Source organism: Pistacia vera, unplaced genomic scaffold, assembly GCF_008641045.1.
Source record: "Pistacia vera cultivar Batoury unplaced genomic scaffold, PisVer_v2 Contig283, whole genome shotgun sequence".
NCBI lineage: Eukaryota > Viridiplantae > Streptophyta > Magnoliopsida > Sapindales > Anacardiaceae > Pistacia > Pistacia vera.
Genome location: NW_022196094.1, coordinates 237,992 through 377,133, shown reverse-complemented (window position 1 = coordinate 377,133; position 139,142 = coordinate 237,992). Strand labels below are relative to the sequence as shown.

The 139,142-nt window shown below is 35.6% G+C and overlaps 4 protein-coding genes and 1 non-coding gene across 5 annotated transcripts; 3 read left to right on the top strand and 2 right to left on the bottom strand.

The window, feature by feature from the left end:
- The first annotated feature begins 32,693 nt into the window (after nucleotides 1–32,693).
- LOC116134131 (disease resistance protein At4g27190-like) lies at nucleotides 32,694–43,758 on the top strand. The gene is made up of 3 exons (XM_031419818.1): nucleotides 32,694–33,116; nucleotides 40,968–43,618; nucleotides 43,734–43,758. Exons 1-3 carry the CDS (start codon nucleotides 32,694–32,696, stop codon nucleotides 43,756–43,758), a joined length of 3,099 nt encoding a protein of 1,032 aa, XP_031275678.1.
- Nucleotides 43,759–43,784: 26 nt separating this feature from the next.
- Nucleotides 43,785–68,177, top strand: LOC116134173. Its single transcript, XM_031419857.1, has 10 exons — nucleotides 43,785–43,837; nucleotides 44,367–44,428; nucleotides 44,571–45,870; nucleotides 47,193–48,506; nucleotides 49,832–51,145; nucleotides 52,493–53,803; nucleotides 55,210–56,520; nucleotides 63,644–64,957; nucleotides 66,320–67,637; nucleotides 67,907–68,177. The coding sequence occupies exons 1-9, from the start codon at nucleotides 43,830–43,832 to the stop codon at nucleotides 67,623–67,625; spliced, it is 9,240 nt and encodes a 3,079-aa protein (XP_031275717.1). The 5' UTR covers nucleotides 43,785–43,829; the 3' UTR covers nucleotides 67,626–67,637; nucleotides 67,907–68,177.
- An 8,289-nt stretch (nucleotides 68,178–76,466) lies between these two features.
- On the bottom strand, nucleotides 76,467–79,004 carry LOC116134130 (protein DYAD-like). Its single transcript, XM_031419817.1, has 4 exons — nucleotides 78,941–79,004; nucleotides 77,129–77,504; nucleotides 76,659–77,045; nucleotides 76,467–76,542 (listed from the first exon to the last, which is right to left on the bottom strand). The coding sequence occupies exons 1-4, from the start codon at nucleotides 79,002–79,004 to the stop codon at nucleotides 76,467–76,469; spliced, it is 903 nt and encodes a 300-aa protein (XP_031275677.1).
- Nucleotides 79,005–81,415: 2,411 nt separating this feature from the next.
- LOC116134129 (peroxisomal and mitochondrial division factor 1-like) lies at nucleotides 81,416–96,697 on the top strand. The gene is made up of 2 exons (XM_031419816.1): nucleotides 81,416–81,588; nucleotides 96,022–96,697. Exons 1-2 carry the CDS (start codon nucleotides 81,416–81,418, stop codon nucleotides 96,695–96,697), a joined length of 849 nt encoding a protein of 282 aa, XP_031275676.1.
- Nucleotides 96,698–107,959: 11,262 nt separating this feature from the next.
- LOC116134190 lies at nucleotides 107,960–108,066 on the bottom strand. Its single transcript, XR_004128694.1, has one exon. It is a non-coding gene; the product is annotated as a small nucleolar RNA R71 (small nucleolar RNA).
- Between the last annotated feature and the right edge of the window lie 31,076 nt (nucleotides 108,067–139,142).

Here is a 139,142-nt window from a genome sequence, read left to right as displayed (position 1 = left end):
AAATGAACAAAAGACAAATAATTATTAAACACACCTACCACACATAAGATTTATAGTGGTTCGTTCTCCGTATGAGAACTACGTTCACTTTGCCGTTATGAAATTTCACTATAAAGAGAAAGAAAAATGATAAGACAAATCTTACTATCTTAATAGGACTGTTATTTTAATTCTTAATATAATGTATATTCATATTCTTAATTGTATTTCTCTGTAATTTAGTTTTTTTTTTTTAAAGAACGAAATTAAGGGCTGCTATGGGATTATTGCAGTTTAAGTTTATTCAAAAAAAATTCCAACTATAAAAATAATCAACTTAAAAAATAATTTGAAGTGCATTTAGTAAATCATAATCTTAAAGTTGCTTTTGATTCCATCTTATAGTTTGAAGAGAATACTGAACTTGCTCAGATCATTTTAAGATGGAATTAAGCATAACCTTGAGTTGAGAGCAAAGGCAAAGATGTAATCATTTAAAGATGAATTTAAAAAGATAACGAATTTGTGCAATAAAAAAATTATCCCTAAAAATGAGTTACTAAAAATTAAAGAATATTATTGATTTTTTTAAATTAAGAATATTAGATTTAACGGCAAAAGTTTTCAGCAAGGGAGGTAATTGGATGATACGCATAACCAAGGGACCAACTGGAATTTCAGAAACTACAGGGATGGTAATTCGTATAAACCCAAGAAAATATTGTAAATTTCTTTGAATTTTCTTTTAAGATCCATACAATTTTTTTTCATCAGCCTCATCGTTCCTTTTTTTTTTTTTTATTTTTTTGGAATTATATCCAAATTTTGGTAACTTTTACTGAAATAATGTTCTACTGGTAAATACAACAGGATACCTATATACAACACGAAACATTTCATACTTTGGTCAGAAAATAAAGTAATTTTCTATGAATTTTCATAAGATTTTCACATTTTAGTTTACAATTTCTTCATTTTTCACTATCCTCAATGCTTCATCCTTTATTTTTGTTGGAAATATATTGAAATTTAGTTTTGTGATTTAACTAAAATAATTAAGGTTCTCCTGGTAATTATACACAAAATGTGATAATTGAAACATTACAAGAATTCATCAAATTCTTTTGATTCTCTGGCTTTGTGAAACACACGAATTCTTAGTTTAAGAAAAGAATAACATTGCTTTAAGGATCGATTCTTTTCTTAGAATGTAATTTATTGTTCATTCATGAATTCTTAGTTAAGAAAAGAATAGCCTTTTTTTATGGCTTTTCTTCACATTAAGCCATAAATTTGTTCTACACCATTGCTTGAAGTCCTACTCGTTATCCTTATTCAACTACAATCATTCAACAATTACAAACACAGAGAAAATGGGTAGCCTGTGGGGTGTAGCACGCCACCGGCTTCGTCACGTGCTCCATTACAGGGACAACATTGAAGAATTAAGAAATCAAACTAAGAGACTCGGAGCTAGTAGAAATAGATTACAACGAAAGGTTGAAGCTGCTGAAAGAAATGGAGAAATTATTGAAACCAGTGTTCGAGACTGGATTGCAGAAGTTGATAAAATTACTGCAGAAGCTGAAATTGTTTTGGAAGATGAAGCCAAAGCAAAGATGTGCCTCAATATCAGGTCACGTTACAAACTGAGTAAGGAGGCAACAAAGAAGGCTTTCAAGATTTTCCAACTCCAAGAGGAGGGAAAATTCGATAATGTGTCTCATCTTGCTCGTCCACCTGTATCATTTCCAAGTTCCACAGCTAGCCCCAATGATTCTGAAAGCGAGGAGGTAAAATCACTCTTCTTATTTTGTAAGTTATTTATTTATTTAATACTTGGATAGAGTTTAGTTCTACTTATTACTTGATTGGTTTAACACATATGATGTGTTTATTTTCTAAGAGTAATGCTATAGTTACCGACGGGTGTGTACCGAATTTATGCACCGAATGACGTGACAAAATCTTGACCGTTGATTTATTATCAGTTAATATTAATAAACGGTCAGGATTTTGCCACATCATTCAGTGCACAAATTCGGTGTAAACTTTTCGGTAACTCTATCATTTTCCATTCTCTAAATTGATGATGTCTAAATAGGCATAATTTGCAAATCCCGAAGGGTTTGGTGCAATAATCGAAACCCCCGTCAGTTTAAAATATTGGATCTAAACCCTTATTTTGTGAAACTATACTGTTTTAATAGAAAACAGTATAGATAAATGGAATACTATTATTGACCTTTTGCATTCGTTAGAAAACCCTATCCTTTTTTCTCTTGTTTTCGCTTTCGTAATTCTTACTTTAATCTTTCTCATTTTTTACCTTTTTTTTTTTTTTCCCTCTTTCGCCTCCTTTTATTCTTCCTCCTTTTCCCCACCATTTCTATTACCAAATCTTGCCTCTTCTGGTTATGATTAGACTTGGCAATTTGGACTCGTACTACAAATCTATGATTTTAGACCCCCTTTTTTTAGACCCGACCTTTTTTTATGGGTGGGCCGAATAAACCTGTGGGTACGCATAAAAAAAAAAAAAAAATCCAATTCAATTATCAATCTTCCCAAATCTTTTTATTTGGAGTAATATTTTTGAAATGTTATGTTAGGTAGAGTTTGGTGATTATTACGTGGTAGGATTTGAAAATTAAAAATAGTTGAATAATTTAAGATATGATTTTGAGAATAGCAAAACAAATATGCATTTTGATTTGGAATAAGAATAGTAGGGGTGGGCAAAAAAATAGGGTAGAACTAGAACTGACGGGTACCCGGGTTTCAGTTTTGGTTTCTACCTGGAATCGACTGCCACAGGGTCGATTTTAGTTCCGAAAACCTGGATCCAACACTGTACGGGTCCGGTTCCGGTTCCACCACCTTAGGAACCAGAACCGAACCAGGACCCGGACCCTGTAATTGGGACTAAATTAAAATATTAAAAAAATATAAGGACCATTGTAAATTTTACGATTCAATTAAAGCTTTTCCTTATTTCTTCCAGAATTTTTTCTTGTTTTGCTCGTTTTATTCACAACTAAATTTAATTGATGTCTTACCTTGTTATTAAAATTAATTCACCATTCTTAGTAAAAATAACTTTATTTTTCTATTCATTTTCTTCTCATCACCTATATTGAACACAACAACACAAAAACCAATTTTTTAAATAAAAATAACTCTATTTTTTTCCTTCCATTTTCTTCTCATTGATATTGAACACAACACACACACACACACACACACAAAGGAAAAAACACGAAATCCAAATCCAACAAATTCCGCCATTTAACATTAATATTAACAGAAACCAAAATCTTCATTTTTCATACAAAAAATCTATTTGGCATAAAAAATCTTTATTATTCATACAAAAAATCAACAAAGCATTAAAAAAAAAAAAAAATCAATTTGGCTAGACTTTTTCAAATTCTTCCTGTTATTTTTTAAAATTCGACACAAATCCTCTTTTAAGAAATGCAAAAAAGGAGAAGGAGAAGAAGAAGATAAGAGAAGAAAAGACACCTACTATAGTGTGTTCTTTGTTTTCTCTTAGCTAGGGTTTTGTGGGGGGAAGAAGAAGATAAGAGAAGAGAGGAGAGAACTTGGCTTGTTTTGTTCGAAGATGAAGGGCATAGAGAGATTAGGCGTAACTTTTAGGGCTAGCTTGATTAGGGTGGGGAAGAAGAAGATAAGATAAGAAATAAGAGAACTTGGCTTAGTTTGTTTGTAAGCGGCGCTTAGGGTTTTAGCTTATAAAAAAGGTTTTTCAAAGTGATTGGTATATGATTTATAAACCAATGGTCAAAATTTGTTGTCAGATGGGGGTGTATTTGTAACTTTTTAAGGGTTTAATTATCATTTTTGAAACAAATAGGGACCACCTCATATTTTGACTAGGTACTTGGAACTGGACCTGTTAACCGGAACATTGGTTCCGGTTTCGGTTCCATTTTTAGGAACTGATCAATTCCGGTTTTGAATTTGATTCCTTTAAAAGAGGGCAGGTACCTGGACCCATCCACCCATAAAGAATAGGATAGGAAACAAAAGCACCCTTTACTTTTCTCGTTAAAAAAAATTAATCAAATTCAATTATCAAGTCTTCCCGAATCCCAATGCCTTTGTTTTGTTAGGTTAACCTTTACCCCGCTCTCTTCAGTCTTTTACTCTTTTCTACATCACTTCACACCTTTCACACACAAACCTACCATTTTTCCAACTCCCTTTCTCACTCTTAGCTCAACTGTCTGCTCTTTTCACCACCCGTTTCTCAAAGAAAGTGAGTGTTTCTTCTTCTTCTTCTCTCTTTAAGCTCCTCCACATTTGCTCATAATAGTCATTTTCTTATTGTTGTTGTTGTTGTAAAGATGCTATCCACTTTTGTTTTCTTAATGCTTGTTGTATGCAACTTCAGCAGTTTTGTTGAGTCTTTGAATGGTGAAGGTTGTGCTCTTCTGTCGTTTAAGCAGTCCATTTTTGAGGACCCAGAAGGGTCTTTGAGTAACTGGAACTCTTCTGATGAAAACCCTTGTTCATGGAATGGTGTTACATGCACGGAGCAAAGAGTGGTGGGTCGACGATCCTTTGCACTTCTTAGATTACCCTTTGCCCAGATTCATCATCACCCAGCCCCGATTACCCTTTGAGGATTGATTTTGGAGTGCTTTGTGGGTTGCTTTACAAGGGGTACCTGTTGGACCAGTACGCGTTGGGCCCGACCTATACCCACTTGGCTCACCCATTTTCTTAGGTCTAGTTATGATGATGCAAGATTGGCCATGTTGGCTACAATGAGGCCGAACAAGGCTCTGTACAACTACCCAAGGCTAGAAACAACCTCCTCGCAACTATAAAAGGCTAGAAATGACCTCTTACAACTACATTGAGGCTGGACTGGCAGTCTAAACATCTTACAGCCGCAATAAGGTCATATTGGCCTTTCATGGCTTTGAATTGCCAGAAACTATGGGTCACCCTATTCTTTTTTTTTATCTTTTTTCTCTTCTTCTCCCCTACCATTTTTGTTACCAAATCTAGCCTTTTACAATTGTCATGATGCAAGATTTGGCCATGTTGGTTGCAACAAGATCGAAGGCCTCTCTATAGTTGCCCAAGGCTAGAAATGATCTCTTACAACTGTGGTGAAGCTAGACTGGCCGTCTAAACCTTTTACAACTATAGTGAGGTCGATCTAGCCTTTGACGGCTACGAACAGCTCGAAACTATAGGTTAATTACATTTAGTCTATTTGATCTTGGTTCACTAATATGGAGTTAATTACATTTAGTCTATGTGGTATTGGTTCACTAACATGGGGTTAATTACATTTAGTCTATGTGGTTTTGGTTCACTAATTAAAGGTTAATTGCATTTAGTCTATGTGGCTTTCAGGCTTTGGTTCACTAATTAGGGGTTAATTATATTTAGTCTATCTGGTTTTAGTTCACTAATTAAGGGCATTTAGTCTATGGTTTTGGTTCACTAACAATGAACAACACATTAATTTTTTAATTTCAAATTCGTCCTTTAACTTGATAAATGTTGGTCTAAAATAAATGGATAAGAGGTAAATGCGTCTTGTTAACGATAAATAGAATAAATATTGCCCACTTTGGGCCCATGCCCCCATAGGTTTGCTTTTGGGTTTCACAAGTGTACTTTACTCAAAACTCATCCTGACAGCTTAGGAACTTACATGGTATATAAAGAGTCTTTTACCTCTTTTTTCCAAGTGTTATGGAACCTTAGAATATTCTAACACCTTACGTTACTGTCAAGATATTGTCTACTTTAGGTCGAAGCTTGCATGGGTTTGCTTTTGGCCTTCACGAAAAAGTCCTTCACTCAAAATGCTTCTTGATAGATTAGGAGATCACATGTTCTATAAACAATATTTCACTTCTCCTTCTCAAACGATGTGGGATATTCCAATTCACTCCCTTTTAGATCTAGAGTCTTCGTTGGCATCCTTTCTAGGCGACTCTAAATCATCCTCACATTTTTCATTGGTTGATTTTGAGTTTGATACCAATTGTTACACTTGACCCATTATCAAGATATTATCTTTTTTGGGTCCAGGCCCAACCATGCATAGGTTTACTTTTGCGCTCTGCAATTGTCCTTCACCCAAAACACGTCTCCTTAGTTATGTGAACCCAAGCCTTATAAATTGAACCCAAGGATCATTTGCGAAGCGATGTGCATTGTGACAAACTCCCTACTTTATGGACCTCACATTCTCGTGAGGTCATCACACTCATCCTATCGTGTAGCGAGTCCGCTTTGATATCTTGTCAAATTGTGTGTCCAACCAAGTAGAAATTGTTCGCTTTGGGCCTAAGTCTGCACGAGTTTGCTTTTGGGCTTCATGCAAGCGTTCTAAGTCAAAACAAGTCTACTTAGTTATGCGGACCTAAGCTATTAGGATCAGGCACTTACTATCGAGCCAAAAGCTATAGCTTGTGTCAGAGGCGCAACCCCATTTCCTTAAACCATCAGCCCCTTACGCTGGTTGAAAGCAAGATGTGGTCCATGTGAAGGCTAGCCCACCTAACCAACAACCCCATTTTCTTTATTTTAATTTTTGTCTTTATTTGTTTGATACTCCCAATTTACTATCAAAATTATCTTTTTCATATTCTCTTTCATTTTATTACTCTATTAGGTCAAATTTTCAATTGAAAAATTAAAATTCACTTTTTTTGTTTTCTGTGTTAATATCTTCATATGCATGTACAAAAGTTTCTATTGACTCTTTCGAATATGAATTTCTTTGTCAATCTTAGTTTCAACACAATTCTTTGTTTTTAGTGCGCTACAAAACAAGAAAAGGACTTGCAATTTTTTGATACAATATTTAGAAACTATATTTTGTAATCGTTTGTTTTATTAAATTTTCAGTTTACTTGCAGATTTAATACAACTTATGTCAAACTTAATGAAATTAATATTGTTGTGTTTTAATTGGTGTGTCTCATCCTTCTCTTATACAGGGATCATCTTTGGAATTTGCAGACACTTTGGAATCAAGACGGTCAACAATGAAGGAAATTATGACGGCCTTGAATGATGATAATGTCAGCATAATTGGAATATATGGGATGGAAGGCGTGGGTAAGACCACGATGGCCAAAGAAATCGGCAAACAAGCAATAGAGAGTAAGTTATATGATGTGGTAGTGATGGCAGTTGTGACTAAAACCCCGAGTATCTCGAAGATACAAGGAGATATTGCTCGCATGTTAGGTTTGACAAATTTCGATAACAATGACGAGTCATCTAGAGCACATTCCCTGAGGAAGAGAATCCAGGAAGAGAAACAAATCCTTGTTATTCTAGATAATGTTTGCGAATGAATTGGATTGTATAAGATTGGTATTCCTTTTGGCAATTCCTTTTGGCAATTGAAATGAAGTGTCAAAAGACATTTCATGTTGAAAGTTTACCAAATCAAGAATCCTGGGCCCTGTTCAAGAGCAATGTTGGCGTGGATGTTGAACATTCTGATATAGACATTATTGCTAAAGAGATAGTTGATGAATGTAATGGCTGGCCAATTGCGATTGTGACTTTAGCAAAAGCATTGAAGAACAAGAACAAGCATGAGTGGAGCACTGCAGCACAACAACTTAAAATTTCTTCCACAACAAAAATTGAAGGAATTAATGAAAACATAATTACAGCTCTGGAGCTAAGCTACAACTATCTAGAAAGTGAGGAAGCGAAATTAGTGTTCTTATTCTGCAGCTTATTCCCAGAGGATTTCCAAATTCCAGTTGAAGATTTAGCTTGCTATGGGATGGGTCTAAGGTGGTTCAAAGACATTAAGATAATAACAGATGTCAAAGTCAGAACACGTGATGTAGTAAGTATCCTCACTTCATCTTTTCACTTAGTCATTGATGATGAATGTGGTAAAGAGAGTGTGAAAATGCATGATGCAGCTCGCGAAGTTGCATTAACAATAGCATCTAAACTCAACCAGACATCCATGGTGAAAGATGGCATTAGACTAAGCGAATGGCCTAGTAGAGGCACATATAATGATCTTACAAGTATCTCATTGATGTCACATGATATTCAAGAGGTACCTGATGAGTTGGAATGTTCAAAGTTGCAAGCCCTATTATTGCAACAAAACTCTAAATTGGTAGTCCTTGACAATTTCTTTAAAGGAATAGAAGATCTTAAAGTTCTAGACTTGAGTGGAACCTCAATCTTTTTGCTACCTAAGTCACTTTCTTTACTTGTAAATCTTAGAACATTATATTTTAAGTTTTGCAAGTTAGGTGACTTATCTGTAATAGGAGAGCTAAGGAACCTAGAGATTCTTAGCTTTTTTGGTTCTAATATTGAAGTGATTCCTACATCCTTTTGCCAATTATGTAATCTAAGGTTATTAGATTTGAGAGAGTGCACAGAGCTAACACAGATATCACAGGGAGTCCTAGATTGTCTTTGTAAGTTGGAAGAGTTGTATATGATACAAAGTTTTAAAGGCAAGAATGCAGGAGTTTTTTTTGAACTTAATGAGTTAACGGGATTGTCTCGTTTAACTAGCTTGCAGATTTGTGTCTCAAATCCCAATATCTTGCCTAATGATGTCATGTTGTTCCAAAACTTATCCAACTTTATCTTAGAAATAGGTCTTCAAGATGAATACTGGGACACCAATAGATACTCAAGAAATATGATGCTTTCACACATAATGATTGAGAAGACATTTGATTGGGTTAAGAATTTGCTGAAAAGAAGTAAGAATATATTTTTTAGTGAAATCCCCAATTTTGAGAATGTGCTCCATGACCTAGAAAAAGAAGGTATCAATGAATTTAAGTCTCTAATTATCAAATCTTGTGACATAGCATGTCTACAAAATACATTAGAACCAGCAAGAAACTTAACTTTCCACAATTTGGAGGAATTGTATATCAATAGAAATACCAGCTTGACCGAAATTTGTCATGGTCAGCCCCCAATGGAGTCCTTTAGTAAATTGAAAGTTTTAGAGTTGAAGTGGTGCAATGCGATGGTAGAAGTTTTACCAAGCCATGTGATACATAGGTTTCCAAATCTTCAAACTTTAAAGGTCTCTACTTGTAAATCAATTGAGTATGTATTTGATTTTCAAGCGCTTGAAAATGCAAGTGAAGAAACCAAGTTGTTCTCATCATTGAAGGATTTAGAATTGATTATGCCTCCTAAGATGACAAGTATATGGAAGGGTGGCAGCCAGCTTCTAAACTTTGATAACTTGAAGAGAATAAACTTGGAACATTGTCCCAAGCTAGTGAGATTATTTTCACCAGATCTTCTACAAAGCCTAGGTTGTTCGGGAAAAATGGAGATAAGTTATTGCAGTAACTTGGAGGAGATCTTTGAGATGAAAGATACATCCATGGCTTCCCCAATTTTAGGAAATCTAATTTACATAAGCGTAAGTTACTGTAACAAACTGAAAAACCTCTTCAGCCCATCCATTGTCAAAAGCTTGGTGAAGCTCAAAACACTTAAACTATCACATTGCTCAACAATAGGATACATAGTCACAAACAAAGACGGAGAAAAAGGAGCATCAACAGAGAAGATCATGTTTCCTAGTTTGTACGACATGGAACTTGAAGACATGGAAAGCCTCACTTGTTTCTACAGTGGAGTCATTGCTATTGAATTCTCAGCTTTAAAGAGATTAATGATTTGTCAATGTCCGAAAATGAAGACCTTTGGTTACGGAAACCAAGTGACAGCCAAGCTCAACAAAGTGTATTTGAGGAATGTTAGATGCAGAATCTTAGCACCAATGGACCGGTATGTGAACTAATGCTTAGAAGTTAGCATCTCTTTTAGTTTGTTAATTGCTTACAAAAGTCATTTACTTTGTCTTTCTTACACTGCCTGGTTCATAAAATATTATTTTCTTTTCTAATTTTTTAAATTATCATTTTCTTAAAAGGTGACACTAAAAAGATAGCTATTGTTACATTAAAAATAATTTGTGGTTTCTACCATGTAATTTAAAAAGTGAAGTTGTGTATGGAAGTTTGTAACTCAAATTTTGTATGGCAGATGATTTAATGTGTTAGTTTTATGTATCATTACTTTTGTTAATATTAAAAGTTTCCTTTTAATATTAATCATCTTGATTATTCCTTTGTTTCTTGAGCTGACCACTTTGGTCAATGAATAAAAATGTAAAATATTGGTATCTTAGTAACTTTATTATACATAAGACATTTTGCTTGGTTATATATTTATGTTATCTTGAACTTGAACTTTTGTGATTAAGAAATTTCAAATATTTGAATGCTAATTCGAATATCATTTCGTAGAGCCGCCAGGGCTGATTATGAATTCAAGTATGTGATCCTTGGTGGTGGCGTGGCTGCTGGATATGCAGCTAGGGAATTTGTAAAGCAAGGTATTAAGCGAGGAGAGTTGGCAATTATCTCGAAAGAAGACGTGGCTCCATATGAACGTCCCACGCTTAGCAAGGAATATCTTCTCCCTGAGACACCTGCTAGACTTCCATATTTCCATGTGTGTGTTGGAAGTGGAGGAGAAAGACAACTTCCTGAGTGGTACACAGACAAAGGAATAAAATTGATCCTTAGCACAGAAATTGTTCGACTGGACCTTTCTTCTAAGGCTCTTGTTAGTGCATCTGGTGAAGTCTTCAGGTATCAAACATTGATAATTGCAACTGGTTGGCAATGGATCAGGTTGACAGAGTCAGGTGTGCAAGGAGCTGATGCGAAAAATATCTTCTACTTGAGAGAAATTGATGATGCTGATATGTTGGTTGAAGCAATTCAGGAAAAGAAAAAGGGGAAGGCTGTGATAATTACAAGTACTTATTATGGTCTTGAGGTTAGTGAAGCTTTTCAAAAGAACAATTTTGACGTCAGCATGGTTTTTCCTGAAGACTGGTTTATTAGTCGGTGGTTCAATTCTGAAATTGCTGCTTCCTATGATTCTTATTATAAATCAAAAGGAATCAAAATTTTTAAAAGCACTCGTGCAGTTGGGTTTAACGCCGACTCTAGTGGGGAGGTCAAGGAAGTGAAGCTAAATGATGGCACTGTGCTGGAAGCTGACATTGTGATTGTTAGAACAGATGCTTGGAAGGATAAAGACTGACGCATTTTTCAGGACAAGTGTTCCTGATGTTTATGCTGTGGGAGATGTGGCTACTTTCCCTTCGAAATTGTACGGTAATAAGCATATTTTAAGGGTTTCACAAATCGACCATGCTCGCAAATCAGCTGAGCAGGCTGTGAAGGCCATCAAGGCAAGTGAGGAAGGCAACGCAATTGATGAATATGACTACCTCCCTCACATTTATTCTCGTTCCTTTGATCTTTCATGGCATCTCTATGGTATACGGTCTGGTGGCGAGCTGGTGATATTTGGAGAAATGGATCATGTATCACCACTGCATAAGTTCGGAGCATACTGGATCATAAATGGGAAGGTGTGGGCAACTTTCCTTGAGAACGGGACTCCAGAAGAAAACGAGGCCATGGCCAAAGTTGCTAGGGTCCAGCCTCGAGTTTATAATTTGAATGTACTGAAGGAGCAGGGTCTTTCCTTTGCCACAAACTTTTGAGAATTCAAAACGGTAATATCTGTATCTATATCTAGGTTGCTTGTCGATTCCGGTTTAGCTAACTTACAATGAATCTATATTTGCCTATAATTTTTTGTTGCTTCACTACAAAAAAATAAATAAATAAAAATTACATTTCCTACCAACAATGTACTAGGGCCCCTAGAAAAAGGGTATATTACAATTGATTAATAAAAAATATATCAAACTGCCCTGGGAAATTGGTTACATTTGATATTAATTTAAAATGTGAGGGACTGTGATAATAAGATGGGAGCGACGAATCTAAATGATTTGATCATAAGAGGACTTAATAGATATTATCCAGTTATATTAGTTCATTAGTTCAAAAGTCACAACGACATCGTTTTAAGATCTGATTTCATAAAATCTTACTATTTTATTTCTCTCACATTTATTTTTATTTGCTCGCCCCAGTTTCCTTGCTCACATACAAAAGAGACGCGCAAGCCAATGGCGAAGCCATCACCAACGACACGTGCTCGTGCAGTCGCCGTGGCAGCAGGTTGCAGTAGTTGACGGGAACTAGGCTAGCAGCGCGACGACACCGTGAGCAGCTAATTTCTGTTTCTTACATACATTCCCCAAAATAATGTTTATGGAAATAGAAAGGTTGATTGAGTTTAGGCAGTGGGTATTATTATTTTCATTGGAAGAAGGCTGACATCCAACAATGGATTTGGAGCTAAATGCGTGGCCCTTCCCATTTCCTGATGCAAAAGTCATCTTTCTTTAGCCCCCTTTGGCTTCGTTTGTTTCAATTTTCAGAATACTACTTTTAGTATTCTCAAAAAAGTTAAACAGTAAAATGTCATTATCTCCAAAATATTATTCTATATTTTTTAATTTCTTTTAAACCTTCTAAATTTATTAATTTAACTATACACCCCTAAATATTTTTTTTAGAAATTGCAAAGACACTCCGACCACCTTCCGGCGGTGGTAGCCGACTGTCCATATTTGAGGGTGGATTGCGGGTGTTTTTGTTAACTTTTAATGTTTTATTATAGGGGTGTTTTGTAAATAAACAAACATAGGGGGTATTTTATAATTTATAAATCCTACATCGTAATACCCGTCCAATTCAACTTTTTTTTAACTTTTTTCAAAAAACTTTTCTCAAAAACGCAAAAATGTGAACCAAACGGAGCCTTTGTTTCTCATACCTTCGATTATCCCCCTTAAATGCAATTTCTTAATTAAATTTACTTATTCCGGTCTCCCTCATTCATTAAATATTACACTTTGATTTTTAAAACATGATTTCCTGGTTTCGTCACTGATATCACATGATTTTTAAACAATTAATCAAAATTGATAAGGGCATATCTTGCACATCTCACTCAATATATATTATTCCTTGGTGTTTTCTTTGCTTTGTGGTGCAGACTTTTTTCTTTTTTGCAACTTGATAGATTTATTCTTGCTTTTATGCTTTATTAAACAGATTGATTTTCATTTCTCTTCGCTATTTCAATTGCTTTATTCACTTGTCTTTGCTACTTTAATTGCTTTCTGCTTCTCTTTTCTCTTTCTTGAAGTCCTCCATTTTCTCTATCCTTATACTGAATAAACACACCTTTTATCCAAGTCTTATATTTTTAACACAATTCAAGAATAATTCTAACATTAAAATAAAAATAATTAAAACAAATAGTCAATGTCGAACTCAAATGGACCCTATTGTCTAAACTTTACATTGGGTGTACGAGATTAATTTATTAATGAGAAAAAAAAAAATTGAAAACTTTATCTTCTATACTAAAGAATTATACTAATAATTTCCCACCAATAAAAGAGACAATGAAAAAGTCATAAGTTCAGTGTTTTAAAACTTGGCCCAGCCAGGTCAGTTGAACCAGTTCAACCGGGACCCGGAAGCTTCTATAGGCCGGGTTTAACTTTTTCGATTCATCCCAAAACCCTAAGATTTGGGAGAATGATCGGCGAATAATCAACGGCCAAAAGGTTGGGGCTTTTGAAGACTAAGTGCCGCTGAATGTAATGGTGGTGACGGCGTTGATTTCCGGTGAGTAAATCGACCGAAAATCGAATAAATCTGGCAGCAGCAACAATGGGATTTTGCCGGCGATTGGCGAGGCTAACGGGGGTGCGGTGAGGTGGGTTTTGGTCGGGAGGAATAAGGGAGTGTTTCTTGGGTGATGGGGAGGGTTGTCGACGCCGACGTGGATGAGATCTAGCCTAGAATGCCGACGCCGACGTCGATGAGATCTGGCCGAAATTGAACCTATTTCGGCTAGATCTTGGGTAGATTTTAATGGAAATGAGCTCAAAGGACGATTAGGGTTGCCTTTGGGGTGCCGACGCCGCCAATCAGTCGCCGGTCAATTTGTATTTGGGGTGTATTTGATAAAGTTCAAACACATGGGACTTAAATGTAATTTTTAGGGGCGTATTTGCATAAATTTAAAAGTTTTTGTCAACTGGTTTGACCAGCGGTCAAATAGGTTAAACCGGTCAACCCGAGACCCGGAAACTTTGCCGGGTTTCACCCCGGGTTGGGTTTTAAAACATTGCATAAGTTAACCTAAAAATTTAGAGGATTTCCAAGGATGACCCTTCATCCATCTTTTTTTATACCCTTTCCCTTATAACTACCCCCACTTTAATTTTACAATACCATCACTTTACATATAAATTTCTCTTAAAACTTGTCTCCTTGATAGTTAATAAAAGTTTTAATCTCTTTACCAAGTGTATTAAATCTAAGCAGAAAGAATTGTTAAGTTGATTTTAATGTTCATTTGTCATAAACATAAAACAATCAAATATAAATCAAAATAAAGAACACCACGTTTTTACATAGTCCAAAATGAAGCTAATCCACTATGGTATACTTTTTAGTTTAATTACAAAGTCCAAGATTAAGCCTCAATTGCAAGAACACTCCTTGTTTTGCAACGCTTCAATCTACGCTTTGGTCAAACTACGTACTACCATTACTAGCTCTAAGTACACGAAACCACTTGGTCAGCCTTGAGCTCCTCTCAAGGTACAGTAACAAAGATCCACTTCGATTGAACTGGTTCAGCAAGCTTCAAACATCAGCTACATAACCAACGTAGAGAGAAAAGGACAAATTCTAATAACTTTGATGAAGGTATTTATAAGGCTACCTAAGCATAGAAACATGATAAAAACAAATGAAACATTTAGAAATATTCAAAGTACTTTCAAGGAAATAATCAGGCTTGAAAACAAATTGCATTGGAGAAGAGTTTATATAATTAGAAAAACTAGTCAATGCAAATGGGCAAGTGGCTTGCAAGAAAACTTTATTGTTTCAACTTTTTGAAAAGTTTATTCCATTTCTCTTGGGACCACGGACCATTGTGAACAAACTTTTCAGTTCATTGTGTAACAAATTGACAAGTGTTATGGACCACAAACAATATCTCATAAAGAGAATAAAGACAGCTCACATGAATATTGAAATGCAATACGTGTTTAAACAAAATATCTGTCAAATGCATGTAACCACTCTGACTATGAGATGCTCACACGATATAATAGAAAAATAACTTAATTGAAGGTGGTCACTTTGACAAAAGGTCGTTACTCTGAAAATTTAAACAAAACGATTGTGCCATAAACAAAATGAGGTGTTCATACCATGACTAGTGTTACCACACTAGAATCATAAGTTGAGAAAAAACTTACAGTTAATAATTTGTTGATGTTTTATCTCTTACCTCCCTTGAGGTTTCAATTTAAAGAATAGCATCAGGTGTCTTTGATAGAGTAATTGCATAACAATTTAAAGAAGAGGGCTGATATCCCATCGCTATATATGATGGAGCTGAATTAATGGCTTCAAAGAATACCCTAACTTTCTTTTTCAAACTAAGCATGTTTAGTTCCATCAGAAGTCTTAAGAGTCATGTTAAATTGTTAATGTTCAGTTTAATTAATCGTTTAATATTAGGATTCCTAGTTTAACTCATATATAAAGGAGTGTGTTTGTCGGTTTATATATGAGAAGCAAAACATTTCTTCCTCCTTTTTGTGTTGTTTTAGCAAACAAGGGCTGACTTTGTTGTCTCCTAGGTTTAGCTTATTAATCTAACATCCTCTCCTAAGCTAAAACTTGTGATAAGTTTCAACATCCGCCCTTGAACTGATAAGAACTCATCAATTCAATTGTACATAAATAAATACTTAAAATATTCTGTAATAGATGCATGATTGTTTTATTACGACGGACCCTTACCATACTCACAACACCGTATGCAAAATTGGGAAGAAAAATTCAGGGGAAAACAAAGCATGGAATGGCAGCACAAACAGAAGAGAAAAAGGCAAACAAGCTGAAGAGGAAACAAGTATGTAACCAAACCACATTTTCATAGAAACCTAAATTAACCTTGACCAAAATAAAAGGAAGAATTTACTTTTCTTATGGGTTAGAGTGCCATACCAATGCATAAATTTCAATATTGCCTGGTTAATTCAATTGGATCGATATCTAACTAGGTTTCATTTTTGGTCTAGGATTCTAAGGTAAGCTATATAAATCAACGTGATATGAACATAAACAAAGGTTTTTTTTTTTTTTTTTGTTTTTTTTTGGTAATCGGGATTGTTCAAGCTAACTTGCATGTACCCAACTAATCCTCCAAGGCTCTAAAATTGCAGTCGAGTAATACCCTTAGTAGTTATCCTTATTAACAACCCAGGTGGATCGACTCAAAAACCTCTTGAATAATACAACCAAAAGTCTTAGTCAACCGTTAGGCTTACCAATTGTGGTTAGCATGAACGAAGTTACCATGTTAAGTTTATCTTAAATTTCTTATAAATAGCTTTGTCAATAGAAATTTGATTGCTTTTGCAGGAAATGCAAAGATTAAGAAGACGTGAAACAGCCAGGAGAATTACCTGAAATTACATCAACTGGGACTTGATTGTTACTCTCGTATAAATCATGTCCACTATCATCAAGATTTTGTCAATATTAACTTTTTCTTGTTTTGGTATAATTATTAACAATTGGGGATTGTAAATAACTTGTATTAGAAGACTGAGATCGGCAAGTAAAGTCAGACAAATGAGTGGCTCTCAGTAATGGTATCTAGTCTCTGGATTTGATGGACCCTTATCACATTGACAACAAATTGTGCATATTTATTTCAGAAATTGCAATGGAAAATTCAAGGGAAAACAGAGACAAAAAGGACACCAACTGAAGAGGAAGGAGAACCCTGAGAAATTGGTATGTAACACAAGCACGATTCCGTAGAAACTTAGTGTAGTTTTGGGAATGTTAGCTTTAACTTTAATCACTTCATTCTTGAAACTGTTTGGTAACTACTTTTGGAAGTGATTATAATTCAGTCCTATCTAAAATAATCAGTTTCATAAATGATTTCAAAAGCTACCAACAACTAGTTTGGGACTGTTGTAACTTTAAGTTTAATCAATTAACTCCTTGAAAATAATCAGTTTTGGAAAGCTTCGCAGCCACCTTTTGTGCAAATGGCATGTCAATCCAGTGGAACCACGGAATCCGACAGATCGGCGTCTTCCGGTTCAAATAGGATCGGCGGTGGCTCCATTGCACCTTGCCAGAGGTGGCCGATTCCTTATTGCATAAATAATATGGCATTGTAATTTATTTAAAAATTAATTAATGAAATCAGTTATTAAAATTTTATACCTTTAAGGAAAAAAAAAAAAAATTGTGTAAAAGAAAAAAATAGATTAGTCAGCATAAGCAGTCCTATCTTGTGCTCACCAAGTTAATTTATACAGTGTAGAATTGATGGCTCAAAAAGGTAGTGGGGAAATGAGTGTCGAGGATTTTGTGTTAACCAATGTTGCATTAATTAATTAATGAAGGAAGGACTTAATGGTATCTCAAATTCTGTTATTAATTAATTTGTATACCATCTAGTTATGATTCTTATGATGAACATTCAATTCTTGTTGGTATTCTTTGTGTAAAATTAAGATACTTTATATTGATACTTGATTTTGACACCAACAATTCACATGTGTAAAGTGTTAAGCTGTTCTTAGAAATTACACGTGAATGATTGATAATTTAATGCAAAGATTTAATAGCAAATGAAATATGATTTTTGAAGTGGTTCGAATGTTTAACGCGAATCCTACGTCTACTATTCTTTTATATATGAGAGATTACAAGAAGTCGCGTATAACGAACAACAAGCAAAGGTACAATAACTGATTACTCAGATAGAATATATAATCAGTCTCTTTCTCGTAGGTTATCTTTGCTCTGAGAATATATATTACAATCAAAATGTGGAATTTTGTATCAGAATCCCGAAAATGGGAGGCATAGTCTTCTATTTATAGTAGAGGATTTCAAGACAATGATTACAAATCTGCAAGTGGGTAAGTGTCGTGCAAGTCCCTCCTTATCTCTCATTGGCTAATAACTTATGAAATATCCTCAAATTACCTGAGGCTTGGACAGGAGTGCAGCTCCCATTCACTCATAGACAAAACCTAAATCTGCCAAGTCAGTGATAGCCGTATTATTTCTGTCTTAGGGCGACGTGGCAGCTTCTGAACGACGCAAAGTCTTCCTCAACTCTGATTGATGGTCGCTGATACAAGATTACATCAACCCTGGATTTTTAGAGCATTCCGAAGTCATAATCAAGTTTCATCATACTTGAATGAGTAATAGACTAATAGTCCATTTCAACCTCCTTGTTTGATTGTTTATTTAATTTACCTTGTGTCTGCAAGGCCACAATGGAACACAGCAGCTCAAAATTTACCATAGCAAGCAACTTTAAAATCAACACAAACTAATACCCTATTAATTATTTCTAAAATTGCAAGGAGAAGCTACAACCATAACAATCACAAAGCTTAAAATGCTTAATTAAATTGATTCTTTAACATTACCTAGCCCTTAAACAGCGTCAATGTCGCCCGAACTATATCAAAATCATATTAATAAAATAAATGTCATTTTTATGCACAACGTTTTAATAGGACTTATTTCTCCGATGTTTATAACGAACAAAATTTTGATAACAAAATTAATTATTTTACATCAAAGAATACCGCAATTGAGATGCCCAGTTATTATCATTTTCTTTCTTTATTTGATCAGAACTTACAATTGGAAGATTTCTTCGATACTGCTGAGATGTCAACCTCTTTTTTAATGGCGTTTTCCTCTTGCTCACAACAAACCTGTTTACTCCTTTCCTCATTGGCATTATTGATGGGAAATCTTCATTAGGGATCTGGCTCAACTCGAAGATGTCCTTTATCTGAGCAATGCGTCGGAATCACCTCTCTGCCTTCACCTCCTCTGACATATCCAAAGGGTGTGGTTCCTTCACTGCTGAACCCTCCAAGCTCTTTCCACTCCAGCTATTTCTAATATTTCTGTAAGTGGCCCATTAACTGCCACTTAGTTATGGGCAGTTACAATCCACTTCCATTAGGAAGTGGATTGTAACTTGAGGTATAATTAGAGATTGGTTTCCCTAATTGTGAGTCTGAGAAAAATATTCAGAAATCCTAAAGTGAATTGAATCAATTGGGTCATTTGTGGAAGTGAATAACAATAGCAAGAATTATACCAAGCCTCAATGGAGATATGTAAATAATTATTCTACATTTTACATAATAATGGTGATGATGATCTGTAAATTTACTCTTTAATCTTACATTTGATATCAGAGCAGGTTTTGAATATTTACATGCCTAATTATCACATGTTTCATGTTCATTAATGTGATAATTGATTATTAAGATGTTTTGTGTGGACACTGAATGAAAATAACATTATTTTTTTCTATTGTTAATGGTAGTTTATGTTTTAAATGTCGAATTGCCATGATTTCTTAGTATGTTATGGCTTGTTGATCTATGATACATCCTGCATATTTTGAAATGATAATTTAGAGTATATTGCATAAAAATCAAAATAATAATTATAAAACCCGTAACTTTAAATTCTGCATAACTTTCAGTATAAAGCAAATTAATTTTCAATTTTCATATCATTGGAATCCTTGTTTCAAGAGGTTTTCTAACGATATGTTATTTGTCAGAATCGGAGTTCAGATTGCAAAGTTATGATGTTTTGAAGTTTTAGGACAGATTAAAATATCCTGAAAATGCTTATGTTCAAAGGTTAGGGATAAACATTTGTTACTGTTCATTCCCACTTTCACTCCACGAGGAGAAATGTCAAAATTTGACGCTGTTTTCACTATAATACTTAAGATTGTATGTTATGTGTTGCCATATTTTTTTGGAATTTTATGAACATGTTAAGTATTTATTATATATTTTTGAGATATTCTGGAATTTCATACTCTCAAGAGTACTTGATTTGTAAACATGTTTTAATGATGTTATTTACATTTCTGGAATGCTGGTTGATGGATCTAATTATCAGCATATGATTTGTAATTTTCCAGAATGTGTGGGTTTTTATAATTATTTTAGGGTGTTTAAAAATGTCTAAATAATTATGAAATTATTTAACATGTTATTTTGGTATTCTATAATTTATTGTAATTTTATACGTGTCATTTGGCTGACATTAATATACTTTATGTTGTGCATTATAATATATTATGTTATTTTCTTAATTGAGAAATGTATAACATATATATTTGGAAAACTGCTACAATAGGAGTTCATGGATTATGTTTTGGGCCCATTTTACATTTCTGCCTAGCCCACTAAAATGGGCTTTAGAAAGCAGTTTTGGGCCTAGTTTTCCATTTCTACCAAGCCCACTGAAAATGGGTTTCAAGAAGCAGAAATGGGTTTTTCAGATTTCAAGCCTAGTTTTCTTCTCCTATAGAAAATTAAATTGGGTTTTTTTTTTTTTTAAGTTTTAAGGCCCAAAATTATTTTACTGAATTTCAGCCACATGAATTAATTAAATTTATTATTTGTAAATTATAAATTGATAAAATGATATATGTATGACATTATTATAATTTGCAACTAGTGCATTTAAATAAATAATGTCCCTACAGGAATCATTTATTATTTATGTATGATGTTGGAATAAGATAAAATGTGAAATAATAAAATAGTGGGAGTTTTTTTTTTCTTTAGCCTACAGGCAAGACAAATTTTCATTATTTTATTGTGTAATATTTTAGTCTTATTGTTAAGTATAATTATTATGAGTAATACTACACTTACAAAGAAATTTTACAAAGATCTCCATACAAAGTGATGTGGCAAAAAATGAATGGAAGAATGAATTTAATGAGTTTGACTTTTTGTTTTATTCTTCCATTCATTTTTTGCCACACGTGTTGTATGGAAATCTTTTTAAGTATAGTATTATTGAATGATTATTATGCATTATAGATTTTGTCTACAGGTAATCTATAAGGTATAATTAATCAAGATTTACAAAACTTGGACTATAAAGTATATCTAGTCAAATGTTTAGTGTTATATTTAGCATACTAGAATGGTTATGATTTTTGCCTACTGGTAAATTGTAATTTATTTTAGTTTGTAACTGATTATTAGCATGAGTTGATATCAGTATAAAGTAAGTTTACGTTAATGTTTCTTAACATTTATTATTCAATTTTGCAGTTATGTTAGATAATCAATTTCGTCTCCCTTCACTGAATGGGGGTAACTATACTAAATGGAAAGAAAAAATCTTTTTGGCTTTGGGGTGTATGGATTTGGATTTGGCGCTTTGCGTTTGTGAACCACATGCCATTACAGAATTAAGTAAGCTAGCTAAAAAAGTCTATTTTGAGAATTAGGAACGCTCAAACTGTTTGAGTCTAATGCTCATTAAAGCAAACATTTCTAAGAGTATTAGAGGTTCTATCCCTGAATGCACTAAGGTCATTGATTATCTGACAGCAGTGGATGCCCAATTCATAAAATCTAAAAGCAAATGGCAAGCACCCTTATGGAAAAGCCAAGTTCCATGAAACATCATGGATTAAAAAGAGTGCGTGATCATATCATGCGTATGAGGGATTTAGCAGCACAATTAAAAGAGTTAGAAATTGACACATCTGAATCCTTTCTTTTGACTTTCATTCTTAACTCTCTCCCTAATAAGGAGAATAGTACCTTTAAGGTAACTTACAACACACGACAGTTTAAATGGCCAGCAAATGAATTGTTAGTCATGTGTGTTCAAGAGGAGGAAAGACTGAAAGATGAAGGTATGGAAAGTTCGCACCTCACAACCAACAGCTCTAAGGGCACGTCTTTTAAAAATTATGAGGGGAAGATGCCAATGAAGTCATCAGACATTAAAGGTTCTCCTAAATGTTTTTTTCTGCAAGAAGAAAGGACATTTGAAGAAGGATTGCTCAAAGTTAAAGCAGTGGCTGGTGAAGAAAGGGATTGACAAGAAAGATACAGGTAATCTTTTGTCTATGGTATGTTATGAATCTAATTTATTAGATGCTCATTCTAATAATTGGTGGATTGATTCTGGTTCTACTATTCATTTTGCCACCATTTTGCAAGGTGTCCTACAGACAACAACCCCCGAGAAAAATGAGAAATACATTTATGCTAGAAACAAGACCATTTTTGAAGTTGAAGCTATCGGAGTTTATATATTAGTGCTTGATTCTGGACATGTGTTGGATTAAAAGAACTCTTTTCATGTTCCTATTTTCGCAAAGAAATTAATTTATGTATCTAAATTAACTTATGAAGGTTATGAAGTTATTTTTAGTTACTCTAATTTTCATATTTGCAAAAATGATCTAATTGTAGGTCGTGATTCTTTATTAAATGATTTGTTTGTCTTAAATTTAGATCCAACATTTGAAAGTAATTTACTTTCTATTAATCATTCTGGCTCTAAAAGATTATATTTGAATGAGAAATGTGAAAATTTATGGCACCGACGTTTGGGACATATATCAGTTGAAAGAATTAAACAGTTGGAAAATGATGGGATACTTAAGACTCTTGATTACACCGATTTTAATCCTTGTATCAACTGTTTAAAGGGAAAAATGATCAAACAAACAAAAAAGGGTGCTAGAAGATCGAATGAGAACTTAGAAATCATGCATTCTAATACAGTCAATCACCTAGTCCGTTTGCACAGTATCTTCAAGAGTAAGGTATTCAAGCACAATATACCATTCCTAGATCGCCAGATCAAAATGGCATTGCTGAAAGAAGGAATCGTACACTCATGGACATGATTAGAAGTATGATATGTAACTCTAATTGACCTTCAAACCTATGGAGTGAAGCTCTTAAAATAGTGTATACATTTTGAACACGGGACCATCTATAGCAGTTCCTAATACTCCTTTTGAGTTATGGGAAGGATGGAAATCTAGTTTGAGACACACTCGAGTGTGGGGTTGTCCAGTTGAAATAAGAATATATAATCCACATCTTCGAAAATTAGACTCAAGGACAGTCAGTGGATACTTCATTAGTTATTCTGAAAAGTCGAAGGGTTACAAGTTCTATTGTCCCTCAAATTCCCTAGCAATTGTGGAATCAAAGTTGCTAAGTTTCTAGAAAATGACAATAACAGTAAGAGTGTTCAATCTCAAAACATTGATCTCAATGGTTTAGAGGCAATTGAAATTTCTCCTATAACTGAAGGTGAAGGATTAATTCTTTTACTTGTAACTCGTGGAAAACAAATTCATGATATAGCACCATATCAAGAACAAGTTGTTGTTGAATCGGTTGTTCAAATTCAAAAAAATGAAAATTTGGAACAAGGTCTAAGGAGATCCTCAAGAACTAGAAAGTCAACAATCTCTTCAGATTACCAAGTATATCTCCAAGAATTAGAAATAGATATGGGTATTAAAAAAGATCCAACATCTTTTTCAAAAGCAATGGAATGTAAAGATTTCATTTCATGGTATAATGCCATGAAAGATGAAATGGAATCTATGGCAAAGAATAAGGTTTGGGATCTTGTTGATCTACCTAAAAAAATGCTTCTATTGTGGGGTGTGAGTGGGTCAATAAAACAAAACGTGACTCACAAAGTAGAATCGATAGATACAAGGTCCGACTTGTAGCGAAAGGTTATACCAGAAAGCTATAATCAATCATCACGAAACCTTCTCTCTAGTATCTAGAAAAGATTCTTTGCAAATAATTTTGGCATTAGTAACTCATTATGATCTTGAGTTACATCAAATGAATGTCAAAACTGCATTTCTAAATGGCGATTTGGAAGAGGAGGTATATATGAATCAACCTAAAGGATTCACTTCTGACAAAGGAGATCATTTAGTTTGTAAACTCAAGAGATCCATATATGGCCTGAAGCAAGCTTCTAGGCAATGGTATTTAAAGTTTGATAAAACTATTTCGGCATTTGGCTTTATAGAAAATCGAGTTGATTAGTGTATTGACATCAAGATAAAAGAAGGTAGTTTTATCATACTTTTACTATATGTGGATGACATTCTCTTAGCTAGCAATGATCTTGGATTGCTATATGAAACAAAACAGTTTCTAGCTCAAAACTTCGATATGAAGGATATGAGTGAAGCTTTATATGTCTTATGCATAAAGATTCACCGAGACAAGTCATTAAAGACCTTAGGATTGTCTCAACGAAGCTATATTGAAAAAGTTTTGGAGCGCTTCAATATGAAACATTGTTCATCAAGTGTAGCACCTATTGTTAAATGAGACAAGCTTAGTCTTGAACAATATCCAAAGACTGGTTTCAAGCATCAATCCATGAAGAATATTCCCTATGCTTCTACAATAGGAAGTCCAAATTATGGTCAAGTCTGCACAAGACTTTGACATTTCATATGTAGTGGGAGTTCTGGGTAGTTTCTAACAAAATCCTGGTCCGGTCCACTAGACAACAGTAAAAAAGGTAGATCTTCAAGGGACAAAAGATCACATACTTGTCTATAAGCACGTTGATGACTTGAAGTTAATTGGATATTCAGATTCAGATTATGCTCAATGTCAAGACACAAGAAAGTCTATCTCAGGCTTCATATTTCTCTTTGCTGGAGGAGGAGTTTCTTGGTGTAGTGTAAAATAGCCTAAGACAGCTTCTTCCATAATGGAAGCTGAAGTAGTAGCATGTTATGAAGCAATTCCTTAGGTATCGTGGTTGAGACAGTTTATCACAGATTTAAAGGTGGTCTCATCAATAGAAAGAACAATAGAAATATTTTGTGATAATACAATAGCTGTGCACTTCTCTAATAACACATGTTCAGTAGGTCCGTGTCGTCACATAGAAATAAAGTATTTTGTAGTTAAAGAAGATGTTCGAGATCATCATGTATCAATTGAACATATTGGCACAAATGATATGATCGTTGATCCCTTCACCAAAGGTCTTCCACCAAAAGTGTTTGGGCTCATGTAAGCCATATGGGTTTGTATAAATCATTGTGTTAATAATTATTTCTAAGACTTTACAAATGTAAACTTGACGATTTCAATTGAAATTTCCTGTTATTAATTTTGTGTATACATATAGTTTTGATAATGAAAAATGCCTATTACATTTAAGGCAATAAAGTTGACCCACGAATAGATGATTGAATTTTATTTAATAAAGTTTGGTTGTCACTCATCATAAAATGAACAATTCATGTAATGCATAGAAAGGAGTGTTCTGGTAATAAGGTATATATCACCATGATTCATGACCTGTACTCTTATAATAGATGTGATAAGCCCATTAAAAGTGAACTAAAGTTCTATGTATGACCATATATCAAAGTCAATTCACTCTTTTATATCACGTAGCAAATAATGGGTCAAGTGGGAGCCTATTAATTGCCACTTAGTTATGGGTAGTTACAATCCACTTCCATTAGGAAGTTGATGTAACTTAAGGTAACCACCTTAGTAACCACTTGAGATCTTGGGTGGTGATTATATAATTAGGGATTAGTTTCTCTAATTGTGAGTCTAAGAAAAACACCCAAAAGTTCTAAAGTGAATTAGTCGATTGAGTCATTTGTGGAAGTGAATAACAATGGCAGGAATTACACCAGACCCTAACAGAGGTATGTAAATAACTATTCCGCATTTTATAGAATAATAATGATGATGATTTGTAAATTTAGTCTTTAATCTTACATCTTCCCTACAAACACTTCAAAACACAAACTAAAGCTTGATTAAAAATTATCTTACTATGTTTGGTCTGAAGAAAGTCCCGAAACAAACAAAGAAACAAAAACAAAAGAGGTGTAAAAAAACATATGTAATGGAACAAAATAAAAGAAAACAAAAGGAAGAGATTAATTAAAGAAAGAAAAAAGAAACATACGGCATCCATAGAGGGAAGATTTTGACGAAACGACTCCAAAAAGGTTGCAATACATATTTGGCATGGTCAACTCCACTGTATTTGTATCCCTGCAACGTTGCTACTCCATGTGCTCCTATACATCCATTTTTCTTTAGCGTTTGTATTTGAATGGAATGTCAAGAGAGTGTTTATGCGAAATTAATGTAAATGCAAATGAGAAGAGTCCGTGTTTATGTGAAAATTAATCAAGTATTTAATTAGACCGCCCAATTACATGATGCCACATGTCCAAGTTCATGTGAAAATTAATAAGTTTTTAATTAGACCTTTGGATGCCCCAATTACATGATATCACATGTCCAACAATAATCAAGTTTTTAATTAGACATTTGGATGACCCAATTACGTGGATACACGTATCCAACAATATTCCACCAGTCAAAATAAAGAATTACCTTTGGATGACCCATTACATGATACCATGTGTCTAATAATATTCCATCATGTCAAAATAAAGAATATCTTTTGATGCCCCAATTACATGATGTCACGTGTCCAACCTTCCTACGTATCAAAATAAGGAAATCTAAAGTTTCAAAATGATCATCATATAGCCTATGCCGCAAGATTATGAATGGAATGTCAAGAGTCTGTGTTTAAGTGAAATAATGTAAATGTAAATGTGAAGAGTCGGTGTTTATATGAAAATTAATTAAGTATTTAATTAGACTTTTGGATGGTCTAATTACATGATGCCACGTGTCAGTTTATGTGAAAATTAATAAGTTTTTAATTAGACCTTTGGATGCCCCAATTACAGACGTCTCGTGTTCAACATAATCAAGTTTTTATTTAGACCTTTGATGACCCAATTACATGATGTCACTTGTCTAACAATAATCAAGTTTTTAATTAAACCTTTGATGACCAATTACATAGTATCACGTGTCCAACATATTCCACCATGTCAAATAAAGGAAATCTAAACTTAAAATGCCTATCATATAACCTGTACCTCAGGATGATATATATATAATATATAATATATATATTATATATATATATTATATATATATATATATATATATATAAAGAAAAAGAAAAATTAGGTAAAATACTAAAATGTGATTGAAGGATTAAAAATTTGATCTCTTTTTCCATTTTTAATCCTTCAATCACATTTTAGTATTTTACCATAATATTTTTCTTTTTCTTTATATATATATTATATATATCCTAAAACTTTACAGATTCTTGTTGTGATTTTGTTAAAATAGGACAAGAATTTACTTTTCTTCTTTTTCTTTAAAAAAATAAAATAATAATAATAATATATATTATTATTATTATTGATTATGATTTTGTTAAAGCAACCATCATTTCTACTACTTTGCCAGTCTTAAAACTTAATTATTAGACAAAGAAATAATTAAGAAAGCCAAAGCTATTAATAATGTCCCTACGTTTTCTACTTTTCCCATCTGTAGAAGATTACATAAATCAAGGAATTATATTTATTTACAAAGTAAATTTTTTAAAATTAAAGCAAAGGAAAAATTCTTAACTTGCTCATGTACATGAGAATAAAGTTACATTGTATCATATTTAAAATTAAAGCAAAAGTATGTGCAACTCTTGAAGATTTCTTTCCAATGTAATTGTTGAAAGAAAATGGATTTTCCACACAATTAGTCTTGAAAAGTCTGATAACCCATTTTTATAGAAATGCATGACATGCTATTTATATTAGGATTCAAATCTCTTATCCTAATAGGGCTTTTATTTTAATTCCTAAAACAATTTATATTCTCATTCTTAATTGTATTTCTTAGAAAACTCATGTCCCTATTCAATCCTAATTTCACTTGGATTTGGCTCCACAATCTCATGATTCTAACCGAGAACAATTGCATATATATATATATATATAAAGGTTGGTATGGGATTATGTAACTTAAGTTTAATCAATTTTTTTCCAACTTAAAAATAATTAACTTAAAAAAAAAATCGAAAGTGTTTGATAGATCTAATCTTAAAGTTGCTTTTGTGTTCCATCTTAAAGTTTGAAGAGAATAATAACTTGCTAAGACCGTTTTAGATGGAATTAAGCAAAGCCTTGAGTTGAGAGCAAAGGCAAAGATGTAATCATTTAAAGATGAATTTAAAAAACGGCTATAAAAAATTGAAGTGGTGTTTTAACGCTAGTTCAAATTTCATACTTTACTAAGAAAATGAGGGTTTAAACCAATTGCCTTCCCTGGGTTTCTGAAATTGACCAAGTGGTCCCTTTGGTTATGCGAATAATACAACTACGTCCCCAGCCTTCAGATTTTGCTGTTAAATATAACTTGTTGACTGACTTTGTGCAGTAACAAAATTACCCATAAAAATTAGTTACATAAATTAAGAAGAATTGTAAATTAAAAAAGAAAAAATTAATTTCACATCCAAATTCATAATATTAGAGATTATTAAACTTGCTCATATCATTAATTTAATTAAGATGGAATTAATTAAGCAGCCTTGAGTTGAGAGCAAGGGCAAAGATATTAAATGCGTTCCAAACTTGTCTAATCTGTAATTAATAATATTGTTTAATTATTTCTTCTTGTTATGCTATACTTTACTTATGATAAAGGCTAGGCATTGATCTTAATTAATTCATAAACCTGGTACTAATTTTTGTCCATCCAAGGTTAATCCTATGTTAATTCATAAATGCTGGCATTGATCATTACTCTGTGTAAAATTAAGATGGTTTGTATAAAAATTTGTTTGTTGCTTGTTTGAATTAGTGGTAGTGCGAAAAAAAAATCAGTCTATAGATCCTGTGTGCTTTCTGCATAAATATTTCTATATTTTTTCCTGCATCGCTGGAATTAATATTATGGTAATTTCCCGAAATACTATTTTTACAGTAACATATATGTAGGTGTTCATGAGAAGACTTAAACCCCATATATATGTTAATATGAGAACAAATCAGAGATCCGACCATTCATCTAACTCCTTAATGGTTTATAAGAGAATTCGTTGGTACCAATTTTATACCATTACAGAAAAGATGCAATTCTCTTTTATACCTTCTCATTATAAGATAATACGGGATGTGAAGAAATTTTATTTTTTCTAAATGAGATTAATGGCCATTTTTCTCATCACATTCAAAAAAAAAAACAAAAAAACAAAAAAACTGATCATTTTTTACATAATAAGTGTTTTGTAATAGCAAATATTTATGAAAGAATTAAGAACTTATTTATAACTTTTTTTTTTTTTAAAAAGGAAAACCTATTTGGTCATTAAGAAACACTTGAAATATATGATACTATTTTCACCTAAAACATGTTTTCATAACATCTTCTCAGCCGAAGCTGTAACTAATTCAGATTTTAATAACATCTGTAATATGTTAATTCAAGCACTTTATTTGTTTATTTGCAAAAGCCAACGATAACAAACTAAGAACAAGAATTTACTTTTCTTCTTTCTCTTTCTCCTTGTTAAAGCACCCATCTTTTCTACTTTGCCAGTCCTAAACTTAATTATTAGGCCGAAAATAATTAACAAAGCCAAAGCTGTTAATAATTTTTAAAATTAAAGTAAAGGAAAATTCGTAACTTGCTCAGTTCGTACATGAGAATAAAGTTGCATTGTATCATATATTAAATGTTAGTAGCTGACACAAATTCTTATCTCCAGACAAAAGTATCTAACTATGGTCTTGTCTTTTATTGTACTCTATCTTATATAAGTTTTATAGGATTTAACTCTTTTTATAGATAATATATAAAATACTATTCTTAATAGGATTCTAAAGTTTGAAGAGATATTAAACTTGCTCAGATTATTTCAAGATGGAATTAAGCATAGCCTTAAGTTGAGAGCAAAGGCAAGAGGTAAATGAATTCGAAAAGATTACGGCTATAAAAATAAAAAATAAATGAAGTGGGTTTGTACGCTGGTTCAAATTTCATACCTTACTGAAAAATCTCTGTGGTTTCCGAAATTGATGAATTAGTCATTTCGTTGTGTGAATATCCAACTATCTCCTCTTAGATTTTGCTGTTAAATATAAATCTTGACTGACTTTTTGCATAACGAAATTACCCCTAAAAATGAGTTGCTAAGAAATTAAGAAAATATGTAAATTAAAAAAAAAAATCAACTTCACATGCAAATTGAATAAAATTATGTAAAGCATAAAAACAATTAAAACCTAAAAAAAAAATTAAAAAAAAAATTTAAATTGACCTCGTAGGTTTTGATTAATTTGTCCAAAAAATTTTATGATTTTAATTTTTTTTTTACGATTTTAACATACTTTTAAGATTTTTTTTTGGTATTTTAAGAAATTTTAGGTTTTTCTTTTGAATTTTTTTAAAAGGAAGGTTATATTGTCATTTACAATCAATAGCCAACAGTTAGATTTAATGGGAAAAGTTTACGGCAAGGAGGTAATTGGATAATTCGCACAACCAGGGACCAACGGCGATTTCGGAAACTACAGGGAAGTGTATTAAAAATAATGTAAATTTATTGAATTTTCATTAAAGATTTTACATTTTATTTTTCATCAGCCTCATTTTTTTTTTTTTTTAAATTAATCCAAATTTTGGTAACTTTTACTAAAATTATGTTCTGTTGTAAACACAACAGTACATATAACATGAAACATTTCGTACTTTAGTCAGAAATAAAGTAATTTTCTATGAATTTTCATAGATTTTCACATTTAGTTTACAACTTCTGCATTTTTCACTATCCTCAATGCCTCATCCTTTATTTTTATAGGAAATATATTATTAGATAAAAATGTTACTCTTCAAGATTCCTTCTGTGTTGTTAGGAAGAGAATGGAGAAGAAATAATTAAGAGATTATTAAACTTGCTCATATCATTAATTTAATTAGGATGGAATTAATAAAGCAGCCTTGAGATGAGAGCAAAGGCAAAAATATTAAATGCGTTCCAAACTTTTATAATCTGTAAATTAATATAGATTATTTAATTTCTTGTTGTTATGCTATACTTTAATTATGATAAAGGCTAGGCATTGATCATTAATTAATTCATAAACCTGGTGACTAATTTTTATCCATCCAAAGTTCATCTTATGAAATTAAATCATCCAAGGTTAATCTTATGTTAATTCATAAATGCTAGGCATTGATCATTACCCTTTGCGTAAAAATTAAGATAGTTTGTATAAAAATTCGTTTGTTGCTTGATTGAATTAGTGGTAGTGTGAAAAAAAAAAAAAAAAAAAAAAAATCAATTGATAGATCCTGCCTGCTTTCTGCATAAATATTTCTATCTGTTTTCTTGCATCGCTGGAATTAATACTTTGGTAACTTCCCCAAAATACTATTTTTATAGTAACATAACATGTAGGTGTTCATGAGAAGACTTAAACCCCATATATTAATATGGGAACAAAACAGAGGTCTAACCATTCAGCTAACTCCTTAATGATCATAAAGTGAACTGTTATATACCAATTATATACCATTACACAAAAAGATGCAATTCTCTATCATACTTTCTCGTTATAAGATAATATGTAATCGAAGAAATTTTATATTTTCTAGGTGAGATTAACGACCATTTTTCTCATCACATTCAAAATAATAATAAAAACAAAAATATGATCATTTTTTTACATAATAAAAGTGTTTTCTATTAGCAAATATATTATCAAATAATTAAAAACTTATTATATCTATTTTAAAACTTTTTTAAAAAAATAAAAAGAAAACCTATTTTGGTCATTAAAGAAACACTTGAAATATATTTTTAAAGAGTGATACATGACATGATAATCTAGTTTCACCTAAAACATGTTTTTATAAACATCTTCTGAGCCGAAGCTGTAATTAATTCATATTTTTAAAGAAGTCGGTAATCAACTTGAAACACTTGAAATATATTTTTAAGAAAAAATACGTAAATTCAAAAAAAAAAAATTCAACTTCACATGCAAAATTCAATAAAATTATGTAAAACATAAAAAAAAAAAATTAAAAAACCCAAAAAAATATAATTTTTTTTTTTTAAATTGAACTTGGTAGGTTTTTATGAATTAGTCCAAAAAAATGTTTTATGATTTTAATTTTTTTAATGAATTTTACATAATTTAAAGATTTTTTTGGTTATTTTAAGAAAAAATTTCAAAATTTTTAGGTTTTCTTTTGAATTTTTTTTTAAATTAAGGGTAATATTGTCATTTAACAATCAAACTCAGTCAACAGTTAGATTTAATAGCAAAAGTTTACAGCAAGGGAGGTAATTGGATAATTCGTATAACCAAGGGACCAAATGCAATTTCGGAAACTATAGGGAAGGTAATTAATTGTTATAAACCTCAGAAGATAATGTAAATTTCTTTGAATTTTCATATAAGATTTTTACATTTTATTTTTCATCAGCCTCATCGTTCACTTTTTTTTTTTTTTTTTTTTTTGAAATTATATCCAAATTTTGGTAACTTTTACTGAAATTATGTTCTCTAGCTTCATGAAATACATGAATTGCTTTAAGGATGGAACCTTTCTCTTTGATTATATTAATTAAAGTACAGCACAACATGCTTTCTGATTTTATTTTTACCCATTTCTTTCTTAGAATTTAATTCATTGTTTATTCATGAATATTTGTGCCCAGCATTATTTAGACAGTTCTAAAGGAAGAAGTCGAAAAAAAGGCACCTGCTAACCTCCTACCTTTTCTTCACATTAACCCATAAAATTGTCCAACTCCATTGCTTGAAGTCCTACGCATTATCCTTATTCAACTACAATCGTTCAACAGTTAATTACAAACACCGAGAAAATGGGTAGCCTGTGGGGTCTAGCACGCCACCGGCTTCGTCACGTGCTCCATTACAGGGACAACATTGAAGAATTAAGAGAGCAAACTAAGACACTCGGAGCTAGCAGAAATAGATTGCAACGAAAGGTTGAAGCTGCTGAAAGAAATGGAGAAATTATTGAAACTGGTGTTCGAGACTGGATTGCAGAAGTTGATAAAATTACTGCAGAAGCTAAAATTGTTTTGGAAGATGAAGCCAAAGCAAAGATGTGCCTCAATATCAGGTCACGTTACAAACTGAGTAAGGAGGCAACAAAGAAGGCTTTCAAGATTTTCCAACTCCAAGAGGAGGGAAAATTCGATAATGTGTCTCATCTTGCCCCTCCTCCACCTGTATCATTTCCAAGTTCCACGGCTAGCCACAATGATTCTGAAAGCGAGGAGGTAAAATCACTCTTCTTATCTTGTAGCTTATTTATTTGTTTAACACTTGGATAGAATTTAGTTCTACTTAGTACTTGATTGGTTAACATATATGATGTGTTTATTTTCTAAATTGATGATGTCTAAATAAGAATAGTTTGCAAGTCCCCAAGGGTATGGTGCAGTAATCCCAAAGCCCTGCTAGTTTAAAAAATTGGATCTCAACCCTGATTTCGTTAAAATTTATTGTTTCAACAGTAAACAAAGTTTAATGTGATGCTATTATCGACCTTTTGTATTCATTAGAAAAGCTATTATTGACCTTTTGTATTCATTAGAAAACTCTTACCTTGTTTTATCTTGTTCTCGCTTTCTTCTTCAATTTTTTTTTTTTTTTTAACCCTTTTTTTTTTGCCCTTTCCCATTTCTTCTTTTCTCCCACCATTTATGTTACCAAATATGGCCTCTTCCAGTCGTGGTGATGCAAGATCTAGCCACTCTGGCTACGATGTGGTCGAACAAGGCCTCCTTGCAACTGCCCAAGGCTAGAAACAACCTCCTCGCAACTATCAAAGGCTAGAAATGACCTCTTACAGCCGCGGTGAAGCTGGACTAGCCATCTAAACCTCTTATAGCCGTGATGAGGTTGGACTGGCCTTTGATGGCTTCAAATAGCCCAAAACTAGGGATGACCATTTTTTTCTCTTTCTTCTTTTCTTCTTACTCATTTTCCCTTATTCTTCTTCTCCCCCACTATTTTTGTTACCAAATCTGGCCTTTTACAACAGTATGATGCAAGATTTGGCCACGCTTGTTGCGATGAAGCTAAATAAGACCTCTCTACAGTTGCCCAAGGATAAAAATGACATCTGACAATTGCAATAAAGCCGAACTAGCTGTCGAAACCTCTTACAACTGCAATGAGATTGAGCCGGCCTTTGATGGCCACGAACAAACCAAAACTAGAGGTTAAATACATTTAATCTATGTGGTCTTGGTTCACTAATTTGGGGTTAATTACATTTAGTCTATGTGGTTTTGGTTCACTAATTACGAGTTAATTATATTTAGTCTATGGTTTTGGTTCAAAAACAGTGAACGACACATTAATCTTTTTACTTTCAAATTCGTCACTTGATAAATGTTGGTCTAAAATAAACAGGTAAGGGATAAATGTGTCTTGTCAATGATAAATAGAATAAATATTGCCCGCTTTCGGCCCAAGCCACGGGTTTGCTTTTGGGTTTCATGCAAGTGTCCTTTACTTAAAACGCCTCCCGCCAGTTGAGGAACTTACAAGGTATATAACTAGCCTTTACTTCTCTTTTCCAAGTGATGTGGAATGTCATAATATTCTAACACCTTGGCCCATTGTCAAGATATTGTCCACTTTGGGCCCAGGCTTGAACGGGTTTGCTTTTGGCCTTCACGAAAACATCTTTCACCCAAAATGCTTCTTGACAGATTAAGAGATCACAAGTGATGTGGGATGTCACAATTCACCCTTTTTAGATCCAACGTCTTCGCTAGCATCCTTTCTGCTTTATTTCAAATTATCCTCACATTTTCGGTTGGTTGATTTTGATTTTGATACCAATTGTTACACCCTAATCCATTGTCAAGATATTATTAGCTTTGGGCTTAGACCCGCGCAAGTTTAACTTTGCGATTTGCAATTGTCCTTCACCCAAAACGTTTATCCTTATTTATGTGAACCCAAGGTTCATTCAGTAAGTGATGTGGGATGTCACAAACTCTCTACTTTATGTACCTGACATTCTTGTGAGGTTGTCACACCCATTCTATTGGGTAGTGTGTAAGCTTTGATACCTTGTCAAATGATGGGTCCAGCTAGGAATGAGAGTCGAGCTGAGCCACTGATAGGCAGCTCAGGCTCGACTCAAAAAAAGTTCAAACTCAGCTTGACCTTTGTCAAGCCGAGCTTGAGTTTGAACAACTCAGCTCAACAGGTGAGCCGAGTTCAAACACCTTAATACTCTGCTCGCCAAGCCGAGCCGAGCCATCAAAATATATAAATTTTTTTTTTCTCCCCGATTCCCCATATCTCTTCTTTCTCTTTTTTGCCCCTCTAAATTCAAANATAAACAAGTCTCTTCTCATTAAGATGTGCAAACACCCACCAAACACTCTCCATAAACTTCAAGTCCATCGTCTTGTAATCATTTATAAAATCAATCCACCAACCCGTCCGTGTAATCACCTGCTCCCACTCTTCCACATATCTAGTGACAAATAAATCATCATAAATCTATTTCGTTATTCAAGAATAGAAAAACCTAACAACATACTTGGATTTCTTTTTCTTTTCTTCTTTTTTTTCTTTTCTTTTCTCCTCTTTCATTCTTTTTTTTTTTTATTTTCTCTCCAGTTTCTTCTTCTGCGTCTTTCACTCCTTATTCATTTTTCTCCGGATCCTCTTCTTTTTTTTCTTTTCTTTTTTCTCCTCTTTCATTCTTTCTTTTTTATTTTCTCTCTAATCTCTTCTTCTTCATCTTTCATTCTTTCTTATTCATTTTGCTCCAAATTCTGTTCTATTCTTTTTATATTTTTTCCATTTTTCTCTTCTTTCATTTTTTTTTTTTCTCTCCAGTCTCTTCTTCTTTGTCTTTTATTCTTTGTTTTTTATCTTCTTTCTGGTGGCTGGAATGGTGGTATAACGTTGCTTCTTCTTCTTGGTTGCAAATTCCATTAGATATTCGAACAGGCTCGAGATTGAGCACCAGCTCGAGTATCCCTTTTGGCTTGCAAGCTCGAGCTCGAGCACGAGTATTCAAGTTCGAGTCAGACTGAGCTTGAACTCAAGCTTGCTACTGTTCATCGCGAGCCGAGCTTGAGCCATGAGATACTCGACTTTGTTTGTATACACCCCTAGGTCCAACTAGGTAGAAATTGTTCGCTTTGGGCCTTAGCCCATACAAGTTTTCTTTTGAGCTTCGCATAAGCGTTCTACACCTAAAACGTGTCTACTTGGTTATGCGGACCAAGTTGTTATAAGTAGGAACACATCTCCTTAGTTATGGGAACCCAAGCCTTATAAATTGAACATAAGGTTCTTTCGCTAAATGATGTGGGATGTGACCAACTCTGTACTCTATGGACCTTACATTCTTATGAGGTCGTCACACCTTAATCATATTGTTTAGCGAACTTGCTCTGATATCTTGTCAAATCATGGGTCCAACAAAGTAGAAATTGTTCATTTTGGACCAAGCTTGCACAAGTTTGCTTTTAAGCCTCCCACAAGCCTTCTACACCCAAAACGTGTCTACTAAGTTATGCGGACCCAAGCTGTTAGGATAAGACACTTAGAGCATCTTCAATGGTGCTCTTTATTTTAAAAAGCATCTTCATTAATTTCTAAATACAATAGAACTTTTCTATAATGATACTCTGTATAGGAATAACCTCTATGTAGTCATAAAAAATTCTGGTCCCAACTTAGACAAGTTATAAATAAGAATAAATTTCACATTGTAATAAGTTATAATTTTTCTAGGTCCCGTCTTAAGGAACTTGCCTCTACATAGTAATAATTATATGTATATTGCAAAAAATATATGATATGTTATATTAAAGGTTTAAGATAAAATAAAATATTTATCTAAAGTTGTTTAGGACAATGATTTATACTTTAGAGTTATTACCACATCTTTTATCTTGCGGGTACATAATAAGCCGCCAGCATGGACACCTCCTTGTTGAAGCCATAATATTTCTAGCTCTCAAGCATGTTTAGAGCTCTTTGGCATGGAATTTTTTATATTTCCGTACTATCATCCTCAAGATTATCTCCTTCCTTTTCTTGTCTAATTCTAGTAATGATTTCTCTTTCAGTTAAAACATACACGACTTGTTACTCATTTGGATTATTGAGGAAGACATTAATATTCATTTGACTAGTGTAGTGAAATTGTCGAATCTGATTACTCAATTTTACAGTGACTCTTTGATATCTATTTCTGTACTATCCTAACATTACTAAAACAATGAATTGAAATCCTAATAATACTAAAACATGAATTATAAAATAAGAAATCAAAACAATAATTCTTATAACTACACCTCTATTAAATTATAACCTCCTTATAGTAATAAATTTAATTGGTCCCAACATTATGACTATAAAGAGGTTCTATTGTATAAAGAACAAAATTTTTATTCAAATCCAAGTGACTCTTTAAATTTTGATTCTTCATTTTGGCATTTTCAAAAAAGAGACTTGATATGAAAGAGAATTAATAAATAAAATACATAGAAACTTGTAATTTATTAATTAAAATTAGGATAGAGAGTGAAATTTAATTCTCTAGATGTGGAAAGTCAAACTCACTCTTTAATTTATATTTAAATAATAAAGAGTCAGTTGAACTTTTGTTTTTATGAATAAACTCTTTATAATAAAGAGTTTGAGTCATATAAAGAGTCTTTTGGAAATACTCTTAGTACGAAGCCACAAGCTATAGCTTGCAGCAGAGACGCAACCTTGTTCCTTTAAACCATCAATCCCATATGCTTGGTTCAAGGCAGAATGTGGAGCTAGCCACCTAGCCAGCAATCCCCTCTCAACACCTTCCCACAAGCATTATGCTCTCCAAGGGACTTAAACCTATGATGAGGCTCTAATACTACTTGTTAGAATCAAGTGCTTACCACCAGGACAAAAGATATAGCTTGCAGTAGAGATGCAACTCTAATTTCTTAAACCATCAACACTGCGCTCACGACTTAAGGTGACTTGGCCTACTAGCCTCCGCCATGGCAGGATGTTGGCCCACCTAACCAAAACAAGCCTTACAAATCGAATCCCAACCTCATTTGCTAGGTGATATGGGATGTGACACGTAAACATATCACGTTTGATTATGCTAGACTATACTAGGCTTTATAGTTTAATGTTTACTAGTATAATTTAACATCCTAATTAAACAAGCTGAACCATGGTAGACTTAGTAGTTTAGTACATTCCGACTACTTTTGTACCTATTATTTTTCATTAAGGAAATTAGGTTAACTCACATAATTTTATGGCTAAATCTGTCTCTAAAATAAAATCTTTGCATTTTGAAAATTATATTAGTGATAAGACTATACAAAGGCACTTCTCATGAATATATTTCAATCAGCTGTCAATTAATATTCACATAGATATATATACTTATCATATAAAAATGAGGATATATAAGATAAATTAATTTACGAGTTTATTAAATTTAGAGTGTAGATATAGGTTATGGAGTTTTACTTTTCCTATTCAATGTTTTTATTTGAAAATAAGTGTAATTTGAAAAAAAAAAAAAAAGAAATCTCTAAAGTTTTAATAAAACGTGGAATGGTTTAAAGATGTATATGTTGTGAAGGTCGTTTAATGATGTATAGGGTTGCTATCCCTCATCTCCCTTGAGATTTTAGATTCAATCACTGACAACCCAGTAGTATGCAAAACTCTCCCTCAGCTCCCTTCATATTTTATAAAGTATCTAATACCTCTCCTTAGAGCAATTTGTTGATGGTAAAGGTTTACAAGAATCTAATATTTGTTATAAATGGGCCAACATGTCATTGTCCACTTTGACAGTACAGGGCCTCATGGTTTTGTTTCTAAGCTTCAGGCCCAAAACACATCATGTTGGGTTAAGGCTTATAACCCTATATATACACACACCCTCTTCTCAAGAGAGATGTGGCGAAGGTTCCTAGAGAATCTAATATTTGTTATAAATGGCCCAACATATTATTATCTGTTTTGGAACTACAGGGCCTTGTGGTTTTGTTTCTAAGCTTCAAGCCCAAAACGCGTCATGTTGGGTTAAGACCTATAACCCCATATATTCACGTACCCCCCTCTTAAACAGAGAGATGTGGCGACTTCACAACACACTCAATCACAATCGTGCCGTTTTGGTGCTACACAGCACATCTCATCACGATCGTGCTGATAACGTGTTATAAATAACACAACATGATATTGTTTGTTTTGGCATTACAAGGCCTCATAACTTTGTTTTTGGCCCCTAAAACGCATCATGTTGCTTTAAGGCCTAAAACCCCTATATACAAACTAGGGGTGTTTAAAAGAACTGGTTGGAACTGAAACCGGCGGGTACCCAGGGTTTAGTTTCGGTTCCTACCCAGAACCAATCGTCAGGTTCCAAATTTTTGGAACCGTTATATGAGGTTCCGGTTCCTAACTATAGGAACCGGAACCGAAACCAGGAACCGAGACTAATATAAAATAAAATTAAAGATTAGGGGGTTAATAAAAACTTTTGTAGAAAAAGTAATGTGAATACATTTATATTTATATTTCATAACATTTAAAGTAAGTTGGTTTGACTTTTGAGAATCTACCTTTACAAAGTAATGGAGTTTGTAATTTTGAATACATTTATATTTATATTTCATAACATTTAAAGTAAGTTGGTTTGACTTTTGAGAATCTACCTTTACAAAGTAATGGAGTTTGTAATTTTGAATTTGTAATTTTATTTTTGTTAACAAGTGTCAAGTGGGGGGGAATTTGTAAGTTTTTAAGGGTTTTTTTGCCATTTTAAATCTTTTCGAGGGTCATTGTAATTTTATAAGGTACCCAGAACCGGAATCAGAACCGTTGTTATTGGTTCTGGTTTTGGGTACCTAAGAACCGGAACCGTAGGTTCTGGTTCTAGTTCTAGTCCCAAATTTCAAGGAACCGTCGGTTTTAGTTCCGGTTCCGGTTCCTTAAAAAAGTGCAAGGTACCCAAAACGGAACACCCCGAATACAAACACCCCTTTTCACATGGAGCAATGTGGGACTTCACAATATTACATATTTGCCCTCTAATGACCTTTATAAGATGGCAATTACATTTTGGCCCTCAGGAACCTGTTCGTTTGCGTTAACCGCCGAACTTGATCGACATTTCCTCAGACGACGAAATGGTACCATTCAGTAGATCTGAACGGTGATAACCATGATTCGTTGGCCTTTTTCGCCACAGTCCATTACTGGTAGGCTTATATGTAGCGATCGGTTGCTCATTAGGCGACAGCAGTAGCATCGGTGGTCAAATTCAAACGTGGAGACTGTGGAACTGGTGGCGGTGCACTGACGCTTGTCCGAAAAATTCGAAGAAGTTACTTTGCGATTCGGCTTTTAGGCGGTGCGTCAGGCTGTGTCCGGTCATAGTTTTCATAGGAGATGGTGTTTATTAACTTTGCGACGTCGCGTACATCTCTTGCTCACGGAGGTGAAATGAACCGAGGCGGTGAATATGGCACAGCACCATGGCATGGGACTGATTCAATGGCAGTGCACCATGGGTTGCAGCTCCTTTTGGATGGCTTAAGACTTCGAAATTTTACGCACCGTCACTTAATGGCTTTAAGGGGAGGTATTAGATCATTTCTGAAATGTGAAGGGAAATTAGAGAATTTATTTATACCACTGCGGTGTGAGTGACTAGGAATTTAATCAAACACTTTATAGACAACTCGTTCTTCTTTGAGATACTCATATCAACCAACAGGTGTAATAGAATTTTCTTTTTATATTCTCTTTCATTTAAAATTTCAATTTAAAAATCAAAATGCACTTTTTGTTTGTTTTTTTCTGTGTTAGTATCTTTTATATGCATGTATAAAAGTTGCTATTGGCTCTTTGTTAGCTCCAACACAATTCTTTGTTTTTTTTTTACACTACAAAACAAGAAAAGGACTTGCAATTTTTTGATACAATATTTGGAAACTATAGTTTGAAATCATTTGTATTGTTAAATTTTAGTTTACTCGCAGATTTAATACAACTTATGTCAAACTTAATGAAATGAATTTTGTTGTGTTTTATTTGGTGTGTCTCATCCTTCTCTTCTACAGGGATCATCTTTGGAATTTTCAGACACTTTGGAATCAAGACAATCAATAATGAAGGAAATTGTGAGGTCCTTGAAGGATGATAACGTCAGCACAATTGGAATATATGGAATAGGAGGCGTGGGTAAGACCACGATGGTCAAAGAAATCGGCAAACAAGCAAAAGAAAGAAAGTTATATGATGCAGTAGTGATGGCAGTTGTGACTAAGACCCCAAGTATTCTGAATATTCAAGGGAATATTGCTCGCATGTTAGGTTTTAAAATTTTGAATAACAATGCCACATCATCAAGAGCACATTCCCTGAAGAAAAGAATAAAAGAAGAGAATAAAATCCTTGTTATATTGGATAACATTTGGGGAAGAATTGAATTGGATGAGATTGGTATTCCTTTTGGGAGTAACCATAGAGGTTGTAAAATTATACTCACCTCACGAAGCAGAAATGTTTGTAATGAAATGGTTTGTCAAAAGACATTTTCTGTTGAAAGCTTACCAAATCAAGAATCCTGGGACTTGTTCAAGAGCATTGTTGGCTTGGATGTTGAAGATTCTGATATCAACCAATTTGCTAAAGTGATAGTTGCTGATGGTTGGCCAATTGCGATTGTAACTTTAGCAAGAGCGTTGAAGAATAAGAACAAGCATTTGTGGAGCAATGCAGCAGAGCAACTTAAAATGTCCTCTCCAACAAACATTGAAGGGATTAATGAAAGCATAGTTAGAGCTCTGGAGTTTAGCTACAACTGTCTAGAATGTGAGGAATCAAAATCAATGTTCTTATTCTGCAGCTTATTCCCTGAGGATTTCCAAATTCCTGTTGAAGATTTAGTTCACTATGGGATGGGTCTACGGTGGTTCAAAGATATGACGTCAATGGCAGATGTCAAAGTCAAAACACAAAATGTAGTAAGTACCCTCATCTCATCTTTTCTCTTGATCAATGACAATGAATGTGGTGAAGAAAGTGTAAAAATGCATGATGTTGTGCACGTTGTTGCATTAACATTAGCACTTAAATACAATCACACATTCATGGTGAAAGATGGCATTAGACTAACAGAATGGCCCAGCGGAGACACATTTAAAGATTTTACAAGTATCTCCCTGATATCACATGATATTCGAGAGGTACCTGAGGAGTTGGAATGTCCAAACTTGCAATCCTTACTATTGCAGCAAAACTCTAAATTGGTGGTCCCCGACAAATTCTTTCAAAGAGTGAAAGATCTGAAAATTCTAGACTTGAGTCGAACATGGATTTTTTTGATGCCTAAGTCACTTTCTTTACTTGTAAATCTTAGAACATTATATCTTAAGTTTTGCAAGTTGGGTGACTTATCTGTAATTGGAGAGCTGAGGAACCTAGAGATTCTTAGTTTTTTTGGTTCTAATGTCAAAGTGATCCCTACATCCTTTAACCAATTATGTAATCTAAGGTTGTTAGACTTGAGACAGTGTAGAGAGCTAACACTGATATCACACGGTGTCCTATCTTGTCTTCATAAATTAGAAGAGTTGTACATGATTAAAGGTTTTAGGCACAAGAATTTTCAGGGTTCCCGAAAAGTTTTCGCTAAGCTTGATGAGCTCAGGGCCTTGTCTCATTTATCAAGCTTGCAAATTTTTATGCCAAATCCCATTTTGTTACCTGATAAAATGCCGTTCCAAAACTTATCTAGCTTTATCTTAGAGATAGGTGTGCAAGACGATTATTGGGATGCAGATAAGTACGCAAGAAATATGATGCTCTCTCACATGAAGATTGTTGACAAATTTGATTGGATTAAAAGTTTGCTAAAAAGAAGTGAGAATTTATTTTTTAGTGAAATTCCCAATTTTGATACAATCTTCCATGACCTAGCTAAAGAAGGCATGAATGAATTGAAGTCTCTTGCTATCAAGTCTTGTGAGGTAGAAAGCCTGCAAAATACAACGGAATGGGCCGGGAACTTAACTTTCCACAATTTGGAAGAATTGCGCATCAATAAAACTCCGAAATTGGTTGAAATATGTCATGGTCCACTGCCAACAGACTCCTTCAGTAAATTAAAATTTTTGGAGGTGAAATGGTGCAATCTGATAGTAACCATTGTTCCAAGTCATTTGTTACAGAGGTTACAAAATCTTGAAACTTTCAAAGCATCTGCTTGTAATTCAGTGTTAAATATATTTGATTTTGAAGGGCTTGAGAATGTAACTGGAGAAGCAAAGTTGTTCTCATCGTTGAAGGATCTAGAATTGATCATGCTGCCTAAGATGACACATATCTGGAAGGGTGACATTCGATTTGTAAGCTTGCATAGCTTGAAGAGAATAAATTTGGAACATTGCCAGAAGTTGGTAAAAGTATTTTCACCAGCTCTACTACAAACATTTGGTTGTTTGGAAAAGATAGAGATAAGTTATTGTAGTAACTTGGAGGACATCTTTGGAACAAATGATCAAGCCACAACCTCTCCAAATTTGGGAAACCTGACGTATATTGCCATAAGTTATTGCAAGAAACTGAAAAACCTCTTTGATCCGTCAATTGTCAAAACTCTAGTAAATCTCAGAAAACTGAAACTATCACATTGCTCAACAATACAAGAAATGGTCACAAGTGAAGGAGAAAACGGTGGATCAACATCGAAGATTGTGTTTTGTAGTTTGTATTGCATGGAACTTGAAAATCTGGACGGCCTCACTTGTTTCTACTCAGGGGTCAATGCTATTGAGTTCTTAGCTTTGGAAACATTAATTGTATGTGAATGTCCAAAAATGAAGACTTTTGGTTACGGAAACCAAGTGACACCCAAGCTCCAGAAAGTATATGTGAAGAATGTTGGATTAAGAATCTCATCAGAATCCGTTATTTCTTCAATGGACAGGTATGTTAAGTATTGTTTAAAAGTTAGCATCACTTTAAATTCTTGAATTGTTCGCATCAATCTCTTATTTTCTTTTTCTGCACTTAATTTTTCATTAGAATTTAAACTACTATTATTTTCAACATCTTTAAAACAATTTCTAAAACAATGTCATATTAGTTTTGAACCTCTACTGTAATAATCAATTTCTCTTTCAATTCAATATGTCTCTTTTATGCATGAATTTTTTTGATAATATTTAAAGGCAATTCACTGTTTTCTTTTGTCTCCCTTTGTTATTCCTTTGGTATATATCCAAAATTGATCATTTGGTGAATTTGTATGTATGTTGAATACAGATTTTTGATGAAACTGCATTTATGAAATTTAATTTGTAAAGGACATTTTCTTTATTTAGATATTTAATTATCAATTAGGAAACTGTTTTATGCAAGTGTTTTATGCTACTTATCTTGACTCTTCAATTTGATATTTTGTGATTGAGAAATAAATTCTAATCAAACTCTGAAACCAAGATAATATTTTTTAGAGATGCTTATGAGGATGCTGATGCTAATGCTGATTATGAAAGCCTGGAGATGCAGGATGCTGGTATGATCTGTCTGTCTTACATATTTATCGAAAGTTAAAATGATTTTTTTTCCCTTTTTTGCTGGCTTAAATGGCTTTTCAACTCCAAAAAAACTTTATTGAATACCATTCTGATATCTATATTTGGACAAACAATTGGCAGAAAAACAATTCAAGTACGTGATCCTCGGTGGTGGCGTAGCTGCTGGATATGCTGCTAGCGAGTTTGTTAAGCAAGGTGTAAAGCCCGGTGAGCTGACAATTATCTCAAAAGAAGCGGTGGCTCCATATGAACGTTTCACACTTAGCAAGGAATATCTTCTCCCTCACAAACCTTCCAGACTTCCAGATTTCCATGTGTGTGTTGGAAGTGGAGGAGAGAGACAACTTCCTGAGTGGTACATAGAGAATGGAATAAACTTGATCCTTAGCACAGAAATTATTCAAGTAGATCTTGCTTCCAAGGCTCTTGTTAGTGCATCTGGCAAAGTCTTCAGGTATCAAATATTGATAATTGCAACTGGTTCCTCACCGGCAAGGTTGGCAGATTATGGTGTACAAGGAATTGATGCAAAAAATATCTTCTACTTGAGAGAAATTGATGATGCTGATAAGTTGGTCGAAGCGGTTAAAGCAAAGAAGAAGAGAAAGGCTGTGATTGTTGGAGGAGGATATATCGGTCTTGAGGTTAGTGCAGCTTTTCGAATAAACAATTTGGATGTTACTATGGTTTGTCCTGAACAATGTTGCATGCCTCAACTCTTCACCGCTGGTATTGCCGCTTTCTATGAGGGTTATTATGCTTATAAAGGGATCAAAACTGTTAAGGGAACAGATCCTGTTGGATTTACAGCTGACTCTAATGGCGATGTCAAAGAAGTTAAACTAAAGGATGGCAGAGTGCTGGAAGCCGACATTGTTTTTGTCGATGTAGGAACTAGACCTCTCACATCATTATTTATGGGACAGGTTGAAGAGGAGAAAGATGGAATCAAGACTGATGCATTTTTTAGGACAAGTGTTCCTGATGTGTATGCTGTGGGAGATGTTGCTACTTTTCCTGTGAAATTGTACAATGAGATGAGAAGAGTTGAGTGTCTCGACCATGCGTACAAATCAGCTGAGCATGTTGTGAAGGTCATCAAGGCAAATGAGAAAGGCAAAACGACTGATGAGTATGACTACATCCCAAACTTGTATTCTCGAGTCTTTGATCTCTCATGGCATTTTTATGGTGAAACTGTTGGTGAGGCGGTGCTATTTAGAAACATGAATCCAGCATGTTCACTGCGTAAGTTTGGGACATACTGGATAAAAGAGGGGAAGATTGTTGGAGCTTTCCTTGAGAGTGGGACCCTTGAAGAAAATAAGACGATTGCCGAAGTTGCTAGGCTTCAGCCCGCTGTTGATAAGTTAGATGTCATAATAAATAAGTTGGGAAGTTCCTCGAAAGCAATATACAGGTGAGAAACTTATATATATGGATCAGTAATGATCTAAAAATGCTAATGGTATATGAACTATTCTTTGCATCTACGTTTTTATCTGTATCACTTGAAACACAAAAGTTTGTGATACAAACTTAGGAAAGATATTAGTACGGAAATTCTATATACATACAAATTGAAATGTGTAGTCTCTATTCCTAAGCAATTTGTTCATCTCAGTGATGCAAAAAATGAGGTAAAGTCTCTGTTTTTGATACGTCCATCCTGTTCTCTGTGATTGTAACCGCATTATTTTTCAAACTAGTGTTAGGTTCCAATAAATTTTCTCTGATTTAAGGATAAGTAACAAATATTTTTTTCTTCATTTAACTTAGGTCTGGATATATCTCAAATCAAGCATGTGGTGAATTCCCATGAGTTCAGATTTATCTTGCATTAGTTGCAGATTGACATTATATCTTTTGCTCTCTATTGTGAAACTTTACGTTGTATACTATGTGATTGAGACGTCAAGTACATGATCCTTGCTGGTGACAATGCTGCTGGATGTACACCTAGGGAGCCATTATTTTAGACACGCATGTGGAATTTTGAGACAAATATCAAATTGAAAATGAAAAATAATAAAAGGAGATATTATTTTCTGCTCTAAATTTTGAAATTGCAACTTTTACTGTTTTTGGTAAACAAATGATGATAACATTTTATTTTATTAATAGCTTGTGATAAATATGAAATATTTTAGTAAGGTTGAGAATGAAACATCATTATCTATCTTCTCTATAATTTAAATGTTTTAGTCATATATGTAATTATTATTATTTTTTTCTTTTTTTTAAAAAAGCTATAAATTTGCAAATGCTTGCTATTTTTACAGATTAAATGTAGAATGAAAACCAAAGAAAAAAGATAATGGGTCACCTTAAACTTTTCGATGCCACAATATTCACAAACATTATTCCCAACCGGTTTGCCCTGCATCTACTTTCATTCAGTGGTCCTACATGTACAAACTAAATATACAAACTGATGTGTCACTACTCTTTCATTGACATGTCATTCATCTATATTTATTAAGTAGTTATTGAATTGGCGTTTTATACGAATTCATCCATTCACTTTTATGACACATAAGTTCGTATAAAAGAGTTTGTTCATCTAGTATTATCTGTTTTGTTTTGTTTAGTCTCATTGTTTTTTAATTGATGATTCTTGTGAATGTGTTATAGTAAACCTTTTCGCTTTACTTATGTATTTATATTATGTTGGAACTTTTAAATTTTGTGATTGAGAGATATCATCTATTTGAATGCTAAAAACAATATCATCTTATGTAGAGGTGCTGATGCTAATTATGAATTCAAGTATGTGATCCTCGGTGGTGGCGTAGCTTCTGGATATGCTGCTAGCGAGTTTGTTAAGCAAGGTGTAAAGCCCGGTGAGCTGACAATTATCTCAAAAGAAGCGGTGGCTCCATATGAACGTTTCACACTTAGCAAGGAATATCTTCTCCCTCACAAACCTTCCAGACTTCCAGATTTCCATGTGTGTGTTGGAAGTGGAGGAGAGAGACAACTTCCTGAGTGGTACATAGAGAATGGAATAAACTTGATCCTTAGCACAGAAATTATTCAAGTAGATCTTGCTTCCAAGGCTCTTGTTAGTGCATCTGGCAAAGTCTTCAGGTATCAAATATTGATAATTGCAACTGGTTCCTCACCGGCAAGGTTGGCAGATTATGGTGTACAAGGAATTGATGCAAAAAATATCTTCTACTTGAGAGAAATTGATGATGCTGATAAGTTGGTCGAAGCGGTTAAAGCAAAGAAGAAGAGAAAGGCTGTGATTGTTGGAGGAGGATATATCGGTCTTGAGGTTAGTGCAGCTTTTCGAATAAACAATTTGGATGTTACTATGGTTTGTCCTGAACAATGTTGCATGCCTCAACTCTTCACCGCTGGTATTGCCGCTTTCTATGAGGGTTATTATGCTTATAAAGGGATCAAAACTGTTAAGGGAACAGATCCTGTTGGATTTACAGCTGACTCTAATGGCGATGTCAAAGAAGTTAAACTAAAGGATGGCAGAGTGCTGGAAGCCGACATTGTTTTTGTCGATGTAGGAACTAGACCTCTCACATCATTATTTATGGGACAGGTTGAAGAGGAGAAAGATGGAATCAAGACTGATGCATTTTTTAGGACAAGTGTTCCTGATGTGTATGCTGTGGGAGATGTTGCTACTTTTCCTGTGAAATTGTACAATGAGATGAGAAGAGTTGAGTGTCTCGACCATGCGTACAAATCAGCTGAGCATGTTGTGAAGGTCATCAAGGCAAATGAGAAAGGCAAAACGACTGATGAGTATGACTACATCCCAAACTTGTATTCTCGAGTCTTTGATCTCTCATGGCATTTTTATGGTGAAACTGTTGGTGAGGCGGTGCTATTTAGAAACATGAATCCAGCATGTTCACTGCGTAAGTTTGGGACATACTGGATAAAAGAGGGGAAGATTGTTGGAGCTTTCCTTGAGAGTGGGACCCTTGAAGAAAATAAGACGATTGCCGAAGTTGCTAGGCTTCAGCCCGCTGTTGATAAGTTAGATGTCATAATAAATAAGTTGGGAAGTTCCTCGAAAGCAATATACAGGTGAGAAACTTATATATATGGATCAGTAATGATCTGAAAATGCTAATGGTATATGAACTATTCTTTGCATCTACGTTTTTATCTGTATCACTTGAAACACAAAAGTTTGTGATACAAACTTAGGAAAGATATTAGTACGGAAATTCTATATACATACAAATTGAAATGTGTAGTCTCTATTCCTAAGCAATTTGTTCATCTCAGTGATACAAAAAATGCGGTAAAGTTTCTGTTTTTTATTCCTCTATTCTGATGATTCATTTCTTTGTAATCAATCCTTGGATGGATTTTCTCTCTGATTGTAACTGTGTTATTTTTCAAACTCGTGTTAGTTTCGGATTAACTTATATCTGATTTAAAGATAATTGACAAATATTTATTTCTTTCCTTTAACTTATGTCCGGATATATCTCAAATCAAGCATGTGGTGAATTTCGATGGGTTTAGATGTAACTTGCATTAGGTGCATTTTGATATTGTATCTTTTGCTCTCTATTGTGAAACTTTATGTTGTATACTGCTTACCTGAATTCTGAAATTGATGATTTGTGATTGAGACATCGAGTGGATGGTCCTTGATGGTGGCATTGCTACTTGATGTACAGCTACTGAGTCATTATTTTGGACATGCATATGGAATTTTTGAAACAATATCAATTTAGCAAATGAAAAATAAAAAAAAGGAGATAATATTGTCTGTTCTAAATTTTGAAATTGCAACTTTTACTGTTTCTTCTAAACAATATCAAAAACTGATGAAAATATTTTATTTTATTTATATTTTGTGTAAATATGAAATATTTTAGTAAAGCTGAGAATGAAGCATCATTATTTACGTTCTCTATATTTTAAGTCTTTTAGTCACATATGTAATTTTTTTTTTTTTTTTTTTTTTTTTTTTAAAACAAAATTTGCAAATGTTTGCTATTTTTACAGATAAAAATATAGAATGAAAACCAAGGAAAAAAGAATATGCTAATCATTAGTGTTCCTTTCTCTCAATCAATCTCACCGATGAAGTAAAACCTGTCTTTCTGATAATAAACTTATCTGCTGTCTTTGGATGATTTAATGTCTTAGTTTTATGTATCATTTCTTTTGTTAATGTTAGAAGTTTCCTTTTACTTAATTAATCTCCCTGCTTATTCCTTTGTTTCCAGAATTGATCACTTTGGTCGATGAATAAATATGTTAAATAGTGGTCTTTAGAACTTTATCATATATACTCCTTAATTAGTTAAATACTTATGTTATACTTAACTTGAACTTTTGCGATTAAGAAATATCAAATATTTGAATGCTCATTCGAGTATTATCTTTCGTAGATCTGCCAAGCCTGGTTATGAATTCAAGTATGTGATCCTTGGCGGTGGCGTCTCTGCTGGATATGCAGCGAGGGAGTTTGTTAAGCAAGGTGTTAAGCAAGGAGAGCTGGCGATTATCTCAAAAGAAGCAGTGGCTCCATATGAACGTCCAATGCTCAGCAAGGAATATCTTCTCCCTGAGCGACCAGCTAGACTTCCAGATTTCTATGTGTGTGTTGGAACTAAAGGAGAGAGACAGCTTCCTGGGTGGTACACAGATAAAGGAATAGAACTGATCCTTAGCACAGAAATTATTCAAGTAGATCTTGCTTCCAAGGCTCTTGTTAGTGCATCTGGCCAAATCTTCAGGTATCAAACATTGATAATTGCAACTGGTTCCACATTGGTAAGGTTGACAGATTTTGGTGTACAAGGAACTGATGCGAAAAATATCTTCTACTTGAGAGAAATTGATGATGCTGATAAGTTGGTTGAAGCGGTTAAAGCAAAGAAGAAGAGGAAGGCTGTGATTGTTGGAGGAGGATATATCGGTCTTGAGGTTAGTGCAGCTTTGCGAATCAACAATTTGGATGTTACTATGGTTTATCCTGAACAATGGTGCATGCCTCGACTATTCACTGCTGGTATTGCCGCTTTCTATGAGGGTTATTATGCTTATAGAGGGATCAAATTTGTTAAGGGAACAGACCCTGTTGGATTTACAGCTGACTCTAATGGCGATGTCAAAGAAGTAAAACTAAAGGATGGCAGAGCATTGGAAGCCGACATTGTTTTTGTTGATGTAGAAACTAGACCTCTGACATCATTATTCAAGGGACAGGTTGAAGAGGAGAAAGATGGAATAAAGACTGATGCATTTTTTAGGACAAGTGTTCCTGAGGTGTATGCTGTGGGAGATGTCGCTACTTTTCCTATGAAATTGTACAATGAGATGAGAAGAGTTGAGTATGTTGACCATGCCTGCAAATCAGCTGAACATGTTGTGAAGGTCATCAAGGCAAATGAGAAAGGCAAAACGATTGATGAGTATGACTACATCCCATACTTCTATTCTCGAGTCTTCGATCTGTCATGGCATTTTTATGGTGAAACTGTTGGTGAGCCGGTGCTATTTAGAAACTGGAATCTAGCATGTTCATTGCGTAAGTTTGGAACATACTGGATAAAAGAGGGGAAGATTGTTGGAGCATTCCTTGAGAGTGGGACCCTTGAAGAAAATAAGAAGATTGCCGAAGTAGCTAGGCTTCAGCCTGCTGTTGATAATTTGGATGTTGCAATAAAGGAGTTGGGTCATTCCTCGAAAGCAATATACAGGTGAGAAACTTTATATATGGATTAATAATAATCTAAAAATGCCAATGGTATATGAACTATTCTTTGCATCTAAGTTTTTATCTATATTACTTGAAACACAAAAGGTCAAGATACAAACTTACGAAATATAGTATTACCTGAAATTCGATATCCTACAAAAATAGATCTTTTATCTCTATTCCTAAGCTATTTATTCATCTCAGTGATACAAAAAATGAGGTAAAGCCTCTGTTTCTGATACCTCTATCCTGATGACCCATTTCTTTGTAATGCCTCTGTGGATGGATTTTCTCTGTGTTGTAACTGTGTTATTTTTCAAACTAGTGTTAGTACTTATGTCCAGATATATGTCAAATCAAGCATTTTGGTGAATTTCCATGGGTTTAGATGTAACTTGCATTAGTTGCATATTGATATTACATCTTTTGCTCTCTATTGTGAAACTTTATGTTTTATACTAAGCTAAATCCTGAAATGATGATTTGTGACTGGGACATCAAGTACATGATCCTTGCTGGTGGCATTGTTGCTGGATGTACAGCTAGGGAGTCATTATTTTAGATGCGAATATGGAATTTTTGAAACAATAACAAATTGAAAAATGAAAAATAAAACAAGGAGATATTATTTTTCTGTTCTAAATTTTGAAATTGCAACTGTTACTGTTTTTTGTAAACAATAACAAAAAATGATGAAAACAGTTTATTTTATCAATAGCTCTTGATGAATATGAAATATTTAATAAAGCTGCTAATGAAACATCATTATTTATGTTCTCTATATTTTAAATCTTTTATTCGGATATGTAATCATTTATTTATTTTTATTTTTTTTTCCGTTTTTTAAACAAAATTTATAAATTTGCAATTTTTACAGATAAAATATAGAACGAAAAGTAAAAAAATAAATAAATAAAAAACGATAATGGATTACCTCAAACGTTTTTACGCCACAGCATCCACAAACATTATCCCCAACTAAATTGCCTTGCACCTTTTCTAATTGAGTGGTGCTACATGTACAAACTAAATATACAAACTGATGTGTCACTACTCTTTCATTGACTTTTCATTCATCTATATTTATTAAGTAGTTATTGAGTTGACAATTTTTATGCATTCATTCATTCACTTTATGACATATAAGTGAGTATCAAAGAGTTTGTACATATGGTATTTTCCGTTTTGCTTTTTTAATCTCTTTGTTTTTTAAAGTGAAGATTTTAGTGCATGTATTATAGTAAACATTTTCTCTTTAGTTATATGTGCATGTTATCTTAAACTTTTAACTTTTGTGATTGAGAAATATCATCTATTTGAATACTTAAACCAATATCATCTTTTGTAGTGGTGCTGATGCTGATTATGAATTCAAGTATGTGATCCTTGGTGGCGGCGTGGCTGCTGGATATGCAGCTAGAGAGTTTGTTAAGCAAGGTGTTAAGAGAGGAGAGCTTGCAATTATCTCCAAAGAAGTAGTGGCTCCATATGAACGTGTCACACTTAGCAAGGAATATCTTCTCCCTAACCAACCTTCCAGACTTCCAGATTTCCATGTGTGTGTTGGAAGTGGAGGAGAGAGACAGCTTCCTGAGTGGTACACAGATAAAGGAATAGAATTGATCCTTAACACAGAAATTATTCAAGTAGATCTTGCTTCCAGGGCTCTTGTTAGTGCATATGGCCAAGTCTTCAGGTATCAAACATTGATAATTGCAACTGGTTCCACACCGGTAAGGTTGACAGATTTTGGTGTACAAGGAACTGATGCGAAAAATATCTTCTACTTGAGAGAAATTGATGATGCTGATAAGTTGGTTGAAGCGGTTAAAGCAAAGAAGAGGAAGGTTGTGATTGTTGGAGGAGGATATATCGGTCTTGAGGTTAGTGCAGCTTTGCGAATCAACAATTTGGATGTTACTATGGTTTATACTGAACAATGGTGCAAGCCTCGACTATTCACTGCTGGTATTGCTGCTTTCTATGAGGGTTATTATGCTTATAAAGGGATCAAAATTGTTAAGGGAACAGATCCTGTTGGATTTACAGCTGACTCTAATGGCAATGTCAAAGAAGTAAAACTAAAGGATGGCAGAGTATTGGAAGCCGGCATTGTTTTTGTTGATGTAGAAGCTAGACCTCTGACATCATTATTCAAGGGACAGGTTGAAGAGGAGAAAGATGGAATAAAGACTGATGCATTTTTTAGGACAAGTGTTCCTGAGGTGTATGCTGTGGGAGATGTCGCTACTTTTCCTATGAAATTGTACAATGAGATGAGAAGAGTTGAGTATGTTGACCATGCCTACAAATCAGCTGAGCATGTTGTTAAGGTCATCAAGGCAAATGAGAAGGGCAAAACAACTGATGAGTATGACTACATCCCATCCTTGTTCTCTCGAATCTTCGATCTCTCGTGGCATTTTTATGGTGAAACTGCTGGTGAGACGGTGCTCTTCAGAAACAGAAATCCAGCATGTTCAGTGTGTAAGTTTGGAGCATACTGGATAAAAGAGGGGAAGATTGTTGGAGCTTTCCTTGAGAGTGGGACCATTGAAGAAAATAAGACGATTGCTGAAGTTGCTAGGCTTCAGGTTGCTGCTGATGATTTAGATGCCGTAATAAAGGAGTTGGGTTGTTCCTCGAATGCAATATACAGGTGAGAAACTTTATATGTGGATCAGTGATAATCTAGAAATTCTAATGGTATATGAACTATTCTTTGCATCTATGTTTTAATTTATATCACTTGAAACATGAAAGGTCGAGATACAAACTTAGGAAAGATAATATTACTGAAATTCAATATGCATCCAAAAAGAAATCTGTTGTCTCTATTCCCAAGCTATTTGTTCATCTCAGTGATACAAAAAATGAATTAAAGTCTCTGTTTTTGATACCTCTATCCTGATGATCCATTTCTTTGTAATCCATCTTTGGATGGATTTTCTCTTTGATTGTAACTGTGTTATTCTTCAAACTAGTGTTAGGTTCGAATAAATTTTCTGTGATTTAAAGAGAATTAACAAATATTTTTTTCTTTCATTTAACCTATGTCCGGATATATGTCAAATCAAGCGTGTGTTGAATTTCCATGGGTTTAGATGTAACTTGCATTAGTTGCATATTCATATTATATATTTTGCTTTCTATTGTGAAACTTTATGTTTTATACTACTTAGCTCAATCCCAAATTGATGATTTGTGATTGGGACATCAAGTACATGATCCTTGCTAGTGGCATTGTTGCTAGATGTACAGCTAGGGAGTCATTATTTTAGATGCGAATATGGAATTTTTGAAACAATATCAAATTAAAAAATGAAAAATAAAACAAGGAGATATTATTTTTCTGTTCTAAATTTTGAAATTGCAACTTTTACTTTTTTTTGGTAAACAGTATCAAAAAATGATGAATACAGTTTATTTTATCAATGGCTCTTGATAAATATGTAATATTTTAATAAAGTTGCAGTGAATGTGTTATAGTAAACATTTTCTCTTTAGTTATATATGTATGTTATTGATAGAACACTGACTTGTTAACCACCAAGAAATACACAAACTACTCTATCCAGTACCAGTTCAAACAATCCATAAGCACAGGAAAGAAAAAAGAAATAGACTCTATATTGATATTAAAACAGAACAGTGCATCCAGAAGATCATGTTCTATCATCTACCCAGCAACCTAACAGCAAAATGGAACAATTCTCTGTACAGCAAAATCAAAGATAAAAGACTGAAGTTCGAGATTCAGTCACCTCCTTTCTAAACTTTAACCTTCCTTCTGAATATCCCCCAATTCCCTGTCCCCTCGCTTTTATTCCCTGACACCTTTTCCTCATAACCGAATTCTTCATCCTTCCAATCTCATTAAGTCACCTGTCCTCCTAAAAGCAACTCCTAACACTCATGCATAACAAATTTTCCTCTACTTCTCACCTCTATCCTTCCTACTGTAGACCAGCCTCCCAAGTGGCTCATCAGTTATCTTGAACTTTAACTTTTGTGACTGAGAAATATAATCTATTTGAATACTAAAACCAATATCATCTTTTGTAGTGGTGCTGATGCTGAATATGAATTCAAGTATGTGATCCTTGGTGGCGGCGTGGCTGCTGGATATGCAGCTAGAGAGTTTGTTAAGCAAGGTGTTAAGAGAGGAGAGCTTGCAATTATCTCCAAAGAAGCAGTGGCTCCATATGAACGTGTCACACTTAGCAAGGAATATCTTCTCCCTAACCAACCTTCCAGACTTCCAGATTTCCATGTGTGTGTTGGAAGTGGAGGAGAGAGACAGCTTCCTGAGTGGTACACAGATAAAGGAATAGAATTGATCCTTAACACAGAAATTATTCAAGTAGATCTTGCTTCCAGGGCTCTTGTTAGTGCATATGGCCAAGTCTTCAGGTATCAAACATTGATAATTGCAACTGGTTCCACACCGGTAAGGTTGACAGATTTTGGTGTACAAGGAACTGATGCGAAAAATATCTTCTACTTGAGAGAAATTGATGATGCTGATAAGTTGGTTGAAGCGGTTAAAGCAAAGAAGAGGAAGGTTGTGATTGTTGGAGGAGGATATATCGGTCTTGAGGTTAGTGCAGCTTTGCGAATCAACAATTTGGATGTTACTATGGTTTATACTGAACAATGGTGCAAGCCTCGACTATTCACTGCTGGTATTGCTGCTTTCTATGAGGGTTATTATGCTTATAAAGGGATCAAAATTGTTAAGGGAACAGATCCTGTTGGATTTACAGCTGACTCTAATGGCAATGTCAAAGAAGTAAAACTAAAGGATGGCAGAGTATTGGAAGCCGGCATTGTTTTTGTTGATGTAGAAGCTAGACCTCTGACATCATTATTCAAGGGACAGGTTGAAGAGGAGAAAGATGGAATAAAGACTGATGCATTTTTTAGGACAAGTGTTCCTGAGGTGTATGCTGTGGGAGATGTCGCTACTTTTCCTATGAAATTGTACAATGAGATGAGAAGAGTTGAGTATGTTGACCATGCCTACAAATCAGCTGAGCATGTTGTTAAGGTCATCAAGGCAAATGAGAAGGGCAAAACGACTGATGAGTATGACTACATCCCATCCTTGTTTTCTCGAGTCTTCGATCTCTCGTGGCATTTTTATGGTGAAACTGCTGGTGAGACGGTGCTCTTCAGAAATAGAAATCCAGCATGTTCAGTGTGTAAGTTTGGAACATACTGGATAAAAGAGGGGAAGATTGTTGGAGCTTTCCTTGAGAGTGGGACCATTGAAGAAAATAAGACGATTGCTGAAGTTGCTAGGCTTCAGATTGCTGCTGATAATTTAGATGTCGTAATAAAGGAGTTGGGTTGTTCATCGAAAGCAGTATACAGGTGAGAAACTTAATGATCTAGAAATTCCAATGGTATATGAACTATTCTTTGCATCTAAGTTTTAATCTATATCACTTGAAACACAAAAGGTCGAGATACAAACTTAGGAAAGGTACAAAAGGTCGAGCTACAAACTTAGGAAAGATAGTATTACTGAAATTCAATATACTTCCAAAAAGAAATCTGTTTTCTCTATTCCTAAGCTATTTGTTCATCTCAGTGATAGAAAAAATGAGGTAAAGTCTCAGTTTTTGATACCTCTATCTTGATGGTCCATTTCTTTCAAATCCATCTTTGGATGGGTTTTCTCTTTTATTGTAATTTTGTTATTCTTCAAACTAGTGTTAGGGTCAATTAAAATTTTCTTTGATTTAAAGTTAATTAACAAATATTTTTTTCTTTCATTTAACTTATGTCGGGATATATGTCATATCAAGCATGTGGTGATTTTCCATGGGTTTAGATGTGAAATCAGGAGAAAACAAAACCTGCTAGTCTTTTGGTCCAAGTATCTCATATTGTATTAAAAAGTCGTAGTTATGTAATTGAATTAGGACCCAAGTAGATAACTCCTAGACTAGGATTAGGACTCTAGACTAATATTCTCTCTTTTCATTCCAACTTCTTAAGCTAGATAAGACTTAAATAACTCCTAAATTGTCAATATTCTAATCTAGAATTTCTATACTCCCCCTCAAGTTGGTGAATAGATATTTATCATTCCCAGCTTGGAAACCAGATTATCAAACAACCGTCTAGGCAATCCTTTTGTAAGAATATCTACTGTCTATTGACTTGTAGGCTAGTAGGTAACACACAATAGCTTATCTTCTATCTTCTCCTTGATGAAATGGCGGTCTATTTCCATGTGATTAGTTCCATCATGATGCAGCAGATTGTGTACTATCCCAATCGTAGCCTTTTTGTCATAGTATAACCTCATAGGCTCCTCACTTTTGATTCCAAGCGCTCCCAAGAATCTTTTTAGCCGCATTATTTCAACAAATCCCATGAGCCATAGAACAAAACTTAGCCTCAACACTACTTTTAGCTACCACATTCTGCTTCTTCTCCAAGTTACTAGATTTCCCCAAACAAAAGTGTAATAACCTGAGGTCGATCTTCTATCATCCACAAAACCAGCTCAGTCTGCATCTGTGAATGCTTCTATTTTCCTTTCATTCTTTTTACCGCAAAATAGCTCCTTCCCAGGAGTCATTTTAAAGTACTTCAAAATCTTGCTCATAGCCTCAAAATGCTTCTCTTGTGTGTTATGCATATGCTGACTCACTACCCTCATCGGAAAAGGCTATGTCAGTTCTAGTATGAGATAGGTATATCAGCTTCCCAACCAGCCTTTGATACCTACCTTTGTCAACCAGTGCATCACCATTCATTTTCTCAAATTTCAGATTTGGTTCAATGGGAATCTCGGTTGGCTTGCAACCTAGCATACCTGTCTCCTTTAGTAAATCCAACACATATTTCCTTCGTGAGATTGAAATTCCCTTTTAGCTCCTAGCAGTCTCCATACCAAGAAAATACTTCAACTACCCTAAGTCTTTCAATTCAAAGTCCCGAGCAAGAACCTTCTTAACAGCCTCCATTTCTTCAAAATTCTCCAATAATAATAGTATTGTCTACATAAACAGTTAGAAACATATTCTTACCTTTATAGGTTTTAGAGAATAATGCATGATCAGCTTGTCCCGGAGTAAAACCATACCTCTTAACAACCTTTGTAAATTTTTCAAACCAAGCCCGTGGAGACTATTTTAGGCCATATAATGATTTCTTCAACTTGCACACTTTTTCGTCCTTCCCATTCCTGTCAAACCCTGGTGGCATATCCATGTAAAGTTATTCTGCAAGTTTACCATTCCAAAACGCGTTTTTCACATCTAGTTGCTGTAGACGCCAGTCTAGATTTGCTGCAAGGGACAAGAGCGCCATGATAGTGTTCAACTTAGCCACAAGAGCAAAGTTCTCCTCATAGTCTACTCCATAGGTTTGTGTAAATCCGCTTGCAACCAGCCTTGCCTTTATGCCTTTCAACTGTTCCGTCTGCCCTATACTTAATAGTGAACACCCACTTGCAGCTCACAGTTGTTTTCCCTTTAGGTAAACTCACCAGCTCCCAAGACTTGTTTTTCTCAAGAGCCTCCATCTCCTCTATCACAACCTTGCTCCACTTTTCATCCTCTAATGCCTCCTGTATCGTTGTTGGAACCATCACAGCTGAGAGATTAGTTGTGAATGCCAAAAAATTATCTGCCAACTTATCATAAGCCACATCCTTAGCAAAGGGATGCAATATACAAGATCTAATGCCCTTCCTAAGTGCAATAGGTAAATATAAATCATCATGCCCTGATTTAGACTTGTCAGAAGATAGTTCTTCCTTACCTTGGGATTGTGGACCGTTGGTTTCTTTCATTTGGGATGATTGCTCATGTAGATCATTAGGTTTCCTTCCACTTTGATAATCAATTCTACGAGAATAACGTTGGAGACCCAGCTTACTCAATCTCTCCAGACCTCCCCTTCGTTCCAGTCTTTCCTGAAATTTTGGTTCAACAAGAGTAGGCTATTTAGTTGGAGTAGGACCTAAATTGGTAAATGTATGTGTTGGATTTAAACTTCTATTCTGATCATCCAAATTTTTATGAGACTCTGGACTGTGAATTCTAGGCTGACTAGGAGATTGACTCATTCTTATAGGACTAGGTTGAACTATAGGAACCTGACCTGAACCAGGTGACTTGGAACTTTGACCTGAACTAGGAGACTGCTGAGACTGACTCAAGGGTGGTAAAGGTAGCATTACTTCCCATGAATGACCTTCACAATCTCTCAAATTCTCCCCCTAAAGAGGAATGGGAAAGAATGTATGTGACTCAAAGAATGTAACATCACTAGAGACATATAGTTTTTTCTTTATAGGACTGTAGCACTGATACCCTTTCTGTGTGGGAGAATATCCAAGAAAGATACATTTAATGGCCCTAGGATCTAGCTTTCCTCTATTAGGAGACGGAACATGTACAAAAGCAGTACATCCAAACACCTTTAAAGGTAAAGAATTTAGGGTTCTACAACTAAAAAAGGTCTTTAGCGTAGTTTCAAGAGGGGCATGGAAATTCAGAATTCTAGTAGGTAACCTATTTATCAAATATATGGCTGCTAAAACTGCATGACTCCAAAAATACTTAGGTACGTTCATGGTAAACATTAAGACTCTGACTACCCCTAATAGGTGCATAGTCTTTCTTTTAGCTATCCCATTTTGTTGTAGGGTATCAACACAAAAGCTTTAATGTATAATCTCTTGATGTAACAGGTAGTTTCATAGGATAGAGTGAAAATATTCCTTACCGTTATCAATTAGTAAAACCTGGATTTTTTCTCAAAACTGAGTTTCAATCATTGAATGAAAGTTTTTGAAAATTTGACTTGCTTCTGACTTGTTTTTCATTAGGTATACCCAACATACTCAAGTGTGATCATCAATAAACGTAATGGACCACTTAGACCTTACATTATTTGTAACCCTAGATGCCCCCAAATATCACTATGAATTATTGAAAAAGGCCTAGAACTCTTATAGTTTCGAGCTAGATAAATTGATCTGGTGTGTTTTGCAAGTTGACAAGTTTCACACTCAAATGAAAATAAACTTTTATTTCTGAATCACAATGGGTACAATTTTTGTAAATAAGGAAAGCTAAGGTGTCCTAGTCTATGATGCATTTGCATAATTTCCAAATCAGTTGAAGTAGAGATAGAATTACACCTAGAAATTATATCTTTATTTCCACCGTTATTCTCAGATTCTGCTCTATCAAAGTAGTAGAGTCCCCCTCTTGCTCTAGCATTGCTAATCATCCTCCCCGGTAGAAAATCCTGAAATTCACAGTGGGTAGAGGAAAACTTAGCTACACAATTCAATTCTTTAGTCAATTTGCTAATACACAATAAGTTACAAGTTAAATCTAGCACCTGGTGAACTAAATTCAAAGTCAGATTTCTTGAAAGCTTCACTGTGCCTTTACCAGCCACCTTCTTCGTTGACCCATCAGCTTTTTTCACATCAAATTCTCATAATATGGGGTATAAGATGTAAATTCATTTGAATTACTTGACGTATGATCAGAAGCCCCAAAATCTATTACCCATGGCTTATTTGTTTCAAAATCCACATGTAAGGCTATATGGGAATTATTGGTTTCAGCAAAAGCACATGAGTACCCAGCCAGATTGGATTGATTGAGAAGTTCCTACAGATGCTCCAATTGTTCTTTATTGAATGGTATAGACTTATTTCCTTATGATTTCTGGGTATTATTTCCTTCAACTTCAGCAATAAAACCCTTCCCTCCAGTCTTATTAGCGTTCCAATTTGTAAACCTTGTAGGCCTGCCATGTAATTTCCAGCAGGTCTCGTTAATGTCCCTCAGTTTACGGCAATACTCTCACCATGGTTTCTCTCCTTTTCTCCACAATTTCTGATCTCTTGTTGAATTCTTCTAGCCTTAGATTCTAGGGCTGAACCTTCTTACCCAGATAACTGATTTGACACACCAGTAGAAGCAGATTCACCCATCATTACTTTCCTCCAACTCTCCTTTCTTTCTGATCTCTGCAAACACCTCTCGAATTGAGGGTAAAGGATCTTTGCCTAGAACTCTACCTCGTACTTCATCAAGCTCCTTATTTAGTCCAACCAAGAACTCGAAAATTCTTTCTTTTTTCTGACGTCTTTCTATATTTAATGTTGTCCAGAGTACAACTCCAATCAGACTCCACAAACATGTCCAATTGTTGTCATAATTGAGTTAGAATACTTTAGTATAGAGTGACCGACATACCAGCTTGTTTGGTCTCCCTTAAGCGTGTTTTTAACTCAAAAACCTGTGCTGAGTTTCCCATGTCTGAGTATGTCTCTTTTGCCATCTCCCAGATGTCCTTCGCAATGGGAAGAAATAAGAATAGCCTTCCAATCTCCTCCATCGAGTTGATCAACCAAGCCATAACAGTGTTATTTTTGGCATCCCATTTCTCATATGCCGGATGTTGGAGTCCCACATCGACTAGGCACGCTCAAGCCTATTGGGTTATAAGAGGGGATAATCCTTCCATTCAACAAGGCCTTATTGGGTGAGGAGTTAGGCATTTCAAATTCTAACATGATATCAGAGCCCAGGTTCAGTTGAGCTGAGCGCTTGACCAGCGAGTGAGGAGTTAGAGCCAGCAACTACCTCCAATAACAGGTATGACCCAACATATGGGCTTGACCGTGAGGGGGAGTGTTGGAGTACCACATCGACTAGGCACGCTCAAGCCTATTGGGTTATAAGAGGGGGTAATCCTCCCATTCAACAAGGCCTTATTGGGTGAGGAGTTAGGCCCACCTCAAATTCTAACATGGTATTAGAGCCCAGGTTCAATTGAGCTAAGCGCTTGACCAGATGGTGAGGAGTTAAAGCCAGCAACTGCCTTCAATAACAGGAATGACCCAACATATGGGCTTGACCATGAGGGAGAGTGTTAGAGTCCCACATCGACTAGACATGCTCAAGCCTATTGGGTTATAAGAGGGAGTAATCCTTCCATTCAACAAGGCCTTATTGGGTGAGGAGTTAGGCCCACCTTAAATTCTAACACCGGATCATCTTCTTTTGGAGCCAGTCAAGTAGTCCAACTTTCCTTTCCCTCTTATCATTAATTTCGTAGCATGAGACCTCGGTACATAATTTCTTCCATTCAGTTTATGAACACTAATTTGAATGGAGTTCTAGTCCACATTATTATTACTAGTTAGAGGAAGCTGATCCTTGCTGCCTATGGGTGATCCTGATTCCGAATCCCTTGGAGGACTCCTGCTCCAATCATGACTCCCACTACCTGGAGGAATCAGACTTCTCTCCTGTCTTCTACCAGTCATAGCAGTCTTAGCCATTATTAATTTTTCCGGCCAGAGGAATCTGGCTGTGATACCATGAAATCAAGAGAAAACAAAACCTGATAATTTTTTGTTCCAAGTATCTCTTATTGTATTACAAACTCTTAGTTATATAATTGAACTAGGACCCAATTAGATAACTCTTAGACTAGGATTAGGACTCTAGACTAATATTATCTCTTTTCATTCCAACCTCTTAAGCTAGATAAGACTTAAATAACTCCTGAATTGTCAATATTCTAATCTAGAATTCCTACAACATGTAACTTCCATTAGTTGCATATTAATATTTTATCTTTTGCTCTCTATTGTGAACCTTTATGTTTTATACTACTTAGCTCAATCCTGAAATTGATTATTTGTGATTTGGCCATCAAGTACATGATCCTTGCTGGTGGCATTGTTGCTGGATGTACGGCTAGGGAGTCATTATTTTAGACACGAATATGAAATTTTGAAACAATATCAAATTAAAAAATGAAAAATAAAACTAGGAGATATTATTTTTCTGTTCTAAGTTTTGAAATTGCCACTTTTACTTTTTTTTTTTTTTTTTTTTTTTTTTTTTTTTTTTTTTTTTTAAACAATATCAAAAATGATGAAAACATTTATTTTATAATAGCTCTTGATAAATATGAAATATTTAATAAAGCTGAGAATGAAACATCATTATTTATCTTCTCTATATTTTAAAACTTTTGCTATTTTTACAGATAATATAGAATTGAAAAAAAAAAAAAAAAAAAAAAAAAAAGGAAGAAACCGATAATGGATTACCCTAAAGTTTTCGATGCCACAATATCCACAAACATTATCCCCAACTAAATTGCCCTACACCTGTTTTCATTGAGTGATGCTACATGTACAAACTGATGGGTCACTACTCTTTCATTGACATGTCATTCATCTATATTTATCAAGCAGTTATTGAGTTGACTTTTTATATGCATTACGACATATAAGTTCGTATGAAAGAGTTTGTACATCTAGTATTGTCCGTTTTGTTTTGTTTAATCTCTTTGTTTTTCAAACTGATGATTATAGTGAATGTGTTATAGTAAACATTTTCTCTTTAGTTATATATGTATGTTATCTTGAACTTTTTAACTTTTGTGATTGAGAAATATCATCTATTTGAATACCCAATATCATCTTTTGTAGAGGTGCTGATGCTGATTATGAATTCAAGTATGTGATCCTTGGCGGCGGGGTGGCTGCCGGATATGCAGCTAGAGAATTTTTTAAGCAAGGTGTTAAGAGAGGAGAGCTTGCAATTATCTCCAAAGAAGCAGTGGCTCCATATGAACGTGTCACACTTAGCAAGGAATATCTTCTACCTAACCAACCTTCCAGACTTCCAGATTTCCATGTGTGTGTTGGAAGTGGAGAAGAGAGACAGCTTCCTGAGTGGTACACAGATAAAGGAATAGAATTGATCCTTAGCACAGAAATTATTCAAGTAGATCTTGCTTCCAAGGCTCTTGTTAGTGCATCTTGCCAAATCTTCAAGTATCAAACATTGATAATTGCAACTGGTTCCACACCGGTAAGGTTGACAGATTTTGGTGTACAAGGAGTTGATGCAAAAAATATCTTCTACTTGAGAGAAATTGATGATGCTGATAAGTTGGTTGAAGCGGTTAAAGCAAAGAAGAAGAGGAAGGCTGTGATAATTGGAGGTGGATACATAGGTCTTGAAGTTAGTGCAGCTTTGAGAATCAACAATTTGGATGTTACTATGGTTTATCTTGAGCCATGGTGTGGGCCTCGGCTCTTCACTGCTGGTATTGCTACATTCTATGAGGCTTATTATGCTAATAAAGGAATCAAAATTATTAAGGGAACAGTTGCTGCTGGATTCACGATTGACTCTGATGGAGACGTCAAAGAAGTGACACTAAAGGGTGGCAGGGTGCTAGAAGCCAATATTGTTTTTGTTGATGTAGAAGCTAGACCTCTCACATCATTATTCAAGGGGCAGGTTGAAGAGGAGAAGGGTGGAATAAAGACTGATGCGTTTTTCCAGACAAGTGTTCCTAATGTTTATGCTGTGGGAGATGTTTCTACTTTTCCTTTGAAATTGTATAATGAGATGAGAAGAGTTGAGCATGTTGACCATGCCCGCAAATCAGCGGAGCAGGCTGTGAAGGCCATCAAGGCAAGCGAGGAAGGCAAAACAATTGAGGAATATGACTACCTCCCATACATTTTTTCTCGTTCTTTTGATCTCTCATGGAAGTTCTATGGTAGCAATGCTGGAAAGAGATTACTGGTTAGAGACAATGATCCCGCATCAGGAAAGCAGAAGTTTGAAACGTTCTGGATAGAAAAGGGCAAGATTATTGGAGCTTTCCTTATGAATGGGACTCCTCAGGAAAATGATGCCATTGCCAAATTTGCTAGGGTCCAGCCTGGAGTTGATAATTTGGATGTGCTGAAGGAGGAGCTGGGTTTGCCCTCTAAAGAAGAAGAAAGGTGAGAAATATAAATATAATTAAAGGTTGATATACAAATTTGATCAGATGGTATTACTCGAATTCAATATAAATATTACAAAAAAAATTGTCTCATTATGTCAATCAATCTCGAAAATGAAATAAAACCTATGTTTTTGATACCTTTATATTCATAAAAACTAAAATTAAGCCTAGAATACAATATTCACTAACCCAGTATGAATTGCATAATAGAAACATAGAAGACACAGTATTGTATTGTTTTACTTTTAAAGAAGTATTGCATTATACATGAAATCCTTATTTTCATTTTTATAGTTTTATATTGCTAATTGTTCCTTATAAGAAAAATGGCAATACTTTTCATTTTGTTTTTGTCTTCCTTTTTAGAAAATATGAAAAATCTAGAAATGTAAAGGATTTAACAAAAGTAGTCTTGGTGGAACAGACCTACAATATTTTTTGCACATTCATTTAATAGAATTTCATCAAGTATATATAAACTTCATCATATTATCGCATTATCCTTATCCTCATCTATTAAAAATCTGCAATAAATGTATTGATTTTCTTTTTGCTCTATTGTGATGGGTTTATTTTCTCAATAACTACGTATGTGATGAGATTCTGTTGGATTGTATATTAATGATGCAATAACCTGTTAAAGATTTGATAGAACTTAAAAGGCTTCAAAAGCAATCCACAGTTTAAAAAATTAGATCATGAGGATCAGTAAAAAAAGCCTTAAAAGAAGCTATTGTTTCAAAAAAAAAATTGAAAATTAAAAAATTAGACTTTTTATCTCAAATGATGTATATCAATTTGTGGTTGACTTGTGGATTATGCATTACTGTTGTTTATGCTATGTAATTTTAAAGAATGAAGTTGTGTATCGAAGTTTGTAACTCAAATTTTGTATGACAGATTATGTGTCATATTTATGGGGTGCAGTACCCTATTTTCAAAGATCAATCCTCTTCTCAAAATTTGGATTTTGTAAAATTTTATCATGTTTCAAAAACCATATGCTAATTATTAGTGTTACTTTCTCTCAATCAATCTCAAAAAATGAAGTAAAACCTCTCTTTTTGATAATAAATTTATCCGCTGTCTCTAGATGATTTAATGTCTTAGTTTTATGTATTATTACTTTTGTTACTGTTAAAAGTTTCCTTTTATTTAATTAATTCCACTGCTTATTCCTTCGTTTCTGGAATTGACCACTTTGGTCAATGAATAAATATGTTAACTAGTGGTGTCTTTAGAACTTTATCATACATACTACTTAATTAGTTATATACTTATGTTACCTTGAACTCGAACTTTTGTGATTAAGAAATATCATTTATTTGAATGCTAATTTGGATATTATCTTTCGTAGAGTTGCCAGCGCTGGTGATGAATTCTTCAAGTATGTGATCCTTGGTGGTGGCGTGGCTGCTGGATATGCAGCTAGGGAATTTGTTAAGCAAGGTATTAAGCGAGGAGAGCTGGCAGTTATCTCGAAAGAAGACGTGGCTCCATATGAACGTCCCATACTTAGCAAGGAATATCTTCTCCCTGAGACACCTGCTAGACTTCCATATTTCCATGTGTGTGTTGGAAGTGGAAGAGAAAGGCAACTTCCTGAGTGGTACACAGACAAAGGAATAAAATTGATCCTTAGCACAGAAATTGTTCGACTAGATCTTTGTTCCAAGGCTCTTGTTAGTGCATCTGGTGAAGTCTTCAGGTATCAAACATTGATAATTGCAACTGGTTGCCCAACGGTCAGGTTGACAGAATCAGATGTGCAAGGAGCTGATGCGAAAAATATCTTCTACTTGAGTGAAATTGATGATGCTGATAAGTTGGTTGAAGCAATTCAGGCAAAGAAAAACGGGAAGGCTGTGATAATTGCAGATACACTTTGGGGTCTTAAGATTAGTGAAGCTTTGCTAATTAACAATTTTGATGTTAGCATGGTTTTTCCTGAAGTTTGGTTTTTCAATTCTGAAATTGCAGCTTCCTATCATTCTTATTATAAATCAAAAGGAGCCAAATTTTTTGCAAGCACTTGTGAAGTTGGGTTTACGACTAACTCTAGTGGAGAGGTCAAGGAAGTGAAACTAAATGATGGCACTGTGCTGGAAGCTGACATTGTGATTGTTGATATAGAAATTACATATATTACATCATTACTTGAGTGTCAGTTTGAAGAGGAGTTGGGAGGAATAAAGACTAATGCATTTTTCAGGACAAGTGTTCCTGATGTTTATGCTGTGGGAGCTGTGACTACTTTCCCTTCGAAATTGTACAATGGGAATTTTATCAGGGCTACAGAAGTTGACCATGCCCGCAAATCAGCTGAGCATGCTGTGAAGGCCATCAAGGCAAGTGAAAAAGGCAAGACAATTGATGAATATGACTACCTCCCTCACTTGTATTCTCGTTCCTTTGATCTTATATGGAATTTCTATGGTTTCTTTAATGGCAACTTGGTGATGTTTGGAGAAATGGATCATGTATCACCCCTGCATAAGTTTGGAGCATACTGGATCGAAGATTGGAAGATTATGGGAACTTTCCTTGAGAATGGAAGTTCTGAAGAAAACGAGGCCATGGCCAAAGTTGCTAGGGTCCAGCCTCGAGTTTATAATTTGAATGTACTGAAGGAGCAGGGTCTTTTTTTCGCCACAAACTTTTGAGAATTCAAAACGGTAATATCTATATCTATTTTGCTTGTCAATCCCGGTTAAGATAGGTTGCATTGAATTTGTATTTGCTTTTAAAGTTTTTGTTGTTTTTAAGTTTCCCTTGGGTTAATAATCATATGATTATTATTATTCTATAACTTATGGGCAATTGTATGATTTGGAATTGACATTTCACGTCCTTGTTGTTTTACAGATATGAAGATGCATAGATAATTTTGTGGAAAGTTTTTTTTAGCTGTAGATTTCATTTGGGTCTAATAATCTTCTTGCAGATTTTCAGTTCACTTACTTCCATAACCTGTAAGGATGCAGCAAATTCGGCTACCAAAGATCATGAATAAACAAAAAAAGAGGTTTGTTATTTTTTTTCTAATATATTTCTTTTTAGTGCGGTTTCCGTCAATGCTTTGTACAACATTTAAGAAATTCCATTACAAGAAAATAATTAATAAGTATTCTAGCAACTATAAGAAATAGCTTTGTTTGTGTCATCCTACTGTGACAGCATTAAAAAGCAACTTCAAATAGTGTAAACTTGCAGACTTGACCTTAAAGTGAAATAAAGTTCAATTCATTGTTTTGTAGCTCTGTTTACAAAATGCTTAACAAAAATCATAATTGAACAACAGACGCGCACTGTTGGAGTAGAATTCCTCCATTTTATCCATCCTTTTTTAGCATAGAAATCTAACTGTTTCTTATTTTATCTCTTTTCACTCTCTCTCTCTCTCATGAATTTTGTATCATAAAGTAATTTTAATATGAATGAATCTCAACCGTTAAAAAAAAAGTCTCAAATTCAAGTAAGCAAATAAAGAAAACAGTGGATTAAAATCAATTAATCAGTTGATGGTTAACTGCTGCTGCCGACTATTACTAAAAGACAAATTTAATCAGAATTTATTGCATAATAAAAGAAGAGTAATACTACTATCACAGTTTCTTTTCAAAAAAAATTTCTCACAATCTCGATGTGATAGCTCATGATTAATCAACTCGCAAATAGTAAACGAGACCCATGATAAACAGGAGAGACTTATTTTTTAGCTGACTAATCGTAAACTATCACGTTGGGATTATGAAAGAAAATTTGTGAAAAGAAGTTGTAAACGTTACATTTTTTTATAAAAGAATGTGAAATTCTATTTTTTTAGCATTTGTCACCGTCGGTTAATGTGGTAATTGAGAATTTCTAAATCTTTTATTATACAAATGTTGTGAAGATGTATTCCTTTACAATTTTCCTAAACCATATTAAATGTACAATATTAATTGAACTTAAATGTGCAAAATCCCACCTAAAAAAAAAAAAAAAAAAATGAATTGGTTGTAGACTTGTAGATGTTTTAATTTTATTGGTCTCTCCACTTTTAGAGAAATCAGTTCATATAGAAAAATTTGTATAAGGAGTTTGTACGTTTAATATTTTTCTTATAGATCGAATTTAATCAAAACCGTCAAACGTGGTGGAAATTTTAAACATATACCAATATATATATACTTTGCATCATTCCATGTGACCAATATAGTGTATACTTCTACAACTTATCATGCTTACATATATAGTAGTAATACATCTACAAACCATTTTTTTTTTTTTTTTTTTTTTTTGGTGGAAACCTTGGCGAGATGATGAAAATTTATTAACGAAGATCCATATTCATAACCCCTAGATGCATAATAACCATAAATATTTATTATCCCAGATGCATAAAATTTATAGAAGTAGACTAGCAGTATATCCTGATTCCTAGAATATCACTGAATAACTAAACTCTATCTGCTAAATCTATGATAATTAAAATAAAAACTCAAATATCAAGAATTTCAGGAATTTCCTGAACCAGCTATGGAGTTTCATTCTGTCGAAAGTCTCTGAAACTCCAATCCCAATTTCTTATGATCATCTTCGTCTAGAGCAAATCGTACCCTGAAATCGCGCCGTGTGGGGATATTATTGTGCTTCTTCAAACATGATTTTAGCTTAGCGATCGGCTGGGAAGAGTTGAGCTCTAGTGTTGAATCATATTTTGGCAACAAATCATGAACTTTGTCATTTCTGCTGTTATACTTTACTTGAAAGAAAGACTTTTCCTCCAGAAATAAATGAACCTGACGATTTTCTTTCTTTTGCTGATGATTTTTGTTTTGTTTCTTCGGAGAATCATCCTCACTATCTTGCTTTGTTTTTAAATCAAAAACAGACTCGAATGTTAGTGATTGTTTTTTATAGAATTTATTCATGTATTTCTCATCAGGACCGACAAGAAAATTTGATCCTGAAAAGTCTTCACTCCAATCTTCATAGCTGGTGTTCACTTTGTTTTCTGATGCAACCGGGTTTCCCTTCTTCAAAAGCCGATGCAAATTAGTTATCTCGCCGGAAATATCACTTGAGTCTTGCTCCGTATACATCCGATCATGGCCTTGTTGGCGAGCATTCTTCTCATCATTCCAGGATTCCATCCGAGAAGTAACCTTCAGACGAGGGGACGAATCTCCTGGAAAAGCCTTGTTTTGAGACCCTCCTTTCACTTGTATCAACCGGCGAAGTGTGTGATTCGGAACAACGTAAAAGACTCTTCCAGGTTTCAAAACTGACTCAGGCTTAACCACAACCCAGGGAAACTTGAACACATCCGGCCGGGTAACACAGTGTCGAGGGTTTCGTTTCATGACCTCTGCAGCCGTTATCGGTTTCTCGTGAAGTTCGACGAAGCCTCCTGGATACACCAGTTTCAGGACACCATTCTCCCTGGAAACAGAACCCCTTTCCATAATTACTGCAGGAAATTTTCGGAAGCAAAAGAAACCAGGACAAAAGCAGCCCTGGTTTCCAAATTTATGCAAAACCCTTCGGCTAGGGGACAAATTTTCCAAGCGATGAAATTTATGTAAAGAATTTTAGGAAAATGGGAGATTATTCTTTGATCGTGGCTTAAATTGGAGGTGTTATTGAAAAAGTTAAAAAGGAATACTATGTAGATTATCTATCTTGATTGTGATAAAGGATTCTTCATTGTTAATATCTATAGATTTGTTTTGTCTCTTTTTTTACAAAAATCAGATATTTTGTGTTTTTCTTGCTTTCTAAATTGATGTTTTTTGTCTTTTGTTTCATTTTCTTTCTAAATTGGATTCAGAATTTGATATTTAGGAAGGTATATCATGACAGCTGGTGTAAAATTTTATTTTATTTAAGAGTGATGCTATGGGTACTAACGGATGGGTACTAATCTGTGTACTAACTGAAGTATAGTACGGGTACCATACGCATAGTACGGATCCTATGTGTTATTTTAACAAAGGTTAGTACACTAGTTAGTAAAATCCGTTAGTACGCAAAGTATTATTCTTTATTTAAATATATATTTATTTAATACATTCTTATAAGCAGTAAGAGCTTCTTATTTATCTAAAAGTATGGATTTTTAAAAATACTGAATTTATAAATCTTTGTTTACTCAAAAAAAGGCTCACTCAAAATGCTATTATACAACCAAAATTAAAAATAACATTATAACAAAGATAGTGATTAATTTCTACAAAATAAAATTAACAGAATTATATTCAATAAAGGGTTCATTTTATTCGCCCTTGAGAAAGTATTAAATCTAAAGAGACCCTACAATTTTCAAAAACTACTAAATACCCCTTAAAATTATCAAAAACCCTTATACATATATAACCATTGGATCTAGGTTAAAAAATATCATTTTAGTCTAATGTAATAAATCCAATAGTGAATATGTATGGTCCTGATTGAATTTATATCAAAACATCCTACTCATATATATATATATATAGACACACGATGTTGAATCAGTACCACAAATTAGAATTTTGAGGGTGCCATCAATTCAAAATTGTATAAAATTGGTGAAGAAAACAGAGGAATGCTTATGCTAATTGATCTTGTGCTTCTGCTTGCTACAATTCCAAGAAAAACTCTTAAGCATTTGTTTACTTCATTTACTCGATAAAACTGATGTTAACAACCAATAAAACGCGACTATGTAACAAAGAAACTATGTTAAACACACATCATGTTAAACATATAATGAAAAATATAGACATGTATCAATTTATCTGAAACAAATATATTTTTTCTCTAAAGAGTCGTAAAATAAAATAAAATTCTAGTACAAATCAAATTATTTAGTTGTTGTAACTTGCATTTTTCTTTTATATTTATTATTATTGGAGGGTTGGAAGATTAAAGACGATGGAGGTTAGGTCATTGAATTGCAGGTGGTTAATTATGGTGTTTTTAATTGAATGAAATGATCAATTATGAAGATGAAAAGGTGGAGTATGTGAACAGTTGTGAACAGTTGTATGTAAAAGGTCTCTTATATTTATTCGTCACACACATTTGTTCTATCTTCATCCATTCTATTGAGCGAAAATACCAGCTAGAGAAAGGTCTTCCTTTAGAAGGAGCTTGGGTTCAGCAATTTGTGTAGAGTTGCTGTCAACCAAACAACGAGACCATTGGGCTATTGTATCCAAGAGGGGACGGGTCAAAGTGTTTCTTTACTACACCAAAGGTCTGCTTGGGAGTTTTATGGTAGCGGTTATGAGAGTAAACCATCGTATCGGTTTTGAAAGTAAACCACCGTAACGGTTTTAAGGGGTTTTTAATAATGGTTTTTAAAATACCCAACCTGTGCTTGGGAGTTTATTGTCCAACGGTTCTGATAGTTTTCTAAAATGATAAATTTACATATATGCCCATAAAAATACCCCAACTTCAACCAGTATTTAAGAGTTTTTTTTTTCAATTACCAATATTTAGTATCAAAGTTCCTTCCAAGTTTAATTTATTTGTAAGTTCTTTCATTGTATATTATTTAATTCATCACACAATCATTTGAAATCTGTCATTTTAAGAGAATAAATATGCTGCCACAATGTTAGACTTTACAAATTATCAATATAACAGCCACAACAGCATTTCTAAAAAACAGTTTTTTGTTCTTTTCTTCGATCAGTGAAGCAAAGCCATCAAAAACAATCTTTATTTAACAAACTAACAAGGATTCAATTAATCACCTAAACGCAAATAGAAAGAACCAAATAGAGGAAAAACCACCTAATTTTGTAAAACAGCTGGTAAAGAAATGCAATTAAATTGGATACAGCCTACAGAGGAGTTTACCAGATTAAAAGAACAAAAAGTTGAAGGGAAAATGAAGAAGAAAGAAAGAAAAATCTTCATATCTCTAACAAAGGATTAGAAAGCCTAAGATAAAAGATTCAAAAGCATTGTAAGAGTCATCTAAAAGTTGAAGATTGAATTGGGTTTGAAGAAAGTTTTAAACCAGCAGAGGGATTATTGTATATGAATAATAGTGGAAAGGGATTTTTCTGGGATAAAATTTTTAAACTAGCCAAAACACCCCGATTTGGGGTGTTTTATAAACCCCTCAAAAATACACTATACTGGTTTTAGGGGGTTTTAAACCAGTCAAAACCAGTCCATAAAAAAATCTGACAAGTAATGGTTTTTAAACACCTCAAAACCAATCTAATTAAAAACCCCCCAAAACCAGTGGAAACAAAAAAACTCCCAAGCAGACCCCAAGTGTTTAAGCTTTGCTAACCATAGAGGGCTCGAATCTCCTTAAAGAAAGCGAGATATCAATGTCTCAGCCTTTTAGTTTTCGTGCAATCTTCATTATTCATTATTGTATCTCTTTATAATAAAATTATTATTTTATTTCATTTTCACCAACATTGGCTAAACTAGTTAGTATCCCAAATTTTTTATTAACATAAATAATTACAAAGACAAGTCAACAACTTATTCTTAGTAATCTCTTTGCGTTACCATTCCATGTTCTGTTTTCCCCTTAACTTTTCATTGCAATTTTCTGAAAATGAACCAAACAAATGATGTTGTGAATATATAAGGATCTAAATAAAATGATCATGCATCAATCACTGAAGAAAGATAAATAATATGATATTGATATGACAATTTTTTTATCCGAAATCAAATTTACCTCACTGTAAATGCAAACTTGGAATATATAAAATTACACTACTGAGTATATATATTTTGTATAGTATTATAGAATGTTATACTATCAATACTATATAATACAATGTCGGGCACCAAACATACACTGAATTGGTTAATAATTACTCCACAATTTTCGAAACAAAAGCTAAATACAAAATGTTAGAACATGAAAATGAAAAATACACAATGCTTTGATATTTTACTCATTGCATCCTCTACACTAAAGCTATAGGTTGTATGTGAATAAATAATGAGAGGCTTAACCCTTGTTTATATAGTGAGCCCTATTTTGAAACGTATATGAGCTAATGGGTTAGAGTCCAATTTAACTTAACTTGTAGAAAGGACCAAATCGTGAAGTGGCCCTCTAAAAGTTCTTACTCTAAAGAGTCGTTGCCTTTTCGGACCGTAAAGCTTATTTCCAACTAACTTTACCTCCCTTAGCTGCCGTAAAGCCATGCTCTGGCCATTTTACGATAGTCTTGCCATTATGAGTCCAATATGGGTATATTTTGGAACTAAATACTTAAATACAAAGGTCATATAAAGTCGATAGTAAATCATCAAGTAAATGATTGCTGAAAATTCTCAACCAAAAATGTTTTGCTTAAGGTCTATTTCTTCAGTTATGTTCAAAAACCAAAGAATTGTATCATATCTCAAATTAAATAGGCCCTAGAGCTATACCAGCAAGACTGGGGGAATTGCTATACCCAAATGCGCCTATGATATGTGTCTCTTATACTAATTGTCCATCTGCCTGCCACCTTACCAAACCGAAATTTCCCACCTGTTTGTGATAGTGATGATACATAATGATCTATGTTGGTATATATATTGAGGGTATTTCTTGGAAAATTTTAATTATTCAAAATTCAAGAGAATTGCAGAAAAAATGGAGTCTGAACATTAGTCTGAAGTCATGGGTGAGGAGGATGTTATTAGGTCTAAAATCTCTATGAATAATGCAACACACTCTGCAATCTTCATGAAGATATCTCAAACCTCTAGCTGCTTCCTTTGTAACCTTCATCTTGTTATTCCACGACACCAACTCATCACTCTTCCTCCCTGCAGATTCTAATCAATGAAGGTGCCTTTCTCAAAAAAAAAAATAATAATAATAATAATAATTGAGCTGACTTGTTCATAAATTCTTGTTGCTACTAATCGGAAGAGACGTAGTATGACATGAACAGTCACTATATAGGCTGAAAAATTGAAAGTGACTATATCTTATGTTCAAAACCAAAGAGTTGTATCAGAATCACAACTTAAATAGGCCTTAGATCTAGATCAACAAGACTAGGGAATTTTCATAACCCAATTACATGAGCGTATCTCGCATGTCTCGTCTGCTAACTGTCCCTTAGCTTGCTACCACCTGTATGAAATTGATGATATAAAATTGTCAGAATTAAGAGGGCAAGAGAGACAATTGAAGTGAGTGGAGTATGACCAAGAGATATCATTGAGCGGGCAAGAAAGACGACTGAAATGGTCGGAGTATGTCCAAGAGATATCTAAGAGAAATTCGATTTAATTGTATTGAGTTGTTCAATTTGAGTAGTGAATACACATCCTATTTATACAAAAATATGATAAGCTATGTAAGGTTATAAAATATTATAAATAATGATACAATCTTCATAATAAAGTAAAGAAAATCATATTTTAGCATAATTAGAAATAAAAATAATTCACATATTTTCTTCCCATATTCGCACGTCAACAATAATAATTAAATTTTCAATAAGAAACTCAAATAATCTGATATTATAGCAAAAATTATATAGTTAGTATATACATACAGGCTATTTCTTGGAAAATTTTAATGAATCAAAATTCAACAGACAATATAAATTGGAAATGATATCTCAAACCTCTTCAGCTTGGAGAAAATTTAGCTGCCCGGTCCCCCCAAGTATGCATTTAAGAAAATGGCCTTGAAACTGTTCATCAAATATTTTATAATTTAGAGAAGATGACGTGGCATAGTTAGGATTAATTAAACATGTAAAATGGGTTAAAATGAAAAGATTAAAACATATGTGGGCCGAATCAGAAATAATGAAAGTTTTCAAAATTTGAAATTTCACAAAACAAGCCCCACACTCTATTCACGTCGCTTAATCGAAATTCATCAGTTGAAAACGCGATTTCTTGAACGAAAGGGAGACGCGATTTTTTCCGATCCAACACCAATTGATTTGCACCCTAAATCAATTTCTTGAACCCTAAACCGAATACAGTCGTGATTTTCGGCGATATAGTCGCGATTTTCGATCGATTTGTTGAACCCTAAGATCGATTTCTTCAACTATAAACGGAATCTGCGCGATTTCCGGCGATACAGCCCATATTTCCAATCCAAACTACAAATTTTCACACCAAATTCAATCCAAAACCATGGATGACACTCACAATGACGACGACAACCCAACGCCACTTCGAATCCTAGATTCCGGTGGCGCAAGCAGTTCAATGGCTGGTCCGGTCGATCATCTGACCATTGAAGGTGGTCCACACGTAGAGGAGACGCCGGCGGCACAAGAACAGAGGGAAGAACCAGCAAAGGGGTCTGAAGACGAGGAGTCAGGCGAGAATTCAGGCCAGAAGGAGGATTNAAAAAAAAAAAAAAAAAAAAAAAAAAAAGAAAAAAGAAAGCCCTTTATAAAAGAAATTGCTGAACAATTCGAAGATATCAGAGGAAGGTCCTGCAAAATTTTGAATTCTTTAACAGTCAAGTGAACAATTTAGAAACCTCAAGGGAGGTCAATGATTATGCCATCATGTGTAACAAACTATTGTTCAACATTAACCTCAACCAGATTAGCTTGATCTTGCTCTTGCTGATGGCACACTAGCTCCTGCATATCCCTGAAAAAGAAAGACCACCTAAGATCACAGAAAACAAGTACTGGGGGGTGCAATATAACCATTAAAAAGAAAGCATTTCAATTCCCAAAAAAAAAAAAAGAATATTCACTACATACCTCTTCATTTTCTCCATTTCAGCTTTAAGCAACTTCAACTCTCCAGCACAAACAGAATCCTGAAAAGAGCCACCACTACACTTCCACCAAGATGATGGGGGAACATAGTTAGGATCTGGCACCCCAGCCTCCTGCTTAATCTTAACTAGGTCAGCATTCTCCAACCAATACTCCATCACTCCTTCAGTGTTGTAACAACGCCTAAACCTCTCTGCACCACCTGGTGCCACTTTACCATCAATGTGCTTCAGCAGATGGTCCAAGAGCCCAGTATCACCAATGCGTTTACGAGCTGCTGTTCTAAGCACTGGTCGAGATATTGGATTCTCAAAAACAGCCCCTTCATCCTTCAAGATCTCTAGCATACTTTGTTCAGCCAGCTTATACCTTCAAAATTTAAACTTCATTGTTAAATGATATGACACAAAGACGAGCAATTAATAGAAAAGTTAAAACTGATTAACCCGTACCTATCAGCAGACCATCGGTCCTTGGTATTCTCAAGCTTATTATGCTTAGACTTACGAGAAGAACTGTTGTTCTGTGGCCTTAGCTTTTCACGTTTTGTAGTTCTTGCCTCTCTAAGTTGGCCAAGTTTCAGGCGTTTTCTGTTCCGACTTTCTGACCCTGAAGATTCAGCTGTCACAGCTTCTCCAACATCTTTCTGATCTTCATTCTCCTTAACAATACTGGGTGACATTTTGGAATTGCAGTGTTCGCGCTGGAAGGTAACTAGTCGAGAAACTCCCCACCGTGACATACCAGTACGCTTTAGCTCAGACCAGCATAGCCCTTTCTTAGAGGTTTCGTCCAGTCTCCCACGATTTTTCAGAGTTTCTGAAGCACCTACAAACAAAGATAAAAATCAATAAGTCAGAGTTGCGATCAAGTCAGTATCTCAATCATTATGCTCAAAAGAATCAAGATGAACTTATTAAACAAAGAATAGGAAAAAAAAAAAAAAGTCTTCACCACTACCAGCAAAATCATGTGAATTATTTTATTAGCAAAGAACTTATACTGAGAACATCAATGATAAATACAACTTTCCCAAATTTTAATGCTACATGAAGCTTGTTAGATCTTAAATATTGTTGAGACCTTGCATCCAAACTTTACTTTTCGGTTCTTTGTGCAAACGTAACACAATATAAGAGTTAGCTTGATCAAGTGTCTTGTGTTCAAATCTCCCATTGCGTTAATAAAATTTTACTAACTTGTATTTGTTTTTGTTTCTGACATTGTAGGTATGGTTGTATTTGCTCCACACACATTTCACGCGAAGGAGCCAGTTAGAGTTCAGATACTATTTTTAAGTTCTTAGTCTTGAGTCAAAAAATTCAAGCTAAAATGTAATCACACTTTGTCCACAGGATACTTCAGCAAAATCTTCTATGTATTGATAACACCACTGAGCTTTTGTTGTCACATTTCTACACTGAACTATACTTGGCACAACGTCTAAAAGTCACTTGTCTCATAAGTTTGAAATCGAAATGCAATTTTGCCACCAAGATCTAGTGTAAAGGCAGGCACAATATGCGGATAAAAACTATTAACCATAAAAGAAAAGGGTTTACAGTGAACTCACAATAGTGTACCTAAATCTATAATTTGTAAAAATACTAGAAGTACCAGCATCAGAATTAAACCTGGAAGTGTAACTATTATCTGGTCAGTCTCTCAGGCAACCAAGGTGTGTTGATCTAGACTGTAAATATATAAAGAAAGAAAGAGGCAGAGAGGAAAAGTATACTAAAGATTTATAGATCTGATTCCTATACTCTATGAAATTCAACCAGAACTTCATCGAAAATTGACAAGTAACTTCATTTAGCATTTTATCATTAAAAAAAAAAAGTGCAGCATCAAAGTAAGAATAAAATGACAGCCACGACAATCCCTTTTGCTAAAACATGCAATATCGTTTTGCAAAGCGAGCAATGATTGTCATGGCTGTGACATTGATAGTCTATCACACTGTTACGGCATTGATAGTCTATCACAGTGTTATGATATTAATAGTCTATCACACTGTTATTGCTGTAACTGTAAGTATAACAACTGTTATATAGGTGCCTCACAATTTGAAAGAGTTCAAGAATCCAGATGAGCAAATAGCATGTCATGAACAGTAAACAATAAAACACAAATGCACAGCACGTTACTTGGCATGCATTATATGCAGAACAAAAGGACAATCAATGGATTACCAAACTAGTAAGATCTTCATATTATTATTATTTTTAACTCTTGTATTTTCTAGGAGTATTAACTCATACCAATCACAAGCAACTCCGGTAGATAAATAACCCACTCCCTTTTAAAATTACCAAGAACTCTCATTTTTAACAAAAAAAACCTTGCACCATGTGAGACAACTCACCAGTTGTACTATCGAGAAAGACAGAGCAAGAGAGTGAAAACATCAGGTATAATCTAAAAATTTAATTTTCTTTTATATTCATGGGTCTTCTATCTGAGATTCTAATACACTAGCTCAGTTACAGCAGTCAGATTACACCAAGCTGGCCTGGTTTACACAAGCACAGTACTATACAACCCAACCCAGTTCCTCTACAGGCACAGCGCAGCCCAGTTAGGGCTGTGCAAAACCGGGTACTCGAACCAGTTTTGCCCGAAAAACCTAAAATAGTACCCGCAAACCGAACCGCTTTTAAGGGTATCCAGTTTTTAGGGTACCCGAATTTGAATATTTTTGCATGAATTTTAATTTTTTACATTTCAAATTTCAATTTGTGAATACAATTTCTTCCATATACTAAATCAACTTTTAATTTAATAACTTAAATACTAAAGATTTGGGGCTTTTGCCTCTTGCTCTTTGAAAGTTAAAGGAAAATAGGTTTTTTATTTTTTTTATTTCTTAATAAACTGGGTACCCGGTTCTCTTAAAATAAATACCCGAACCAAAAATTCGGGTATCACATAATAAATACCCGAAACCGACCTGAATTTTCAGGTACCCGAAAATTCGGGATCGGTTCGGTTAGCATATTCGATTCGGTTAACGGTTTTTTTTGCACACCTCTAGCAGCCCTAGTATGGCCAAAGCCAACACTATTGATAGGCCATGCTATCTATATATATGATGAGACTGACTCCTAATGCTGGTCTATTGTAAGAGACTTAAGGGTGTGAAGTAGGGGATTTTGGTGCAATAGCCAGGAAGGTTCTTTGTGTGTGAGGTGTTAAGGATGGTTTAGGGAGGGATAGATGGCATTAAGGGAGTGGGTGATTGAAGAATTCTGTTTTAAGGAATAGAATAAATGGGGAGACAGTGGGATATGAAATATTCAAAAAAAGAGAAAAGTGGAGAGTGAGAGGTTGCTGGCCCTCGAAGTCCAGCACTATGTGGGAGGAGTTGACCCTCGAAGACCAACATTGTTTTTTATTTCTTGTTTCGGTTTATGGTTTATTTGATTTCCTGTTTTGGCTAGTGTTGTTAAGTTTCTTGTTGTTGTGTATTTTGTGTTGCTGGAATATCAATATAAGTGCTAGTATTTTTGGATTTTGGCTACTAATTATTGTTGCTTTCTGAGTTTAATTCGATTGTTTGCTTGCTATTTCTGTTGTGGTTGGCTGGCTTGGGATTGGTACCCATCAATTAGTATCAGAGCAGGTTGTCTGGGTACTGGTTGGGACAAGAATGGAATCAAGATTGGAAAACATGAAAAGAGAGGTGACGAAATTGGGAGTTGACTTAGGAACCATTCGTGGGTGTATGGTTGAAATACAAACATGGATGAGGAGAAAGGATGAAGAAGACATGGGAAGTAGAGAAAGAGAAAGTTCACCACAAAGGCCAAGGTCATCGAAAAATGGTCAAGGTCGAAATATGGGTCATCGGACTGAAGGAGAGACTTCCAACAATGGTGGACATTTTCGAAACGAGCTGGGTGGCCAGAAACTCGAGTTACCCATCTTCTCTGGTGAAGATCGTTATGGGTGGATATTTAGAGCAGAAAGGTATTTTGTCATTAACGGAATTTCAGACCAAGAGAAGCTCACAGCGATAACAGTGTGCATGGACGACGATGCCATCAATTGGTATCAGTGGATGGAGACCCGAGCTCCGGTAACATCTTGGTCGGCCTTCAAGTTGGTACTCCATCGTTTCAATGGGTCACAGGAAGGAAGCCCGTATGAAGCTCTCACGGGAATCAAGCAACTGGGCACGGTGGAAGATTACCAGCAAAAAATTGAAGCTATCTTAGCACCGTTGACGGAAGAGAAGGAGGAGATTATGGTAGCTGCGTTTTTGAATGGTTTAAGGGCAAAAATTAGGGCTGAAATCAGGTTGACCCAACCTGACAGCCTAATTCAGTTGATGGAATTAGCCCAAAGGATAGAGGAAAGGAAATGGGCCTTGGGGAAATTGAAAATTGGGATGGGTCAACATGGAATAGCAAATAAAATTGAGTGTGGGCTTGAGCAATTTGAGAATGGACCTGGAAGTGGACTCGAGTCAGCTATGTATGGATCAAGGCAAGTAATTGGATCAAGAGAAATTGGATATAAGGCACAAACACAACACAATCACTCATTTGACAACCCCAAGACATCCCTTCGACGATCAGCAACGATACTCTGTCAACCCCTCGCCAAAGCGCCGACCATGGGAGGAGAGGCAGTTGATCTCAACGCCCACCGCCGGTCACCGGAGTAGTAGCACAACAGTGCAAAAATCAGCAGATTTTAACCCTTCTTATCGGCAAGATTTACCTTTCAACCGGATGACTGAGAACGAAATTCAACGGAAGAGAGAACGAGGCTTGTGTTTCAGATGTGATGCTAGATTTGTTCAAGGGCATAGATGTGGGAAAAAACAATTCCAAGTGATATTGGTTGATGAAGAAATTGAGGACGAGCAAGGCGATAAAAGAGTGGAGGAGCAGGGTGGTGTTGGGTAAACAATTGTCATCTAGGCATCTTCTCACCTTGAGGACAAGGTGGTACTGCTCCAGGGGGGGGAGGGGATGGGATGAGACCCACTCCTAATGCTGGTCTATTGTAAGAGACTTAAGGGTGTGAAGTAGGGGATTTTGGTGCAATAGCCCAGAAGGTTCTTTGTGCGTGAGGTGTTAAGGACGGTTTAGGGAGGGACAGATGACATTAAGGGAGTGGGTGATTGAAGAATTTTGTTATGAGGAATAGAATAAAAGGGGAGACAGTGGGATATGAAATATTCAAAAAAAAGAGAAAAGTGGAGAGTGAGAGGTTGCTGGCCCTCGAAGTCCAGCACTATGCGGGAGGAGTTGGCCCTCGAAGACCAACATTATTTTTTATTTCTTGTTTTGGTTTATGGTTTATTTTGATTTCCTGTTTTGGCTAGTTTTGTTAAGTTTCTTGTTGTTATGTATTTTGTGTTGCTGGAATATCAATATAAGTGCTACTATTTCTGGATTTTGGCTACTGATTATTATTGCTTTCCAGGTTTAATTCGATTGTTTGCTTGCTATTTCTATTGTGGTTGGCTGGCTTGCGCGATTGGTATCCATCAATATATATATATATATAAAGGTGTCCTTTTGAGTCTTGCAACTAGTCACTGCCACATGGCAACAGTTAGTGTTCTATGTAGCCCTAATGACTACCTAGGAAATTTTAGTCGCCCAAAATCAACTCTAAATGCCTTTTTGGGCTGCTTTAATTCTTTTCTTACATTTTCTTTCTGGTTAAGTTCAAAATACACATAGACCTTCTAACAGCTGGAATAAAAAAATAAAAAACAAAAGAATTAGGCTCTTACATACCACACCTCACCACCAGTAGTGGACCATTTAGGCCATGGGCTTGAAACCATGTTGTCCCAAGCTTGGTCCAAGGCCAGTAATAAGCTAAGGTAATACTTTACATCTCTAGGCTCTAGTTTATCTACAGAGTTACTATGTCTCTTAAATAATCAAATCATTTTAGAAGCAATGGGCTTCCTATCAATTAATATGGAATGTTACATACGCAAGTGCTTCCTATCAATAGATCATCATACATGCAAGATCAAGGGCAGGTATGCATATGAAGGAAGAGTGTGGCAGAAATAAAAATAGTCAGAAACCCTAAAGAACAAGTCAAAAGGGCGAACCATAAGATACATGTCTACAAGAGCTCATATATTACAGGGATTCAAGACTCTGTTTCATGAGCAAAATCCCCCTAATAGAACCTAGACTTGAGTACTTTTACTTTAGCTCCCAGAATTTGATACTAGCTCATTTAGATGTGAATTCACATCATCTCCAATATATAGCTGTACATGAAATCTTTAGTCCAAGAACTTAAAACACTATTGACAGGCTATCTACAATCTACTCTCTGAAAAATTATCACCGCAATTACAACACAAAATATTTCAAAAAAATATCCAAGAAATCGACCTCTTTCCTAAGTGGGTATTCCATTCCACCTCACAAATATACCACAAAAAATTGTTCCTCTTGTTATCCATTAGTTGTGCCACAATCTTCCTATTCACTCCATCATCACCAGTAAAAATAACTTGATCGCAATTCAATCATCACAAATAAAGCCATATAAACAAGCAAATAAACCCCACATTGACCCCACTCCTATTCCCCCATAAGCTCCCCAATTTTCTTTGGTTTTCCCAGCAATCAAACAGAAAGAGAATGACACCCCAAAACCAACAAAAGGGAAAACAAAAAAGAAAAAAACCAACAGTCATGATCCGATCAGCGTAACGACAGCGTTCAGACAAGCACATGGTACAGAGAGAATAAAAAAAGAAAAATTAGGGTTTAGGGTTTTACCTTCAGAGGAAATGGGTGCCACCTTCAACATTTAACACATTCTAAAACCCTAACAACAACATATACCCAAAAAAAAAAAAAAAAGAACAAAAAGAAAACAGAAACAATTAAATAAATATAAAATAATAAAAATGAAGAAAGAAGGAGAAAATGAGAGAGAGAGAATGCCTTCTAGGAATTTTGGAAGAAACGGAGAAGTGAAGTGGCCGACACTGTAGCCAAAGATGTTCTTTCTATTCTCTCTTTCACTTTTAAAAAAAATTATTTGTTTATCTAAAATAAATTGTTAAAATAAACCCTAGTCCCTAAACCTAACCGCCAAAATCTATAAATGCTTATTTTATTTTATTTTGTGATCTTTGCGCATGGGTTGGATTTAGGGGGTAGCCGCGTGGGTTTAAACGGAAAGGCATAAAAATAAATTAATGCCATGTGGGTTATTCCTGCCATAATCGATTTAATCATTTAAATAATCAAAATTATTTTGTAATTATTTTTTTATATAGTATAGTATATACGTGAATAACCTTTATATAATCATAAAAAAATTATAATCTTGATAATTATAAATAAGACCAAACTTTATAATTATAATAAGTTATAATTTTTCTAATTCTTCTCTTAAGAAAGTTGTTTCCACATAGTAATAATTATTTGTTTATTAAAAAAAAAAGTTATGTTACGTTAAAGGTTTAAAATAAAATAAAATATTTATTTAAACTTATTCAGAACAATGATTTATGCTTTAAAGTTGTTATCACATCTTCTAACTTGCGATTACATAATAATTCACTAGTATGGACACATTTTTGTTGAAGCCAAAATATTTCTAATTTCTCAAACATGTTTAGAACTTTTTGGCACAAAACTTTTGGTATTTCCATACTATCATCCTTGGGATTATTTCTTTTCTCTTCTTGTCTAATTGTAGCAATGACTACTAAAATAATGAATTGAAATCCTAATACATCCTACTAAAACGCGAATTATAAAATAAGAATTCAAAACAGTGATTTTTGTAACTACACTTCTATTAACTTATAATCTTCTTATAGTAATAAATTAGTTTGATCCCACTATCATGACTATATATAATAAAAAATCAATTCGGATGCGTTTAGTTGGGGGTATTTGACAATACTTCAGTAATGTCATCTTATATTACTTATAATATTACCATTTTGATTGTCAAATAATATAAAATTCTGGTAATCTTCCAATACCAATAATAGTAATCACCGTTGGTTATATAAGTGGTAATTTTTCTTAGGTATTATGAGATTATTTGATAATCTTATTTTTGTTATAATTTTTATCTTTATTAATAATTTTTTAGAGCAATAATACTCTTGTTATCTAAACAATTTACAAGAATTTTCATGGACAATTTTAACATTATATACAAGATTTTTTAAGATATTATTGCCCTTGTACTTCAACCAAATTAATCAAGACTACATCCAAATCTAGCCACCACCATCAGTAGTAGCTAAAACAACGCATGACCAGTCGGATTTGGCTGGTCGTGCGTTGATTTGGCCATAGATATGGTTGAAAACAGCCACATCCATGGCCATTAATAACCACAGATCTAGTTGTTAATGGTCATGGATCTAGCCAAAGATGGCTAAATCGACACATGACTGGCCCAGATCCGATAGGTCATGCATCGTTCGATGACTACCGGCGGTGGTGGCCAACGGCTGACATTGGCTTGGGTTGTTGGGGGTGATTTGTTAAAATTTGAACTTTTATTGTGGTTAGGGTGTTTTAACAAAATCTCAAATGTAGGGGTTGAAAAACAGTTCAAATAATAATAATGGGTATGTTTGGCTTATTATTCTGTCCATATTTCCAATCCTATTCTCCAAATAATGTTTGACACATTATTCTAGAAATATTACCCTATTTTTTTAATTACTTTTAGACCCCATAAGGTTATTAATTTCATTAAATACCCCCTGAAAAAAAGTTTAAAAATTAGCAAAAACACCCCCGTGACCCATACTTGCCAGATTCCGGCAACCACCGTCGTTGGTAGCTGGAATCTGTACAACTGCCTACCTGCCGACCAGAAATGGCTGGAAGTTCACCGATCTGGCCTTTTCCGGCCAGATCCACCACAGATCTGGCCAAAAAAGGCCAGATCTAGCCGTAACGATGGCCAAAGAAATGGTCGTCGTTGACTGAAAACGACGGTCATATCTTTGGCCGTCGCTGACGGCCAAATATGGCCGTCGTTTTGGCCTTTTTCGACCGTCGCAGCCACAGCAGGCCGTGGATCTGGCTTTTTTTGGCCAGATCCCGGTGGTGGTGGCCGGAATCTGGCACTGCAGGTGGTGGGGGTGTTTTTGTCATTTTATACATTAGGGTGTTTAATTAAATTAGCAAACCTAAGGGCTTTTTCATAAATGTTTAAATTTTATCTCGTAATATTCCCCTATCCAACTACCCAATATTATTCCCAAAATTCTATCCAAAATAATAAACCAAACGCACCCAATAATATTAATATTAAAAAAGAAGGGCAATTCGGTAATCTATATAACATACCCATCAATTTATATCCATCAACCAAACATATCAATATAACATACCCACCAATTTATTTCAATCTAACATTCCTAGTAATCTTCAAGGTAATTTATCTTTTTTTTTTTAATGGTCACCGAGGGTGTCCTTATGGCCTATTAGCGCTTGTGGGGACTCGAACTCATGAAACCCCCTTTTGCTCTTTTACTATTAGGTCACCCAGGGGTGTTTATCTATCTTCTCATTAATTAACATTCCTAGTAAAAACAATATTCCCTTAACCAAACACACTCTTAGTATATAGACCTTTTAGGTTTTCTTGAAGATGAGAAAGGAAAAAAATTATAAATGTTTGTAAATTAACATTTATCAAATGTAGCATTCGTTTATGTGCCGGGTAAAATTAAGAGTTATTGAGTATTGACAATAATCTGGCAATATGAACAAGCATCCATGATTATTAGACGGTCGTTCATTTTAAATGAACTCTCGTCCATGAGAAAATAACAATAGACGTCCATCCATAGTTTAATTTAAAAAAAAAAATTGAAAACAAAAATCATGGACGTCTGTCCATATATTGTGGATGTGCATCACTACTGAATGGATGGGCGTCATTATTAGATGGACACCCGTCCATTGTTTAAATTAAAAAAATTTACACAAAAATCACAATGGACGGGCGTCCCTATTAGATGGACGCTCGTCCATTGTTTTAATTAAAAAAATTCACAGTCTCAACAAAATTGTAACAACAATAAAAACATATTGGGTGGATCTAATAAGAATAAAAGGCATGAAATCAATGCATAGTTTTGGCCATATTCTTATAACATTTGTCCAATTACTTTGAATATAGACAACAAATTTAATGAAGGATAGCGACATTTACTATTTGGATCTTGATTGAGACTCAAATGTTGTGTGTAAATTTTTTTAAATTAAACAATGGACAGACGTCCATCTAAAAGGGACGTATGTCCATTGAATATGGATGCCTGTCCATATAATATATAGACGGGCGTCTATGATTTTTGTTTTAAATTTTTTTTATTTTAAACAATGGATGGGTGTCCATTCTAGGTGGACATCTGTCCTTATTATATGGACGGGAGTCCATTGTTATTTCTCATGGACAAGAGTCCATTTAAATTGAACGACCGTCCAATAACATGAACGCCCGTCTATATTTACCATTCATTCACAGAATATTTGTTAATATGCTACGTGGTTGCGTCTACTCAGCTGACACGTCATTCGGTGTAAAATTTTGATGCAGGTCTTCGGTGTCTGTAACATTATTGTTTAACAAAATCTCAAATGTAGGGGGCTAAAAAACAGTTCAAATAATAATAATAATAATAATATTAAAAAAGAAGGGCATCTTGGTAATCTATATAATATACCTATCAATTTATATCTATCAACCAAACATATCAATATAACATATCCACCAATTTATTCCAATCCAACATCCCTAGTAATCTTTAAGGTAATTTATCTTTTTTTGGTTTTAATGGTCACCGAGGGTGTCTCCATGGCCTATTGGCACCGTGGGGACTCAAACTCATGGAACCTCCTTTTGCTATTTTACCATTAGCTCACCCAGGGGTGTTTATGTATCTTCTCATTAAATAATATTCCCAGTAAAAGCAATATTCTCTGAACCAAACACACTCTTAATAAATAGACCTTTTAGGTTTTCTTAAAGATGAGAAAGGAAAAAAATAATAAATGTTTGTAACTTAACATTTATCAAATGTAGCATTCGTTTATGTGCCGGGTAAAATTAAGAGTTATTGAGTATTGACAATAATCTGGCCAAAGTATGATAAAATAAAAAGATAATCTTTAGATATCAGAAATAATAAAAATTTATTTTGCTATTAATTTTTAGGTGTTAAAATAAATGGTAAAAAGATAATTTGATAATATCTACTAATTCTTAACCGTGTAATTTTTTTATTAACGGAGAAGAATATTTGTTATTTTAAAAATCTCAAAAAGACTTCTGTTATTCTATTATACTTCAAGGGGTCTATGCTTTTAACTTTAAAATTAGATTAGCTCAAATTGATAAAGCCAATTAATTCTATGCTTTTAACTTTAAAATTAGATTAGCTCAAACTGATAAAGCCAATTAATTCTTGAATAATGGAGGGATAATTTTTAAAGAGTTAAAAGGGCTCAAATGACATGAAACTGCGCCTAAGGCAACCCAAACTTGAGAAACCTGATTAAGTTGGGAATAAGCTCAATTATATGGAAAGTTCACATTTAATAGGTTTGAAAAGTTTAAAGGGGATTTCTTATTAGAACTAATGGGCCAAACAAAGATAATTGAGCCATTAACAACCCAAGTTTGATAGACCAAAAGTGGGTTTAATTTCGAATGTAGAAAATCAGACTCGAAGTCAACTCAATAATACTTCCGATCCTGGGCTTCTCAGTAATGTTTTTGGGCTTAAGCTCATTAATATATTTTGGGCTTCTCAGTAATGTTTTTTTTTATTTTAAAAAAAAAATTTGGCCCATTCTTATTAAAACTATCATTTTATCATTTGACTTTGGGAATTTTATATTATTTAACCTTATTTTAGGGTGAGAACTGAGAAATAGCTTGGAAAAGTATCTCACAAAATAGCAATTTCTTATTTAACACAAATTTGAAGGACGAAAATGGCCCTATTCATAATTCCCTACACCCTCAATCAAAACTCAGTCTTCAAATTTTTAAACTTTACCGAAAACTTCATTTTTTGAATTGAAAGAGGTGTTTTTGAAAGATTTTGTTGACATATTGGGTTATTAAATGGTCCACAATAGAGAAGAGGTATGTTTTATTTGTTGAAAGTTGGAAAAAAGTTACATTTTTAGAGGATTTTGAATATATTTATATGAAACAAGTTAACTATGTTAGAGTAGGTGTCCTAGAGCCAATCAATTATTGTAAAATTGATTATGTAATAAATGTTTATTTATCAATAAAAGACATATTCTTCTATATCGTGTATGTAATGGTATGTCCTTAGGATGGTAGAACCGTTACGAGAGTATCAAGTGTTTTAAATCTTGATAGTAAGAATCCTATGATCACATATAGTGGTCATTCTAGAAACGTCTGTAGCCCCAGTATTATTCTGACCAAGGACATAGATAATACGGTAACGCTATTATACAGTTGAATGACCATGTCGAAAGGTAGTGACTGATCTCACTTGTCAAGGTTGTTTGCCAACAACCTGGTGCAACACATGGGTGCTTGCTAGAGGCAAGTTCACTGGACAGACCCACCAGAAGATTTCATATGGATAGTAACCCTAGTGTCTATGGAATAAATCCTCTAACGGATAGTGGTGCATGTGATCCTTAAACTTGAGATCACCGAAGTGTCTTGTGCACCAATTGGTGTAGTTTGACACTAGCCCAACGTAGTTATATTCAGAACTATCAATGCAGTAGTGATTGACTACATTGAGAAGTGTATCGAGACTATGGTGGATCGACAAAAGAATTCATCACTCCTGGGTACGGGAGAAGTTATCTCACTGTGTAATTTAGTAAATGACAATGACACTAAATCTGTGGCCATAGTGGGATTGAGTTGATGCTCAATTTAATTTAATATTCTTGTCATTGGTCTAGTAACTGAATACAAACATGTCGAGGATATCTAAGGTTGACACTATTTCTGTACCTCAGTCTCGATGAGATAACAGTTGATGAAATGATTTGATTGCACGGTAACCATACCATTGACAAGCTGCAGTTTCGTTGAATCCGAATTTATCGGGTGGCCATGAAGCCTTACTAGAGACCAATCTTGGTCTGTGTGTAGTGAGATGATTAATTGGTATTAATCGTGATACTACACACTGCCGATATGATGAGGAGCCTATGGGTCACACACTTAGAAGATAATTTAAGAATCAATTTGTGAGAAGGGTATTTCGTCTTTCAGGACGAAAGAGTATTTTGGTAATCTCACAGTACAATTAAATTTGTTGAGGTTGTTGCCTATATTTAATTTTAATATTAAAATTAAATCAGTGAGATTATATTCAAATATATCTATGTATATATTTATATGAATTATTATTGTTAATTGAATGTTAATATATTATTATATATTAATTGATTTTAATTATAATAATAATTAATTAATTAAAATACCATAAAGGGTGTGTTTGGTTGCAAGGGTGAACAAGGGTTGGAGCCCATGGCTATTCCTAAGTAGAATAGGGTTTTAATTGTTGCACTGTATAAGTGCAACTTAAAATTAAAACATAGAAGAATTATTCATTCAATTAAAACCCTAGCCACCCTATCTCTCTCCCTCAAGAAGAAAACTTTTTCTTGTTCTTCTTTCTTGATTCTTGAAGCTCTTAATTGTTCTAGCAAAATAATCAAGGGTTCTGTGGATTATCTTCGTGTGGATTTCCGTAAGTGCGATTCTACTTTGGATCGATTGGCGAAAAATCACATGAATAGTAGATGGTGAATAGTAACTATGAATAGTATCATGAATAGTGTTCCTGTTCGAAACTAGAGATATTCGAAAGAGCCTCCAAACGTACGTAAGTATTCTAATCCTTGAATGAATTTACTTTATACAGATTTTTGTTTATAAACATGTAAACGGTATAATCTATACTCGGATCTAGGTAAAGAAAGGTAATTGATTTACCGATTGATTTTTTGTTTTTTGCTGCGTATGGTAGATCAATTACTTACAAACTAATGTATTTTTGGTTAAATGTATTGTTTTTATTGGTTGTTTGAGTTTATATTTGACTTGGGATGTTGAAAATAAATGGATTTCATGAAATCTAGGTCCAAGTGTTGGTGGTATCGGTCAAAATAGTGGCATAAGGTTGACAACGAGATATGACCAATATCTTGTATTAGTTACCGACATGCGTTCGATAGACATATTGCTTTGGTCAAGATGACCAATACCCCTTATTAGTCACCAATAAGGTATTTGATCGATAGGGGGTATGAGTCATTTTGATTAAGGTGACCATATCAGTCACCAACATGTGTTTGATAAAGGGTTATCAAACAATAAGGCTTCTATCAAAATGGCTGATACCTCTTTTTGGTCCATAATGGTGAGTATCGGATAGCGGTTATAGAATCTACAAATTTAGAGTTTGAATTTTTTTTTTTTTTTTTTTGGTTGGGAAGGAATTTGGGGGGGGTGGGGCGTGGTGGGGGTTGGTTAATGAGAACCTTAGCTTATATTCTTGTAAAGTATGGAGGATGGTAGGAGTCATAGAATGATGGTTCACATAAATATTTGCAATCCAAGACAAAATTGCATAGAATACCTAAACATGTGAACTATGAAGAGATTTTGAAGTTGTTTATGAATAATTACAAATTGATAGAAGATAATATAATTTAAAGCTTATTGTGAATACGTGACTCACGAATATGATAATCCCCTAAAAATCGAGTGGCCAAGATTTTGTCAACCGTTAAGGCCATAGTGTAGTGCCGTTAAAAGCTGATCCATGGTCACCATTCCATCCTAATCCCATCTTAGTTCACCCACACAAACTCAAATAGCCAGCAAAAATTCAAACTAAGCAAATAAAACAACAGGTGTTGGCTAGATCTAGGAAAATGGAAAGAGAATGAGAGATAAAAAGAAGAAGAGAAGAAAAGATAAATTTATGGATTTGTTAAGTGGATAGTAACAAGTATCCACAGGTCCACTTGTAGCCACATAAGGTAGAGTTCGAATCCAATATTTTGGACTTGTTTAGAACCAACCCGTTTTGGGTCCCTACTTGTTGGACTTGTCCTGGTAGGACTCAGTCCATACCTAGCCCACCCATCCGTTTTGCCAGGTCTAATCGAAGTCATGCCTAATTATTACAAATTTCAATCAATTATAAACTTAACCACCTCAAGATATAATAAAACAGGTCATGATTTTCGGCTCTCATGGGTATTCTAATGGAACTATTAATTTAGGTGTGTGATTCGATAATTTTTTGGTAAAGAATTTGAGTATTAAAAATAAGAAATTATATTCTGTAGTTTGAAACTTTAAGAATATGTTCAGTTTCATTTTGTGAAGATGAAAATAAAAGTTCTTTTTTTTTAAATAAAAAAACATATATCTTTATAATATATAAATACTGAAATTTTTTTATTTATATTCTTAATATGTTCAAGGTATATTCATTACAATATATATAGATATTCGATAAAAAAATTAGTTATTTTTATTATATATATTATATATAATATATATAAAATCTGAAAGTCACTAATATCCTTTGTAAATTGAGAACTATTTATCGTATTTGTAAGCAGTTGGGGATGTATTTGTCATTTTTATAAGGTATATTTGTCATTTTTAAAAATGGTACAGGGTTATAATAATTTACTAGGTACCGGAACCAGAACTGAAACGGATCGGAAACCTTTGTTTTAGGTTCTGTTCTAGGAATTTATAAATCATTGATTCCGTTCCCTAATTTTGCCGGTACCTGACCGTTCACCCCTAATAGTAAGCCAAGAATGAAGCTATTACGCTTTGTAAGTTGCTCGACCCAAGCATCAATTGTTTTAGCCTGATGTTTGAGAGGAGCTTTCTTGATCTCATGATTTTGACTCAATTATCTTATTTGGACCTCATACAAATCTTATTGGATATTTTGGACAAAAATCATCATAAAAATCAGTAATAAAAAAAAAAAAAATCAAAATATATATTGTTAAGGGGTAAAACTATAATTAAAGCAGTCATAATAGGAATTGACTACTTTAATTATAAAGATATAAAAGTGTTTTTGTTTTGTTTAATATGTTTTTTTCAATCTTTTCTCTGTTGAAAGTGGAAAGCAAAGTAAACAACATAAAAGTTCCTTAAATAATTTTAACTTGTGAAAGAAAAATAATAGATGAAAGCAAAGCATACAGTATTTAAGGAGAAACGTATATATATTGTTAACGAAGACTCTGCCGTCCATTCAGAATTCGGAAAAAAAGAAAAGGGGGAAAAAAATTACGTAAAGCAAACAATAACGCTTGTAGATCAGGGTTTAGCTTTGCCTCGAGAAAATTAATCAAATTAGTAATCAGAATCTGGTCGTACCAAAGAAGTACTCTTTATAAATAATATCTATTAAGATTAACAGTTAATAAGAGCAGTATAATAATTTGACATTTTTGTTATCTTAATCTCTCTAAATATTTTACATCAACGATATGTAAATTTTTCATATAAATAAAAAAAAGAAAAAGCACATACGTTGATATATATAACAAAAAGTGGAAATTAATCTCTCTCTATATATATAGCTAAACCCAAGACTTGTATAGAAATATAAATGCATATACAAGCTGTAGAGTTTTCATAAAGCTAAAGATCTGATATCTACTATAACTATAGAGATTAACACTAACAAAATTAAGAAGGCATTAAGTGTAGGAAACTTCGGAAAGTTGATTCATCACAAGGCAAAACAATGCTCTTCCGGCTATCAAAACCATACTCTTCAGCAGCTTTATCAAGCAGTTGCGAGAAAGTTGGATTCTTCAAGTAAGATAATGGAACAATGAATCTCCTTAATTCTTCACCCACATAAACTACGAAGTGTCCCTTTGGAGCTCTTCTCCCATCGTTTTGCTGGAATTGCTTTGGCATTTTGGCAAAGTATATAGATACAAGAAGTTAAAACTTAAGAGAGCAATTGAAAGTAAGTGTGTTTATGTGTCCAGAAGAAGTGTATATATATATAGAAGATGATGTTGTTTGTCCTTTTGTCCAATGTTGACAACGTGGAGGTACATTTTATTTAACGTGTGATGGGAAAGAGCTGAATAATTGTACAAGTTGTTATGTGGCTAATATGCATGTTTTTGGTAGCAAACAAACTCGGCTGCACATGGGATTACTACTTGCCTTGTCAACTCCTTCATATGAATCACCTAGCAACAACTCAGCTCGCAGTAAATGGTAAAGTACATGTAATGTTTATGTCAAATTTCGTAACATTGTATAAACTTTTTGAGTGATGTTATTTATAAAAAAAATTGATATAAAAGAATTAACGTTGTATTAGCTTTTGAATTATCATATGTTTTATTGTTGTATCATTCATTCTAGGAGTGTGCAAAACCGGATATTCAATCCGGTTGGGGACTTTGCTAATCCAGTCCAAATTATGGGTTGATCTGGTTTTGATTTTCGGATCGGATCAATTGAAAATCCGAATTTATCCTAATTTAACAAAAAGATCAATTAAAATTAAATAATTCCTCCATTCTAAAAGCATTTGAGGCATATCTTCCTACATTATTATGTCCATATTCTAAAAGCATTTGACTTAACCTAAAGTATAGCTGAGTTACGATAGTATATTGTAGAATTTAACTTGAAGCGATATAACAGCAATTACCAAAAATCCGCATAACAACAATGACATACAAGATTACACAGCAAAAAACCCAACACCGATATCCCTCATAACAGCAATCACCATTCACCACCACTAAATCATCACAGTAAGTTAAAAAACAGTGAAACAATTAAAGAAGAAAGAAGAAACCGAGGGAGAAAGCAAAGTAAATATATCGGATCGTGAAGACTGAGAAGTGAAGAGAAAAGAGTTTAGAGTTGATTTGCGATTGAGGAAAGAAAAAGCGTCGATGATGGCGATTTTGTTTGGATCGTGAAGACTGAAGAGTGAAGAGAAAAGAGTTCAAAGTAGATCTATGAGTGAGTGAGAGGAAAAAGTTCTTTTTTTTTTTTTTTTTCGGGGTTGTTACTTGTTAGGACTTGGGGATTTAGTTAGTTTAGGAAAAAATTGGGATTATTAAAGGGGGTGTGCAAAACCGGATCGGATTTAGATATCTTATTTTTTTTTTTTAAAACCCGATCTGGAAAACCGAATCGGCTTTATATTGCAATCCAAATTCAATCCGGATTCTAGATATTTGGTTTTTTTTTTTTTTTTTTTTTTTATCGTATCAGACCAATATCGGATATAGATCGATATCGGATTTTTTTTTGGCACCATCCCTAATTCATTCACATTTATTAATTTCATATAAATAACATACTAAATTTTCATGTATAATATTATTTAAATTATTTATGTAGTATTTGGGGTGAAGGAATGAAGTGAATTGATCATCCTTCCAGTAAAACCCAATACTCCCTTAATTATCTCTTGTGGAACAAGATCTTTGTGAAACTAACTGTTACATTAGGGAGTTCTTTTCCTAATAGGATAATTAACTCCAAATAGGATGTGAATTCTTGTTTCTTAGAATTCTTTTCTACTTAGGATTAGGTTGAATTATTAGAATACTATAAATAAATGATGTATTGGGTCTTTTGTAAGTATTTCGTTAAGAGATTGTGAGTAGTTCCTAGGTAGAGAAGTGAGATATCCCTGATATTGTATTTGTCTCTTGTTCTAGCGAAACAAATAATTCAGTGTTATGTCTTGTGGGCCTAGGCATATTGTTGAACCACGAAAATCCTATGGGTGCTTTGGTTCGGGGTCACATAAGATTACTCCGGTATTCTTCGTTTAATTTTCAAGATTCATTTGTTTGGTTTGCAAGTAATAAAATATCAATAATGCTACGGACATCAGGATTCTACACCGAAATCTTACACTGACTTACGTGTCCCGTGATTCACATCAGACACGTTTCACATTCAATTTTTTTTTGTTTCTAGTGAACAGTCGTTCATCAACTATGGACGACCGTTCACTTACATGGACTCCCGCCCATATTATATGGACAGGAGTCCCCATTTAAAGGGCCTCCCATTCATCAGTAAATGGAATAAACAATATAAACAAAAATAATGGATGGTCGTCCCTAAATAAAGGACGGGCGTCCATCGTCCAATTTTTAAATAATAAAATTTTTATAAACAAAATTAATGGACGGGCGCTCATATTAATGGATGCCCGTCCATTAACAATGGTTTTAAAAAATTAAAAAAAATTAAATTGACAAGAAAGACGGAAGCGCTGGAGGAAGAGAACCGAGAAATGAAGGAGAGAATTAAAAAAACTAACTATTGAAATTGAAGGATCTGAAGAGGATAAGAAAGTTTTCGAATCAATTGCTGCTCGAGCGGTTGAATTGGAAATTGAGGTTTCGAGACTCCAAAATGACCTGATCACCGCGATGAGCGAAGGGGATGAGGCGAGTGCTGAGGTGGCAGAGTTGAAGAAGAGTCTGGGAGAGAAGGTAGTGAAATTGGAGGGACTTGAGAAAGAAATTGATGGGTTGAAGAGTGAGAAAGCTGATAGTGAGAAGAAAGTGAGGGAGTTGAAAAGAAAAGTTGGGACTTTGGAAGTGAGGGAATTGGAAGAGAAGAGTAAAAGGGTAAGAGTTAAAGAGGAAATGAGTGAAAAAATTGATGACAAAGAGAGGGAAATTAGTGGGTTTAAGAAGAAAGTTAATGTTTTGGAGTCTGAATTGGATAAGTGGAAGGTTGAGAAGAAGTCAATGGAGGGAAGTTTGAAGGAATCCGAGAGCAAATCCAAGGAAATGGAGGCCAAGATTTCTGAGTTGGAGAAAGAGGTTGATGAAGCGAAGATGGTGATTAGTGGACTCAAGGAGAAGACATTGGATGGTTTTAATGGGAATGTGAGGGATTTTAAACCCTTTATTGATGATGGATGGAAGAAGTCAAACTTGCAATGGCTGGTTTTAATGGGAATGTGAGGGATTTTAAACCCTTTATTGATGATGGATGGAAGAAGTCAAACTTGCAATGGCCGGTTGTGGCTTGCTGTGATTGTTGCTATGCTCGGTGGAGGTGAATGCATATTTGGGTCATGAGTATGCGATAAACTTTCAATTTTGATTAAGGGACGACCGTCCAGAAATGGTGAATGGCTGTCCCTTTATTTTATTTAAAATTTTAGTTTTTTAAGTATGGATGGGCATCCATACGTTAGGGATGCCCGTCCACAAGTTAGGGACGGGCGTCCAATTTTTTTTTATATTTACATTATGGACGAGAGTCCCTTATTTGCGACGCCCGTTGAAAATTCAAGGATGGCCATCCATAACTGATTAATGGGTGTCCCTAATTTTTTTTTTTAATTTTTTAAAACATTAATAATGGACGGGCGTCCTTTAAATGAGGACCCTCGTCCATAGTAAATGGACTCCCGTTCATATAATATGGACAGGAGTCCATAGTAAGTGAACGACTGTTCCATAGTTGATGAACGACCGCTCACTAGAAAAAAATTTGTGAATGTGAAACGTGGCTGGTGTGAGTCATGGGACACGTAAGTCGATGTAAGATTTTGGTGTAGAGTCCCGGTGTCCGTAGCATTATTGATAAAATATTAGGGCAATATTTTGTTGTAAATAGTGTTTGCTGTTGGTAATATAGGGTGTTATTAAAAGATTACCGAGGTAATTTGATTTTTATACCTATTTTGCCCTTAATTAAATACAATTTCGGACACATTGTCCTCAAATGTCTACCAAATAACCATTAGCCTAGACCCCCCACATTTGAGAATTTAAGTAAAACACCCTAGCCATAAAAAAGTTTAAAAATTAACAAAATACCCACAGCCACCCAAGACCACTACTGTTGCCAGCCATGTAAACCCCGCGTTATTATTCCGATGCCCTAAGGTATGAAATTTACCTTTCAAGTAATTTTCTTTTTTTTGAATGGAAGGGTAAAATGGTCAATTTACATGTATTTCGAGATGTGGCCATTGTAAAGTGTAAGGGGTGATGTCATTGAAGAGAAATAAGGGTAGAATGGTCATAAAGTTGATTGATATGGTTAAATGGCGTAAACGGTAACCAAGGGTATAATGGTCTTTTCACACAAATCCATATGTAATAAGTATCCATAAAAGTGCACAAAGGGTAAGTTAGTCATTTACCTAATGGGAGTTCTTAATTGTTAAGTGTTTTAAAGAAGTCAAATGGTATTAAATGAGTGCTAATCTTCATGTTGTGGTGGAAATGACCAAAATGCCCTTGTATGAAAAATTTATGCCAAATGACCCTTATATCTAACTTTTTTGACCAATCACATTAGAGCAACAATGGAATAAATATTTACAAGGTTTAAAGAGAGAGGAGTCGGCCTTGTACACCCCAAACATATCATCTTCTTCTTCATCTCTCAAATCCACCATAAAAGCCACTAATCCAAGCTTTNGACGTTTCTAGAATGGCCACCATATGTGCTCATAGGGTTCTCACTATCAAGATTTGAAACACTTGATACCCTCGTCACGGTTCTACCATTCTAAGGACATATATCAATACATATTGCAATAATAATGATTTACCCGATATAGAATAAAATTGCCTTTTATTGCTTAATGAACATTATTACAAAGAGTCAATTCTATAATAATTGATTGGCTCTAGGGCACCTACTCTAACAATAGCCATATCACGGCCACATCTTTGGCAGTGAAACAGCTAGATTTGACCCTCATGACCGAAAATAGCCTTACCAGCATGTGACCGGCCAGATTCGATCGGTCATGCGGTAGTTCGGTGACTGCCGGCGATGGTGGCAAGTTGTTGACAATGGCTTGGGGTTGGTAAGGGTGACTTTGCTACAAATTAAAGTTTTTTATGGTTGGGGTGTTTTAGCAAAATTTCAAATGTAGGGGTTTAAAAAAATGATAATAAAAATATTATATTAATATTTTAATAGAAGGGCAATTTAGTAATCTATATAACATACTCACCCATTTACCCCCCAACCATACATATCAATATAACATACCCACCAATTTATTCCAACCTAACTAAACACATTTCCCTAAACATTCCTAGTAATCTTCAAGGTAATCTATCTTTCCATTAATATAACATTCCCAATAATACAACATTCCTTGAACCAAAAGCACCCTATGTGTCTTCTATTTTCTTCTATATTTCTTCTTTATTGTTCCTTCCCTAAATGTTCTAATTAAACCTATTGGTTGTTTGTTGACCAAATATTCTGCAACGATTGATATCAAAGTCTAGGTATAAAATTTTCAAAATGCAAGACCAGTGTTTTGGGGTTTATAATTAAGGATGACTTCTAGTTCCACCAAATTTGAGGTGCCAAGATTAAACGGTTTGAATTATGGAAATTGAAGATGTGAGCGGCCCTTATGAAGGATGGATGCACAATTGCTTTGAAAGAAAATGATGAGAAGCTAGAGGAGATGTCTGATGAAAAATTCAAGCAGAAAGACGAGTTGGCCATGGTAGATATTTATCTTGCTCTAGATGAGGTAGTTTTATTCAACGTATCTGAAGAAACTACAGCTAAAGGCTTATGGGATAAATTGCAAACAATATATGAGGAGAAATCTACATCAAATAGAATCTTTCTATGAAATCAACGATACAACATGAAGATGAAGGAGGGTCCTTTTTACAACAACACCTGAATGACTTTAACACCCTGATTAGCAAATTAGTAGTTATTGAGGTGAAGATTGATGAAAAAGAAAAAAACTATTTTTTTGCTTTGTTCTATGCCTAATTCATGGGATACCTTAGTCATGAACATCAATAAAGATACAGATTTCACTTATGAATTTGTAGAATCTTTGTTACTCACTGAAGAGTATCGTAGGAAACCGAAAGGCGATTTGTCAGGTGATGTAATAGTGGCATGAGGTAGAAAAGAGCGGATGGAAGTATATATCAATCTAGATCGAAGACCAAAGGCAAAAACAGAAGGAAGTGTTGGAATAATGAAAGCCACAGTTTTAGTGTCATGGCATTACTGAATTCCAGTGAGATAACTTCTCCCGTACCCGGAGTGATGTCCTTTGTCAATCCACCATAGTCTGATACACTCTTTGAGCACAATCACCACGGTATTGAAGCTCTGAATAGACTCGTTGGCTAGTGTCAAACTCAACCAATGGTGCACAAGGCACTCGTGATCTCAAGTCTAAGGATCACATGACCCACCTTCGTTAGAGATTTTTCCATAGACACGGGTTACCATTCATATGGAATCCTCTGGTGGGTCGTCAGTGAACTTGCTCTTAACGCTACAGCACCCATGTGTTGCACCAGGTTGTCAACAACAACCTTGACAAGTGAGATAGTCACTCACTTTCGAAGGGTCGTTCAACACTATGATAGCCTTACCGTATTATATGTGCCCTTACCAGAATAATACTGGGGCTACAGACTTTTTGTGTATAATATTATTTAAATTATTTATGTAGTATGTGGGGTGAAGGAATGAAGTGAATTGATCATTCTTCCAATAAAACCCAATACTCCCTTAATTATCTCTTGTGGAACAAGATCTTTGTGAAACTAACTGTTACATAAGGGAGTTCTTTTCCTAATAGGATAATTAACTCCTAATAGGATGTGAATTCTTGTTTCTTAGAATTCTTTTCTACTTAGGATTAGGTTGAATTATTAGAATACTATAAATAAATGATGTATGGGGTCTTTTGTAAGTATTTCGTCAAGAAATTGTGAGTAGTTCCTAGGTAGAGAAAGTAAGAGATCCCTGATATTGTATTTGTCTCTTGTTCTAGTGAAACAAATAATTCTGTGTTACGTCTCGTGGGCGTAGGCATATTGTTGAACCACGAAAATCCTATGGGTGCGTTTGGTTCGGGGTCATATAAGATTACTCCGGCATTCTTCGTTTAATTTTCAAGATTCTTTTGTTTGGTTTACAAGTAATAAAATATTAGGATAATCTTTTGTTGCAAATAGTGTTTGCTGTTAGTAATATATGGAGTAATCAGATTACCTTGCCAGGGAGTGTTATTAAAAGATTATCAAGGTAATTTGATTTTTATACCTATTTTGCCCTTAATTAAATACCATTTCGGACACATTGCCCTCAAATGTCTACCAAATAACCATTACCTAGACCCCCCACATTTGAGAATTTAAGTAAAACACCCTAGCCACAAATTTTTTTAAAAATTAACAAAATACTCACAGCCATCCAAGACCACTGTTGTGGCCAGCCACCACTGCCGGCCCCCAGCGGCAGTCGCCATATTGACGCACGACAGACATGATCTGGCTAGTCATGCGCCAATTTGGCTATTTCCGACCAGATCGAAACCTGGAAACGGCCAGATCGACGTGGATCTTACAGGAAATGACCAGAATAGACCTAGCACCTTTGATATGGCTAGAAATAGCTGTTAGTAAATGATTCATATACGCAGCGGAAACAAAAAAAATATAATACAAGGATCGTTTACATGAGCCAAGATCAAGGGTATAATTTTACAATTTATATTAAAGTAAAATCTGCAGAAAAATTAATCAAGAGTTTAGAATAACATACGCACGTTTGGAGGCTCCTCCAAAATAGTCTTTCTACGTATTTGCTATCGATCCAAGCGTAGGATTGAACTTATGAAGTCCACACGAAGACAATCACAAAGAACTAAGGAGGGATTTGCTAGATCCTCCTTAGCTTTAAGATTAAAGAAGAAAAGGAAGAATTGATTTCAAGCAAAAACCAAGTCTGCCGTGGGAGAGGGAATATGGGGCTGCTGTGTTTCTCTTTTACAAAGGAAAAAGTGAATAATGAAAAATCACACACTTTTACAATTAAAGTTTTTCTTTTATATTAAAACTTTAATTGCCCTATTCCTATATGGAATAAAGGCTACAACCTCAACAAATTTAATTGCACTGTGAAACTACCAAAATACCCTTTCGCCTTAAAAAGATGAAAACGCCCTTCCTTCTTCTTGAGTCTTAAATTATCTTCTATGTGTGTGACCCATAGGCTCCTCATCATACCGGCAGTGTATAGTATTGCGATTAACACCAATTAATCGTCTCACTAATACACAGACCAAGATTGGCCCCAAGCAAGACATCATGGCCACCCGATAGATTTGGATTCAGCAAAGTAGCTACCTGTCAACCATATGGTTATTATACAATTCGATCCTTTCATCATTCGTTATCTCAACGAGACGAAGGCATAGAAATAGTGTCAACCTTCGGTTACTCTCGATATTATGTATTTANTCAGTGGACCCTAGTAAGATTGAAGTAGTGATTGAATGGCCAAGACCAAAAACTGTAAAAGAAGTTAGAAGTTTTCTTGGTTTAGCAGGATATTACAGGAAATTTGTGGAAGGCTTTGCTAAATTAGCTTCTCCACTCATAACTCTGACAAAAAAAGAAGCCCCATTTAGATGGACTGAAGTCTGTGAGAAGAGTTTCCAAGAATTGAAAAGAAGATTAACTACTGCTCCTGTTTTAACCCTTCCAGAGGATGGAGTAGCTTATGATAATAATAATAAAAATAATATTAATATTATATTAATATTTTAATAGAAGGGCAATTTAGTAATCTATATAACATACTCACCCATTTACCCCCCAACCATACATATCAATATAACATGCCCACCAATTTATTCCAACCTAACTAAACACATTTCCCTAAACATTCCCAGTAATCTTCAAGGTAATCTATCTTTCCATTAATATAACATTCCCAATAATACAACATTCCTTGAACCAAAAGTACCCTATGTGTCTTCTATTTTCTTCTCTATTTCTTCTTTATTGTTCCTTCCCTAAATGTTCTAATTAAACCTATTGGTTGTTTGTTGACCAAATATTCCGCAATGATTGATATCAAAGTCTAGGTATAAAATTGTCAAAATCCAAGACCAGTGTTTTAGGGTTTATAATTAAAGATGACTTCTAGTTCCACCAAATTTGAGGTGCCAAGATTCAACGGTTTGAATTATGGAAATTGAAGATGTGAGCAGCCCTTATGAAGGATGGATGCACAATTGCTTAGAAAGAAAATGATAAGAAGCAAGAGGAGATGTCTGATGAAAAATTCAAGCAGAAAGATGAGTTGGCCATGGTAGATATTTATCTTACTCTAGATGAGGTAGTTTTATTCAACGTATCTGAAGAAACTATAGCTAAAGGCTTATGGGATAAATTGCAAACAATATACGAGGAGAAATCTACATCAAATAGAATCTTTCTACGAAATCAACGGTACAACATGAAGATAAAGGAGGGTCCTTTTTGCAACAACACTTGAATGACTTTAATACCTTGATTAGCAAATTAGCAGTTATTGAGGTGAAGATTGATGAAAAAGAAAAAACTATTTTTTTGCTTTGTTCTATGCCTAATTCATGGGATACCTTAGTCATGAACATCAGTAAAGATATAGTTTTCACTTATGAATTTGTAGAATCTTTGTTACTCATTGAAGAGTAGCGTAGGAAACCGAAAGGCGGTTTGTCAGGTGATGCAATAGTGGCATGAGGTAGAAAAGAGCGGATGGAAGTATATATCAATCTAGATCTAAGACCAAAGGCAAAAGCAGAAGGAAGTGTTGGAATAATGAAAGAAAGGGCCACTTGTGGAAAGATTGTAGATTCAAGAATACAAATCAAGAAAATCCTAAGTTTGATCTACTAACATCAAAATCAAATAGTTCCCAGGTAAATATTGTTGAAGTTAAAGATTCATATAAAGATGGAGATGTTTGGTCAAAAAATTTGTAGGAAGGTATGGAATGTCAATGGGTGTTTGATCCGGCTGCTTCATTTCATATGAGACCACATAGAGATTTGTTTCACACTTATCAGTCATGTGGGGGTACTGTTTACATGGGTGATGACAACACATGTAAAATAGTGGGAGTTGGAGATGTTCGAATTACTATGTTTGATGGTTTGACGTGCACTATTTCTTGTCTATTGCTGAATCTTCAAAAGAGTCTTTTATCATTGAGAAAGTTTGATGAAGTTGGATATAAATTTTCAAGAGAAAGTATAAATTAAGGATTGTAAAAGGAGCACTAGTGGTCGTAAAAGGAGAGTTAATAGGTGGTATATACCGGTTGATAGGAGAGACTATGGTTAGTGAAACTATTGTTGTTAACGCTATGACAAATTCCGCATCAATTTGGCATAGATGTTTGGGACACGAGTATTCAAGGACTAAAGGTGCTTCTAGACAAAGAATTACTACTTGGTCTAAAATCTATTGATTTAGATTTTTGTGAATGTTGTCTCTATGGTAAACATCATAAAGCTAGTTTCCCTTCATCCACTTTCAAAAGTAAGAATGTTTTGGATTTGATACATTCGGACTTATGGGAGGCTTTCGTTGCATCTCTTGGAGATGCAAAGCATTTTATATCATTTATTGATGACTTTTTTAGAAAGTTTGGGTGTTTATACTCAAAAGGAAGTACAAGTCCTACTCTTATTTTACAAAGTTTAAAGCTTTAGTGGAAAATTAAAAGGGAAAAAGATAAAATGTCTAAGAACAGATAATATAGAATACATGTCTTCAGAGTTTATGGAGTTTTGTAATGAACACGACATACAAAGACAACTAGTAGTCCTTGGCATTTCACAACAAAATGGAGTGGTCGAGCGAATGAATCGCACACTTATGGATCGAAAAGGAAAATGTTTAGTAATGCTAAGCTGGAGCAGATTTTTTGGGCAAAGGCAATTTATACTACATGTTACCTTGTAAATCGATCTCCCACGACATCATTAGATTGCAAAATTCTTAAAGAGGTATGGTTCGACAAACTTGTTAATTGTTCTTTCCTTCATATATTGGGTTGTGATGCTTATGCATAGATTCATAAAGAAGAAAGGTCTAAGTTGGACCCAAGGTCCAAGAAGTGTATTTTTCTTGGCTAAGAAGATAGAACAAAGGGGTACATACTGTGGGACCTTACTACCCACAAGCTATTATTAGTCGAGATATTGTTTTTAATGAAGATTCAGGCAGAGAACGAAGAGCAACCAAACTCATAGAACATGGAGTTGGAAATATTTGAGACTTCACCTAGAGGTCATGATCAACAAGAGCAACAAGTTGATGAAGTGATTGACGATAATGGTGATATGATGAGTATGATATGAGACTTTGGAAGATGCTAAAACCCAACATAATCAAATTTGTCCTATTAGAGATCAAAAGCCTTTACTTTGGCTCAAAGATGATTTGACATTTTATGTTTATAGTACAAAAAAGTGTGAGCCTTGTTCATATTGAGAAGCTTGTGAATCCAAAGATGCTGGTCAATGGAGAGAAAGCATGAAGGAGGATTTAGAGTCTCTACATAAGAACAAGACTTGGAGTTTAGTTTAGTTACCTACAAAGAGGAAGGCTATGAAGTGTAAATGGGTTTACAAGTTGAAGAAAGATGCTAACGGGAATATCAAAAGGTATAAGGCCTAATTGGTGGTGAAAGGCTACACTCAGACATCTAGTATTAACTTTGATAAAATTTTCTCTCCTGTAATTTGATTAACTACTATTTATATGTTGTTGAGTTTGGTAGCTGCACTTGACTTAGAACTTAAGCAGTTGGATGTTAAAATTGCATTTCTACATGGGAATCTTGAAGAAGAAATTTATATGACTCAACCTGAAGGCTTCGTTGTAAAGAAACAAGAAAAATCTAGTTTGTCGACTAAACACATTGTTTTACGATTTGAAACAGGCACCAAGGTGTTAGTATAAGTGGTTTGGCTATTTCATTATGAGCTTACGATTCTAAAGATGTGATATTGATCAATATGTCTACTTATATAGTTATGGTGATAGTGATTTCATAATCTTGTTATAATATGGTATAGCACACTTGAAAGCTCGTTTGGCTAGGGAATTTGAAATGAAAGACTTACGAGTTACAAATTAGATTTTCAGATAATGATATTCAGAGATAAAAGTAACAAGAAAGTCTGGATAACTCAAAAAAGTTATGTTAAGCGAATCTTGTATGGTGCTTCAATATGCAAGATGCTAAACCAGTCAGCATTCCACTTCTTATTGGATACAAGATGCCTTCTGAACATTCACCTAGCATATAAGCAGAGAAGGCAAAGATGTCTCGATTACCATATTTATCAACAATAGGGAGCCATATGTTTGCCATGATGTGTATGATAATCCGTGGATTATACTGTTTATTTAGACTTTTTAGTCAGATTTTAGATACTTTCTAGTTCATTTTGACCTGAATTGTTGCTTATTCTTTACATTTCATGTTTCAGGTTAAAATGGACATTTTGAGCAAATAAAGACAGAATTGGAAATTCTGGACTCAGAAGTAAGCGGATCTCAGAAGTTGGGAGAGTTCTGAAGTAGAATAAAGCATTATGAAGCTTGTTCCCAAGGGAGAGCACCGAAGATCGAAGAATCAAGCAAAGAAGCAAGCAAAGGGGCAATTATGTAATTTTTAGGATTCTTCAGGAAGCTTCGTCGCGGCGAAATGGGCCAGTCACGCACCAGATTCAACGTTTTGTTTTGCATTTTCCAGTTTTTGTAAAACGCACAGTTTTACTTTTTAGGTTTTTCTGAGGATTTTGGGCAAGGTATAAAAGAAAAACTTAGTCTTTTTACCAAGGGTGGTCTTCGAGTAGTTTGAAGGGCTTTTTACATTTCTTAGTTTTCATTTTTGAGCGATTTTTAGATTGTAAAGAGGGAAGATTGGAGATTAAACCAGTGGATTCGTCATTTGGGGAGATTTCTTTTCTTTTCTCTTGTTTACATTATGTTGAGCTTCAATATTTTCGTATCTTTTGTTAGTATTATTGATTTAGCCATGAACTAACCTAGTTTCGGTTAGGGTTTTGATTGTAATTCGGATTTTTATGGGTTAAGTAATAGATTGTTTTCTTTTTCATATGAGTGTGCTTTGATTGTGTGTTTATTGTTTATATGTGATGAACATGATGAGATTGTGAAATGAATCATGTTAGGCTTCTTGGGTAATCACCATTGTAGTATTGGATGTTAGAGATAGATTCAAGAATCAATGAAATCATTCTAGGATTCTTGTGCTTAAAGAACTTAGATTTATTAACTTTCAATTTGTTGGGTGCAGAAGGTTAATAGAGAAAAGTAGGAAAACATAGCCTGAGACGGTATGTTTAACACGTTAGAGAGTTCGTTTTACAATCAATGCATGTGAATATGAATTTAGTTTAATTCTTTAGGTTTAACCCATAGAGTCCGAATGAAGTCAAAACCCTACCCTTTTGTTTGATTTGATTGTGTGTTTTTTTTCTTTTTTTATCTCGCATTCATAGTAATTTTAGTTTAAAATTTATTGCTCAGTCTTAATTAGAAATTGCTCCCATTAATCCAAAAGAAATCGATTGCTCCAACTTGAGAATAGTAGGAAGCTTAGTGCTTAGCTAACAATCTTCGTGGGAACGATACTCACTCATCACTCTATTACTTGAGTGACTAGTACACTTGCTATATTTGCATGTTTATGAAATCACGCATCAAGTTTTTGGCGCCGTTGCCGGGGATTGAGTTTTAAGTTAACATTTAGTTTTTCTATAGTTAGCTAGATTGGAGTTTTTGTTTTTGTTTTCATCATTATTGTTTTACTTTTGTTTTTAATTTTTAGTTGGTTTGTGATCTCACTTCCCTTCATTTCTTTTTGTGCAGCTTATGCGAAGAGCGAGATGTCAGCTAGTGGTTTCTATTGATCTTGAGATTGAGAGAATCGCTAGATGACTTAACAGAGAGAGAAGAGAAAGAGAGGATTTAGTGGTTGAAACAGAAGAAATAGTCGTTGAAATGGCAGAACCAGAAAACAGAACACTAAGGGAATTCTCAATTCCCACAGTTAATGGTAGTGGGTCGAGTATTACTAGGCCTACGATGCAAGCCAACAACTTTGAGATTAAGCTGACAATCATCTAGATGATCCAGCAGTTGGTTTGATTTAATGGTGATTTGAAGGAAGATCCGAATCAGTATATTGCAAACTTCTTGGAAATTTGTGACACCTTCAAGTCGAACGGAGTGTCAGATGACGCCATTAGATTGAGGTTATTCCCATTCTCACTGCGGGATAAAGCAAAGGGGTGGTTAATGGCACTACCACCGGGAACTATCACAACTTGGAATGACCTAGCACAGAAGTTCCTTACCAAGTTCTTCCCTCTAACAAAATCAGCAAAACTGAGAAATGATATCATATCATTTCTACAAGATGAATCCGAGTCATTGTATGAGGCTTGGGAGAGGTACAAGAAGTTAATGAGGAAATGTCCACACCATGGGTTGCCAATTTGGCTTCAAGTCCAAACATTCTACAATGGACTGATGGGTAACGTGCAAACCATGGTGGATGCAGCATCAGGAGGAGCCTTGCAGAATAAGACACTAAAGGAGGCTTATGAGTTGCTTGAGGTTTTGGCAAGCAACAACTATAAAAGACCAAATGAGAGAGCAATACCAAGAAAATCTTCGGGTCTTCATGAAGTTGATGCCTTTACAGCCATCTCAGCCCAACTCATGACACTTCAGAAACAGTTGGGAAGTATGCAGGTAAACTCTATTCAATCACCTTAACTAACTTGTGATTTTTGTGCAGGAAACCATGTGAGCAGCGAGTGTCAAGTGGGGAACACATTTGCTTCGTCATCTTCATCATCGGAGCAAGTGAACTAGTTGGCAAGAAATCAGAGGCGACCAAACAACCCGTACTCCAACACATACAACCCGGGGTGGAGAAATCATCCAAATCTGGCTTGGGGAAATCAAAACCAGCAAAATAATCAATGGAACCAGAGGACAGTTCCAAATAACCAACCAGTGGTGAATAATCAACCGGGAGATCCAAGAGTGCCGAAGTTAGAGGATATGTTTGGAAAATTCATGCAGGAGACCACGGGTTTCATGAATGAGACGAGGACAAATTTTAGAAATCAAGGGGTATCTATTCGGAATCTTGAGATACAGATGGGCCAATTGGCCGAGAAGCTAAATTAGAGACCGTAGGGTTCTTTACCAAGCAACACGGTGACTAACCCATGTGAGCAAGCAAATGCCATAATTTTGAGAAGTGGGACAGTTTTGGAAGAAGTTGAGCAAGCTGGCAAAGAGGCTGAGCAAGCTGGAAAGGAAGATTCTGAAGAGGAAGTTGATGAAGAGATCGTTGTTGATGAGAAACCAAGCGGTTTGGAGGAAAAGAACAAGAAGAAGGATGAAAGGCAAAAGAAGAAGGAGAAATTGCCATTCCCCGAGATACCACCAAAGTTGGCACATCACACTCCACCTGTGCCTTTTCCTCAGAGACTGAAGAAGAAAAATCAGGATAAGCAGTTTTTGAAATTTATTGAAATTTTTAAAAAATTGCATATTAACATTCCTTTTGCAGATGCATTACAGCAGATGTCGAGCTACGCGAAGTTCCTTAAGGAAATCCTTTCGAACAAAAGGAAGTTAGAAGATGAGGAAACGGTCATGCTTACGGAGGAGTGCTGTGCATTCTCCAGAAGAAGTTACCCCCGAAGCTCAAAGATCTAGGGAGTTTTACTATTCCTTGCACTATAGGAGATATTATGTTTGATCGTGTTTTATGTGATTTAGGTGCTAGTATTAATTTAATGGCCTTTTCTGTTTTCAGGAGATTGGGAATTGGTGAAGTGAAGCCAACGACCATGTCATTGCAACTAGTAGATAGGTCCATAAAACTTCCGAGGGGGATAGTAGAGGATGTGTTGGTGAAGGTGGATAAGATAATTTTTCCAGTTGATTTTGTGGTTCTAGATATGGAAGAGGATAAGGAAATTCCTCTTATTTTGGGCCGACCATTCTTGGCCACGGGGAGAGCACTAATAGATGTGTAAGAAGGAAAGCTACTGTTGAGAGTTCAAGATGAAACAGTAACTTTCAATGTCTTTGAGGCAATGAAGTTTCCATCCGAATCGGATTTGTGTTTTAGTGTCGATGTGGTTGTGGAATCTATTGAAGAAAACACCCCACAATTACCTCTAGAAATGTGTATAGCCAAATCAAAAATAGTAGAGGTAGATGAGTCGGCGAGTAATGAATAGAAGCATTTCAACCGATTGATGAGAGTCAAGATGTAGAATTTGAGGAGTTAGATTTTGAAAAAGAGAAGGAGAAGGAAAAAAATGAAGAACCTCCAAAGCTTGAGTTGAAACTATTACCTTCCCGCCTCAAATATGTATATCTTGGGGACTCAGAAACCTTCCCAGTGATCATTAGTTCAGGATTGAGTAAATTGGAGGAAGAGCGGTTGATTAGGGTGTTGAGAGAACAGAGACTAGCAATTGGATGGATGATTTCGGACATTAGAGGCATCTCGCCATCATTTTGCATGCATAAGATACTCACGGAGGATGATATTAAGCCTAGGGTGCAACCACAACGAAGATTGAATCCTTCGATGAAGGAAGTGGTGAGAAAGGAGGTGGTGAAACTCTTAGATGCTGGGATTATCTATCCTATTTCCGACAGTCCATGGGTGAGCCCGATACAAGTGGTTCCGAAGAAGGGACGTATCACGGTAGTAAGGAATGAGAGTAATGAATTGATACCAACTAGGACGGGGACGGGCTGGAGAGTGTGCATTGATTACCGGAAATTAAATGAGGCGACAAGGAATGATCATTTTCCACTACCTTTCATTGATCAGATGTTGGAGAGGTTGGCAGGACATGCCGATTACTGTTTCTTGGATGGGTATTCAAGATACAACCAGATTGCCATCACTCTTGAGAATCAAGAGAAGACGAGCTTCACTTGCCCCTATGGCACCTTTGCTTACCGAATGATGCCTTTTGGGTTGTGCAATGCACCAGCAACATTTCAGAGATGCATGATGTCGATCTTTGGAGACATGGTGGAACGTCTTCATGGATGACTTTTCAGTTTTTGGTTCGTCTTTTGATAGTTGTTTAACTAATCTTTCTCTTGTTTTGCAGCGATGTAAGGAGATGAACTTGATGCTCAATTGGGAGAAATGTCATTTCATGGTCAAAGAGGGAATAGTGCTCGGTCATAGGATTTCAAAGGATGGAATAGAAGTCGATCGAGCAAAGACATAAGTGATTGAGAAGCTGCCACCACCATCAAATGTCAAAGCGGTCCGAAGTTTCTTGGGGCATGTAGGGTTTTACAGACACTTCATCAAAGACTTTTCTAAGATTTCTAAACCTCTTTGCAATTTGTTGAATAAAGATGTTGTTTTTGACTTTAATGATGAATGCATGCATGCCTTTCTAACTCTAAAAAAATTATTAGTATCTACACCTATTATTGCAGTTCCCGATTGGGGACTGCCATTTGAATTAATGTGTGATGCTAGTGATTTTGCCCTAGGGGTAGTTTTAGGACAGAGAAAAAACAAGGTGTTGCATGTAATTCAGTATGCTAGCAAAACACTTATTGATGCACAATTGAATTACACCACCACTAAAAAAGAATTGTTGGCTGTAGTTTTTGCTTTTGACAAGTTTCGTTCTTATTTGTTAGGTGCAAAGGTGATCGTCTACACGGACCATTCAGCACTCAAGCACCTATTGGCAAAGCAAGAAGCGAAACCTCGGCTGATGAGATGGATCCTACTACTGCAAGAGTTTGAGTTAGAGATTTGAGATAAGAAGGGGTCGAAAAATGTTGTGGCAGATCACTTGTCAAGGATCAAGAGACCAAGCAAGGGAACTGAGGAGGAAATCCCAATTAGAGAAACATTTTCAGATGAGAAATTGATGAGAGTGGATGAAGCACCATGGTATGCAGATTTTGCAAATTATTTGTCATCAAGGGTGCTCCCAAGTGGTATGACATACCAACAAAAGAGAAAATTCTTCTCAGATTTGAAGTACTACTTTTGGGAAGAGCCATTTCTATACTGACACTGTACTGATCAAATGATACAGAGATGTGTCCCAGAGGAGGAGATGGAAAACATTCTACGGCATTGTCACGAGAGGGAAGTAGGTGGCCATTTTGGAGGAGCTAGGACATCAGCCAAAGTTCTACAATCGGGGTTTTATTGGCCAACCTTCTTTAAGGATTCTTTCCAGATGATTCAGGAGTGTAACCAATGTCAACGGATGGGTAATATTTCAAAAAGAGATGAGATGCCATTGAACAACATCCTGGTGGTTGAGCTGTTTGATGTGTGGGGGATTGATTTTATGGGGCCATTCCCAAATTCTTTTGGGAACACATTCATCTTGGTAGAGGTGGATTACGTGTCGAAGTGGGTTGAAGCAGTTGCATTGCCGACTAATGATGCTAGGGTTGTGGTTAAGTTGGTGAGAAAGAATATTTTCTCAAGCTTTGGGGTACCACGGGCAATTATTAGTGATGGAGGATCCCACTTTTGCAATAGGCAATTGGATACCCTGTTGGGTAAGTACAGAGTGACACATAGAGTCGCAACACCCTACCATCCACAAACGAGCGGGTAAGTGGAACTGTCTAACAGAGAACTTAAAGGAATTTTAGAAAAGACAGTTAATGCATCTAGGAAGGATTGGTCACGAAAATTAGATGATGCGTTATGGGCCTACAGAACTGCATTCAAGACTCCTATTGGTATGTCTCCATTTAGGATGGTTTATGGGAAAGCATGTCACTTACCGGTAGAACTCGAGCATAAAGCGTACTGGGCAGTCAAGCAGCTAAATATGGACTTGAAAGCTGCTAGAGAAAAAAGGACGTTGACTTTAAACGAACTCAATGAGTTTTGTCTCGAAGCATATGAGAATGCCCAGATTTACAAGGAGAAAACAAAAAGGTGGCATGACAAGCATATCTGGAAGAAGGACTTTAAAGTAGGACATAAGGTCTTGTTGTTCAATTCTAGACTTAGGCTTTTTCCTAGAAAACTTAAGTCTAGATGGTCTGGAGCATTCATAGTGACAAGGATTCACCCATACGGAGCGGTGGAAGTGTCACATGAAGAAAGGGCACCTTTACAGTCAATGGACAGAGACTGAAGCCATACATAGATGGAATGCTGAGTTGCAAATCCATTCCAATCCAGCTTGACATTCCGACTTGAAGGATTGAGAGAGTCGAGCTATCGACTATAAACAAGCGCTTCTTGGGAGGCAACCCAAGTGTTTTTAATTATTTGTTTTTCATTTTGTTGTTTTTGAATTTGTTTGAATGATTTTTGATTGGTGTATTTTTGGGTGTTTCAGGTGAAGTTTTTAGCAAAGGAAAGGACAGAAAATGCTCCAGACTTCGCCGGGGCGAAGAAGTATTCTTCGCCGCGGCGAAGCTCTTTGTAGAAAAATATGTTTTGAAAAGTCCCAGACTTCACCGCGGCGAAGCTTATTCTTCACCGGGGCAAAGCACCCTGAAAAATGTTGTAGCTCCTGTATGTTTCACCTCTGCGAAGAAACTGTCTTCGCCGCGATGAATAAGGTAAGATGAAATTTTCCTAAGGCATTTTAACCGCGGCGAAGATTTTTCTTCACCGAGGCGAGAAGCCTCTGTATGTTTTAGCCCCGGCGAAGAAATTTTCTTCGCCGCGACGAAACTTGGGTTTCAATTAGGGTTCTTGAGAAGAAGAACTTCGCCGCGGCGATGGCTGCTTTTTATAAATACTCACTTTTCTTCCTTCATTCTTCATGCAACCTTTCACATCCACTTGAGAGAAAAATTTTCCAACTTCAATCCATTGCCTTCCCAGTGTTTTCCCAACCAAATTTCTTACACCTTAACCCTCCTAAACACCAAAACAACTAATTTCAACAACAATTTTTCGCGAAAATTTCACGAAATTTTTGGATCAAGAATTTGGGTTTTTCAATTTGGGCTATTTCTGGCTAAATTGGTGGCGAATAGTCCTTCATTTTGGTAAGATCTCAAGTTCCCTAAGCTTTTTATCGCACAATTTCAAGTTTTAATTTGTAGATCTGAAAAAATTGGTTGTGGTTGAGTTGTGGAATTTGGGTGATTGTGAGCTTTGTTTTTTGTTAGAGGAAGGATTGTTTGGGTGTTGTGTCACTTGGAAGAGTGTGGGTTTTGAATTTTTGGAGTGTTTGGGTGAAGTTTGAAAAATTGTAGTTTGGGGGTTGAAGTGCAAATTTTTGAAAGTGTTGTTTATTTTTGCAGGATTGAATTGGTTGTGTAGAACACTTAGGTCTGAATTTTTGGGGTGTATTTTTGAGTTAAGCTATAATTTTGGAGAAAATGCCATCAAAGTCAAGCATCCATACAAGGGCAAGGGAAAAGGAAAGAAAGTGGACGACCGCTTCGTGAGTGAGGAGGCCTGGAAAAGATATGAAGGGGCTATCAAAAGAAAGGATAAGGGCTTTGTTCCTGAACGCGGATTGACAGCGAGTTAGGCCTTGGACTGGAGTCGAGGGAGACAGTGGGAAGTGTTTATGAATGCTCCTGCACAACCGGTTGTAGAGCCGCTAGTGAGGGATTTTTATGCCAATCTCCTGGATTGTGAAGAGGGTACGACATTTGTGAGAGGGGTTGATGTGCTGTTTTCGGAAAAGGTAATCAATGATTTTTTAAACTGCCTAGGATTTACTGGGATGATTACGCGAGGTTTAAGACGTCAAGTTATGAGGATAATATCATCTTCTGGTCATTGCAAAATCGGGTGCAACTTGGGCAGTGTCGAAGAAACAAAAGAAAACCCTTAAGGGAACTGATTTGACACTGATGGCTCGACTGTGGTAGTATTTTGTTAGTGCGAAGATGATGTCGGAAATGCTCTATAGCACAGTAACTAGAGAGAAGGCAGTATTGCTTTATTCTATTGCCACAGGAAAGACTATTGATGTGGGAGAAATTATCTGGAACAACATTCAGCATGCCTCAAAACCAAGGCGAACAAGCTATGCTTTCCCACATCTCATTACAGCTTTGTGCATTCAAGCTGGAGTCAAGGTGTATGATGATGAGCAACGTTTACATGCTGCCCCAACTCTCGACTCAGATTATTATCAAAAGCATCTTGAACGTCCAAAAGCTGCGCAAACAAGAGCAAGAACAAAACGGAAGATAACCACACAAGACCCTGCCCCATCTTCCAGCTCCACAGCTACACAGAATGAGATGATGCAACAAATGATGGGTATGATGAAACGGATGACAAAACGTCAGGATAGGTTGGTTGAGCAGACCCAGATGATGTATAAGAAGTAGAAGAGTAGCTTTAACAAGCTCAACGTTGACACTTCAGGATTCCAATGGGCCGACTGGGACTCCGATGAGTGGATGGGCTCCGAATCAGAAGAGGAAGAAGAGGAAGACGAGGGAGGCGAAGAATGAGCACCAGAACACCTGTTTTGTTTTTCTTTATTTTTATTTGTTTTTAGTTGAGTTTGTTTTTCATTTCAAACATTAAATTCAGTTTATATTTTTGTTTTGGATTGTTGTAGTTGTTTTCGTTGTTTCATTTTTCTTGTAATTTGTAGTTTGTGTAAGGACAAGATTAGGTTGTAATACTTTCATATTAGTCTGTAAAATTTTTTAACCTAGTAGACACCACAGTTTCAATTGTTTTGATAGATGTTGGGTGATGAAAAGGTCACAGATCAAGTGTGCACTATGGAGCGACACTTCACGGATTAATCAGGGAACTATCTCGTACCTTTGTTATTTTTGTTTTTCTATTCCTAATTTATGCGTAATGGGACATTGGGGACAATGTCATTTTTTGTTTGGGGGTAGGAAAATTAGAAAATTTTTGATTTTGTTGATTTATTTTGGTTTGATTGTTTTTGCTGATGATAAATTGTAGAAATCAATGATGAGAATAGGGTTGTTGCGATTTTATTGTTGAGAAATGTTGAGCATTGCTTCAAGTTTATGTTTGTTGACTGGATTTTGATTGAGGTTTGTTGAGTGGTTCAACCACCATTTTTACTTTTCAGCATGCTTAGATTCATTTTATGTAGTTAGGTGAAGTTTGATAATGTTGGTGGACTCTAGAACCCAGTAGAGAAGTGCTTGAGGCGAAATTCTAGGATTAGACATTGTTGAGGAAATGATTTAGGCATTTTCCGGAACGTTTGAGCCTTTCTAGCCGACCCATGAATGCAATTATCCCTAGTCCCCCATTTAAGACTTGTAAATTAGTATTGCTTTATTTTTCTTGGCAAACCAAAAATTGTCCGATCCTTATACCCTAAACACTTTGTCGTACCCTTAGGAGAATTCGGCCTTAGTGCAAACACAAAGAACGGGAGGAGTTGTACGAATAAGCCAAAAGAATAGTTTGAGGGTTGGGAGAAGGGAAATAAAAACAAAAGAGGTAGTTCACCTCAATTCAATTGAATTAAAAAAATAAAAAATAAAAAAAAGAGAGAAGAAAACGAATTCTGCCTAGTTTAAGGGTATACCGGCTGGAAACCAGAACCCGCCTTAAAAACTGCATAGCAGTACTTGGCAACCTCTGGTATAACAATGCCACGTACACCTTAGATGCATTTTCCCCTCCGAAATTATGGTTTTAGAAAAAAGAAAGATATAAGTTTGAGGGTTGTGAATTAGTGGACATTTTGATTGGTGGTTAAGAAGAAGTGGAGCTCAATTTGATTTTAGTGTTTGCATGAGGAAAACTGAGTTCTCTTACTTTGTTATTCCTATCATTTTCTCGGAACCCACTACCCGAGCCTAACGTTACAAGCTTTTAAAGACATTTTGATTCTTATCGTTGTCTAGTCCTCATTAGTGGAGAGTAGTTCGATATTTAGGCTTATGGAGTTTGCCACCATTTGATAAACTTTACATTTTTGCATAAAATTATTCGGAAAGTTGGAATGTGGATTGAAGTGGGGATCACCTACTCGGTGGACTGATTGAGGAAGACAGTCGATGTAGCTTATAACTTCTTGGAGTGTTGAACATTTTCTGATAATAATTTTTCAACAACTTTTGAGACTTGTGCAATTTCTAGGCAATTCGCATGTGGAGTTTGAGTCTTGTTTGTGTTCATTCATTTTTCAGTTTTGTTGTGTGTTTCGTGTTTTGTTTGTTGGTTGTTTTTGTTTCTGTGAGTTATACCTTATGCTCGAGGACGAGCATATCTTTAGTTTGGGGGTATTTGATAATCCGTGGATTATACTGTATATTTAGACTTTTTATTCGGATTTTAGATACTTTCTAGTTCATTTTGACCTGAATTGTTGCTTAATTTGTTACATTTCGTGTTTCAGGTTAAAATGGATATTTTGAGCAAATAAAGACAGAATTGGAAATTCTGGACTCAGAAGTAAGCGGATCTCAGAAGTTGGGAGAGTTCTGAAGCAGAATAAAGCACTATGAAGCTTGTTCCCAAGGGAGAGCACCGAAGATCGAAGAATCAAGCAAAGAAGCAAGCAAAGGGGCAATTCTGTAATTTTTAGAATTCTTCAGGAAGCTTCGCCGCGGCAAAGGTTATTCTTCGCCACGGCGAAATGGGCCAGTCATGCACTAGATTCAGCGTTTTGTCGCCGCAACGAGATTTCTTCTTCGCCGAGGTGAAGTTTGCATTTTTCAGTTTTTGTAAAACGCACAGTTTTACTTTTTAGGTTTTTCTGAGGATTTTGGGCGAGATATAAAAGAAAAACTTAGTCTTTTTGCCAAAGGTGGTCTTCGAGTAGTTTGGAGAGCTTTTTACATTTCTTAGTTTTCATTTTTGAGCAATTTTTAGATTGTAAAGGGGGAAGATTAGAGATTAAACCAGTGGATTTGTCATTTGGGGAGATTTCTTTTCTTTTCTCTTGTTTACATTATGTTGAGCTTCAATATTTTCGTATCTTTTGTTAGTATTATTGATTTAGCCATGAACTAACCTAGTTTGGGTTAGGGTTTTGATTGTAATTCGGATTTTTATGGGTTAAGTAATAGATTGTTTTCTTTTTCATATGAGTATGCTTTGATTGTGTGTTTACTGTTTATATGTGATGAACATGATGAGATTGAGAAATGAATCATGTTAGGCTTCTTGGGTAATCACCATTGTAGTATTGGATGCTAGAGATAGATTCAAGAATCAATGAAATCATTTTAGGATTCTTGTGCTTAAAGAACTTAGATTTATTAACTTTCAATTTGTTGGGTGCGAAAGGTTAATAGAGAAGAGTAGGAAAATATAGCCTGAGAAGGTATGTTTAACACGTTAGAGAGTTCGTTTTACAATCAATGCATGTGAATATGAATTTAGTTTAATTCTTTAGGTTTAACCCATAGAGTCCGAATGAAGTCAAAACCCTACCCTTTTGTTTGAATTGATTGTTATCCGTATTTTTTTTTTTATCTCGCATTCATAGTAATTTTAGTTTAAAATTTATTGCTCAGTCTTAATTAGAAATTGCTCCCATTAATCCAAAAGAAATCGATTGCTCCAACTTGAGAATAGTAGGAAGCTTAGTGCTTAGCTAACAATCCTCGTGAGAACGATACTCATTCATCACTCTATTACTTGAGCGACTAGTACACTTGCTACATTTGCATGTTTATGAAATCACGCATCAGTGTACAAGACCCGACATTGTGCAAGTAGTGAGAGTAGTGAGCAAGTACATGGCTAATCCTAGTAGAGATCATTGGAGTATCATAAAGTGGATTCTTCGTTACTTGAAGGGCACTTCTGAGGTTGTTTTGTGTTATAGTGACCAAGATCAACAGTTGGATGGGTATATGGGCACTGACTTTTGCAGGAGATCGATTGAGATGAAAGAAAACCTACCACTGGTTTAGTATTCTCTATAGTTGGTAAGGGTGTTAGTTGGATGTCCAAGTTACAATTCAAGGTTGCATGTCTACTACAGAAGCTGAATATATGGCAGCTACTGAAACATGAAAATAAGCTACCTAGCTTAAGAGAGTGCTTAATGGTGTTCAAGTGCGACAAGAAGTGATCATGATTTATTATGACAGTCAGAGTGTGATATGTCTTACTAAAAATCTGTTATTTCACTCAATGACAAAGCACATTGAGATGGAGTATCATTTTGTACATGACGTAGTATAAGATGGTGATGAGATCTCATTATAGAAGATTCACACTGACGACAACGTGACAGATATGTTAACGTAGCCTATCATAAGGGAGAAGTTCATTCGATGCAAGAATTCTTTAAGGCTTGGTGCTACTCGATGATTGGTAATACGTATATAGGCAACAACTTTGAAGTATGATTCAAGATAAAAAAAGAAACAAGTCTTCAAGTGGGAGAATGTTACATTTGGAGTTCTTTTCCTAATAGGATAATTAACTCCTAATATGATGTGAATCCTTGTTTCTTAGGATTCTTTTCCATTGAAGATTAGGTTGAATTATTATCCTATTTACATAAGATTTATTTCTTTTATATATACACATTTATTTATAATTACTATTCTTTGAGGACTTTGGGTTCCTAAAGTCTTAGGATTAGGGTACTATAAATAGGTGATGTTTTGGGTCTTTTGTAAGTACTTCATTAAGAGATTGTGAGTAGTTCCTAGGTAGCGAGAGTAAGAGATCCCCGATATTGTATTTGTCTCTTGTTCTAGTGAAGTAAATAATTGTGTGTTGTGCCCTATGGACGTAGGCATATTGCCAAACTACGTAAGTCATATGTGTCTTCTCTTTTCTACTTTAGTATTCAGTTCTTAGGTTTTCTAATTAAACATATTGGTTGTGTGTTTGACCAAATATTCAACAACACTAACAATAATCTTACTAGTTGAAAGATGATATCTATGCACTACAACAAGTTAGTAAGAAAGTTAATGTTTCACTCGAGTTAATATATCATAATCTCTTTGGGTGATTCTTTGTAGCATAATGCACAAAAGCCTTTTTTGTTTTAGTATATATAATTTGACGTTTGGCTTCGTTAACATTAAATAAGTTTTAATAAAGATTAACTCACAATCCAATCTCACAAATTCTCTCTCACAACCTCTAGGTGGTAGCTCCTAGCTTTTTGTTGATGAATTTTGAATTTTGGGAAATTCATCACAAAAAACTAGAATCTACCACCTAGAAGTTGTGAGAGAGAGTTTGTAAAATTGGGTTACAAGTATAATATTACCTAATAAGTTTATCCTATATAGGGCTCCATGATACAAAAATTGCTGTTTATCTTTGGATATATATATCCATACATTTTCTTCGTCTTCTCCATAATGTAATTTCCGACAAAAAAAACAAATTAAGGCTAGAATATATGTTTCACTTAAATCAAAGTGAATAAATGATGCTAAGTATGAGTCAATATACAAAATTTTTCATATAAAATTGATGTAACGTAACTCATTATAAAATCATTTTCTGTCTCTCTCACTATATATATATATATATATACATTTATAGTAATACGTATATTTATTTCGTATGTGCCAAACATGATATGACCTAACATACATGATTTATATATACGTCAAATTATATTATAAATAGGAACACACGTGTGTGCCAAGAACCTTCTAGCAATTATATTGAAGCGTGTGTGCGGTGCCAAACATGATATGACTTGACATACATGATATATATATATCTATATTGCTTTTAGATTGACAATCACTTGTTTATCGTCAAACTACTATTTATGTAAAAGAAAACAAACTGAAATTGTCTTTAGACTTCATCAATCTTTACCAATTTCAACACCTCACATGTCTCACTTGTTCACAGCAGAGTTTCACATGGCACGCCGTGAGGAGGCAACGAAATGGGTCAGTATCGAACTCAATTCATTTGAAAAACAGTTACCTAAATCCTTTGAACTTTTCCATTTCTTCATGAAAACAATATTACAAAAATATGTACTCTTCACCATAAAACAAGATATTACTTCTTAAATGGTTAAATATACCATCATTCAATTTAAACATTCCTGCACAACAAAGAAAATTGTCGGAACTTTCCTTAGATAAATTTGTATAAAATGTAAATGATGAAGATAGATCAATAAAAATCAGACCTCATAAATTAGAAAAAATACAAATCAGACCTCATAAATTAGAAAAACTATAATCGTATCTATCTACATTTGATAAAATACAATGATCATTTTCATTAGAAACATTACAGGGAAACATGCTTGGTTAAAAATGCAATATACATATATGATCAAGATTGATTATTTAAATAAGATAGATTATAATCATAATATTTATATACCTTTATGTAAAGGTATTTATTATCTATTATCTATGTACATGCAAAGCGAATTTTACGAACAAGAATTAAAAAAAAAAAAAAAAAATTCCATTCACCTGTCATAATTCTGCTAAATAACTCAAACTTTCCTTAAAACAATAATAATTGTCATAACTGTCCCTATCTATATGAAACTGTATAAAATTTAGAGGTCTATGTTGATAATTAAATCCAACCTAAACTATCTAATTTATTTTAAGGAACACAATGTCAATGTCTTATCAAAATATTATGCAATCACGTTAAAAATGTGAGACGAAATTTGTTCTTCTTTAACGTGGCCTGCTCTGACTGTAATGCATGATAATGTTAATACTAAGAAAACGAAGATGAACATGTGCAGCATTCATAATCATAATTTTCTCAACGCGGTTTTTTTTTTTTCGACTTGAACAATATTAAGCATCTGAAAGTCGTGATCTAAAAAATTGAACACATAATAGTATTATAACATGTGAGGCAAATTAAATGATCAGACAGGACTGAGATATTAGGTTCTTAATTGAATAGACTTGACGATATGAAGTGGGTCTATATATATATCCCAATAATTTAAGTAGCTTGGATTATAATTTTGACGTGAATGTTATGTGGATAAAAACACTTTGGCAGAGACAAGTTCCACTATACCTACAAGTGATTGATCTTGAAAATAATAAATTCGTTTTGGTGGAGATACTCCCTTTTTTTTTAATTTACTTCATATCTTTTGGAGATCGTGATCCATAGGCATAGATGTAGCACTTTATATATACCAACAGCTTACGATACTATGCTCCTTTGTAGAAATTAGATGTCTTGAAGGGTTTATTTTATGGCATATAACTCTTTTAGTTTTGGGTTTTATAAACTTAATATTTTTTAATGGCTTTTCCCTCAAGACACCGGTTAATAAAAGTTAAATTCCTATGCTTCCTTTTTCTTGTATTTTGTAGTGTTTATATAAAATCATTAGTCCTAATTAAATAAGGAAAACTAGTTATATATGAACAATAATGCTACAGTAGCAAAGTCTTACCCTAGGTTAAGTGATTTGGCAAGGAGTAATACTATACCAACAACCATTTCTTATAAACTTTCTCTCACAACCCTGACGTGACAGCTCGCAATTAATTAGTAGAACCCATGTGGGACCTGTTGTAAACTGACTAATTGTGAACTGTCACGTTAGTGTTGTGAGAGAAAGTTTGTGAAAGAGAGTTGTTAGTATAGTATTATTCTTTGACAAGTAAATTGGCACTGCCATGTACTCATATGTGTTAAACTAATTTAATTTATTCATTTATAAATTTGAATTATTTTCCATTATTTGTCTTCAAATACAGCGGCGGAGTCAGGATTCTAATCTTGGGGTGGTCGAAATATGTTTTATGTTCAACTAACAAAAATTTTCTGTATTTATAATTTTATATATAATATGTTTTACAATTTACTCATTAAAAGTTTTGCCTCATCTATCATAAGTTGAAGTTATGTTTTATTATAATATATATTTAAGAGTAATGTTATACTTACAAGCGAGTCATACAACTAAGTCATACTAATAGAAAAAAACCAAAGGACAAAGTAGTCATTTTACTTGAATTTTGTGTAATTTTTATCTGGTTGTGTGACTAAATTGTAAACAAAATATTATTGCATTACAAAAATTTGTATTGTTTAATCAATGCATTTGGAATAGTTAAATTTCATCTTCCTTGCATAATTAATTACCTTATTGATAACACTATAACTACATTTAATCTTAATTATTTAGCGTGTTTTACTAAGTAGGAGGGACATATAAAAAAGAAAGAAGATAAAAAGAGAGATAAAATGATAAGTTATGACATTTAATAAAAATATAAAAAAACCCTAAAAAGATTATAAGAATTAAATAATAAAATCTTAAAGTATAAAATAACTAAGAATCTAACTAAATATTTTTACATTATTATTTAAAACATATGGTATATCTAATTTAATTGCAAAATATAAATACTATAAGTTTATTAAGAGTGGGGTGGCCAACAAGTAAAATCATTTGTATTTTATTCAAATATGCACTCAATAAAAAAAAAAAACCTCTCCACTTTGAGATATATTTCGATTTTACTCTCATCTTGTTGAAACTAGTGGTTCCACCTCCACTTTTATATGGTTCTTCTCTCAGCAAGGCATAACTCTTCTTAAAAAATTTCTTTGTAGAAACTTAGTGGTGTTAACCCTAATTGACCGATCACTTTGGATTTTTAGTTAAAGGAAGTATAATTTGGCATAAGAGGCTCTGAAATTTTGTAATAAAGTTATTTTCTTTCGGATAATTTGGTGTAACGGGTATTAGTTTTTTTATAATAAAATTATTTTTTGAGAGACTTTTACAAATAAGTTAAGTTTCAATTATCACCCCAAAAAAGTTACGTTATATAATTTTTCTTAATTAATTATCATAACTTTCCTTATTATAATTTTATGACTAAAATGTAATCTTTTTTAATAATTAAACAAAACCTAAATTAAATAATTTTATCCTGAAAAATAACAAAGATTGCAACTCTGTATATATCTTAACAAAATAGTATGCAATCACGTTAAGAATGTGCTGAAGTACTTTTTTTTTTTTTTTTGTTTTTTTTCTGTTCTATATTTAAAATTAAATGATCAAATAGTACTGAGATATTAGGCTGTGTTTGTTTTATTATTTTGAGTAGTATTTTTGAAAAAGTTGAATTCGGTTATTATTAAGAGATAGAATTTGAATTTGAAAATGTGTTTAATAAGATTATTTTTTAATCCCCTACATTTGTTAATTTAGTTAAACACCCCTTGCAGTAAAAGTTTTAAAATTAACAAAAACACTCTTACCCACCCATTAAATGCTAGCAGCTGGCCACCACCGTCGGATGGTGGCCAAAAGTCATCGGAATGTCGCACAATCGGCTGGATGTAGCCGGTTGGAGGTGTTTAGTTAAATTAACAAACCTAAGGAGCTAAAAAAACATGTATTTTGAATAGGATATGATAGGAATAGGGAAACAAAGGGAGCCAGGTTCTTAATTGAATAGACTTGACGAAATGGAGTGGGTCTATATATATGGTATTTTTTTACTTAAATTAATTTTGAGGGGGCAAACCAATCAAAAGAAATGCAACCAGATCTTGTTGAATTCTTAAATTCTGCCCAAATAAATTAAACTTTCCCTCAAAATATGATAATTGTCATAACTTCCCTTACATGAAATCTTGTAATTAAAATGTAGAGATCTATGTTAATTATTTAAACCAAACCTAAAATGAATAAAATTTATCCCAAAAATAAGGAGTGCAATGTTGTATATAGGTAGCAATATATTATGCAAACACTTTAGAATGTGCTGAAGATTGTGATACATAATAATGTTGGCTTCTTAGTATTAAGAAAAAGAAGATGAAGAACTGCATTCGTTATCATAGTTTTGTAATATTTGAGACGCGGTTGGATATATATGCTTTCGACTCGAAACTTAGGCATCTGAAAATCATGATCAAATGAAGTAGAATAGATCCAAAAAATGAACATATAGTAGTGCTATAAGATGTGAGGCAAATTAAACGATGGGACAATACTGAGATACAAACTTCTTAATAACTGAATAGACTTGATGAAATGGAGTGGGTCTATCTATAGACTATATATCCCGATCTAGTTAATTTTGACGTAAATGTGGATGAAACACTTTGGCAGAGTCAGCGACAAGCTCTACTATACCTTTATGTGATTGATCATAAAATAATTTCGTTTCGGTGGAGAGATTGAGACTCACTTTTTCTGTTGGTTTCTTTTCGAGATGATGATCCATTTATAACAAGAGTTTACTATACTGTGTTCACCAGGAACGGACCTATGTATTGGTAAGTGGGGGTTGGTGACAATCAGCTAATGGGAAGCAGGGTAGGAATTGTATGACACCTGCCCGCTTACATATTTGTAATCATTACCCAGAAATCTCTTACTATAAATAGAGGGCTCCCTTCTCATTTTCGGGATCCTGATAACAAAAAAAAAAAAAAAAAAAAAATTCACTCTCCCTCTCTGCATTTCTCCTCTTTGATCACTGTATGCGACCTGATTGTAATCTCTCATTTATAAAAAAGCAGCGGACGTAGGATTCGCTTTGAGTATCCAAACCACTTTAAAAATCATCTCCCATTTATTTACTCAATTTTCCATTCACGTGTAATTTCTAAGTCAGCTTAGCACTTTGCATGTGCGAATAGTTGGTGTCAAAATCAAGTATTAACATTTTGACGATAGAGGGAGGGCCTGATTTAGTATCCGCTCTTCATCAAGAATCTCTGATTAATCAGTTCTATTCACTAGTAAATGGCTCATGGTTTTGAAACCGAGCGAGCCAGCCTCAGCAACAAGGAGATCGCTTGGGCACAGGATGACACTTCTCCCGAAGTGCCCCCAATTCAGCAGAGTATCATGGCAGATATTCCTTCGAGCTCACAACTCGACCCAGCTATGATGGATTACCTGGAGAGGTTCAATAATACTCTCCAAACGGTTAACTGAAGGTTAGACTGTTTGGATCAGGTCGTATCACCCGAGTCTGACAAGGCGGTGCCACCACTGAAGAAGCCTGTAGGTCTCGCTAAAGCGTGGAAATGGGCGAAGCCCCATGCCACATGTATTACGATGCATAAAGATAAGGGAAAACAAGTGACAGGTAATAGGCCAACGGGATCCAAGGGACCAATGAATACCGGTCATGAAGCAGGTAGAATGCATGTGGCTTTGTGACTTGGCGATATGTCACATCATAAATCATCCCATGCCACATTGCATGGGCATCCCCACAAGAGTCCAAGGTAGGGAGATTCCCACTATCACCGAAAGGATGGCCTTGACCATCATCGTGAGGGAAACCTCTGCCATCCGCACATCAGTTCTCACCACCGTGTAGGTCGGGATAACTCCCCTAACCATTCATTGCCTTCACACGACTACAGTTAGCGTGTGTCAAGGTATGTCAAAGCTTCCGACAAAGGTGAGGAAGAGTCCAATCTATGGTCTTTCCTCAGCTGTAATAATGAGGGTTGAACCCACGTTGTGGAAAATGATCCTCAGGTAGCTTCGCTGCCTTAGATTGATGAGTTACAACAAGCTCTAGATTAGCTTAGAGCTCAGCAAAATGAGCGTGGGTAGGTCGTTGAGGCATCTCCCTTTTCTCCAGCAGTGTTAGTTGCTCCTCTCCCGTCAAGGTTTAGAATGCCCGATATGCGAGCATTCGATGGGAATTCTGATTCGTTGGATCACCTCTATGAGTTTAACGACCTCATGGAGTTTCACCAAGTTTCCAACATGGCCAGATGTCGCTGTTTGGCAATGACTCTAACTGCCCAAGCCAAGCGTTGGTGTAGATAGCTTCTGCTAGGATCTATTAACTCGTGGCAATAGATGAGCTCGTTATTCTTGAGACATTTCCAGGCCAATAAGAAGTTCTCAATGCCGTTGAGCTATCTGAGTAACATACGACAGGAGAAGAATGAATCCCTCCAATCCTACATTGACAAGTTCCACAGAGAGCTGCACAAGGTGGCTAACACACCTGAAGAGTCTGTTCAGACTCTCATTATTGTGGGAGTTCGCCCATAGATCAACCTGTGGAAAAAGCTGTAATCCGAGGATGACATTTCCCTTACCCGCTTCTACGACCTTACTGAGAAGTACCTCCGAATAGAGAATTACGTGGCCACTCTTAATTGCCATGACCCTAGTCCTTCAACTAGTGCTCCTGACCAAAGGGAGGGTAGTAGAAGAGCTGATCGCAGATGGGCTAATGACGATTAACGGAAGGGAAAAAAGCAACGGTTTGAGCCCAAGATATCTTATGCCCAGGTTTCTTGTCGCAATTGTGACAAGAATCAATATACTCCTTTGAATGCATTAGTATCGGCTATCCTGGATAAGTAAAAAAAGGCCAGTCTGCTCGACGAGCTGGAGCCCATGAACAATCCCCCTTCATCAAGAAACAACAAGAAATATTGCCATTATCATTGGGATAATAGGCACCACACCTATGAGTGTCGGGCTCTCAAGCAAGCAATTGAACACCTCATTAAGCAAGGGCACTTCAAGGAGTATGTTGATGGTTAGACACTTGTACATGAGAAGGATCAAGGGGACCAGGGGAAGAAACATCGTGGTCGTAAAGGTCTTTACCTCGTTGGGATCATCTTTGGAGGACCGCACCTCGTGGGGAATTCTCGAGGTGCTCAGGAAAGGTATGCTTGGGAAGCTCGCCATGACCCCATGAGTGTGATGAACACGGCATTGCAACCTACTATGGTTTGTAGAGAAGAAGAGATTACCTTCTCAGAGAAAGACGTGGTGCGATTGCATCATCCCTATGAGGATGCACTCGTCATTGCACCTAAAATAGGTTGGTACGAAGTCCACTAGATGCTGGTGGACAGTGATAGCGCTGTGAACATCCTATTTTAGTGAGCTTTTGAGGAATTACAATTGGACAAGGCAGATCTGAAGCTTGCCTCTATCCCTTTTTATGTTTTTACTAGGGATCATCTGATTCCTAGAGGAACGATCACAGTTCCTGTCATTTTGGGTGAGACCAACGGAGTGACCAAGATGATATAATTCTTAGTTGTAGACTGTCTGTCCACTTTTAATGTCATTCTGAGACGACCTTCACTCTAGAATTTCAAAGCCGTTACCTCCATCTATCATTTGAAGATGAAATTTCCCACTCTGATGGTGTGTGGGGAAATGAAAGGGTCTTAGAGGAAATCTCACAACTGTTATGTGAGAGCAGTGCAGATGGCATGGAAAGGGAAAGGGAGGCTGATGGGCATTCCCAAGCAGGCTATGGCGATCAGTAGGATCGAACCATAGCCAGGTCTAGTGGAAGACTGTATAGATCCTCGCGTTCAAGAGGAGTATTCCTACAGTGGGTCAATAGAGTCTCTATCTAAGGTATCGATTGACCAGAGTGAGCCAATACGAGTGTTGAGAATTAGGAGTAATCTCAGCCCTCAGCTCACTGCAGATTTAACAAGCTTCCTCAGACAGAATATCAATGTTTTTGCATGGACTCATGCTGATATGGTCAGGATCAACCCAAATGTAATATGTCATGCACTCAACATCGACGGCGTGATCAAGTTGGTTCGCTAGAAGAGAAGAGCCATGGACCCGAAGTGTTATGTTGCTCTTAAAGTTGCAAATAAGCTCCTCTCAAACGAGTTCATTTGGAAGGCTCATTACCCGAGTTGGGTCGCCAATCCAGTTTTGGTGAAGAAACCCAATGGCAAGTGGCTAACTTGCGTTGATTTCTTTGACCTCAATAAAGCCTGTCCGAAGGATAGTTTCCCTTTGCCCAGAATCGATCAACTTGTCAACGCCACCTCTAGGCATGAGCTGTTAAGCTTCATGGATACCTACTCGAGGTATAATCAGATCCTGATGTATAAGCCTAACGAGGAGCATACCTCATTCATCACAGATCGAGGATTGTACTATTATAAGGCCATGCCAATCGGTCTGAATAATGCTAGGGCAACCTACTAGCGTTTGGTTAAATGTATGTTTTCCGAGTAGATCAGGAAATCAATGGAAGTCTATGTTGATGACATGCTAGTTAAATTCCATGTCGCTTCAAATCACATAGCCCATCTCGCTGAGATGTTTGACGTCCTCCAGAGATATAGGATGAAGCTTAATCCACTTAAGCGTTCATTTGGAGTATCCTTAGGGAAATTCCTGGGGTATATGGTTAACCACCGAGGAATTGAAATCAACCCCAAAAAAATCCGAGCTCTCCTAGATATGAAAAGTCCTACCAATCGGAAGCAAGTTCAGAGCTTGAATGGGAGAATAGCAGCTCTCAGTCGTTTCATATCGAGAGTGGCAGATCATTGCTTGCCATTCTTTAATATACTCAGGGCCAACAAGAAGTTTGAATGGACTCCAGAATGCGAGCAAGCCTTCCAGACCATAAAAGAACATCTCAGAAATCCGCCTCTTCTATCCAAGCCTCTTCCCAAGGAAATCTTATTTCTCTACCTATCTGTCTCTCAATATGCGGTCAGCGCAACTCTCATTTGGGAAGAGTGCAGAGTTCAGTGGCCAGTGTATTACACGAGCAAGCGACTATTAGATGTCGAGATGTGATATCGAGAGATGGAACGATTAGCCTATGCCCTGTTGATCGCCTCCAGAAAGCTGCGACCTTATTTCCATGCTCACACCATCCATATTCTAACCAACTGCCCACTTAGACAAGTTCTTCAAAAGTCGGAGGCTTTGGGTAAGTTGCTTAAATGGGCTACGAAATTAAGTCAGTTCGATCTGTATTACAGACTGAGGACAACAATTAAAGGGCAAGCTATCACAGATTTTATTTCGGAGTTCTCTTATTAGCCAGATCGAGAACTCTAACAATCAGCTAGTAAAGTTATCTAGGAAACTGTTCGAAACTTGTCAACCTGGAGCCTCTATGTTGATGGGTCTTCGAACAAAAAAAGAGCCAGAGTTAATCTTCTACTCCTCAGTCCTAAAGGGACTCGAATTCATGGAATCCGTAGGTTCAGGTTAAAAGCTACGAATAATGAGACCAAATATGAAGCGCTACTTGCTGGTCTGAGACTAGCAAGAGAAATGGGGTCATAAATGATCGACATCTATAGTGACTCCCAACTAGTTGTTAATTAGATTTTGGGGGAATATCAAGCTAAAGAAGAGAACATGATCAGCTATCTGAAGAAAGCTAAAGCCGCGCTCGAGCATTTCAAGTATTACATGATCAAACAAATTCTAAGAGACAATAACTCTGTCGCGGATACTTTGGCAAAAATAGCCTCTTCGCTGGACTCCGATGCCTCGGACAACATCCCAGTTTGGTACATCGAGGTTCCCAGCATCAGCTCACTTGAGCAAGTCATAGCTACAACTGAATCTACTTCCTGGATGGCTCTAATTATTCAGGATCTCTGAGATAGGACTTTGTCGAGCAATAAAACGAAGGCGAGAATCTTGCGAACTAGAGCTGCTCGTTACACACTTATAGGGGATCAGCTATACAAGCGAAGGTTTAGCACTCCCCTCCTCCGATGTGTAATCGATAATGAAGCAGACTACATCATGAGAGAGATACATGAAGGGATTTGTGGTAATCACACTCTTGGTCAATCTCTTGCCAATAAAATTGTCTGTCAGGGATATTATTGGCCTCTACTTCATGAGGACACGTTCAACTTTGTGAAGAAGTGTGATAAGTGCCAAAGATTTGTGAACGTCCCATGAGCTCCATCCCACCAGCTGACGACAATGACCAGTCCTTGGCCATTCTCTATGTGGGGAATTGACCTCATTGGGCCCATACCGATCAGTAAAGGGGACGTCAAGTATACAGTGGTTGCAGTGAATTATTTCACTAAGTGGGTTGAAGCCGAGGCTTTCGCTGCGATCACTACCAAGAAGCTCAAAGACTTCGTCTTCAAGAATATAGTGTGCTGCTACGGGATTCCTCATACACTCATCTTTGATAATGGGAAACAATTTGACAATGAGGAATTCAAGCAATTTTGTGACGAGATAAGGATTCATAAGAAATTTGCCTCAATAGCAAGATTACAATCCAATGGTCAGGTTGAAGCTGTCAACAAGACTATTACGCACACATTGAAGGCCAAGCTTGGTACAGCCAAGGGCAATTGGGCCGATGATCTCCCAGAAGTTCTATGGCCATATAGAACAACTTCGAAAACCTCTACTTCAGAAACACTCTTCTCTCTAGCGTATGGCTGTAAGGCGATGGTTCAAGTGGAAGTAGCAACTGGTTCACTTTGGAGAGAATTTTTTAATGAGGCAGACAATGAAGCACTCTTACGTGCAAGTCTAGACTTGGTTGAAGAACACTGCGACAAGGCTCAGTTAAGGATAGCTTCCTACAAGCAGCGGGCAGAAAGATTATTCGACTCTAAAGTCAAGAGAAGGGACTTTCAAGTTGGTAACCTAGTTTTGAAAGAAGTCTTCGACACAAGGGAACCAAGTGCGGGGGTATTGGGACCTAACTGGGAAGGTCTATATCGCATCGCTAAGGTAATACGACCTGGAACGTATCACCTCGAAAGGATTAACGGTTCCAAAGTGCCACGAGCTTGGAATGCTAAACATCTCGCCCTTATTATCAGTAATTCTGAACTCGTTTATAGCTTTGATCATTTCTTTTTTACTTGTAAAGTTTTCCTTCTTGTAAGTATTATGAATAAGATTGTTCCACTTCTTCTCGAAGAGAAACCTGTGTTGTGATCTCAAGTCTTTTTTAATAATCTTGTTCTTTATAACATTTTACAAGTTCAATGGTCAGATAAGTTATATTTGTTTTGTGAACTGCTTAAGTTATAAAAGTACTATCACAAGTGGCCAAAAGTCTCTTTCATATATCGAGCAAATGTGTACAAAGGACAACAAGGAGCTACAAAAGTTAAGCTAAAAAACTACAAGAACATAAAAGAGAGTGATCACTGGACTTTCTTTCCAGGCCCCCTGAGCATGACCTCCCGATCCTCTAGATGATCATCAACCTCCCAATCATCCGCTTGATCTTCGGGAATGTTTGTTTCCAGCTGATCATCTTTCAGAGGAGGTTCTTGTTCCACCTGTTGCTTGGCTTCTTTAGCTTGGAGCATGGAAACAAGAATGGACTGGTATTTGTCTGAGAGGTCGGAGATGTCCATTTCCAGATTCCTCAATCACAAGCTATAAATAGCTTGTATTGCCCAGTGAGAAGCATTCCTTCGAGCTCGAGGCTTTGCCGTTTTATCTGCTCAGTCAATGAAGTGAGTTGCCCCTGAAGCAGCTCGAGGTTCTCCTCCATCGCCCTCTTTTGTTTTTTGGAGTTCTCCCACAACTGAGCTCGATTCTCCTCCGTCGCCTTTGCGCAATTGGTGCTCACCCTCAGCTCATTTTTTGTCTCGCTCAGCTTTTTGGTGAGCCTCGCTACTATCCGTTGGAGCTCCTTATTATCCATGTCTCTCTTTTCAAGCTTGACCTTCTGAAAGTCTGTAGCCCGAAGAGCAGAATCTTTCATTGCCAGGTACTAATTCGCTTGGACGCGAACCACTTTTGCCTCTGCTTCCATGGTCGCGAGATGTTGCTTCAGCTTAGCATTCTCCTGCTTCAGCTTGTAGAGTCTGTCGGCTGAGTCCATATCAATCATTTACTAGGCTACGGTCAGGGCAACCAGGGACTGCATGGGAAAATAGGGGAAAGTTAGTTTCCTTTTCTAAAGATCTTAAAAAAGCTGAGAAATCGGCTGGTATTAGAAAGTTCTCGAAGAGAACAGGCTGTTTTACCTGACTGTGCAGCGTGGTGGCCACCAAATCAGTAGGTCGGGAAGCCACAACCTCCTCAAAGGCTAGTGCAAGTTGGCATTCCAACAAGGTGTACACTATCGGCTGCAAGTGCTTCGACAGTTGCCTTAGAGAATCCAACATAGACAGGTCTAGCCTTAAGGGGTACATACATCTTCAACCAGTTGTTTGCTCGCTCTTCTCTAGGCAGCCGTGGTCGCTCCCTCTCCCCTACACGAGCTATTAGGGGCCATCAAAGTGCCAAGGGAACCTGTCGGGGGCATTCCTGAGCAAATGACGTGGTAAGACTGAGATCTTTCTGACAGCACCCTGAAGCTCTCTAGCTTCAACTCCGATTCATCCTCGGTGGGCAATTGTTTCCTTTTCCTGGTCTCCTGGCCCATAGTTTTCTGTTTCGTGGCACCAGTTGCCATGAGCCAAGGAGCTTCTTCGCGTCGCTCCGTGAATGGTCACCTTTCGGCACCAATCTGTATCTATCCTGTGGGGATATCACCGAGGGTCGCTTCGGCTGGCTCAGTCGGGTTGACCCGGGGGAATGCAAAACCCCCAGCCTTCGTTGATGGCTTCAAAACCCTTGGTGGCATGGTCGTTACACACCATGAAAATGTGTTAGCGAAATGGTCATTTTTGGTAAAAGGCTAAAAGTTCTTCTGAATATAAATATACTTACGGGCTGGAGCTTCCAAAGATGCCTCGAGATTAAAAAAACCATAATTTCACAGGTTGGCGGTGGTTATGAGCGCTTTTGCGTCATGACTTTGATCAGGTAAACAACCAAATGCCTCAATGCGGTTGAAATCCGCTAGAGTAAACAACCTACTCATTTTGTTCTCTTCAAAAAAGCAAAAATTCTAGTAGTCTTAACTACCAAAAGAGAGTTAAAGGAAAGGATAGCTAGTTTGGAAATTAAAGGGGAAAAACGTACTCGGCTCCCTAAATTTACAAATGCGATCGTACTCGAAGAAGAAATATTTGGTTTCGTAAGCCCTAACATTGCTGGGGTAGCCAAATATCCCTCCTTCGATGGAAGATCACTTTGAGAGGTAAAAAGAATATTTTTCCTTGCTTTTCGTTAGATAGTAAGCACATGCGAGTTCTAACGTTGTTAACTCACCGAGTCCATGTTCGCCGCATGCGATATACATAGCAATTGCTATCATATACACAGGAGAGAGACAAAACACTGACCTCGTATTTAACAAGGTTCAAGGTTGTCAATACGCTCGAAGAGTCCATCCGAACTTTGCAGATTGCAGGCATTAGGTCAAACAACAAGCCGTGGAAAGAGCTCCAAAGTGAAGATTACGTGAGTCTGGCCAAGTTTTACCAAATGGCTACAAAACACCAGTGAGTAGAAAGCTCGCTGGTAGCATTGGCCAAAACTCGACACGAGGAGCCTATGACAGGCGACCAGATCACCCATCAGACAAGCGTAGGGGCTAAGACTGCAATGATAGGGATCGCAACAGGTCCCAAAAAAGACAAAGAATAGATAACCGTAGGGATAGGCATCCCTTCCCGCGATATGCAGAATATACCCCACTTATGCGAGACATAGCTCACATCTATGAAGTCTCCCGTGAGGCAAAAAGATTGCTTGTTCTAGAAAGGATGAGGGGGGCTCCAGGTAGAAGAGATCGACAAAAATATTACCGATACCACAGGGACATTGGACATAACACCAATGAGTGTCAAGCTTTAAAAGATTCCATCGAAGACCTGATACCAAGGGGCCACTTAAAAGACTTCGTCAAGGAGGTACTAGCTCGTAAAGGTGCTAGCAAGCAATATAATCAGGTCTAGAACCATGTCCAACAAGCCTAAAAAATGCCAATAATAAGGTCCTGGTAGGTATGATCTACGGAGGGCCCGACATAGCAAAAAACTTAAAGCACTCCCGTGAATAATATGCTCGTGAGGCCAAAACAGATTTAGTCCCCTAGATAATGAACTGTGAACAGAAGCCGCCTAAGCAGCTCAGGCAAAAGAGTGAGGTAACAGGATTCACAGTCGAGGAATGTGAAGAATCCCCTCGCCACAATCATGACGCGATTGTAATTACAGCCAGAATCGGCAATGCTAGACTATTGAGGGTAATGGTCAATAATGGGAGTGCAACGAACATCATTTTCTTGGGAGCTTTCTGAGGAATGAGGTTCACAGAGAGAGACCAGAGGGCGTGCCCTTCGCCGCTCTATGGATTTACCAAGGATAGCCTAGTTCCCAAAAGAATGATTGACCTTCTTGTGACTCTGGGGGCAAAGCCTAAGATCAGGATGGTGATGGCTGAATTTCTAGTGGTGGACTACCCAACCACATACAATGTCATCCTTGGAAGACCGATCTTGGATGACTTGAGCACAGTCACATGAGTGCGTTGCCAAGTAATGAGGTTTTTGACACTCAAGGGAGTCGCGATGATCAGGAGCTGCAGAAAGGAATCTCGAGAATGTTACTACCAAGCCATACATACAACACAAAAATGGTTGCTCCCAAGAACAATGGCTATCACTGAATCTAAGCCAAACCCGGGCCTCTCGAGGATACCATTGATCCTTGCATCCATAGAGAGAAGCCCATAGCTGGGCTGATGGAAGAGCTGCGAGAAATATGTGTCAGCGAGGAAGATCTAACTCGTGTATTAAAAGTTGGCAGTAGCCTGAGCAAAGACATGGTCGACAGCCTGGCAGGGTTTTTGAAGAAAAACCTCGACGTTTTCACATGGGTGCATACAGATACGGTGGGGATCAACCCCAAGGTAATGTGTCACAGGCTGAACATCGACCCGAAAGCTCGATCGATAAGGTAGAAAAGAAGTTCTATGGATGCAGAGCACTCCAAAGCGCTCAAGGATGAAGTTGACAAATTTTTGAATATCAGTTTCATCGGGGAAGTGAAGTACTTGGATTCAAATGGCAAGTGGCGGATTTGCGTCGACTTCACGGATCTGAATAAAGTCTATCCAAAAGATAGTTTTCTGCCACCATAGATTGACCAGCCAGTAGATACGACAGCTAGAAATGCACTACTTAACTTCATGGATGCATACTCGATAACCAAATACTGATTTACCACCCCGATAAAGAGTATACCTCTTTTATTACTAACTATGGAATTTATTGTTACAGGGTTATGTCATTTGGACTCAAGAATGCTGGGGTGACCTACAACGCTAGCTTGGTGAACAAGATGTTCGTTGACCAAATTGGTAAGACCATGGAGGTATACATTGACGACATGCTCGTCAAGTCAAAGGTTGTCGAAAGCCACATTGAGCATCTTGGGGAAATGTTTGACATCCTCAGAAGATACCGAATGAAGCTCAATCCTTTTAAATGTGTTTTCGGAGTGAGCTTAGGGAAATTTTTGGGCTTCCTTATAAACCAACGGGGTTTCGAAGCTAACCCAGAGAAGATTCAAGCTCTGCTCGATATGAAAAGCCTAACCAGCATAAAACAGGTACAGAGCTTGACAGGGCATGTGACCGCACTCAGCAGGTTTGTTTCCCGAGCACAGATAGATGTTTACCCTTCTTTGAGACCTTGAAGGGGAGGAAAGGTTTCAAGTGGACAGAAGAGTGTGAAAGAGCCTTCTAAGAGTTGAAGAAACATCTGGGACAACCTCCTTTGTTGTCAAAGCCCATCCAGAGCAAGCCATTGCTATTATACTTATCGGTATCAAAGTCTGCTGTCAGCGCGACATTGGTATGCAAAGAGGGAGGAATGCAATGGCCAGTATACTATGTTAGCAAGAGGCTACTCGATACGGAGATGAGATACCCTGAAATGGAGAAGCTCGCATTCGCTTTTGTCATCGTTGCAAGGAAGCTGCGACCTTATTTTCAGGAACACTCCATTCATGTGCTAACTAACGTTCCCTTAAAGAAGATAATGCAAAAGCCTGAGACATCAATTAGATTGATCTAATGGACAATGGAAATGAGTCGGTACGATATCAAGTACATCCTGAGATCAACAATCAAAGGTCAGGCCTTGGCAAATTTTATATCAGAATTCTCCTATCAGCCAGAAGATGAACCAAGCCCGCCAAGGGCAGATACCTTGGGAAAAGTCGAGCAACAGAAACCAAAGCTCAATGACTTATGACAATGGACTTTGTATGTGGATGGCTCCTCGAACAAGAAAGGGGCAGGAGCAGGGCTTTTTCTCGAAAGTCCAGAGGGAAACCCGATTAGAGCCGCAGTCAGATTCGGGATTGCCGCCTTTAGCAACGAGGCTGAGTACGAGGCATTACTCATAGGGATCTGCCTCGCCAAGGAAATAGGGGCAGAGGCCATTAAGATTAGTGATTCATAACTCGTAGTCCACCAAATTATCAGGGAATACTAGGCGAAGGAAGATAGGATGGCGTCCTACCTCCAACTAGTGGAAATCAAGCTCAAACAGTTCAGATCCTTCACAATTCTCCAGATCCCAAGGGAAAAGAACTCTGTAGCAGATGCTTTAGCCCACTTAGCCTCTGCAATGAACCAAGAGAAAGCTGATTCCATTCCAGTTAAATTTCTCCCAACACCAAGCATCTCCGCCCCCACAAGGACTAGTTTTAGCAGCAAGTTGGAGATACAGATGGATGGAAGCAATCACTGCATACCTAAGGGATGGTACACTACCAGAGGAGAGAACTGAAGCTAGAACATTCTGCATAAAGGTAATTCAGTACACACTCATTAATGATAAATTGTACAAACGTGGATTCAATGTATCCCTGCTGCGATGTATCGACCATGAGGATGCGGATTATGTTCTGAGGGAATTTGTGGAAATCATGCAGAAGGTAGATCTCTAGCATACAAAGTGCTTCGCCGGTGATATTATTGGCCAACAGTTTTCGACGATGCAATGGACTATGTGCATAGATATGATAGATGCCAAAGGTTTGTAGATACTCTGCGAGCTCCACCTCAAGAATAGACTACTCTGATAAGCTCCTAGCCATTTGTGATCTAGAGCATCAACCTGATCGGCCCCTTGTCTCAAGGAAAAAAGGGCGTTAAGTTTGCAGTGGTTGTCATTGATTGCTTCAGCAAGTGGGCAGAGGCTAAGCCCTTGGCTACCATTACGTCGAACAAGCTGAAGGATTTTGTTCACAAAAACATTATTTGTCGGTTTGGAATCCCCTATACTATAATAACCGACAGCGAAAAACAGTTCGACAGTGAAGACTTTAGATCTTTCTACGACTGGTTCAACATCAAGAAGAGCTTCGTCGTCGTTTATCGGCCTCAAGCTAATGGTCAAATGGAGGCTATAAACAAGGTCATAAAGCACACCATTAAAAAGAAGCTCGACGCCGTAAAGGGAAGATGGGTCGAAGAATTGCTCGAGGCCTTATGGTCCTATAAAACGACAGCCAGGAATTTGACAGGTGAAATACTGTTCTCTCTATCATACATGTGTGAAGCAATGGCCCCGGTTGAAGTGGGAATCAGTTCGTTCTAAAGGGAAGTTTTCAATAAGGAAGTAAATGAAGATCTTCTCTACCTGAGGTTAGACCTAATCGAAGAACATCGGGCCAAGTCTTAGTTAAGGCTTGCCTCATATCAGCAAGGAGCCAAATGATACTTCAACACCAAAGTCAAAAATAAAGACTTTAAAGTGGGCGATCTAGTTCTCAGGAAGGCCGTCTAGGGGGGAGGGGGGGCCCAAATGGGAAGGTCCTTTCAAGATCTCTGAAAAGCTGGCGCTAGGCTCTTTCCACCTGGAACACCTCAACGGTGAAACGATACTGGAAGCTTGGAACACCGAGCATTTAAGAATAAGTAGCTCGGGTTCCGCCTACGTCTTTCTTTTTATCATTCGTTGTAAGGCCGTTCACAGCTAAAATGCTTTATCAATAAAAGAGGTATTGTTCATAATTTTCCTTTGTCTATCATTGATATTTTTAACTTGTTTAGCATTTATTCATCACTTCGAAGATCGCGACCTATGCGATAGCATTCTAAAAAAAAAAAAACTCAGAGTCAAGAGTCTGGGAAAAGGCAGCTTATCTCAATAAGCCATGCCAAAATCCAACTTTATATGGTGAAATATCCCAAATCGACAAAGTTAAACTTGAAAAAAAAAAATTCAAGAAAAACACGTCGAAGGAAATCAGCCTTAAGTCGGCGACCAAAACTTGAAATGGACAATTGATCTAGAATCGAAGTTGTTTGTAGCATAAGATTTCCTTGCACATATCCAAAAAAGCTCTTCAAGAAGCGAGCTACGCATAACTTGGAGCAAATTTGGATCTTCTAGGACAAGTCCAATTTGGACGACTGAAATGACTCTGCAAAAGTATAAAAAATTTTGCTCGACAAGGATATACTGAAATATCTTCTTTTCATTAATAAAGTTCTATTACATTCTAATAAAAAAAGAAAAAGAAAAAGAAAAAATGTATGATCTTTCAACAGCTGAAGGAGCAGGGGCATCATCCTCGATCGGTCCAAATAGCTCATCGCTGGTTAGAAGAGATGGATCCTTGATGGAAGGAAGGGTAGCGGCCTTTTCAAGATAAGAAGCCTCACCCGGGGGAATGTTGGCAACTCTCGGGGGAAGTGTAGATAGGGGAGCTGAATCCTCGACTTCTTGTTTAGGGTCAATCTCCTCTCTGCCTTGCTCGACCCCTTCCTGGCCCTCGTCATCATCCTCGAAATCATCTAAGTATACGTAGGCCATTCCTTGAGCTACGACCTTCATCCTCTTGACCTCTATCTAATAAGCTCATGGAAGGAAAGAGAAGTCGATCGAGGGATGGGCTTCCCACAACTTCTGTATGAGGAAGACCAATGTCTACCAAGCCCGAGTAGGGATGGCTTCATTCAACTCCTCAATTTAATTCTGAGTTACCCGGCCT

Excerpts from the sequence above, each read along its gene's own strand:
- LOC116134131 (XM_031419818.1), top strand. The coding sequence starts at position 32,694 with ATGGGTAGCCTGTGGGGTCTAGCACGCCACCGGCTTCGTCACGTGCTC. Across the intron at positions 33,117-40,967 it reads ATGATTCTGAAAGCGAGGAG|GGATCATCTTTGGAATTTTC; the intron begins GTAAAATCACTC and ends TCTCTTCTACAG. Across the intron at positions 43,619-43,733 it reads AAGATTGTGTTTTGTAGTTT|ACTTTTGGTTACGGAAACCA; the intron begins GTATTGCATGGA and ends CCAAAAATGAAG.
- LOC116134173 (XM_031419857.1), top strand. Across the intron at positions 48,507-49,831 it reads TCCTCGAAAGCAATATACAG|ATCTGCCAAGCCTGGTTATG; the intron begins GTGAGAAACTTA and ends TATCTTTCGTAG. Across the intron at positions 53,804-55,209 it reads TCCTCGAATGCAATATACAG|TGGTGCTGATGCTGAATATG; the intron begins GTGAGAAACTTT and ends CATCTTTTGTAG.
- LOC116134130 (XM_031419817.1), bottom strand. The coding sequence starts at position 79,004 with ATGAGAGTTCTTGGTAATTTTAAAAGGGAGTGGGTTATTTATCTACCG. Across the intron at positions 77,505-78,940 it reads ACCGGAGTTGCTTGTGATTG|GTGCTTCAGAAACTCTGAAA; the intron begins GTATGAGTTAAT and ends CTTTGTTTGTAG. Across the intron at positions 76,543-76,658 it reads GAAATGGAGAAAATGAAGAG|GGATATGCAGGAGCTAGTGT; the intron begins GTATGTAGTGAA and ends TTTCTTTTTCAG.
- LOC116134129 (XM_031419816.1), top strand. The coding sequence starts at position 81,416 with ATGACTGAGAACGAAATTCAACGGAAGAGAGAACGAGGCTTGTGTTTC. Across the intron at positions 81,589-96,021 it reads GAGGAGCAGGGTGGTGTTGG|GAGAGAATTAAAAAAACTAA; the intron begins GTAAACAATTGT and ends CGAGAAATGAAG.